The sequence below is a fragment of the Mobula birostris genome, chromosome 5, assembly GCF_030028105.1.
Source record: "Mobula birostris isolate sMobBir1 chromosome 5, sMobBir1.hap1, whole genome shotgun sequence".
Classification (NCBI taxonomy): domain Eukaryota; kingdom Metazoa; phylum Chordata; class Chondrichthyes; order Myliobatiformes; family Myliobatidae; genus Mobula; species Mobula birostris.
Genome location: NC_092374.1, coordinates 183,458,572 through 183,602,750, shown reverse-complemented (window position 1 = coordinate 183,602,750; position 144,179 = coordinate 183,458,572). Strand labels below are relative to the sequence as shown.

The following is a 144,179-nucleotide window of genomic DNA, read 5'->3' as shown; positions in this document are numbered from 1 at the left end:
AGCATTGGAAAGGATACAGAGGAGATTTACCAGGATGCTGCCTGGTTTAGAAAGTATGCATTATGATCAGAGATTAAGGGAGCTAGGGCTTTACTCTTTGGAGAGAAGGAGGAAGAGAGGAGACATGATAGAGGTGTACAAGATAATAAGGGGAATAGCTAGAGTGGATAGCCAGCGTCTCTTCCCCAACACACCACTGCTCAATACAAGATTGCATGGCTTTAAGTTAAGGGGTGGGAAGTTCAAGAGGGATATTAGAGGAAGGTTTTACACTCAGAGAGTCGTTGGAGCGTGGAATGCACTGCCTGAGTCAGTGGTGGAGGCAGATGCACTGGAGAAAGCTAAGAGACTACTAGACAAGTATATGGTGGAATTTAAGGTGGGGTTTATATGGGAGGCAGGGTCTGAGGGTCGGCACAATATTGTGGGCCGAAGGGCCTGTACTGTACTGTACTATTCTATGTTCTATGTTCTATGTTGAATCAGTTTTGGGACCTCTGTTGCTGTGTATGTATGTATGTGTATATATATATATATATATATATATATATATATCAATTTCGAATAAAGTTTAAGTGATAATTTCGCAGATGGTGCGAAAAAAGGCGGAGTTATGAATGGCAAAGGATATGGAAAATCTTAGACCAATGGGAAATCCAGGCGGAGAAATGCCGGATAGAATTTAGTCGTGACAAGTGTGAAATGTTGCATTTTGAGAGCCCGTTTGCATGGGAAAGCTATATAGTAAATGTAAAGGAGCCTTAGTAGCAATGTTGTACAGAGGCATCATAACGGGTACATGTCCAAAGTTTCCGGAAAGTGACAGTACACGTGGATAGGTTGGTAAAGGAGATTCGTTTTCATATCTCGGGATATCGAAAATAAAAATTGGAAAGAACTCCTACAATTGTAAGAAACTTTGGTTAAGTCACTTTCGATGTAGTGTGTCCATTTCTGGATGCCACACTAATGACATAATGTAGAGGCTTTTGAGATTGTACGGGAGAAGAACACCACTATGTTCCCCTAGATTAGAGCTTCAGTTATAAAGAGAGGCTGGACAAACATATATTAATTTCTTTGCAGCGTTGGAGGACGAGGTGTCGATCTGATTATGAGAGTCATAGATAAAGTTTCTAGTCAGATTTGATTTCGCATGGTGGAAGTGTCAAGTACTAGATGGCATAGCTTTGACGTGAAAGGTTTCCATGAGATTTACGATACACGCAGAGAACAGCAGGTACCTGCAAGGTTCTGCCAGGGGAGATAATAGAAGTAGATAAGATAGCGACGATTAGGAAGCGTTTGGATAAATGCGTGAATGGAGGAATATAGACCTGTGTGGCAAATGGGATTAGATTAGTTCGACAACATACTCGGCCATTCCCAGACAGTAGTGTTCTATGGTATACGTTCTAGTAGTAAGAAGTAATATTATTGGATCTTAGTGAAAATTTTGGTAAGATTCTCTACCTTAGAGTGTGGAAGTGGTTAGGGCGTTGGATTAGCGATCTGAAGGTCGTTGGATCGAGCCTCGGCCAAGGTAGCGTGTGTCCTTGAACAAGGCACTTAACCACACAATGCTCCAGTCTACCCAGATGAAAATGGGTATCGACAAAAATGCTGAGGGTTAACCTCGCGATAGACTGGCATCCTAGCCGTGGGGGGGGGGGGGGGGGCGGGGCCTCGTACTGTCTCTTCACGCCACCGAAACCACCATAAGCACCGGCCTGATGGGCCACAAGGCTCGTGACAGACTTTAATCTACCTTAGAGAAACAGGAAACATTTTCAACTGTGCGAGAGCTTAATTTCAGTTAAATGCCACAACAAACAGTACTAGAATTCTCACTATGTTCTCCAACCTGGTTCTATTGTCAGACCATCAATAAACGGGTTGAGGTCCCGGCTCCTGAGCCATTAGTTCGGTTCACGTCAAGTCGAGTCGATATTATAAACATGCGTACACCCACATTGCCACGAAGGTACAATAAAATCCTGCTTGGAGCAGTGTCACAGGCACGGCGATTCAGGCAATAAGCAGAATATTATTTAGACATAAAATATACATACACTGTATTACAAGAAAAGAAGAATAAAAGAACGGTGTGGTAGTAGGACATCATTAACCTAGCTGTTTTATCAAAGTACCCCAATGTCCGACTGTCATCACGTGCAGGGAACCGACTGCGGTAAATCCCGAGCACAGGTTACACCATAAGATATAGGAGCAGAAGTAGGCTATTCGGCCCATCGAGTGTGCTCCGCCATTCAATCATGTGCTGATTCAATTCTTCCAATGCTTTCACCCCATACCCTTTGATGTCCTGGCTAATCGGAACCTATCTGTCTCTGCCTTAAATACACCTAATGACTTTGCCTCCACAGCCGCTGGTGGCAACAAATTCCACAGGTTTACCACCCTCTGACTAAACATACACCAGTATGTAATGTTGAGATTTCATAAAGCACTGGTAGGCTTCACTTGGAGTATTGTGAGCAAGTACGGACCCTTTATCTTGAAACGATGTGCTGAAACTGGAGAGGCTTCAAAGGAGGATCACAAAAATGATTCCAGGATTGAATGGTTTGTCATATGAAGAAAGTTTGATGGCTGAAGGGCCTGTATTCAATAGAATTCAGAAGAATGAGAGGTGACCACTTTGAAACCTATCGAATGGTGAAAAGCCTTGAAAGAGTCGAATTGGAGAGGATGTTTCCTATGGCAGAAGAGAAAAAATCCAGATGCCACAGCGGCAGAATGGGGTATCCTTTTAGAACGGGGATCAGGAGGTTTTTTTTTCACTCCGAGAGTGGTGAATCTGTGGAACTCCTTGCTACAGGCAGCTGTAGAGGCCGAGTCTTTATGTATATTTAAGGCAGAGGTTCGTAGATCCTTGAACGGTCAGGGCATGAAGGGATACGGGGAGAAAACAGGAGATTGGGGCTGTGAGGAAAATTGGATCAGCCATGATGAAATGACGGAGCAGACGCGATGAACCAAATCGCCTAATTCTGCTCCTATATCTCATGGTCTTATGGTCTTCTGGTGCTCTATCAACATTCCCCGGTTTTCGCGGTAGGACGTGGGAGCTGGTGCAACACAAGCGACGAAAATCTAATGTTTCCGTTACTATTTCCTTTCTACTACCTCGATACTCAATTGTCATGAACGGGCCTACATGGACGTCATGGAAAACAATCTTTTTCACTCTGCGATAGTTTATCTGACAGCCATCAGTAATTTTCCTGATTTACCAATGATTTAACCGCCGTTTCCACTTGCACAGCCAGTCTGTGGGCTTTAATATCTCCCTGAGAAAATTCAATTCCAGTTTCTGCTCTTTGTTTACCGGGACCGAAGGATGGGGGGGGGGGGTGGGATGTCGGGAGCCGCACCCCCTCTCCTCCCCTGACCCTATTTACTTACTGATTAGGTAAATGCAAAACGGAGTGCACTGCCTGTCAGGCAGGCAGAGAGCGGGCGACCAGTGGGCAATGCGCACCTTTTCAGAGTTAACTATTAATTCAAGATTTCTCTTGGTTACTTATCTCAAAACCCTCCTTAACTCACTGAATGCACCAGGAATTATCTAATAAAATACCAAATACAAACGCGGTTCCTGGTACTTTCATCACTTCAGCGAAGGTATAAATAACATTGAGAATGGAGTCAGTCGAGCATCTTTTATCCCCGATGTAGAACGTCGCTGATCAGAGACTTTGATGCTGTGAGGAGACAGGGAACTAAAATTGTCATGGGCGTTTCTGCACCGATTCCACAGAATGACAAACAGATGCCGATAATTACGGTTGTGTTAACAAAGCTGGCAAAATAAGCAAACGGCGACTAAACGAGAGCCGAGAAAACTCAAAGCACCGCCCGATGACAAGCGCTAATAATGACTTACCGGAAACTCCGAAAGCAGCCAGAATAGAATAAAAAGCCTGTTCAAATCGAGCAAAGATTGCTTTCTCCATCTCTCTGAGCTACTCGATGCTGCTGGCAACAGAGTTTCAGTTTCACAGTGAAATAAAGCAAGTTCAATCCAATCCCTTATTTATACATGAGGGAATTTCCCTATGAGACAGCTTGATTGCCTGACAATGTCTGGCAGTAGTTCGATAACTTCAAGAAACAAATGAGGTAATGGTTGTTATTCTTGTGAAATCTTTCTGTTCGGAAGTTGGAACTTATTGTCAGCGAGACTCACCGACTAACTTCAACCGGTGTGAACCCTGTATCACCCCTATTCGTTATAGAACTAGAACATAAAACAGTATTGCACAGTACAAGCCCTTTAGCCCACAATGTTGTGACGACCCTTAAACCTTGCCTCCCATATAACTTCCCACCTTAATTTCCTCTAAATACCTGTCTAGTAGTCTCTTAAATTTCACTAGAGTATCTCCCTCCACCACTGACTCAGGCAGGGCATTCCACGCACCAATCACTCTCTGAGCAAAAAAAAATTTCTTTAATATCCCCCTTGAACTTCCCACTCCTTACCTTAAAGCCATGTCCTTTTGTATTCAGCAGTGGTGCCCTGGGGAAGAGGCGCTGGCTCTCCATTCTATCTATTCCTCTTAATAGCTTGTATACCTCTATCATGTCTCCTCTCATCCTCCTTCTTTCCAGAAAGTAAAGCCATAGCCCCCTTAATCTCTGATCATAATGCATACTCTCTAAACCAGGCAGCATCCTGGTAAACCTCCTCTGTACCCTTTCCAATGCTTCCACATCCTCCCTATAGTGAGGCGACCAGAACTGGACACAGTACTTCAAGTGTGGCCTAACCAGAGTTTTATAGAGCTGCATCGTTACCCCGCGACTCTCAAACTCTGTCCCTCGCATTATGAAAGCTAACACTCCATAAGCTTTCTTAACTACCCTATCTACCTGTGATGCAACTTTCAGGGATCTGTGGAATTTAAGAAAATTGGCTTTAGAACACGGGCATTCCTTCCTCGGCGAAGTATTTCAAGTATTATATGTAGTAATTCCGTCCTGCTCTTAAGTTTTATTATTTAAATCTCTCTCTAAACATGTCTGCTTCACAATCTAAACTTTGATAATCTTGTACCTTCATGGTTAACTGTACTGCACTTCTCTCTACCTGTAACGCTTTATTCTGCGTTTAGTTATCGTTCATAGGTTGTTTTACCTTGTTCGTCCTCAATGCACTGTGCAATGATTTGATCTGTCTAACCCTCAAGCAAACAAGCTTTTCGCTGTATCTCAGTACATGTGAATATCAAGCAGGTTCCTATTCCATGGTGACCTTCATTCGTATGAACATTAAGAAATAGCAGATGTTTATTCTTTTCCATAGATGCTGCGTGACATACCTAGTTCCTCCAGCATTTTGTATATGTTACTCTGTGCATTTCTCAGCACGTGGAACTACATAGACTTGTATCTCACAAGAGCAGAAATAGAACCATAGAACCATAGAAAGTACAGCACAGAAACAGGCCTTTTGGCCCTTCTTGGCTGTGCTGAACCATTTTCTGCCTAGTACCACTGACCTGCACACGGACCATATCCCTCCATACACCTCCCATCCATGTATCTGTCCAATTTATTCTTAAATGTTAAAAAAGAAACCGCATTTTCCACCTCGTCTGGCAGCTCATTCCATACTCCCACCACCCTCTGTGTGAAGAAGCCCCACCTAATGTTCCCTTTAAACTTTTCCCCCCTCACCCTTAACCCATGTCCTCTGTTTTTTTTCTCCCCTTGCCTCAGTGGAAAAAGCCTGCTTGCATTCACTCTATCTATTCCCATCATAATTTTTTATACCTCTATCAAATCTCCACTCATTCTTCTACGCTCCAGGGAATGAAGTCCTAACCTATTCAACCTTTCTCTGTAACTGAGTTTCTCAAGTCCCGGCAACATCCTTGTAAACCTTCTCTGCACTCTTTCAAACTTATTTATACCCTTCCTGTAATTTGGTGACCAAGCCTGAACACAATACCCCAGGTTCGGCCTCACCAATGCCTTATACAACCTCATCATAACATTCCAGCTCTTATACTCAGTACTTTGATTAATAAAGGCCAATGTACCAAAAGCTCTCTTTACGACCCTATCTACCTGTGATGCCACTTTTAGAGAATTTTGTATCTGTATTCCCAGATCCCTCTGTTCCACTGCACTCCTCAGTGCCTTACCATTAACCCTGTATGTTCTATCTTGGTTTGTCCTTCCAACATGCAATACCTCACACTTGTCTGCATTAAACTCCATCTGCCATTTTTCAGCCCATTTTTCCAGCTGGTCCAAGCCCCTCTGCAGGCTCTGAAAACCTTCCTCACTGTCTACTACACCTCCAATCTTTGTATCATCAGCAAATTTGCTGATCCAATTTACCACATTATCATCCAGATCATTGATATAGATGACAAATAACAATGGACCCAGCACTGATCCCTGTGGCACACCACTAGTCACAGGCCTCCACTCGGAGAAGCAATTCTCTACTACCACTCTTTGGCTTCTTCCATTGAGCCAATGTCTAATCCAATTTACCACCTCTCCATGTATACCTAGTGACTGAATTTTCCTAACTAACCTCCCATCCTCCCATGCGGGACTTTGTCAAAGGCCTTATTGAAGTCCATGTAGACAATATCCACTGCCTTCCCTTCATCCACTTTCCTGGTAACTTCGTCGAAAAATTCCAATAGATTGGTCGAACATGACCTACCACGCACAAAGCCATGTTGACTCTCCCTAATAAGTCCCTGTCTATCCAAATGCTTGTAGATTCTGTCTCTTAGTACTCCCTCCAATAACTTACCTACTACCGACGTTAAATTTACTGGCCTATAATTTCCAGGATTACTTTTCGATCCTTTTTTGAACAACGGAACAACATGAGCCACTCTTCAATCCTCCAGCACCTCACCTGTAGACAGCAACATTTTAAATATTTCTGCCAGGGCCCCTGCAATTTCAACACTAGTCACCTTCAAGGTCCGAGGGAACACCCTGTCAGTTCCCGGGGATTTATCCACTTTAATTTTCCTTAGGGCAGCAAGGACCTCTTCCTTTTCGATCTGTACAGCTTCCATGATCTCACTACTTGTTTCCCTTAATTCCATAGACTTCATGCCAGTTTCCTTAGTAAATACAGACGCAAAAACCTATTTAAGATCTCCCCCATTTTCTTTGGTTCCGCACATAGCCGACCACACTGATCTTCAAGAGGACCAATTTTATCCCTTACAATCCTCTTGCTCTTAATATACCTGTAAAAGCTCTTTGGATTATCCTTCACTTTGACTGCCAAGGTAACCTCATGTCTTCTTTTAGCCCTCCTGATTTCTTTCTTAAGTATTTTCTTGCACTTCTTATACTCCTCAAGCACCTTATTTACTCCCTGCTTCCTATACATGTCATACAACTCCCTCTTCTTCTTTATCAGAGTTGCAATATCCATTGAGAACCAAGGATCCTTATTCCTATTCACTTTGCTTTTAATCCTGACAGGAACATACAAATTCTGCACTCTCAAAATTTATCCTTTGAAGGCTTCCCACCTACCGATCACATCCTTGCCAGAGAACAACCTGTCCCTGTCCACGCTTTTTAGATCCTTTCTCATTTCTTCAAATTTGGCCTTCTTCCAGTTAGGAATCTCAACCCTAGGACCAGATCTATCCTTGTCCATGATCAAGTTGAAACTAATGGTGTTATGATCACTGGAACCAAAGTGCTCCCCTACACAGACTTCTGTCACTTGTCCTAACTCGTTTCCTAACAGGAGATCCAATATTGCATCCCCTCTAGTTGGTCCCTCTATATATTGATTTAGAAAAATTTCCTGAACACATTTTACAAACTCTAAACCATCTAGACCCCTAATAGTATGGGAGACCCAATCAATATATGGAAAATTAAAATCCCCTCCCACCACAACTTTATGTTTCCTGCAGTTGCCTGCTATCTCGCTGCAGATTTGCTTTTCCAATTCTCGTTGACTATTGGGTGGTCTGTAATACAATCCCACTAATGTGGCCATACCTTTCCTGTTTCTAAGCTCCACTCGTAAGGACTCAGTAGACAAGCCCTCTAATCTGTCCGGCCTGAGCATTGCTGTAATATTTTCCCTAACAAGGAATGCTACTCCCCCACCTTTCATTCCTCTGCCTCGATCACATCTGAAACATCGGAACCCTGGAATATTAAGCTGTCAGTCCTGCCCCTCCTGTAGCCGAGTTTCACTAATTGCTACAACATCATAATTCCACGTGTCAATCCACGCCCTCAACTCATCCGCCTTCCCCGCAACACTCCTAGCATTGAAATATATACACCTCAGAAGATTTTTACCACCACTCATCTTTCTATTAGCGGATTTGCTTAAACTTTCAACATCATTTATTTTCACCCCAGCCACACTGTCAGCTCTGGCACTCTGGTTCCCATCCCCTGCAAATCTAGTTTAAAGCCCCCCCAATAGCATTAACAAACCTCCCTGAAAGGATATTGGTCCCCCTGTAGTTCAAGTGTAACCCGTCTCTCTTGTTCAGGTCCCACCTGCCCCAGAAGAGGTCCCAATTATCCTGAAATCTGAAACTCTGCTCCCTACACCAGTCCCTCAGCCACTTGTTCATCCTCCAGAGCATCCTATTCCTACCCTCACTGGCACCTAGCACAGGTAGCAATCCTGAGATTACCACCCTCGAGGTCCTGCTTTTCAACCTCCTACCAAGCTCTCTATACTCACTCTCCAAGACTTCCTCACTCTTCCTTGCTATGTCATTGATCGCCCTCCCACTTCAGAATGTCATGCAATCGATCAGAGACATCCTTGACCCTGGCACCCGGGAGGCAACAAACCTTCCTGGATTCTCTGTCACGACCACAGAACCTCCTATCTGCACCTCTAACTATCGAGTCCCCTATCACTACCGCTCTCCTCTTTTTCCCCCTCCCTTCTGCACTACAGAGCCAGACTCAGTGCCAGAGATCCGGCTATTGCAACTTGTCCAAGGTAAGTCATCCCCCCCCCCCGCCCCTAACAGTATCCAATGCAGTATACTTGTTGTTGAGGGGAATAGCCACAGGAGAACCCTGCTCTGCCTGCCCTTTCCTCTTCCCTCGCCTGACAGTGACCCAATTTCCTGTCCTCTGCTCCTTTGGTGTAACTACCTCCCTGTAGCTACTATCTATATTCTCCCGAATGATCCGGACGTCATCCAGCTCCTGCTTCGGTTCCCTAACGCGGTTTGATAGGAGCTGCAGCTGGATGCACTTCTTGCAGGTGTGGTTGTCAGGGACACCGGAGGGCTCCCTGACTTCCCACCTCCTGCAAGAGGAGCATTCCAACATCCTGCCTGGCGTTCTCTCTACGCTAGACAATCTGAATAAAAAACTTACCGGAACCTACCCTGGCCTCTGCCTGTTCTCGCCGGAACCTGTTGAGCCAAAGCCGTCCCACTCTGACTCAGTCCACTCCGACGATGGCCGCTACAACGATGGCCGCTGTATATAATGGTCTTCTTTTCAAACCTTGGCGCCCTACGTCACGCGCCTGCGCAGTGCAGACCCTTCTCCCCTAGCAGTGCTTAAGAAAAAAAAACGACTTTTTCTACCCGAATTCTTCCACTCTCTTCTTCAGCTGCTTGCTTCGACTGAAATGGAGTTTAGATTCAAAAATGGACACGGAGTGGTGGGAAATAGATGGGACAATGGGATTGCTAATGAGGGATGCGATCGTAGCTGCAGAAAGGGAGGACATCGCGGAGAGTTTGTCGACTGAGTCATTTTGGATGGAAATTAGTGACAGGAAATCAGCAATCACTGTTCTGGGAGCATACTATAGAACCCCAACAGCAACAGACACATTGAAGAGCAGATCGTAGAGCAGGGTTTGGAAAGGAGCATGAATGACAAGGCTGTTTTCAAGGGTGACTTCAACTTTCCTAATATCGATCTATTCATTGTTGCAAAAGTTTTAGCTAGGGCGTAGTTTGTTGGATGCTACCTTGTTGAAGGATTCCTGACACAATACGTAGACACACAGGATAGAGGATATGCCACTCTGGATCTGATATGGAGCAATGAACCTGGTCAGATATAATCTCTGAGGGAGGATAACCATTTCGCAGACAGTGACTACGCCTTCCTAGCCGTTACTATAGCGTTCGAGAAGGATAAAAACAATGATAAGGTAAGGTATTTAATTGGGATAGGAGAGCCATGATGCTGTTAGGCAATAACCTTGGAGAGTAAATTGGGAACTGTAGTGCTCAGAGTAATGTTCTACAGAAATGTACAGATTGTTTAGGACATACGTGCATTTGAGTTCTGGATAGGTTTGCCCAATGAAGCAGGGAAAGGATGGTAGAGTGAATTTGTGAGGGACAGGTCATGCCTCATGAGCCTGATTGAACACACTGTCAATATTATCATTAGAAAACAAGATATAGGAGCTGAATTAGGCCATCTGGCCCATCGACGCTGCTCCGCCATTCAATCATAGCTGATCTTTTTTTCTCTCCTCCTCAATCCCAGTTCCTCGCTTTCTCAAACTAACCTTTGATACCGTGTCCAATCAAGAACCTAATAATCTCTGCCTTAAATACACCTAAGGACCTGGCCTACACAGCTGCATGTCGCAACAAATTACACAAATTTAACGCCCTTTAGCTAAAGAAATTTCTCCGAATCTCTGTTTTGAAAGGGCGCCCCTGTGGAAGAAATTAAGACTGTTTGGATAAGTAAGGGTTAATCTAATCGCTTGTGAATTCTCTTAGAATTTAGCTAAAAGTCTTTGCAAATCTTAGAATTTTGCTAACGTCCTTCCTAAAGTCTAAATAAAGACATTGTGGCGCCGTATTGACGTCATTCTCCTGTTTATTGAAAATCTAGTATTAAGTTCAAAGTCACTATGTTTGTCGAAATTTAGTGCTATGTTCACAGACAAGCAATGTTATTGTTCAGAGCTTTTAGTCACGTACGCTGTGCCTATACAATGAAGCGGGTCTGCAAGATGAGCAGAGCTCCGAAACACCATTCTTAGGTGGAAGGAGGTTCTCCATGGTATCATGTAATAAAATCCTTTAGTCTGAAACAATTATCTAAGTCGCCTGATCTACTCTGTCTGCTGCTCCTGAGATCTATCAACAATAGTCTGGCGACGAGGATGGGATCCTCAATAAGAGCAGGATCCAAAAATGAACCCTAGGTGGAAAAGAAGAAGCAAGACAGAAATGTGCCTTCCAAGTTGGCAAGGATAATCAGTTTCCTAGCTGAAAGGTGGAGACTGGTGACCTGTCTCCTAGCTGAAAGGGGGACAGCAGGGGCCATGCGTCCTAGCTGAAATGGCTACAACTGGGGGTGTTCATGCTTTCCAAGTTGGGAAGGTATCATGGTCCGGTCCGTAAAGTCCGCATTTCGGTTAACGATCCGGTCCGTCGACTCAGGACTCCGGGTCTTCCAGCTGTCCCTTTTTTTGATTGAGTTAATCACAGGCACCTGATTCCAATATTGCGGCTTGGAATATAAGTGGCCTTGGGGGCGGGTGTGGGCTGCTGGTTTGTCTTGTCAAGATCCCCTCGGAGCAACCTGCTGGTGGAAAGCTAAATCGGCCACTTGCCATCTTTTAGGCCGCGTTGGGGAATCATCCCCTCATGGAGCTTTGCTGTAAGTAGTCGGAGTGGTCTTTGTGGTATGGATTCGGCTGTTCCCCGGGCCAGCTAAGTGGCTACCAGCCACTCCGAGCTAGGTCGGGATCCGGCTGTTTCCGTAGCCAGCTGAGGTTGCTGGCCAAACTGCGACTCGGAGCAACCCCGATGCAGAGATGGAACTGTGTGTTGTTCTTCGGTGTTTGTCTCTTCTTGTCCTCGCCTCTGTGGGGTAGACCAGGCCGTTCTGCCGTTGCCCTGCGGGGGGATCTGTCTTGTCTTGTCCTCGCCTCCGTGGGGTAAGTCTGGCCGTTCTACCATTACCCAAGGGATACTCCTGTCCCACCCTGGTGTGGAGATAAAGTTGAGTCCCGGCTTGTCTATGGATGAGTCCCGGCTCTTTGACTATGTACAGGTACTGTCCTGTCTCATGTTGGTGTCGTGTTAAGGATGAGTCCCGGCTTTTCGAAGGATAAGTACCGGCTCTATGTTGATGTTCAGTTTCTTGTCTGCCTCTGAGCTCCAGCCTCCGAGTTATCAGCCTCCGCATTTCAAGACGAAAATCCCGCAGCCAAGCTCCAAGAGCCCAAGCCTCGAGGATCCCAAACCAAGCTCCAAGAACCCAAGCCTCGAGGATCCCAAGCCGAGCTCCAAGGACACTCGCCTCGAGGATCCCAAGCCAAGCTCCAAGGACACTAGCCTCCAGGATCCCAAGCCAAGCTCCAAGAACTCAAGCCCCGAGGATCCTAAGCCAAGCTCCAACAACCCAACCCTTGAGGATCCCAAGCCAAGCTCCAAGAACCCAAGCCTCGAGGATCCCAAGCCAAGCTCCAAGGACACTCGCCTCGAGGATCCCAAGCCAAGCTCCAAGGACACTCGCCTCGAGGATCCCAAGCCAAGCTCCAAGGACACTCGCCTCGAGGATCCCAAGCCAAGCTCCAAGGACACTCGCCTCGAGGATCCCAAGCCAAGCTCCAAGGACACTCGCCTCGAGGATCCCAAGCCAAGCTCCAAGGACACTCGCCTCGAGGATCCCAAGCCAAGCTCCAAGGACACTCGCCTCGAGGATCCCAAGCCAAGCTCCAAGGACACTCGCCTCGAGGATCCCAAGCCAAGCTCCAAGGACACTCGCCTCGAGGATCCCAAGCCAAGCTCCAAGGACACTCGCCTCGAGGATCCCAAGCCAAGCTCCAAGGACACTCGCCTCGAGGATCCCAAGCCAAGCTCCAAGGACACTCGCCTCGAGGATCCCAAGCCAAGCTCCAAGGACACTCGCCTCGAGGATCCCAAGCCAAGCTCCAAGGACACTCGCCTCGAGGATCCCAAGCCAAGCTCCAAGGACACTCGCCTCGAGGATCCCAAGCCAAGCTCCAAGGACACTCGCCTCGAGGATCCCAAGCCAAGCTCCAAGGACACTCGCCTCGAGGATCCCAAGCCAAGCTCCAAGGACACTCGCCTCGAGGATCCCAAGCCAAGCTCCAAGGACACTCGCCTCGAGGATCCCAAGCCAAGCTCCAAGGACACTCGCCTCGAGGATCCCAAGCCAAGCTCCAAGGACACTCGCCTCGAGGATCCCAAGCCAAGCTCCAAGGACACTCGCCTCGAGGATCCCAAGCCAAGCTCCAAGGACACTCGCCTCGAGGATCCCAAGCCAAGCTCCAAGGACACTCGCCTCGAGGATCCCAAGCCAAGCTCCAAGGACACTCGCCTCGAGGATCCCAAGCCAAGCTCCAAGGACACTCGCCTCGAGGATCCCAAGCCAAGCTCCAAGAACCCAAGCCTCGAGGATCCCAAGCCAAGCTCCTAGAACCCAAGCCTCGAGGATCCCAAACCAAGCTCCAAGGACACTCGCCTCGAGGATCCCAAGCCAAGCTCCAAGGACACTCGCCTCGAGGATCCCAAGCCAAGCTCCAGGAACACAAGCCTCGAGGATCCCAAACCAAGCTCCTAGAACCCAAGCCTCGAGGATCCCAAACCAAGCTCCAAGGACACTCGCCTCGAGGATCCCAAGCCAAGCTCCAGGAACACAAGCCTCGAGGATCCCAAACCAAGCTCCTAGAACCCAAGCCTCGAGGATCCCAAACCAAGCTCCAAGGACACTCGCCTCGAGGATCCCAAGCCAAGCTCCAGGAACACAAGCCTCGAGGATCCCAAACCAAGCTCCTAGAACCCAAGCCTCGAGGATCCCAAGCCAAGCTCCAAGGACACTCGCCTCGAGGATCCCAAGCCAAGCTCCAGGAACACTCGCCTCGAGGATCCCAAGCCAAGCTCCAAGAACACAAGCCTCCAGGATCTCAAGCCAAGCTCTAAGAACAGAAGCCTGAAGTCCCCAGATTCCAAGCTGAAGGCCCAAGGCCCCAGCCTGCAGCCTCAAGCCTCAAGAGCAAAGATCACAGCCTGTCTCCAAGCTCAGGCCTCTAGACCCCAGCCATGCCCTGTCCTGAAGGCATGTCATGTCCTTGCCTGGTTCTGAGGTTCGAGCCCGAGGCAGGACCCAGGTTCTGGGTCCTTGTCCAGTCTCGGGCTCGGAGTCGAAGTCTTGTCTCCTAGTCCATAGTTTCTAGTCCTGGTCCCGCTTTCCCTATCCCATGTCTGCGTTCTTGTCCCTGCTCCTGGTCTGAATCCTGTCACGTCCCTACTCTAGTCAAGTCCTGTTCCTTGTACTTCAGTGTCTGTGTCTTGCATTTGGGTCCGTTCCCAGCACCCCAGTGTGACAGAAGGAAAATCAGTTTCCGAGTTGGAAGGATGGCAGGGGTTTCTCGTGGGAGTACCAAGGTAGCTACCGATTTATTCCGTCACCGAACTCAGGCACCTCTGGAAAGACAGAGAAAACACACCAGTGAGCGCTCATTGTGTGCATAGTGTGTATAAAGAAACTTTGTGCTGTCTTAACTGAAATTAAAATCCTAATCAGGAAAAATGGGAAGTGCCAGCAGTTGATCGGCTAGCGCTGATCCTGCTAATAAATTGAAGAGTTCCGGAGGTAAGACGAAGGTTTTGAACACTCCACTGCAGGTAGAAAAAAGACTGCCAAAAAGATTAAAAGTATAAAACGGCACAACCAGAAAATAGGAGACCCCTTTGTCCCGCCTGGTTTTCCGCCGGATATGGTAGTCAGAGAGACCGGAGATGATCGTTATGCCGTAACATTCAGTAGTGACTTGTATGAGTGGTCACATGGGGATTGGCCGTATAGGGGAAGTTTTAATTTGAGACTAATCCAGCACTGGGAGGACACCACCCGAAATAGGTACGGCGACCCAAATTGTGATGGTGATTACATGGTAAGACGTTTTAAGCGATGGAAGGAGGTGGCTAAAAGGCACCAACCTCCAAAGAAAAGGAGATAAAGCAGCCTGAAACAGAAGGCTGGGGTTCAAACGAAACCTGCCAGGGGACGTTATCCCCAACTCCCCGTACTGGCCAGTGCCTAATTGGCACCCAATATTGAAATAGACGATGTAATAATGACGACAACTGCCATGGGATGACACGCACCCACTCCTTACAACCCCCCATGCCAGAAGTTCAGGCACCTGTGACCCCCAGGGGAGCAGATATCAACGTAACGAGAGGAGGGTCTCAAGAAAGAGGAATAGAAGCTGGGGGAGCTGAAGGAAGTGTAAGCAGTACTAGAGTTGACTCAAATAAACCATCGCACGAAAAGGCAGACAAAAAAAAGGCAAAAAAAAGAGAAAAGGGGAATGGAGGGTAAACTTTTATCAGACAACTTCATAATATCTGAAACAGCTCCGCTTCCCCTGCTGGGTCCGCAGACCCTTTGTAAATTAGGGCAACACTTCAATGTACAGCTGAAGGTATATACATGGAGCTTCCTCAAATTAGGGTCACTCAAATGCTAAAATTAATGAAAGGGCGAGAAACGGACAGTTCAGAACCCATACTATACTGTTGGCAGCTGGATAGCAATCTCTATGCTTGGCAAGTTCAGAGACTGTATGACAAATTGATAGGACGAACCAACCTCTGCATGCAAAATCTGCAATACTTGATTAATAGCAGCCGAGAAAAGAAGCAGCTCAACTACACAATCTATTACACTTTACAAATTGACTTGCACTATCATCAGGCTGTACACCCTTATTTAAACGGTAAAGCTGAAGGCAGCACCGTATTTTTATTTTGGACCCGAGGGATTTGGTCTTCTGGTAGAGTTAGTGGAAGATCAGGAAAAAAGATTCCGACGAGGGGACGCCTCAATTCCTCACTTGACGGTGGCCATAAAAACACCAGTAAAGCCTAAAGATATCGGGACGATAACAAAACGATTGGCGAAAGGAACCAAGGCTGTTTATACTATAATTCTGCCGGTACTGGGACAAAAAGCCCGAATAGAATCCTTTAACGAAAAGGAGGTGAGAATGATGTTAAAGTCCGAGAGCTGGGAACCAACCTTTGAAAAGCAGCAGCCACCAGCAGAAGAGCCTCTACTTCCCCCTAGAGCCTTAGCATTTTTCTCCATACCTTTGCACGAGGATAGCCAGTATTTATTTGCCTTTACTTATAAGAGTGAGCAATATACGTGGACACGTCTGCCCCAGGGATATACTGAAAGCCCCGCAGTTTATGCTGCAGCAGTTAAAACTGATTTGGCCGAATATTCCACGCTGATTCAGTATGCAGACAACTGTTGCATCCTGATAGCTTCTGCTACAGGGCCACAATGTCTAATTGATTCTCTAACACTCCTTGAACTGTTGGCGAGAAGAGGGCACAGGGTGTCTGTGGATAAAATGCAGTTTTGCCAAGAAACTGTCCAGTACCTTGGATTCCAGCTCAGTAAAGGTTGGCGAAGTCTGGGAAGAGATCGAATAAAAGCAATAAAGAAGGTCCCAGTCCCTGAAACAAAAGAAAATGACATTCTTTCTTTCCTGGGCATGGTAGGGCACTGTCGACAGTGGATTCCCGAACATCGGGAGAGGGATGCAGTAATGCGTTCTGCTACATTGAAAACGGAGCCCCTCGTCGTGGAATGGACACCCGAAAGGGAGAAAGCCTTCCATGACCTAAATGTAATGGTAGAAAAATCTATTCCTATTCTATTGGATCACCCGTGTACTGTGATAGTACCCATTCCGTAATGCTACTGTTGAATTCAGCTGCTACTCAGCATTTTACCACGGCCAGAAGGACAGATTATGAGGTGATCCATCTCTCTCGATCCAACAGTACGTACAAAAGATCTCCAGCTATTAATCCCGCTACTTTTATTCCATTACCATCTGCACAGCAGGCTGGAAATGACCATAACTGTCTGCTCCCAGTGGAAGCCACTACTACTCCCCCACCAGATCTGAGAAGCGAACCTATTGATAACCATGATTTAATTCTTTTCACAGATGGCTCTTTGCACCGACCAAATGATGATCTGTTGCTGGCAGGGTATGCTATAGTAACTCCCCACAAGGTAGCAGAAGCTTATGCCTTGACAGTAGGAACATCAGCGCCGGCGGTAGAACTCTATGCCGTTACCCGAGTTTGCTTGCATTTTGGCCTAAGGAAAAGCTGCCAATGTTTATTCCGACTCACGTTGTGCGTTTGGGATAGCACATGACTTTGACCAATTGTGGAAACAGAGGATTTCATACTCCATCTTTTCCCTTCGAATGATTTTGGTTGCTCTCTGTATCGTTTTAAAAACTTCCCAATCCTCTATCTTCCCACTATATTTTACTTCGTTTTATGACCTTTCTTTTGTTTATACAATAGCTTTCATTTCCCTTGTCAGCCAAGATTGTATTATTTTACCATCTGAGTAATTCTTAATTTTAGGAATACACATGCCGTCTACATTCCTCATTTTTCCCAGAAACGCACGCTATTGCTGCTCTGCTGCCAGCAGCTCTTCAGATTTACTTTGGCCAAATTCTCTCTCATACCTCTGTAATTTCCCTTGCTATACTGAAATAATGCTACGTCAAGTTCGCCCTATCGAATTTCAAGTTGAACGCAAGCATATTCTGATGACTGGTTCCTTAGGGTTCTTTTACCTTCAGCTCCTTAATCGCCTCTGTTTCATTACATAACACCCAATCCAGTATAGCTGATCCCCTAGTAGGCTCAACGACAAACTTCTCTAAAAAGCTATTTCTTAGGCATTCAACAAATTCACACTCTTGACATCCATCACCAACCTGATTTTCCCAATCGACCTGCATGTTAAAATCTTCCATGACTACCATAACATTGCACTTTTGACTCGCCTTTTCTATTTCCTGTCGTAATCTGTGGTCCATCTACCAGCCACCGTTGCGAGCCCTATATACTACTGCTATCAACTTGATTTTAACCCTGCAGTTTCATAAGTCAACCCACAAGGATTCAACATCTTCTGATCCTATGTCACATCTTTCTACTGGTTTGATGCCATCCTATACAGAGATATGCAAAGGTTTGGACACCCCGGTCAAAATTTCTGTTACTGTGAATAGCTAACAAGGAAAAGATGACCTGATTTCTTAAAGGCATAAAGTTAAAGTAACACATTTCTTTAATACTTTAACAAGATCACTTTTTTATTTCCATGTTTTACATTTTCAAAATAACAAGCAAAAGTTTGGGCATCCTGTATGGTCAGTACTTAGTAACACCCCCTTTGGCAAGTATCACAGCTTGTAAACGCTTTCTGTAGCCAGCTAAGAGTCTTTCAATTCTTGTTTGGGGGATTTTCTCCCATTCTTCGATGACGTTTAAGTCATGTGAGGGCCATGGCAAAACTTTCCGCTTGCGCCTCTTGAGCTAGTCCATTGTGCATTTCGAGGTGTGTTGAGGATCATTATCCCGTTGTAGAAGCCATCCTCTTTTCATCTTCAGTTTTTTTTACAGACGGTGTGATGTTTGCTTCCAGAATTTGCTGGTATTTAATTCAACTCATTCTCCCCTCTACCACTGGCTGCAATACAAGCCCAAAGCATGATCGATCCACCCCGAGCTTAACAGTTGAAGAGGTGTTCTTTTCATGAAATTCTGCACCCTGTTTTTTTCCAAACATAACTTTGCTCATTGCGACCAAAAAGTTCTATTTTAACTTCATCAGTCCACAGGACTTGCTTCCAAAATGCACTAGGCTTGTTTAGATGTTCCTTTGAAAATTTCTGACGCTGAATTTTCTGGTGAGGAAGCAGGAAAGGTTTTCTTCTGATGACTCTTCCATGAAGGTCATATTTGTGCAGTTGTCACTGCACAGTAGAACAGTGCACCACCACTCCAGAGTCTGCTAAATCTTCCTGAAGGTCTTTTGCAGTCAAACGGGGGTTTGATTTGCCTTTCTAGCAATCCTACGAGCGGTTCTCTCGGAAAATTTTCTTTGTCTTCCAGACCTCAGCTTGACCTCCACCGTTCCTGTTAACTGCCATTTCTTAATAACATTACGAACTGCCAACAATCCAAGAACCTGAAGCCTTAACGCCTGCGCTAGCTTCTCAGCCAGGCATTTATCTGCCAAATCATCCTGTTTCTACCCACAATGGTGAGTGGCACTGGTAGCAATCCAGATATTACCCCCCTCATCCTTCTGAATTCCAGCGAATACAGACCCAGAGCCACCAAACCTTCATCGTATGATAACTCTTCCATTCCTGGAATGAAAAGTTATATGAAGGTTTCATTTTTTTCCCTTTTTTTCTACTGGTAAAGCTGTTCACTGTAGGTAACGGCGGGACATTCATAGCATTGGACAATCAAGTTAAGTCAACTCAGTTGCGGAAGGCTGATATCCTGATCCCATATCACAACCTACACAATCAAAAAAATCTCAAAAACGGCTCTGCTTTCTAAGGAGACTGAGGAGACCTGGACGCTGTAGATCAATACTCATGGCCCTCTACAATACACAGTAGGAAGCATTCTTACATTTTGCATCTCTACAGGGCATGGAAACAGCACTAGGAGGACAAGAAGGTTCTACCATGGGTAGTCAAATCTGCCCAACGCATCACCGGCACTAACTTACCTACCATCAAGAACGTAAATACAGAAAAGTTCCAGAAAACAATCCCACCCACGCTGTTCATGGACTGTTTGTTCCACTCCCATCAGAACGGAGCGTACGGAGCGTCCATAGCAGAAACACCAGACTCAAAAACAGTGACCTTCCACAAGCAGTAACGCTGATCAACACCTCTACCCACTAATCTACCCACACAACCACCCACACCCGGCCCACCGCTACTTTATCGTTAATCCTGGATCCTGAACTCTAAACAATCTTGAATCAGATTGGCGATCGGTAACAGGTAGAAACCTGGCTGGAACCTCCCTTGTTTGCAATCTGCGTTGATGACTTGTGGGTTGAAGAGCCTGTACTGCCGTAATGTTCTATGTACTAATGTAATATTCCATGAATTCGGCGCTTGTCGGAGACGGGCATAGTAATTTGCGTTTAAATTTATTTCTTTACAGATGGTTTAATTAAATCGAACATCAGAACAAAGGGATATTTAATCAGAACTGCCATCTCAACTCTGAATTTAGCTTGTGCCGCTGCATAAATCACTGTGTTCGTGCAGGCGCTTAAACACTGGAGCATGTATCCGGTCCTTTCAATAATGACGAAAGGGTCTGAGTAATTTGTTTGAAGCAGAGAGATGTCGGTGATTCTGACTAGTACTTCATACGAAACGTTCACCATCCAGAGTAGCAGAAAACTGCCGGAGATGGTGAACAGTAAAACGATGGATTTCCGTCGGTTCTCTGACTCTGGGTCTCTCTGACGCCCGACTTTTCCGCTCCTGAGGAGTCCCCGCCTGACTTTCGTGGCCCGGGAGATGTGTCTTATGGTCAGGGCGTTGAAAAGCACTATCAGCAGCAACGGAGCGAAAGGCGTTAACATCGACCGAAACCAATAATAACCCACCCAAGATGGTGACGTGTAGAAGGTGGATTTTACAATGCAGAACAATGGTATATTATTAATTATTTCTGCAGGTTGAAATATAAAATAATATCCAATGTTCAGTGAACAACTTAGAACACACACTAATATTATAATCATTGACGCTATTCTCTCAGTACAATATTTGTCCCTCAGATTCGGAAAGCAAATGGTGATAAACCGATCAAAAGTAAAGGCGACAGTTAACCAGACAGAACAGTCAATGGCGTCCACGCTCAGGAGTAAAGTGAGTTTGCAGACTGGAGTGTAGTCCAAGAGTGAAACGGAGAAATACATGTCCTTGATCAAAGTGAGAACGACTTGAAAGATCAAAACCATCAGATCAGCGACTGCCATGGCCAAGAGGTAGCGGGAGATACATTTGGAGAGTCCGCATCTTCTCCGTGTCAGAGTCACAATTGTCAGTAGATTCGCTGTAAGGGAAAAACAGAAACATGAGATCCATTGTCCTCAGGTTGGGCAGCTGAGCAAGAAACCTTGCGGTATTGTGGTGGCGATATCCCTGCAATGCGACCTAGGATGCTGAAGAATCTGTCCAGAGAAACGTATTCAGATCCCGTCATGACAACTGGGGGATTTAAATACACTGATAAATAAAAGGCATCCGTTAGTCTTGCGAGACCATGGATCTGCGCCTGAAATGTCTTCACTCTCCAGGGCCCAGGCCTGGGCAAGGTTGTATGGAAGACTAGCAGTTGCCCATGCTGCAAGTCTCCCCTCTCCACGACACCAATGTTGTCCAAGGGAAGGGCATTAGGATCCATACAGCTTGGCACCAGTGTCTTCGCATACAACTGATAAATAAATAAATAAATAATATTCATGTCAGTGAAGGTCGGCACTGAATTGTCTCAACCAGTTCTCAGAAACTAAGTGATATTCTTTAGGAGTGGTATGTCTCATTCTTTTCGGGTCCGCGCTACAGGTCACTCTGTTGTAGACTAGACCGTTCTCTGAGATAACACGCTCGGGGAGGCAGGGGGGGGGGGCATCGCATCAGTGGGAATACGCGTGTGAGATAATGTTGGGAGTATCTCTATTCTCTGCTGGAATAAATGAATCAAAAATGTATCACTTCATTTACACCAAGCTACTCGTCGACCATCACCGATTTGTATCGATGCACCGTAGAAAGTCCCACTCGGACTCCTACCGGCTTGGTGTACCAACTGCTCAGCACGTGACCGCAGGAAATTGCAGAAATTTGTACACTTGGCACAGAACATCATGCAAACCATCATCCCCTCTATGGAATGTGCCTATACATCCCGTTGCTTCTGTAAAGCCGCCAGCTTAATGAACGACTAACCATTCTCGGACGTTTTCTATTCTCCTCTGACTCTCATTTGGGAAGAAGGTAACAAAAGGCTGAAATAACTTATCACCAGGATAGCTCACACAAAATGCGAGTGGAACTCGGCAAGTTGGGTAGGACGGAGAAGAATAAAGAGCTGATGATTCAGGCTGAGGCACTTCATCAGAACTCTTTATTCCTCTCCAGATGCTTTCTGCCCTGCTTAATTTTGTGTGTGTGCATTACTCTGGATTTCCAGCATCTGCAGAATCTCTTGTATTTATCATTTACAACCAGGCTCAAGGACAATGTCTGTCCCGCTTTTCTCAGACAACTGAACGGATCTCTTTTACGATAAGATGTAACTTTTATCTCTTAACCTATCTTTCTTCTTCTTATTTACCTGCATTGCACATCCTCTGTAGCTGTTACACTTCTGTCTGCATTGTTATTATTTCACCTTGTTCTGCATCAGTGTACTTCACAATAGTGTGATCTGTCTCAACAGTACGCAAGGCAAGCTTCTCACTCTATTTCGATAATGTGACCATCACAGAGCAATGCTATTACCAATACCAACACCCTCCTTTGGCGCACCATCCCTACTTCACAGGCTTTCCTCTCACATATCTTTTGCTTTCAGTCTCCCGTTTCAAATGATTTTTTTCTTATAGCTGGTAAAAAAAGTTTTTGCTGTCAGCTTCAATTTGGTGGTGCGTATTATTTTAAGTGGGACTGGGGAAGCATGCGGAGGATGTGGGGCTGATCGCTCGACCACATGAGACAACATGGTTGTTTGGGGAAATACGCTTACCTACGGTGTTAATTTTGTGTGGCATATTCCCTTAGAACACGCTCCCTGTCACTTACTAACGGAATGCAAAATAGCAATCGAGAGAGTCCCTTCAGAGGACAATGACACAGTTGCTGTTGCATCTGGATCAGTGTTGCGATCCCTGTTTGTAACATATACCGATTTTGATGAAGGTTTAAGTGGTAAGGGCGCGGATGATTGGAACGGAAGCGGAGTTAGAAACATCGAAACATAGAAAACCTACAGCATAATACAGGCCCTTTGGCCCACAAAGCTGTGCCGAACATGTCCCTACCTTAGAACCACCTAGGCCTTACCTACAGAACTCTATTTTTCTAAGCTCCAAGTAGCCATCCAGGAGTCTCTTAAAAGACCCTATCGTTTCCGCCACCGGCAGCCTGTTCCACGCACTCACCACTCTCTGCATAAAAAAACCTACCCCTGACAACTTCTCTGTACCTACTTCCAAGCACCTTAAACCTATGCCCTCTCGTGCTAGCCATTTCAACCCTAGCCTCTGACTATCCACACGACCAATGCCTCTCATTATCTTTTAACACCTCGATCAGATCACCTCTCACCCTCCGTCGCTCCAAGGAGAGAAGGCCGAGTTCACTCAACCTATTGTCATAAGGCATGCTCCCTAATCCAGGCAACATCCTTGTAAATCTCCTCTGCACCTTTTCTATGGCGTCCACATCCTTCCTGTAGTGAGGCGACCAGAATTGAGAACAGTACTCCAAGTGGGGTCTGACCAGGGTCCCATATAGCAGCAACATTACCTCTCGGTTCTTAAACTCAATCCCACGATTGATAAAGGCCAATGCACCGTATGCCTTCTTAACCACAGAGTCAACCTGTGTAGCAGCTTTGAATGTCCTGTGGACTCGGACCCCACTACCCCTCTGATCCACCACACTGCCAAGAGTCTTACCATTAATACTATATTCCGCCATCATATTTGACCTGCCAAAATGAACCACCTCACACTTATCTAGGTTGAAATCCATCAGCCACTTCTCAGCCCAATTTTACATCCTATCAATGTACCTTTGTAACCTCTGACAGACCTCCGTACTATCGACAACACCTTCAGCCTTAATGTCATCAGCAAATTTACTAACCCATCCCTCCACTTCCTCGTCCAGATGATTTATAAAAAATCACAAAGAGGAGGGGTCCCAGAACAGATCCCTGTGGCACACCACTGGTTATCGGCCTCCATATAGAATATGACACGTCTACAACTACTTTTGCCTTCTGTGGGCAAGCCAGCTCTGGATCCACAAAGCAATGTACCCTTGGATCCCATGACTCCTTAGTTTCTCAATAAGCCTTGCATGGGGTATCTTATCAAATGCCTTGCTATAATCCATACACACTACATCTACGGCTCTACCTTCATCAATGTGTTTAGTCACATGCTCAAAATATTCAATCAGGCTCGGAAGGCACGACCAGAGTTCTGGATGGCGGTGAAGGAAACAACAAATATTACGGCAGGATATAGGCCAATTGAAAGTGTAAGCAGAGAAATGCCGTATAGAATTTATTCAGGACAAGCGTGAGGTGCTGCATTTTGAGAGACCAATTGCAAGGAGGGTGTACATAGTAGATGACAGGACCCGTTGCAGTGATGTACGGAGGGAACATGGGGTGAATGTCCATTGTTTCCTGAAAGTGACAATACACGTGGATAGACTGATAAAGAAGTCCTACAGAGTGGTTGATTTCAATGGTGAGAACATCGAACATCAAATTTGAGAGGAAATCCTACAATTGTAGAAAGCTTTGGTTCAGCCACTTTCGAAGCACTGTGTGCATTTCTGGATGCACACTTAATATAATGATGAGGATTTTGAGAATATACAGGAGAAGATCGCCAGGATATTGCCTGCATTAGAGTGCATCAGTTACAAAGAGAGGCTGGACAAACATGAATTAATTTCTATGCAGCGTCGGAGGATGAGGTACCGACTTGATTATGAGAGGCATAGACAAAGTTCATAATCAGATTCAATTTGGCATGGTGAATATGCCAAGTACTAGATGGCATAACATAAGAGGCCTCAATGAGATTAACGTGACAGGTTTCGAAGCAGAAAGCAGCGGGTACCTGGTATATTCTGCCAGGAGGGGAGGTCACTGAAGCAGATAATATAGCAAAATTTAAGAAGCATTCGGATAATCGGGTAAATAGAGGGATATAGACGTGTGCGTCAGATGGAATACACTTAGTTCGGCAATATTCTCGTAGCTGACATGGTGGCCATTCCCGGGCAGTAGTGCCTATGGTCTATGTTTTAATAGTAACAAGTATTAGTAACGGATCTCAGGTTCACATTTCGAAAAATTTAGCATGATTCTGTTCCTCAGAGAATCCGGAAACATTTTCAACAGTGTGATAGCTTCATTCTCGGTTAAATCCCGCACCAAATGGCACTAGAGCTCGCATTATGTTCGCCATCCGGATTCTAGTTTTCAGGCCATCAATGAAGGGTATGAGGTCCCGACTCCTACTCTGTTAATCCAGTCCAGTCCAGTTCAAGTCAATTCAAGACGAGTGGATATTATTAAAATGCATGCAAACTATATTAACACGAAAGTACAATGAAAATCGTGTTTGCAAAAGGCAAGTAGATTCAGACAATACTGAGAATACAATTTACATATAAATTATAAAAAAAAAGCTGTATTACATAGAAAAGAAGATTTATAAAAAGACTGTGTGATGACAGGACATCATTCATCTAGTTGTTTAATCAAAGTTCACTCACTGTCCTCCCGCCATCATCTACGGGGAACCGACCGCGGTAAAATCACGACCACGGATTTCTCGGGGTGTTCCTTCCATCAAAATTTGCCGATTTTCACAGTAGGACACGGGAGGAGGTACAACACATGCTAAATAAACCGATGTTTTGTATGCGAAGTAAACCCTTTTGCCAATACCCTCACCGTTCCCCATTCCCAATTCCCTCTCTCACCTTATCTCCTTACCTGCCCATTGCTTTCTTTGGTATTCCTCACCCCTTTCTTTTGTCCATGGCCCTCTCGTCTTTCCTATCAGATTCCCCCTTCTCCAGCCCTGTATCTCTTTCAGCAATCAACTTCCCAGCTCTTTACTTCACCACTCCCCCTCCCGGTTTCACCTATCACCTTGTGGTACTTCCTCACTCCCGCAACTTTCATAGTGTGACTCCTCATTTTTTTTCCAGTCTTGATGAAGAGTCTCGGCCAGAAACGTCTATAAATGCTACCTAACCTGTTGCATTCCTCCAGCATTTTGTGCGTTGCTTGGATTTCCAGCATCTGCAGATTGTCTCTTGTCCGTGTTTGTTACAGTTTTCTTTCTACCACCTCAATACACTATTATAATGAAATAATCTATAAGGATGTCATGCAAAACAAAGTTTTCATTGTACCCCAGTGTATCTGATTTTTCCTATTTTCCTAATTTACCAATGAACTAACTGCCGTTTGTACCTGCACAGTTAATCTGTGGGGTCTAATATCTCGGTTGAAAATCCAGCTCCAGTTGTTCCTTTTTGTTTACCCGGCCCGTCGGCAGGGTGGGGGTGGGGTCGGAAGTCATCGAAACATAGAAAAACTACAGCACAATACATGCAACACATATCAAAGTTGCTGGTGAACGCAGCTGGCCAAGCAGCAGCTCTAGGAAGAGGTACAGTCGACGTTTCAGGTCGAGACCTTTCGTCAGGTCAGTTGTTTGCCTAGAACAATACATGCCTTTACCTTAGAAATTACCTAGGGTTACCCATAGCCCTGTATTTTCCTAAGCTCCATGTACCTATCCAGGAGTCTCTTGAAAGATTCTATCGTATCTATCTTCACCACCTTTGCCGGCAGCCTTTTCCACGCACTCACTACTCACTGCGTAAAACACTTACCCTGCCATCTCATCTGTACCTCCTTCCCAGAAGCTTAAAACCGTGACCTCTCGTGTTAGCCATAGGTCGCATCCCCTCTCCTGCTCTGAACTGTTTCCTTACTGATCAGTCAATTGCAAAGCGGAGCGAAGTGCCTATCACGTAGCAACGGCCTAACGCTCACTTGTTCAGAGGGGATGGTGAAGACACGGCAGGGATCGCAGAGGGGAAGAGAGGTGAGACGTCAGAGGAACGGACGGTTGGAGTGTTCAAGGTATTCATCCCTCTCGCTTGGTTACTGACCTCAAACCCCTTCTAAACTCACTGAATGCTTCTCAGTTCGACCCCAACTTACCGTGCCGGTGTCACTCTTTCTCTCACATCAGTGAGCCTTCAGTAAACACCAACGGAACACTGGATATTTCAAGCTGTGCTAGGCGGTTCCTGATCATTTCTTCACTTCATTGCACGTATAAATAACATTGAAAACGGAGTGAGTCGAAATTTCAACCCTGATACCGCAAGTCGGATATTAGAGACTTAGCGCTATTGATGCTATGAGGAGAAAGGGAATTCCTATTGTAATGGACATTTCTGTACTGGTTCCACAGAAAGACAAACTGATGCCAATAGGTACGGCTGGGTTAACAACGCTGATAAAGTAAACAGACGGCTAGTGAACGAGAGTGCTGAAATCTCAAATCACCATCCTATGACGTGTGATGATAATGACTCACCGGGAACCCCGAAAGCAGCCAGAATGGAATAGAAAGCCTGTTCAATCTGCGCAAAGATTGGTTGGTCCATGCATTCGGGTTGCTGATCACTGTCAAATATAGTTCAATCCAATCCCTTATTTATGCGAGGGAAATTTCCTCTGAGACAACTAAATTGACTAACAACAACTTTAGTTATGGAACTTTAAAGAAACAGATGAGGTAATGGTTGTTATTATTATGAAATATTTCTGTCGGGAGGGTTTAACTTCTCGTCACCGAGAGTCGCTAACTAACTCCCATTGGTTATGCTAACCTGTTCAAGCACCGTCTCAGACTCTCGTGTCAGAGTGAGTTTACCAAGAAAGTTTAATTGAAAGGTTTCTTTAAATTTATCAAGCAAAGGGTTTCCGACAGGTTGATATTGCTGTTGTCCATTTTTCTCATGCCCATTTTCACACTTTCCCGCCCCAACCCGCAACACCGCATTTCCTTTTGTAGGATGTGGAGAGGAAGCAGTCTTTACGTCTCGGCACTCCTTCCTCGGATGGTATTCCAAGTAATTCTGTCTTGCTATGAAGCTTTTGTAAATGTCTTTCTAAACATGTCTGCCTCAAAATCTAATCGTCTCCCTTCCCCCACCACCAATCTGCAACCCCGTCTCCCTCACATTGCATCATATACTCCTGGTCCCTCGGAGGGTCCTTCTTCCTCTCACCCCAACCCTCCGCTCTCCACTGACACCACCAGCCTCCCACCTGCTCCTCTCTCTGATCCCACTTCTCATCCGTGCCGGGTCTTTACCATCCCCTCCGACCTTCAACTGTCTGAGGTAGAGCACTCTGTCCGCAGTAAGGGCCTCACCTTTGTCCTCCTTCGCCCACACCTCAGCGAGTTCCGCGTTCGCCATGACGCTGAACTCTTCTTCCGCCGGCTCTGTCTTCAAGCCTACTTCTTCGGCAAGGACTCTCCCACCCCCACCGATGACCCCTTCTCCCGTCTTCAACCCTCCTCCTCTTCATAGACACCCTGCTCTGGTCTTCTGCCTGCTCTGGATCTCTTTATTGCTAACTGCCGACGGGACATCAACGGTCTCGACTTCACCGCACCTTGTTCCCATTCCAACCTCACTCCTTCGGAACGCTCTGCTCTCCACTCCCTCCGCACTAATCCTAACCTTATTATTAAACCCGCCGATAAGGGGGGGTGCTGTTGTAGTCTGACGTACTGACCTCTACCTTGCCGAGGCACAGCAACAACTCGCGGATACATCCTCTTATCTACCCCTCGATCAAGACCCTACTAAGGAGCACCAGGCCATTGTCTCCCACACCATCACCAACATTATCCGCTCAGGGGATCTCCCATACACTGTTACTAACCTTATAGTTCCCACACCTCGCTCTTCCCGTTTCTACCTCCTACCCAACATCCACAAACCTGCCTGTCCAGGTAGACCCATTGTCTCAGCTTGCTCCTGCCCCACCAAACTCACTTCTGCAGACTTCGACACAGTTTTATCCCCTCTTGTTCAATCTGTTCCTACCTATGTTCGTGACACTTCTCACGCTCTGAATTTCTTCGCTGATTTTAAGTTCCCTGGCCCCCACCTCTTTATTTTCACTATGGATGTCCAGTCAATATATACTTCCGTCCCCCACCAGGAAGGTCTCAATGCTCTCCGCTTCTTTTTGGATTCCAGACCTAACCAATTCCCCTCTACCACCAATCTGCTCCGTCTAGCAGAATTAGTCCTTACTCTTAATAATTTCTCCTTTGGCTCCTCAACTTTCTCCAGACTAAAGGTGTAGCCATGGGCACCAATATGGGTCCCAGCTATGCCTGCCTTTTTGTTGGCTTTGTGGAACAATCCATGTTTCAAGCCTATACTGGGATCTGTCCCACACTTTTCCTTCGCTCATCGACGACTGCATTGGTGCTGCTTCCTGCACGCATGCTGAGCTCGTTGACTTCATTAACTTTGCCTCCAACTTTCACCCTGCCCTCAAGTTTATCTGGTCCATTTCCGACACCTCCCTCCCCTTTCTTGATCTTTCTGTCTCTATCTCTGGAGACAGCTTATCTACTGAAGTCTACTATAAGCCTACGGACTCTCAGAGCTACCTGGACGATTCCTCTTCTCACCCGGTCTCTTGCAAAAATGCCATCCCCTTCTCGCAATTCCTCTGTCTCTGCCGCATCTGCTCTCAGGATGAGGCTTTTCATTCCAGGACGAAGGAGATGTCCTCCTTTTTTAAAGAAAGGGGCTTCCCTTCCTCCACCATCAAATCTGCTCTCAAACGCATCTCCCCCATTTCACGCACATCTGCTCTCACTCCATCCTGCCGCCACCCCACTTGGTATAGTGTTCCCCTTGTCCTCAACTACCACCCCACCACCCTCTGGGTCCAACATATAATTCTCCGTAATTTTTAGGGCCCCAGACAGTCCTTCTAGGTGAGGCAACACTTCACCTGTGAGTCAGCTGGGGTGATATACTGCCTCCGGTGCTCCCGATGCGGCCTTCTATATATTGGCGAGACCCGACGCAGGCTGGGAGACCGTTTCGCTGAATACATACGCTCTATCCGCCAGGATCTCTCAGAGGCCACACATTTTAATTTCACGTCCCATTCCCATTCTGATATGTCTATCCACGGCCTCCTCTACTGTCAAGATGAAGCCACATTCAGATTGGAGGAACAACACCTTATATTCCGTCTGGGTAGCCTCCAACCTGATGGCATGAACATTGACTTCTCTAACTTCCGTTAATGACCCACCTCCCCTTCTTAATCCATCCGTTATTTATTTATATATTATTATTACTTTTTTTCTCTCTCTCTCCTTTTTTTCCCTCTGTCCCTCTGACTATACTCCTTTCCCATTCTCTGGGCTTCCCCCACTCCCCCTTTCTTTCTCCCTAGGCCTCCCGTCCCATGATCCCCTCATATCCCTTTTGACAATCGGCTTTCCAGCTCTTAGCTCCATCCCTCCCCCTCCTGTCTTCTCCTATCACTTCGGATCTCCCCTTCCCCCGCCCCCTCCCACTTTCAAATCTCTTACTATCTCTTCGTTCAGTTAGTCCTGACGAAAGGTCTCGGCCTGAAACCTCTACTGTATCTCTTCCTAGCGATGCTGCCTGGCCTGCTGCGTTCACCAGCAAATTGTATGTGTGTTGCTTGAAATTCAGATATCTGCAGATTTCCTCGTGTTTATCGTTTATAATCTTGGTCCTTACTGTTTGCGTGCATTGCGCTTTATTCTGCATTCTGTTATTGTTCATAAGTTGTTTTAACTAGCTTTATCTCAAAGCAATAATTTGATCAGTATAAACAGTATGCAAGACAAGCTTTTCGCCGTGTCTCAGTACATGCTGATTTTCCTTCCTACGGATATTAAGGAACAGCAGGTGCTGCCCATATAGGCACTCGCTGTTGCTCCGCTGATATTCTTGTCAAGGCGGATATTCCATGGCAGCTCAATTTTCATGGATCATGAATTCCTTAATATTGAAAACACCAATTTCTGTCTTCTTATTTGTTTTAATGATCGTTTTTGTATTCTCTTTTTCGTTATATTTTGATTCTGACCTCCAACGGAACTGGGTTGCCGCAGAGCCCCTGGGCTCTCCCTCTCGCACCGCTAATTACCATCATCCCGGGACTCTCAAACTTCCCCGTCATCCTCTTCATTCCTCAGAGCTTCCATCTTCCTCACACCCTGAACACACCAACCGTCCGTTCCTCTGATGCCTCACCTCTCTTCCCCTCTCTGGTCCCTGCCGTGTCCTCATCATTCCCTCCGACCTTCCACTTTCTGAGGCGGAAAATTCTGTCCTTGCCCTTGTTCCCCTTCGCCGGCTCCTTAGTGAGCTCCGTGCCCGTGACGACGCAGAGCTCTTCCTTCGTCGCCATCGGTTCTGAGCCCATTTCTGTGGCAAGGATACTCCATCCCGCACTAATGACGCCTTCTCTCGTCTCCAACCCTCCTCCTCTTCTTTGACGCACCGCTCTGGCCATCTGCTTGCTCTGTGTCGTTTCAACTAATTTGTGGACGAGACATCGACCGTCTTGACTTAAGCATTCCTCTCTCCTGTTCAAATCTTACCCCCTCTGAACTCAAAGCCCTCCACGATCTCCACACAAAGTCCTAACTTCACCATCAAACCTTCAGACAAAGGAGGTATTTTGTCGTCCGGCGGACTGACCTCTACCTTGCCAATGCCAGACGGTATCTCTTTGACACAAGCTCTTAGTTATCCCTTGAAAAGTGCCCCATTCAGGGCCATCAGGTCATTGTCTCCCGCACTGTCAACCAGCTTATGAACTCTGGAAATCTTTTCTACACTGCCATCAGAGAGGAAACCAGATACTACTACTCTCTGGCTTCTCGCGCAAAGTCAATGCGTAATCCAATTTACTACCTCATTGCGAATGCCAAGCAACTGAACATTTTTGACCAACCTCTCCTGCGGGACTATGTCAAAGGTCCTGCTAAATTTGATGAAGACACAACCTACTGCCTTGCTCTCGTCATCTGTCCTGGTAAGTTCATCAAAAAATCTGTAAGATTTGTTAGGCGAAACTTCTAAAAACAAAGCTATCCCTAATCAGTCCCTGTCTAAACAAATACTTATATATCCAGTCCCTCATAATTCCTTCTACTTTCTCACATCATCATCATCATCATCATAAGGTGCCATGGCCAGTTTCAGCTTTGACCGCCATGGCCCACACACTACTATTTCGGGTATAGTGGATCTATTCATTGGTTTTCACTTCCAGTTCTCTGGCTGCTGTCTCCATCATCATTTGTCTTTGTCTTCCTCTTGCTTTCTTTCCTTCAATCTTTCCCATAATTACCGTGCATTCTAATTCCTCTTTCCTAATCACATGTCCAGTGAAGTTACGTTTCCTTTTCATGATTTGATACATTATTTCTCTTTTTGTGTTTGCTCTGTTCATGACATCCTCGTTAGATATTCGTTTCGTCCATGATATTCTTTGCATCCTCCTCAAAAACCACATTTCTGCTGCTACAATTCGTTTCCTCATGCTACTAGATATTGTCCAACATTCTGATCCATATAACATAACTGGACAAACGTAACATTTCAGTACCCTGAGGCGGGTTGTCATGCCTAGCTTCGTATTGATCAGTATACTCTTCATTCTCGTAACGGTGTCTTTTGCCATCCCTATTCTTCTTTTGATATCTAAGTCGCACCTGCCATCTGATGTCACCCAGCTTCCGAAGTAGCAAAACTTCTTTACTTGTTTTATGTCTTCCCCATTTATCCTCAGCCTGCAGATAGGATTCCCCTTTTTGGATATTACCATATATTCTATCTTTTTGCAATTGATAGATAGACCCATTTTTGCACTTTCTTCAACAATTATATCAATTAAGTTTTGTAGTTCTTCCTCCGTACTTGCAACTATAACACAGTGTCATCTACATATCCGCAGTTATTAATGTTTTCACCGCCAATTTTGATTCCCAAGATGTCTCTTAGTTTTTGTAATATTGTTTCACTGTACACATTAAATAAATCAGGGGAGAAAACACACCCTTGTCTAACGCCACTTCTGATTTTCGTAAACTGACTCACTTCTCCATCTATTCTTACAGCGGCAGTTTGTTCCCAGTACAGATTTCTGCTATGGCAGAAGTCTTTCGAATCTAGATCTAGAGTTTTCTGTAATATTTCAAATAACTTACTGTGCTTCACTTTATCAAATGCTTTTGTGTAGTCGATAAAACAAACAAACAAATCTTTTTGCACTTGAATAGTTCGTGCAGATAGTATCCTTAACATCAATATTGCGTTTCTTGTACCTTTGTCTTTCACAAAACCACATTGTTCTTTGCCTGTTTCAGCCTGTATCTTACTTTTAGCTCTCGTCATCAAAATTCTTCGAAGTATCTTGGTGATATGACGCATTAAACTTATAGTCCTATGTAATTCACATTCTATTGCTCCAGCTTTCTTAGGAAGAGTGATAAATTCTGATCTTTTCATCTCTTCTGGTATTATTCCAGTCTCATAAATGTCATTGATTAAATCAGTAAATTTTTCAATTCCATAATCTTCAAGGGCAATAATTTGTTCTATTACTAATTCCTCAGGACCTGTTGCCTTTCCATTCTTCATCTTATTTATTGCATTACGAACTTCAGATTTTAAAATACTTGGACCTTTCATGTTTTTCTTAATTTCTGGTTTTTCGACACGATATCTTCAAACAATTCCTGAATATACTCAGTCCATCTGTTCATAATCGCGTCTTTTTTCATGATAATGGTACCGCCCTTTGTTTTCAAACACCACCTGAAGAACAGAGGAGCTTTTTACCAGTGATATTCTTGATTTGTTGACGGAACCTTTCTGAATCAGTAATAGGGATTCTTTCTATTTGCTCACATTCCTGGTTTAGCCATTCTTCTTTGGCTTTTTGACATAAGCTTTTAACTTTTTAACCTAAGGACATATTCTATTGGATTTGCCTACTTCCGTCTCCTTTCTTCCATTAGAATTTTGATCTCATCTGTCATCCATTTATTCTTTGTGCTTTTTTCTCTTTCAGGAATCACTGACTTTGCTGATCCTACCAAGGCATCCTTTTGAGAGTTAAATTTCATTTCTACATGATTACTATCATCTTCAACAGATTCTACTTCTAGACTTTGAAATCTATTCCTTACTTCAATTGTAAATTTTTCTCTTAAGTTTTCTTCTTCAATTAATAGCAAGTAGTCAAGGGATTGTTCAGCTTTTTGCTTGTTTAGTTTTTTAAGTTTTACTTTTACATGACAAACTATTGGGTTATGGTCACTATTACAGTCTGCACCTGGATATGTTTTGCATTGAGTCACTGAGTTTCTAAATCTTTAGTTTATAGTAATAAATACAATTTGATTTCTGGTGCTCTCACCTGGACTTTTCCAGGTCCACAAGCGTCTTGGATGGTTTTTAAACTAGGTATTCATAATGACCTGATTATTCATCTTGTACCATTCTACCCATTTCTCACCTCTTTCATTGCTTTCCCCTAGTCCAAATTTTAACATGCAATTTCCATCAGCACCTTGTCCTACTTTAGCATTTAGATCTCCTATGACAATAACAATACCTTGAGATTTGCATCCATTCTTTGCTTGTTCAAGCTCTTCATAGAATTTACCTATATCTTCATTTGTTCCATCTGTTGTTGGTGCATATACCTGTATAATTGCTAAATCAAATGGTTGTCCTCTGAATCTAACAAGAAGCATTCTTTCTGATATTGCCCAATGTCCTAAAACACTTCTTGCCCTCTTTTCATCCATAAGAATTCTTACTCCATTAGTATGGGATGTTCCACAAGAATAAACTAGAGTTTTATTTCTAATCTGACATGTTCCAGCACCTATCCAACGAACTTCGTTAATTCCCATGATGGTAATCTTTAGTCTTTCCATTTCATTTATCACATTGCCCAATCTTCCTGATTCATATAGGGTTCTTACATTCCAAGTAACAATAACTTTATTTTGTGTTTCTTTAATTTAATGAGCAGTAGCTTGATGACGGTTGGGGATCCCCTGTTGGCCAGAATCAACCCTACCGAGCGAAACATCTCCAGAGTTATTTTGACAATCCTCTTGACGCTGTTGTTGAGTGATACATTTTGTAAGTTTGACCATGGCTTTCTTAGCAAATTGTAACGGTGGTTTGCTATTGCCTACCGTTGGGCGAACTAAAGAAATCGCCAATTCTCTTCCCAAATGTTCATCCGCCTATACTATAGCCGTTGACATTTGAGGTCCTAGCTCATCCGCCTTCTCCGTCATAAGCTCAGTTACTGAACCTGCCGGATCTGCGGTTGTCCTTCGCTCGTATCCTGAGCAGGAACCCTTGCAGGTGCTACCGTTCCGGGTCAGAGAGGCCCTGGGAGCAATGTATGACTAAGGGGTAACTCCATTTTCCCCAAAGTCCCCAGTCAGAGCCTCATCACCGGTTGCAGTTTAGAGTCATACCCAGGACTACTTACTCACAACTGATGTCAATGTCAACGGCCTATAATTCTTATTCTCAGAGCCTTTAATAAACAATGGAACTAAATTAGCTACCCTCTAATTCTCTGGGACCCCACTCGTGGCGAAGGGTCCATGCAGCTCCTGCATTAACCTCACACAGGGTGGGACAGAACACCTTCTCAGGCCCTGGCGATTACTCCACCCTAAAATAGCAATATTCTCTGTAATCCGAATATGGCCCATGATCGCAGTGTTCGTTTGTCTCACTTCTCTAAATCCTCTCTAGTAAATTCAGTTACAAACAAAAACTCCAATTAAGAATTCCCCATCTCTTTTGGTTCCATACGTACATAAAAACACTCAACTTCCAGAGGGCAAATTTTATCCCTTGCTTTCCTTTTGCTCTTAGTATACAGTGTCTGTAGAAGTATTTGGGATTCTCCTTCGCCCTGTCTGCTATAGCAACCCACTGCCTTCTTTTAACTCTCCTGATTTTCTTTTTGTGTTCCCTTTCATTTCCTATACTCCTCAAATAGCTCGTTTGCTCTTCCCTGCTACGTACCTCCTTCTTTTTCTCAACCAGGGCCTCAATGTCTCTTGAAAATATAAGTTCCCTAAACCTGATATCCTTGCTGTTTATTCTGACAAAAACATACAATGTCGGTACTCTCAAAATTTAACTTTTCAATGCCGCCTCCTTACGAAGTACACCTTTGCCAATGCACATTTGTCATATCCTTTCTGATGATTCAAAATTGGCCTTTCTCCAATTTAGAATCTTAATCGATGACCAAACCTAACCTATTACATAATTATCTTCAAACTAATGGTATCGTAATCACTAAAAGCAATGGTTTCCCTACAGCAACGCCGGTCACGGTGGCCTGTCTCATTCACTAATAGGAGATCCAGTATCACACTTTCCCTAGTTGGGACCTCTCTGAATTGTTAAAGGAATTTTTTTTCTGAACATATTTGACAAACTCTATCCCATTCAGCACCTTTACAGTGCGGGAGTCCCAATAAATGTGTAAACTTAAAATCGCCTATTATCACAACCTTATGTTTCTTGCAATAGTCTACGATCACTCTACAAATTTGCTCCTCAAAGTCCCGCGGACCTTTGGGTGGTCCATGAATATAATCCCATTAACGTGATCGTCTCCTTCTTATTGTTCAGTTCTATCCACAAAGCCTCAGTAGACTAGCTCTCTAATCTGACCCGACTGAGCACTACCGTGACGTTTTCGGTGACGAGTAATGCCAACCCTCGCTCTTTAATTTCTTCCGCTCTATCAGATCTAAAACAATGAAACCCTGGAACATTGATCTGACAGTCCTTCCTCTCCTGCAACCAAATCTCACTAATGGCCACATTGTCATAATTCCGCTTGCTGATCTAAGCCCTTCGCTACAATAATTGCACTGAAATATACAGAAATCGGAACATTAGTCTCATCATGCACAAGCATTTCGATTCCTGGCTTTGTACGTACTGTAGGCTTTACAACATCATTCCCACAAACACTCCACTATTTGACCTGGCACTCTAGTTCCCATCCCCTGCAGTCTGCACCTCCAATGTAAACCCCACCCTATACATTACTAGTAAATTTTCCCTTAACGATATTAGTACCTCTCCAGTTCAGCTGTAATCCGTCCCTTCAGTGCAGATCCCACCTTCCCTGAAAAAGACAGCAATAATCCAAAACTATGAGCACTGCGTACTGCATCATCTCCTTAGCCACCTCTTAAACTTCCTGTTTCTGCCTACACTAGCACGTGGCACGTGTAGCAATCCTGAGATCACGGCACTGGTACTCCCTTCCTTTACCTTAGCGCCCGGCTCCCTGGACTCACTTTGCAGCAGCTCGTCACCCTTCATACCAACCTAGAGCACGACCTCTGTCTGCCCACTCTCCCCCTTAACAACTGTAACCTCGATTCGATATGTCCATGACCCTGGCACCTGGGAAGCAACATGCCACCCGGTATCTGGTTCTCTTCCACAGAACCTCACATCTGCTCCCTAACTAATGAATTCCCTATCTCCTACTAGAGTTGTGTGCGCGGCAAAGTGCAAGCAGCAGTTTCACGATACTGACAGGGTTGTGAACTGTGAGTGGGAACTGTGAGCTATCAGTAGCGGTGGGGTATCGGCGGTAAGTGAATTGGGCGGACCCTCTTGGTGTCTTGCAGAAACACAGACTGCCTCGCTCATACAGCACACTAATGCACACAAATACACACATACGCTGCAACCCCATCCTCTCGCTCCATCTTCTGTTTTGCTCGCGCGCGCGCGCTCACACGAATAGACACGCACTCACTGCGGCCATATAACGCGATGCGCCGTGGCGATCCTATACTTTACAGCTGCTACCCCACAGCGCTGGAGGTGAGGTGCCGTCAGTGTGGAGTTTGGACGTTCATTTTTCACCCTCCTCCTCTTCCCCACTCCCTGGTGCTACAGTTTCCTCCCGCATCACAAAGGTGCCCAGGTTGTGGGAGAATTGGCGTCTGTAAATTGCCCTTGTGTACAGACGAGTCCTTGAATCTGATCGTGGCGGTGGTGGTAAGGGAAGGGGTAGGTTAATGAGAATGTGGGGAGAGTTAAGTGCAAGATGAGTGCAGATGGGTGCTTGATGATTGGGGAAATGTAGTGGGCCGAACAGTTTGTTTCCTTTCTATGATACCATATATTACTTTATCTATGACTGACCTTGCTCAACAGGCAATGAAGCATAGGAAGACTGCTATATAATCACTTCTTTCTCGGTATAATTAACATTGCGCACAAAATTGCCTGAACTAATTCTCTCTTAGAGCCCAGTACTCACTGGTATTAAGGGTTAAATTCGACCCCAGTCACACGAAAGCGTGATCAACGTCTTTAAAATACTAGCCACTCAAACGGACCCTTTTGAATTTATGCATAAAGGTCAGAGGTCATGGTAAATTGATAGCAGTAATTACGGGCTGTGTAAACAGCCCTATCATAACAAACAGAGAGATGAACAGTCAGCAGTGAAACCTCCAAGCACCGAGTACTGTTGATAAGCGATGACAGAGGCTCATAGGGAACTCCAAGCCCCTCGAGAATAGCGTAGGGACAATTAGTCGGTTCATCTCTCTGCGTGACTCCGTCCTACGAGAGAAAGATGCTCAGGCTCACAATTAGATAAAGAAACTTCAATCCAATCCCAGGTCGCACTTTCTTTGCCTGAGGAAAATCTCTAGTGAGATCATTAAATTTCACAATGACTGACATTAGTTACAGTCTTTTAAAGAAACAGATGAGGCAGGAGTTTGTAGCGTTATAAATCTATTCTGACAAGAGGGAATAAGGTAATGAACACTGAAATTATCCCATGAATTTAATTTACAGCTCCATCATTTCGGTCGCCTCTTGTTTTACCTGGCTGTTGAAAATTTCACCCAAAAGGGGTGTCAGGACTTCCTCGTGCAGCCAGCTGAACATAGGTCGGGTACGTAGAATTGTTTCTGACTGTAACCACATCTCTCAGATGAGAATTGCTCTGGGATAAGGAAGTCAATGTTACCTTTGTCTTATGACTCAAGCAATCCTGCCCAACAAAATCAAAAATCTCAGCTCCTTTGGCGAGTGACATTCGGATTGTATCTTTGTGCATAGCATCACCTGGTGTGGAAATCCAAGAGTTCAGATTTTATGGTTTATATAATAATGATTCGATTTACAAAGGAAAATTAGAAATAGGGACAAGAGTAGGCCGTCGAGCCTGCTCTGTCATTCAATGAGATCGTGGCTCACCTGGTCATGGACTTACCTCCACCTACCTGCCTTTTCCCCATAATTCCGAATTCCCCTACTATAAGAAAAACTATCCAATCTTGCCTTAAGTATATTTACTGAGGTACTCTCCACTGCTGCTTTGGGCAGAGAGTTCTACAGATTCACCACTCTCTGTGAAATGTAGGTCCTCCTCATTTCCGTTCTGAATCTACTCCCCGGAATCTTGAGGCTATGTCCCCTAGCTCCAGTCTCAGCTATCAACTTCCCTGCCTCTATCTTATCTATCCCTTTCATAATTTTGAATGTTTCTATAAGATCTCCTCTAATTCTTCTGAATTTCAACGAGTTCACTCCCAGTTGATTCAATCTCTCCTCGTAGTTTAACATGCTCATCTCTTGAAACAACCTGGTGAACCTCCTCTGCAACATCTCCAAAGCCAGTATATCATTCCCCAAGTAAGGAGAACAGAACTGCATGCACTTAGATGCAATACACTCGGTCCCCTCTTCCAGATTATTAATGTATATCGTGAAATATTGCTGGTTCTACACCAACTACTGTGGCAGACCGCTCACCAATGATTGCCAACAAAGTAACACCCATGTATCCCAACTCTTTGCTTTCTATTAGTTAACCAATCTTCTATCAACACTAATATATCACCCCAACTCTATGCAACCTTATCTTATGGATAAGTCTTTTATGTGGCACCTTATTAAACGCCTTCTGGAAATCCAATACATAACGTCCATCTGTTCCCCCTCAATCCACTGTGCTCGTTATATCGCCAAAGAACTCCAGTAAGTTTGTCAAACAGGGCCTACCTTTCCTGCATCCATGCTGTGTCTACTTAATGGATCCATTTCTTTCCAGATGCCTCACTATTTCTTCATTAATGATAGCTTCAAGCGTTTTCTCAGTGATAGATGTTAAACTAACTAGCTTATAGTTACTTACCTTTTGCCTAGATCCTTTTTTGAAAGTCCTCCACCGTTCCTCAACGGTCCCACCATAAAGCCTGTGTTCCCAGTCTACAATGACCAAATCTTTCCTCATCCCATTGAAGTCTCCATTGTTTTGGCACAATACACTGGTTTTGCGATAGAACTATTGCACCCTCTATTTGTATGAGAAACTTAATCATGCTGTGATCACACTTTCCAAGAGGATCCCTAACTGCCATTTCCGACATTGTAAATAGCCTACCCTCCATTCACCCGGCAACCTCGGAAGTAACCACCGTAATCAAGGAGTCCTCCCACTATGGCTATTCTCTTGTCTCCGCACTTCTATTGGGCAGAAGATACTAAAGACTGAAAGGGCGTACCACTAGGCTCAAGGTTAGCTTCTACTGCATTGTTATAAACTTATTGAACTGACCTGTTATGCAAGAAGGGTGAACTCAATCTCCCAGTCTACCTCGTCATGGCACTTACCCCTTATTGTCTACTTGCACTACACTTTCTTTGCAACGGTTACTCTTTATTTTGCATTCTGCTATTATGTTTTCCCTTTTCACTACCTCGATGTACTAATTAGTAAATAGTACTAATATGGATGGGCATGCAAAGCATAGCTTTTCACTCCATATATGTACAACTGACAACAATAAAGCCATTATCAATTAAATAAGCCCTTTTTTACTGTTCTATGTGGGGTTTTTTTGCCAATTGACTGCCATAAGAGCAAATAAAAGAGTAAGCATGACCAATCAGCCACTCAGTCTGTTCCGCTGCCCAATCTGATTGTGGCTGAAATGTCTCAGCTCCACTGTTTTACTTCAGTCATTGATAAACAAGTACTGAAGAATCTAAGCTTTCGGTAAAAGTTTCTCTGCTTTTAGAACCTTTCTATTTCCTTTGGATATTTTGACCCAGGTTCCCAGTGGAAATAGAATTCACTGACTCGGGATCATTCCCAACACCGACAGTCACAGACGTGGTCACAAAATTGAGACCTGACATTGTGGTATTGCTTATGGGAGGCGTTGTCATGCTTCGATCTGACCAGCAGGGGGTGCGAGAGTCCTCCACTCTCCGAGGTTCTTACTCTGCTGATTATTAGCTGATTGTTTTCACTGTGTCTAGTTTCAGTCAACAATGCATCTGTGCCTTGTTTTGTTTATCTTTCATCAGTTTTGAGTTTTACCTGCCCTGGGTGTAGAGATTCTCGAGTATTCTTTACAAATCTACTCACAAGTGGTTTCCTCCCACACTGCAAAGATGTACCATTTGGTAGGATAATTGGTCTCTGTAAATTGTCTCGTGATTAGGCTAGGGTTAAATCTGAGGTTGCTGGTTGGCATGTCTCGAAGGGCCGGAAGAGCCTATTCCGTGCTGTATCTCCATACATAAATAAATAAATAAATATTATTTGTTCGATCCCATCCTCGTCTCTGGCGTTCTCTGCACTTGGGTCCGCCTAGTCTACGTCTCTGCTGGTAGATTATGGGTTAAAGAAATACAACTTCGCCGTAATCACCTCGGTTTAACCCAGCCTGGTCACACCATCGTTACGGGGTCAATGAGAGTCAGGAGATTCACAGCGTGACTCCGAAGGTGTGCGGAAGAGTTGATGAACTAGCTGGAGAGCCTACCTTCCGAGATGGAGTAAAAGCCAAACCTAATCCTCAGCACTGATGTAGGACGTACATTGGTTAGTGGGACACAGAATCAGGACTTTAGAGAATGGAATAAAACATTAACGTCTCACTTACATCCTTTTTTTCCTCTTATTCGTGGCCTCCATCCACATGTTCCCTCACTCATCTAAGTTTCTGTATCTCCACCACCTTCTCACATACTGAGTTCCAAGTTTCAACACATAATCTACTGCAACCTTTGTACTCCTGCGCCTTCAATAAATGTTCTTTGGTCTTACACATTTCAGTTCTTGTGGAAAGTTTCCTATCATCTGCTCTATTGTGCATTCATACTCACAATTGTCTCCTGAATTCCAGTGGAAACCATCCCCAGGCTTTCGAACCTTTCCTTATATCTTGGTGAATCTCCACTGCACCCTTTCCATTACATTCACGACGTTTCTATTGTGTTTGGACAGAACATTACACGATAGCTGTGGTCAATCCAATGATTTTATGTACATGTTTCACACCCTGGCATCCTTAAAGTTAGTGGGGTCTTATAGAACTGCCCAACATTAGATATGTAACTTTCTGGCATAGTGGATCTGTTCTGAGAAATTTGTGAAGAAGATTACACCTAAAACAAGAACTTGTTGGTCCTGCACTGGAGACATCTTCAGGTGGACTATGTAGGGATGCAAAGAGAGCTTCCACAGGAAGCAATCTGACTACAGCACAATGAACGTTTGAAAGTCGCTTTGAATCTGGAATCAGATTATAACTATCTCAACTGAATACACTGATGTTAAATTATGAGCATATATCTTATTCCTGAAGATCTACTCTCATTTAATTACATCTGCTATGCATAATTTCATAACTCCAAAGTAGTCTCTAACAGTGGTGTTTATTTCATTTCTCTATATGTGAGGGAAATTCAGTGTCCAACCTTTAATGGTTTATAATGATATTCAGAACAGAAAGAAGTTGGAAAGCACATCTGTCTTAATGCAATATCACGTCGACTCTTCTTACTGGATGCAATAGGCATTCTGGCACCACACGGCACCAGCAAACTAGATTAAACTCTATCTGTCTGGAGTTTGCACATTCTCCCTATGACGGTGTAGATTTTCCCTCGGGTCCTCTAGATTACCACCAGAGGTAACATCTACACGAGGCACTGCCTCAAAATCCCCGGCATCAGGGTCATTTTATTCGACAGGAAGTACACACGCCTGAAGACCCACACCACCAGATTCAAGAACAGCTACTTCCCTTCTACCCTACTTTCCTTCAATGAGCCTGACTTCAGTCGTAGGTAAACTACTGTAGGTATTGTAAAGGACAAGATGTATATGAGTATTTTGATGGACAGGATCAGATAAGGAATGGTCAAAACAGTTTGTGCGTAGTAGTTCATGTGTAACCAATCTTAGAGATTTTTGAGGAGGTTACAGAAATTAAAGAAAATACTGGATTCAACATTACCTTAGTGGCTCTCTGACTGGAAGACTGAGATTAATAGTGTGCCCCGGGGATAGATGCTGGTCCTATTGTTGTTGTCACTATTAATGACTCAGATATCAGCACATTTGCGGATGATACCAAGACTGGAGGCAGAGTGGAGAGTAAAGAACGTAGTCCAGCGTGATCTGGGCCGGCTGGAAAAATGGGCTGAAAATGGTACATGACAATGCAGTCAAGTTTGAGGTCTTGCACTTAGGCACGAGAAACCAGAGAAGAACATAGAATAAAGGTTTTCTCTTTGGGAGAGGGGTGGTTGAAAATGAATTGTTATCAAAGTTATTATGACCCGCCTCCAGCAGTCAGGTGAAGAAAACGAAAGTAAGAAGAAGGAAGTGAAGCTGTGTGCTAGCCGCAATGGCGTCGGCGAACCCGTTCTTAAATCTAACCAAAGATGTTTCGTGCTCTATTTGCCTTGAGTTTTACGAAGATCCCGTGTCTCTGGAATGTGGCCACAACTTCTGCGAAGCCTGTATCTCCTCCTATTGGGAAAACGGGGAGTGTTCCTGCCCAGAATGCCGACGGTTCCTTCCACAGAAAGTGCTGAAGCCTAACAGGCAGCTAGCAAGTATCGTGGAGAACGTCCGGACCCTCGTAGCCGGTTCCGAGGACAGAGATTGGGGAGAAACACTGCGTGGGTTTCGTGGCACCGGACAGACCCAGCTTGCCGGTGCCCAACGCCTCCCTCCCAGCGCTGCAGATCTCAAGGTGCGGCATATGCCCTTCTTACCCCCCTCGGTTACTAAACATCTACCTGCTCCGGTTTCAGTTTTGATAGATGTTTAATAACTTCGCAGTCCGGCTGTGGTGCATTCATTACTCGGCATTTTAAAAGCTCTTTTCCTCTTTCAGCAGCCCAGTTTATTGTTTTTAGGCCGAGCCCCGGGTTCCAATCACATTCTGCTCACTGTTTCCTCTTGTTATGTTACTAATGTGACCTCTCATCCTCGACCCATCCTCAAAGAGAACATTCTTCCATTATCCTCTCACCATTCTGTATCCTTCTAATAATCTCCCTTCTCTACAGAAAAAAACAGCCGCAGCCTCTCTAACGTCACTCCCGAAGCCATTGATGAGAACCTTTAGTAAACCCTCTCGGATGGAGGAAATAATATTCCAACAGCGGCTAGTTAGGCCTTTTATAAAGGTTCAGTGAAATGTCCCTTCTTTTATATCTCGTGCCCACACTTAAGCAGCCAAGAGCTGTGCGTACTTTATTAACTGCTTGCGCAACACACCCTGCTACTTTCAATAACTTCCATCCATGCCCAGGTACCTCTGTCCCCGCAACGCTTTTACAAAACAATACATGGTCAGAGGGGTCTTGGTCTTCAGATTAATCACCTCTGGAGTGGCGAAGAAGGTGCAAGACCAAAAGGCATAGGAGAAGAATTGGACTATGCGGCCCATTGAGTCTACTCTGCCATGCAATCATGGCTGATTCATTATTCCTTTCAAACTCATTCGCTTGCCTTCACCCGTAACCTTTGACATCCTCGCTAATCAAGAACCCATCAGTCTCTGCTTTAAATATACCTAATGACTTGCCCTCTACAGCTGTCTGTGGCAATGAATTCATCACCCTCTGACTAATGAAATTCCTCCTCATCGTTGAAGGGACATCATCTCTTCTGAGGTCGTATATGGGTATGGCATGCTTGCGATCAAAGGTCCGGATATAGTTAAGTTGGTTCATTGTGCTGCAGCTACAGAACAGAGCTTATTCCACATAAGGAGTATTGTGCACATTTCTGGGCTTCACACTGTAGGAAGAATGTGATTGCACTAAAGAGAGTACAGAGGATATTTATCAGAAAATTGTGCGGTTTGGAAAACTTTAGTTATGAGGTGAAATTGGACTTGTAGGAAGCTAAGGCTTGACCTTATGAGAATTTAAGACATAAGAGCACAATCTGGGCGTTCTTCCCAGCGAATGTGCTTCACTATTCAATCGTGGCTGCTTTAGTTCTCCTCTGAAACCCATCCTCCTGCTTCTGCCTATAGCCTTTGATGCCGTTATTAATTAAGAACCTGTCAACCTCTGCTTTATCTATATCCAATGTCATGGCCTGCACAGCCATCTATGGCAATGGATTCCATACGATTATAAAGGTATTTAAAATTTCAAGAGACACATAGCTGAGACGCAAAGCTGATTTTCCTCTCTTGTGGAAATGGTATCAAAAAAAGTGTAAGTTTAAGGTTAGTTATGATTTTTTTTACTGTCTCACTATAGGAAGGATGATGATTGTGCTGGAGAGTACAAATGAAATTACCATAGGACTATAACATATAGGTGCAGAGTAGTCCATTTGGCCCATTGTGTCTGCTCTGCCATTCAGTCATGGGCTGATCTAATTCTTTCAGTCATCTCCACTCCCCTCCCTTCTCCCCAAATCCTTTGATGCCCTGTCTAATCAGGAACCTATCTATCTGTCTTAAATGCACCCAATGACTTGTTCTCCTCAGCTGCTCATGGCAATAAATTCCACAGATTTACCACCCTCTGACAAAAGTAATTTCTCTGCATCTCTGTTCTAAATGGACGTCCTTCAATCCTGAAGTCTTGCCCCCTTGCCCTAGACTCTCTTACCATGGGAAATAACTTTACCATATCTAATCTCTTCAGGCCTTTAACATTTAATGTTGCTATGAGATCGTCCCTCACTCTCCTGAACTCCACAGAATACAGCCCAAGAGCTGCCAGATGGTCTTCATATACTAACCCTTTCATTCCTGGAATTATTCTTGTGAATCTTCTCTGAACCCTTTCCAATGTTGGTATATCCTTTCCAGAATAAGGAGCCCAAAACTGCACACAATACTCCAAGTGTTGTCTCATGAGTGCCTTATAGAGCCTCAACATCACACACCTGCTCTTATATTCTATACCTCTGGAAATGAATGCTAACATTGCATTCGCCTTCTTCACCGACTCAACATGTAGGTTAGCCTTCAGGGTATCCTGCACAAGGACTCCAAAGTCCCTTTGCATCTCTGCGTTTTGAATTCTCTCCCCATCTGTTTATTTCTTCCACCAAAGTGCATAACCTTACACTTTCCAACATTGTATTTCATTTCCCACTTCTTTACCCATTCTCCTAAACTATCTAAGTCTTTCTGCAAGCTCTTTGTTTCCTAAACACTACCCGCTCCCACCTGCCTTTGTATCATCAGCAAATTTAGCCACAAATCCATTAATCTCATAGTCCAAATCATTGACATACATCATAAAAAGCAGCGGTCCCAACAACAACCCCTGATAACTGAGAGCCAGATAGAATATGATCCCTTTACTCCCACTCTCTGTTTTCTGCCGATCAGCCAATGCTCTACCCATGCTTGTAACTTTCCTGTAATTCCATGGGCTCTTATCTCGTGTGTGGCACCTTGTCAAAGACCTTCTGAAAATCCAAATACACCACATCTACTACATCTTCGCTGTTTACCCTGCTTGTAATTTCCTCAAAAAATTGCAGGTGGTTAGTCAGCAGTATTTTCCTTTCAGGAAACCATGCTGGCTTTGGCCTATCCTGTCATGTGCCTCCAGGTACTCTGTAATCTCATCCCTAACAATCGAGTCCAACAACTTCCCAACCACTGATGTCAGGCTAACAGGTCAATAGTTTCCTTTCTGCTGCCTCCCACCTTTCTTAAATAGCGGGGTAACATTTGCAATTTTCCAGTTACCTGGTGCAATGCCAGAATCTATCAGTTCTTGAAAGATCATGGCTAATGCCTCCGCAATCTCTCCAGCTAATTCCTTCAGAACCCGAGGGTGTATTCCATCAGGTCCAGGAGATTTATCCACCCTCAAACCATTAAGCTTCCTGAACACCTTCTCAGTCGTAATTTTCACTGCACATACTTCATTTCCCTGACACTCTTGAATGTCTGGTATACAGCAGATGTCTTCCACTGTGAAGACTGCTGCAAATTACGCATTCATTTCCTGTGCCATCTGTGTCTCTCATTAAAATATCTCCAGCATCATTTTCTATTCATCCTATATCTACCCTCAACTCTTTTACCCTCTATAAACTTAAAAAAAAGTTTTTAGTATCTTCTTTGATATTAGTCACCAGCTTCCTTACATAATTCATCTTTTCCTTCCAAATGACCTTCTTAGTTTCCTTCTGCAAGTTTGTAAAAGCTTCCCAATCCTCTATCTTCCCACTAGCTTTGAATTCTTCATATGTTCTCTCTTTTGCTTGTACTTTGGCTCTGACTTCACTTGTCAGCCACGGTAGTGTCCTCCTTCCATTCAAGAATTTCTTATTTGGAATATATCCGAATTGCACTTCCCTCATTTTTCGCAGAAACACCAGCCATCACTGCTCTGCTGTCCTTTTCCAGTCAACCTTGGCCAGTTCCCCTCTCATAGAACCATAGAACACTACAGCACAGAAAACACGCCATTCAGCCCTTCTAGTCTGTGCCAAAACATTATTACGCTAGTCCCATTGACCCGCACCCAGTCCATAACCCTCCAGACCTCTCCCATCCATGTATTTATTCAATTTGTTCTTAAAACTTAAGGGTGAGCCCACATTTACCACGTCAGATGGCAGCTCGTTCCACACTCCCACCACTCTGAGTAAAGAGACTCCCCCTAAATCTTTCCCCTTTCACCCTGAAGCTATGTCCTCTTATGTTTATCTCTCCTAATCTAAGTGGAAAGAGTCTACTCACATTTATTCTGTCTATACCCCTCATTATTTTGTAAACCACTATCAAATCTCCCCTTATTCTTCTAAGCAAGAAATAAAGTCCTAACCTGTTCATTCTTTCTCTCTAACTCAACTTGACCCTGCAACATCCTAGTAAATCTTCTCTGCACACTTTCAATCTTACTGGTATCCTTCCTATAGTTAGGTGGCCAGAACTGCACACAATATTCCAAATTTGGCCTCACCAATGTCTTATACAACCTCGCCATAACGACCCAACTCCTATACTCAATACTTTGATTTCTGAATGCCAGGATGCCAAAAGTCGTCTTTACAACACTGTCCACCTGTGATGCCACTTTCAGGGAATTATGTATCTGAACTCCCAGATCCCTTTGTTCCTCCGCACTCCTCAGTACCCTACCATTTATTGTGTATAATGCCATTATAATTTCTTTTATTCCACTGAAATACCAAGACTTTGAAATTTAGTTTCTCCTCAAATTTCAAAGTGAATCCGATCATATTGTGATCACTGTTCCCTCAGGGTTCCTTAACCTTTAGCTCTCTTATCACTTCCGGATCATTGCACATCACCTAATCCAGCACAGCCAATCCCGTAGTGGGCTCAACCAGAAGCCATTCTAAAAAGCTGTCCCTTGACCTTCTGCAAATTCACTGTCTTGAGGTCCAGTAGGGGCCTGGTTTTCCCAATCCACTTTCATGTTAAAATCCCCAATGTTTATGACATTGCCCTTCTGACACACCTTTTCTATCTCCTGCTGTAAATTGTAATCCACATCCCGGCTACTGTTTGGAGACCTGTATACCACTGCCATTAGGGTCCTTTTACCATTGCCATTTCTTAACTCAACTCCTAGAGACTCTACACCTTCCGATCCTATGTCTTCCCTTTCTATTGACTTAATAATATTTCTTATACACAGGGCCACACCACCCCCTCTGCCTACTAACCTATCTTTCCAATACTGTACACCATATACCCTTGGACATTCAACTCCCAATGGCAGCCATCCTTTAGAGATTTCAGAAATAGCCACAACGTCATTCTTGCCAATCTTCAAGATCGTCCATTTTACATCTTATGCTGTGTACATTCAAATTCAACACTTTCAGTCCAGTGTTTGTTTCTTTCTATTTTAACTGCACCACAGCTCTATTGCCCTGTAACTCATCCCACTGGCTGTGATTATGCTTCATCCCCTGCCTGTCCTTTCTATCACCTCTTGTATGCTATCTTTGATTTATTTCTGTTTTCCCCTTCTTCAGCCCTATGACTCTGGTTTCTATCCCCCTGCCAAATTAGTTTAAACCCTCCCTAACAGTTCTATTGAAGCTGCCTGCTAGTATATTGGACCCCTTTGGGTTGAGGTGTAACACATCCTTTTCCCCCAGAAGATGCCCCAATGATCCAGGAACCCAAAGCCCTGCCCCTACACCAGTCTCTCAGCCATGCATTAATATGCCTGATCCTGCTTTTCTTGCGCTCATTAGCATGTGGCACAGGCAGCAATCCCGAGATTACTACTCTGGAGGCCCTGCTTTTCAGCTTCCTACCCAACTTCCTGAATTCTCTCTTCAGGACTTCCTCTCTTTTTCTATCTATGTCAATGGTACCAACGTTTACCAAGACTTCCGGCTGTTCACCCTCTCCCTTCAGAATACCCTGCACCCGATCTGAGATATTCCGTACCCTGGCACCTGCAAGGCAACACACCATGCAGGTATCTCTATCAGGCTGACAGAACCTCCTATCTGTTCTCATCCTCATGACTACCGCATTCCTCATCTTCTTTTCTCCCTTCTGCACTATGGAACCAGGCTCAGTGCCAGAGGCCCGATCACTGTGGTCATCCTCTGTCAGGTCACCCCCCTCAACAGCATCCAAAATGAGACAACAGTTACTGAGGGGGATGGCCACAGGAGTGCTCTCTACTATCTGGGCTCTTCCCATCCCTTCCCTGACAGTCACCCACTTATCTTACTCTGCAACCTTGGGGTGACTAACTCCTTGTAGCTCCTATCTATCTCCTGCTCACTTCCAGCTCTAGGTCGTCAAGCCACAGCTTCAGATCCCTAACATGGTCTCTCAGGAGCAGCATCTCAGTGCACCTGGTGCAGATGTGGCCATCTGGGAGACTGGAAGATTCCCAGGATTCCCACATCTGACACCCAGAGCAAGGTACTAACCCTACAAACATGCTCTTTATTCCTCTAAGGAAAATGGAAAGAGAAAAAAAACGAATCCACTTCCCCGCTTACCTCACCAAAGCCCAAATGAGCCAAAGCCCTACCACTCTGCCTTAGATCACTCCATCGATGACAGAGCATAGGATTAATTTAGATAAACTAGAATGTTACCAGGATTGAAGGACTGTAATTATAGGGAGAAATTGGACAGGGTGGGCTTTGACCACTGCGTAATAAAATGAACTTTTTTTTATATTTTTTGTTCAGACATTTTTTTGTTTCTTCTAAGATTGTATACAACTTGTTTTTCTTGTTAATGCTGCTTAATTGGTGTGGTGTCTGTTACACTCCAGCAAGCAAGTTTTTTTTTCATTTTACCTGTGCACACATGTACTTGACAAAATGACAATAAACTTGACACGGCCTTTATTTTCCCTGAAGTGAAGGAAGATAAGGAGTAACCTGTTAGAAACATATAAAACTATGAGTGGAATGGAAAGAATAAATCTTGTTTCCTGTAGTAAGTATTTAAGATGAGATGAAAGAATTTTAATGAAGTAAGTTTTGTTTTTAAAACAGAGTGATTAAGACAGGCTGCCAGATAGAATGATGTGGGAAAATAGGATTACTCCCTCACAGTGGGTATAAGACTCCTGTATCTACTGCCTTGCTACTACCATCAGGGAGTAGGTACAGGCACCTTACATTCCATGCTATCAGGTTCAGGACAGTCATTATCTACAACCATCAGGCTCCTGAAATGGCATGGATAACTTCATTCACCTCAACTGTGAACAACTTCACAATTCACTTCCAAGGACTCTGTAACTCATGCTCTCGGTATTAATTTGTTTTATTTGCACATTGTTTATTTATCAGTCTTTGTTTATGTATAGTTTTTCATGAATTCTAGTGTATTTCTTTATTTTCCTGAAAGGTCTGCAAGAAAATGAATCTCATATGGTAACATATACATACTATAACTACTGTTGGCAGAATTTCAGATGTTAATGAGGAAGCATACAGGAGTGTGATAGATCAGTGGTGTCACAACAACAGCCTTGCACTCAATGTCAGTGAGACCAAGGAATTGATTGTGGACTCAGGAAGGGGAACTTGGGGGAACACACAACAGTCCACATCGAGAGATCAGCAGTTGAAAGAGTAAGCAGTTTCAAGTTCCTGGGTCCAACATCTCTGAAGATCTGACCTGGGTCCAACAGATAGATGCAATTACAAAGTAGACACAACAGTGCCTATATTCCATTGGAGTCTGACATGGTATGTCACCAACGATACTTACTAATTTCTACTGTTGTATCATGGAGATCAATCTAACTGGTTATATCAATGTCTAGGCTGGAGGGGCCACTACACAGGATCAGAAACAGCTGCAGAAGGTTGTAAACTCAGCCAGCTTCATCATGTACACTAGCCTTTCCAGCATCAAGGACACCTTTAAAAGACAATGCATCAAAAAGACAGCATTCATCATTAAGGACCCCATCACCAAGGACATGCCTTCTTCTCATTGTTACCATCAAGGAGGTGTACAGGGGCCTAGAGACAAGCACTCAATGTTTCAGGAACAGCTTCGTCCCCTCTGCCATCAGAGTTCTGAATGAACAATGAATCCATGATCACTACCTTACTATTTTCCTCTCTTTTTGCACTACTTACTTAGTATATTTTCTATACTTATTGCAATTTATAGTTTTTTATTATGTATTGCAGTGTACTGGTGCCACAAAATAATAAATTTCATGACAAAGTATGATTAAGGTAAAACTGGTGTTTGATGGCCAGCACAGAATCAGTAAGCTGAGAGGCCTGTTTCTCTGCAGTACCTCTTTGGGACTCTACAACAAAAATACTTGTTGACAATCCTCAAAATATCTCATGAGAAAGATATCCACCAACTGAAGGTCTTTGCATTTCTCATTTCGAATGCGTCATTGTGTTTACAGAGAAAGGTAGATGAGCTCATGAACCAGCTTGAAGGGGAGTTCGCTGAACTGCACCGGATTCTTGACAGGGAAGAACATGAAATGAAACAAAGACTCAGCCAGAAAGGAAAGGAGCTGCAGCGCAGGCTGGTGAACAGCAGCAGGCCAAACAATGATAATGATCCTTCTCTCCTGCAAATGATCTGGAGTTTGCTGAAGGTACATGCTTAACTATTGCTGTTACTGTTCAGCCCGCAACAAAGTGAAACCTCAGATTAGTTAAGCAGTGAAAAACCTTTCCCCTTAGATAGAAAACAATCCACATGTTCAAGTACATGATTTTTTTAAATTTATGTGTCTTAAGCAACACACACAAAATTCTGGAGGAACTTAGGCCAGGCAGCATCTATGGAAAGAAAGTATAGTCGACGTTACGAATCCCATTCCCATATTTCAATCTAAGGCTTCCTCTGCCATGGTGATGAGGCCACATTCAGGTTGGAGGAACACCACCTTATATTCTGTCTGGGTAGCCTTCAATCTGATGGCATAAACATCAATTTTGCAAACTTCCTGTAATCCCCTCCCCCTCACCATCCCCTATCCCTCCCTCACCTTATCTCCTTGCCTCCCCATCGCCTCCCTCTGGTGTTGCTCCCACATTTTCATTCTTCCTTGGCCTTCTGTCCTCTCCTCTCAGACTACTCCTTCTCCATCCCTGTATCTCTTACACCAATTTCTCAGCTCTTTAACTCATCCTTCCCTCTCTCCCTCCCATTTTCACCTTATCACCTTGTGTTCCTCTCTCCCCTCCCCCCACCGTTTAATTCTACTTCTCATCTTTTTTTCTCCAGGCCTGCCAAAGGGTCTCTGTCTCAAACATTGACTGTATTTTCTCCCCCCCCCCCATCCCCGTAGATACTGCCTGACCTGCTATGTTCCTCCAGCATTTTGTGTTTGTTCCTTGAATTTTCATCATCTGCAGATTTTCTCTTCTTTGGGTTATGTATGATAGTTTAAGTTTGTTTTTTTATGTTTGTGTTTGCAATGCACTGTTCTACCTCTGTAAAAAGCTGTTTTCAAGGCATTTATACCCTGTGTTGCCTATGGCAACACAGAAATCGTTTCTCTTTTTTAGGCCAATTTCACTTGGGTGTTGGATTAGGCTCAGGAGTAGTCCAGTTCGCTCATTAAACCTGTTCCTCTATTCAAAAAGATCACAACCAATTTGATCATAACTTCAGAGGTACAGTCTCACCTACCCCCAGTAACCTTTCATCCCCTTGCTTATCAAGAATCTGTCTACCACATTGTCAGAAGCATTCAACGACTCTGCTTCCATCATCATTTCAGACAGAGTTCCAAAGTTCATGGCCCTTTACAAGAAAAATGTTTCATCTCTCTTAAACGGGAAACATTTTTTTTTAATTTAGAGATACAGCACAAGCAGGACCTGCCAGCCAAACAAACTGTGCCACCATTCCATCCATCAATTTAACATGAGCCTCATTGCAGGTCAATTTACAAAGACCAATGAACCTAACTGGTAAATCCTTGGACTGTGGGAGAAAACCAGAGCACCCAAAAGAAATCCACATGATCACAAGGAGAATGTACAAACGACACCAGAATTGAACTCTGAACCCCAACACCCCGAGCTATAATAGCCTCGTACTAACCACTACACTACCATGATGTCCTATTTTAAGTAGCCACCCTTGGTTCCAGATTATCCTACAAGAGGGGACACCCTGTCCACGTTCACCCTGCCAACACCTGAGTGTGGAATGTACACGGTCAGAAATATTGCTGGTCAACATTTTACATCAATGTAGTTATTTAAAATATTTCAGTGAGGTGGCTTTTTATGCTTCTTGTGATTGGCAATGACATGCGGCTTGTTTCTGAACTCCGTGTGGGTGAACTACAGCAAAGAGTGGTCAAACAGATAAGGTGAAGGAAAGGAGGACTGGGTGCCTGGGCTTTACAGTGACTTTTTGTTTCTCAGTTCTATGTAATAACTGAATTATATTACATGTAAAACAATTGCCTTCATCAAATGTACATCATTTAAAAACATCCATTGTAGGTGCATAGTTGTCATTGCTTCAGTCAGGACCCAGCAGAGGTAGAAAGACAACTTGGTCTCAGAGACTGATGTAGCCCATCCACTTCAAGGTTCAATGTGCTGTGAGTTAACAGATGCCTTTCTGCACATCACTGTTGAAATACGTGGTTGGTTGAGTTACTGTTGCCTTCCTGTCAGCTTGAATCAGTCTGGCCATTTCTCCTCTGATCTCCATCATTAACAAGGCCTCTTTGCTCACATAATTGTCACTCACCGGATATTTTTCTTTGTTTTTCACATCACTGTCTGTAAACTCTAGAGACTGTTCTGCATTGAAATCCCAGAAGATCATCAGTTTCTGAAATACTCAAATCATCCCATCTGATACCAACAATCATTTCATGGTCAAAGTCACTTGAATCACATTTCTTCCCCATTCTGATATTTGTTCTGAGCAACAGCTGAATCACTTCACCATGTCTACATGCTTACATACATTGAGTTGCTGCCATGTGATTGGCTGATGAGATATTTGCAAAAAGATAGGGGACACAGTCCAATACATCCCGAGTAAAACCTTCCCAAGCATTGAGCGCATCTGCATGAAACATTGCCATAGAAAAGCAGCACCCATCATCAAAGATCCTCAACAGTCAGACCATGCACTTTTCTCACTGCTGCCATCAGGTAGAAGGTACAGGTGCCTCAGGACCCACACAACCAGGTTCAAGAACAGTTACTACCCCTCAAACATCAGGCACTTGACCAAGGGAGGATAGGATAGCTAAACTCATTTAAGAAGTCATTTTAGGACTCTGTTATATTATTTTGTGCTCGGCATTCGTTGCTATTTACTTATGTCTGCATTGCACAATTTGTTTAGTTTATACCTCCTGCTGTTTACATTTTGTAGTTACTGCTCTACAGATTTGCTAAGTATGCCCACAGAACAGGAGTCTCATGTTATATGTGGTGACATAATAATATTTTTTTCTTGGAGCTTAACAAGCAGGTGTACCTAATAAAGTGGCCACTGAGTGTAGATTGCCTTGACAATGATTGGGAGAAAAAGAAAATTAAACTCCAGTATACCAATACATTTGTTTGGCTGAAGGCTGCCTCAGGTGATTAAATATTAAGAAATAAGACATCACAGACCATTAAATACTGAACCAGAGGCAATTAGGGAGCTCAAGGTAAAAGAACGCTTATGAACCAGTGATCACAGTATGATTCAGTTCAACTTCAAATTTGATGGGGAGTAAGTAAAGTCTGATGTAGCAGTATTTCAGTGGAGTAAGGTAAATTACAGTGGTATGAGAGAGGAGTTGGCCAAAGTAAATTGGAAGGAGCTGCCGGCAGGGTTGTCAGCAGAGCAGCAATGATGTGCATTTCTGGGAAAAATGAGGAAGCTGCAGGACATATGTATTCCAAAAATGAAGAAATACTCAAATGGTAAAACAGTACAATCATGGCTGAGAAGGGAAGTCAAAGCTATTGTAAAAGCAAAAGAGGGCATACAACGAAACATAATTAGTGGGAAAATAAAGGATTGGGAAGTTTTTAAAAACCTACAGAGAGCAACTAAAAAAACTCATTAGAAGGGAAAAGATGAAATATGAAAGCAAGTTAGCAAATAATATCAATGTGGATAGTAAAAGCTTTTCCAAGTATGTTAAAACTGAAAGAGAAATGAGAGTGGATACAAGACCACCAGAAAATGAGGCAGGAAAAATAATAACAGGGGACAAGGAGATAGCTGATGAACTAAATGAGTATTTTGCATCAGCCTTCACTGTGTAAGACACTAGCAGTAAGCCTGATGTTGAAGTGTGCGAAGGAAGAGAAGTGGATGCAGTTACCATTACAAGACAGAAGGTGCTCAAAGCTGAAAGACCTAAGTCACCCAGACCAGATGAACTGCACCCTGGGTTTCTGAAAAAGGTAGCAATAGAGATTGTGGTGGCATTAGAAAAGATCTTTCAAAAATCATTGGACTCTGGCTTGGTGCTAGAGGACTGGAAAATTGCAAATGTCACTCCACTCTTTAAGAAAGGAGGAAAGCAGAAAAAGGGAAATTATAGACCTGTTAGCCTGACCTCAGTGATTGGGAAGATGTTAGAGTCAATTGTTAACGATGAGGTGATGGAGTACTTGGTGACACAGGACAAATAGTACAAAGTCAGCATGGTTTCCTTCAGGGAAAACCCTGCCCAACTAACCTGTTGGAATTCTTTGAGGAGATTACAACTAGTATAGATAAAGGGGTTGCAGTGGATGTTGTATATTTGGGCTTTCAGAAGACCTTTGACAAGGTACCACACATGAGGCTGCTTACCAAATTAATAGCCCACGGTATTACAGGAAAGTTACCAACATGGTTAAAATATTGTTTGATTGGTAGGAGGCAGCGAGTGGGAATAAAAGGATCCTTTTCTGGTTGGCTGCCAGTGAATAGTGGTGTTCTGCAGGGGTCGGTGTTGGAACCACTTCTTTTTATGCTGTATATAAATGATTTAGATGATGGAATCAAGTTTGCAAATGATACAAAGGTTGGTGGAGGGGCAGTTAGTTTTGAGGAAACAGGTAGGATGCAGAAGGACTTGGATAGATTAGGAGAATTGGCAAGAAAGTGGCAATGTTGGAAAATGCACGGTCGTGCACTTTGGTAGTAGAAATAAATGTGCGGCCTATTTTCTAAATGGTGAGAAAATCCAAAACTCTGAGACAAAGGGACTTGGGAGTCCTTTTGCAGAACACCCTAAAGGTTAACTTGCAGGTCCAGTCGGTGGTGAGGAAGGCAAATGCCATGTTAGCATTCATTTAAAGAGATCTAGAATACAAGAGCAAGGATGTGATGCTGAGGCTTTATAAGGCACTGGTGAGGCCTACCCTAGGTATTGTGAACAGCTTTGGGTCCCTCATCTTCAAAAAGACGTGCTGGCAGTAGAGAAGGTCCAGAGGAGGTTCACAAGGATGATTCCAGGAAAGAAAGGGTGTCATACAATGACATTTAATGGTTCTGTGTCTGTACTCGCTGGAATTCAGAAGGATGGGAGGGGGGTGGAATCTCAATGAAACCTTTTGAATGTTGAAAGGCCTAGACAGTAGATGTTAAGAGGATGTTTCCCATGGTGGGAGAGTCTGGGACAAGAGGGTACAGCCTCAGGATAGTGGGGCACCCTTTCAAAACAGAGATGTGGAGAAATTTCTTTAGCCAGAGGGTGGTGAATTTGTTGCCACATGCAGCTGTGGAGGCCAGGTCGTTGGCACTATTTAAGGCTGAGATTGATAGGTTCTTGATTGGGCATGGCAAAGGTTACGGGAAGAATGCCAGGAAATGGGGTTGAGGAAGAGAAAAAAAGCTCAGCCATGATTGAATGGCAGAGCAGACTCCATGGGCCAGATGGCTCCTATGTCTTATGGTCTTATTAATCTCGTATCTTTTTTTTATTTTAGGAGATTGCAACAGCACCAGCTGCGTAAGTACTTACAGTATATTTTCTTTCTTGGTTACTTTTATGCTGCTCTGTGAAACCAGTGCAAAGTATGGACATGGCTAATAACAAGATTTCCCAATTCTTCTGAAAATGCAGTGGTGAAACCAGGAAAGAAAACAAAGTTGTTAATGACATACTGATTGGTGAGTTTGGAGGACCTCTACAGCACATGGTGTGGAGACAGATGAGAAAATTGATAAAACCAGGTAGGCAGCTCTGTTTTCTAGGTGAACAAAATTAATTATGGCATTAACAACATTGACTTTCCAGTCATTTCTATTTGCACAGCAATTGAGAAGTTGGACTGGACATCAAAATCTTTATTACCTGATTATTGGTTTCTTCTATCACATGGGAGTTCTTTCAGCACTGTCTATAAAACCATCAAGGATATCTTCAAGGAGTAGTACCTCAAAAAGGCAGAATCATCGTTAAGCATCAACCAGACCATGCCTTTCTCCCATAATTACCATTAGGGATAAGGTACAGGAGCTTGAAGATAACACTCAATGATTCAGAGAGTTTCCTCCACTCCACTGTCAGATTTTTGCATAGTCCATGAAAATTTCCTCATTATTCCGTTTCTTTCACCATTTTGTAATATATAGTTATTTTGCCACACACACACTAGAAGTATTTTGTAGCGAACAATTAACCTACTGATATTTGGGATGTAGAAGATGTATAGAGCATCCAAACAAGACCCATGCATTCAAAGGGAGAGATTAGGTTCTAACTTAGGTCTCTGGAGCTGTGTCACCGCAGCTCCATCAGCTGCCCTCACCTGGATTAATCCTAACCAATATCACCTGGAAAGGAGCAAACTAAAGAACTTTCCTCAGTAATATTTATACAATTAAAGTTGTTGCCAGCCATTAGAGCTCTGGGTTTGATCCTGACCCAAGGTGCTGTCAGAGTGCAATTTGCACACTTGTCCATGTTTCCTCATACACCTTAAAGCTTTGCAGGCTCATAGGTTAATTGGTCGCCGCTACTTACTCAAAGGTTCATTTATTATCAAATTATACAACTCTGAAATAATTCTTCTCCAGATAGCCATGAAACCAAGAAAGAAAAGAATGGCAGTACGAACATTCAACCCCAAATCTTTCCTCCCTGTACAAAAAAAAACAAAAACAGAACAGGTACATCGACCCCCAAATCTCCCACCCTCTCACACAAAAGACTGAGAAAGATCACACAAAATACAGAATCCAAAATCAATGAGACCATAAGACCACAAAACAAAGGAGCAGAAGTCAGCCATTCGGCCCATCGAGTCTGCTCCCCCATTTTATCATGAGATGATCCATTCTCCCATTTAGTCCCACTCCCCCGCTTTCTCACCATAACCTTTGATGCCCTGGCTACTCAGATACCTATCAATCTCTGCCTTAAATACACCCAATGACTTGGCCTCCACTGCCGCCCCTGGCAACAAATTCCATAGATTCAGCACCCTCTGGCTAAAAAAATTTCTTTGCATCTCTGTTCTGAATGGGCGCCCTTCAATCCTTAAGTCATGCCCTCTCATACTAGACTCCCCCATCATGGGAAACAATTTTGCCACAGGTCTATAATTTCCTTTTTGCTTCCTTGCCGCCTTTTTAAACAACAGAGTAACATTTGCAATCTTCCAGTCCTCTGGAACCATGACGGAATCTATTGACTTTTGAAAGATCTTTGCTAATGCCGCCGCAATCTCCGCAGCTACTTCCTTCAGAATACAAGGGTGCATTCCATCTGGACCGGGAGATATATCTACCCTTAGACTTTTCAGTTTCCTGAGTACTTTCTCTGCCATAATTGTGACTGCGCACACTTCTGCTCCCTGACACCCTTGAGTGTCCGGTATACTGCTGTCTTCCTCAGTGAAGACTGATGTAAAATACTCATTCAGTTCCTCTGCCATCTCCTTATCTCCCATTATAATTTCTCCAGCATCATTTTCTATAAGTCCTATATCTACTCTCACGTGTCTTTTACTCTTTATATACTTGAAAAAGCTTTTACTATCCTCTGATATTATTTGCTACCTTCCTTTCATAGTTCATCTAAAGACTGAAAAAATAATTTATAGTCCAAGGCCATATTGAAAATGCAGAAAACCTGGGCAACATTCTCTGGGCACTGCAACAAGTCTTTCCTCCCCAGCAGCAAACGATCATCCCAGCTATAAGGAGGCAGTCTTCCCTCTCCATGGAAATGCGAACTCACGAGCGATCAAAAGGCAGTATTCACTCTCTGGCAACAGAGTGATCTAACCAGCGATAAAAATGTAGGCAGTCGGCACTCACCTTCTGCATTTGTCTCAATGTTTTAATCTCCCTCATCACTTTAATTGGTGAACAATGGAAGCTTTGATCAGTGAAATGGAGTCAAACATTGGCTCATGCCCCATCCCACAGCCTTCTCACCACGAGATTCCCGCATGCTGCCTCTGCCTCTGGGAATCCTCTCAGACACTACAGAACACTGAAACACCCAAACGATCTCCAAACTGCAAATCATAGTCTTCAACAGTTCAAGAATCACATTCAAGATGAAAATCAAAAGCAAGAGACATAAAAGGAGTGAAATCTGTGTTTTCATGGATCTGTCCAGAAGATGTTGACTGAAGTAGCGTTGTACGCAGGCACCATCTTGACTGGACCAGAATACTTCTACTGCAGGTGCCAGTTATGAGAATTGAAGGACACATTGATAGACAAGTGAGGGAGAATAGGTAACAGAGGAGTGCATGAATAGGGGGCAGTGTGACTCAATGGGCTGAATGGCCTCTAATTTGCAAAATGAGAAATATAATTAAGGGCAATTTTTAGGATAACCTTACATGCAAATCATTTAATTTTAGTGTGTAAATAATTAACAAAAACAGTTCAATTCTAGCCAGGGAAAGCATTGACAAAAGCTCCAATGTTGCACCTTGCCTAAATGATGTAAGTGAACACCAAAAGCAGCTGAGCCCCTCATGGTTCAAATGTCACCCCCCCCCCCAAACACACACACACATACAGTATAGGAGGCAGTCAGCTGTCAGATAGCAAGGTGGTTTCCCTTTTTCTGGCCCCAGTTGCAGGAGCATCTGATAGATATCCTGCACTGTTACATATTAACTAAGAAACCTCATCTCTATAAAGCTTAGTCATGCTTACATCTTACAATCAATGGTAACTTCACTAGATACCTCCCGTACCTAATAAAGTAGGCATGGCATGTATGCTTGTGTTTTCTGCTGTAGCCCAACCACTTCAAGGTTCAAGGTGTTGAGTTTTTGGAGTAATCTTCTGAACACCATTGCTGTAACACCGGATTATTTAAGTTATGTTGCCTTCCTGTTTGAACCAGTCTTGACATTCTCCTTTGACCTATGACCTATCATTGATAAGATATTTTTGCCAGAGCTGCTGCTCACTAATCTTTTTTTGTTTGTTTGTGTTTTTGCACCAGTTTTCAAACTCTAAATACTGTTGTGCATGATAAACCACTCACCATCCGGCACCAACAGCCACTCCATGGACGGTCATTTAGATCATATTCCGATGTTTGGGCTGAACAAAAGCTGAACCTCTTGACCATGTCTGAATGCTTTTATACATTGAGTTGCTGCCACATGATTGGCTGTTTAGATACTTGCATTAACAAGGCTTACAAATGTACCTAATGAAGTGGCTACTAGGCATGTAACGAACTATTCTTGTGTAAAACACATTCAAATTAACATTCATGAATTTGTATATTTAAATCACTTGAGATTTTCTAGGTAATCTAGTAACAGAGAATTTATTACCTGGAAGTTTATTTCTGTACTCCTAGCAATGCAGTTTAAGACTGGATCACATTATTGATAGTAATGTGATAATCTCTGACTTACAGCATTCGCTCGATTGACTCTAGCTCCGAATTCAGCTCACCCGAGGCTCATTTTATCTCCAAGTATGACCACGGCATTAGTTGGATACCTGCCACAGCAGTTACCGGAGAATCCAAAACGATTTCAAAAACGTATCTGCGTGTTGGGATCAAAACAGTTTACATCAGGAAAACACTATTGGGAGGTCGCAGTTAACCAGGGGGCAAAGTGGATGGTTGGAGTTGTGAAGGAGTCTGTAAACAGATGCAAATTAGAAGAAATGACTGTACAGAATGGTTACTGGGTAATAAGTCCTTATGTAACCAATTGGATCCAATCACTCTTCGATTTCTTTGTACAGATAGACAGAAATCCAAAACACACCGAGCACCTTAAGCTCCAAATTAATCCAACAAAGGTTGGTGTTTATCTGGACTACGAGGGAGGGCAGGTGTCATTTTACGATGCTGGTAACATGTCTCACCTCTACACACATACTGGGCCAATGTCTGGTGCAGTCTTACCTTTCTTTGGACCTGGAAATTCAGCAAATGATCAAATCAGACTGGTTCAGCCCTGGTGGTAAATTTGATTTGTCTTGTCAATTACGTGAAAATGTTGTAAGAATGAATCATTAAATAAACAATTAGATCAAAGACCTGTTGACAATTTAAGTAATAACTACCAAGGAGGCAAAGTTTGATGTGAATAACTTATTTCCCTGCAGCTTAACCTACACTAAAGGATACGGTGGAAGTTTGCAGTAGTCATCAGCTCCCTTCCCCTTCTACCACTCACACATATACAAGGGGTAACTTACAGTGACGATTAACATACCTTTGTGTGGAAAGTGGGTGTACTCGTTCCTCAATCATACTTTATTTCCTTATGCACAAGGAAAACAGCATGGCCCCTGTCACTGCACTGTTCTGAAGTTTGACATGTTTATAAGAGTTGACTAGCAGTTAAGGATATAGACCATTTGGTAAACTGTGTACATTCAATTTCCTTACTTGCAAGATCAATCATAATTCACAATGCAGATGTTAAAAATCAACAGAAACAACATGCTAACAATCAGTGATACTTTGTAGTAATTATTCCCTAGCTGGTGTGTCTCCTGAATTCTTCTGTTACATACCTGACTCGGTATCCCAAATGGCTCCAGTCCCTTGCTGTGCAGAAGGGAAACATGTTTTAAAGCTCTCTCTTCAAAGGCCTCCCTTGCCTGGGTTGTCCTCACACTATCTGTAACCTACTCTTGCCCAGACATTACTTTAATCTTTAATTTGCTGCAGCCACTACGTGGGGTATGTTGGGAAAATGCATGTTTGCAGAGAGAACAAGCAGGCTGCACACAGACATCACCACAGGTCATGATCCTTAGGGAGGTGATTAGTCCCCTAGAGACACTGCATTTCTTCAGGTATCCCAGTAAATTTATGGGCAAGACGGCACCAGCAACATTTTGAAAACAGCTCACAAAATTACTAGATACTCTAGTAATTATACTTCTTCTGAACTGCGATCGTTGCAGTCTGCAGCCTGTAATTTCCCCTTTAAGGGTGTACTTTTGAACTGACTAAATGATCTGGCACATTTGCAGTCTCCCACGAGATTCAGCAAACTAGACTCCCAAGAGTGCAGATACGGCCAGGGCGACCATCACCAGGGTCAGATGCTGCAGCGAGGTCTGATAGTAGGAGACAAACCCGTGATCAGCTCCTTTGCACCGTGACAATAACAAACAAGAACCGAAAAGGAATAGGTGCTCAGCGATGTCTGCCTGTGTTTGACCGGTCTCCCTCTTTTAAAAAGAACCGTTACTACCATCAGACAGGAGGTGCAGAAGTCTTGGGTCCCATCCACATGCCGCCAGGTTCAGAAGTTGTTGCCGTGGAGCCATCGGGCTCCTGAGCCTCAGCACCGAACAGGCTCCACAAAGGCTGTGGACTCACCTCTGGGAAATCTGCAGTTCATGTTCCATGTTTTTCTGTTGTCTTTTGTTTACTATTTGCGTGATTTGTTCTCTTTTTGCAAATTGGATATGTGTTTTATTTAGTGAATTCAGTTGCTTTTCTTTGGTTTGTGAGTACCTGCAAGAAGATGAATCTCAAGGCTGTATATATTATATACACCTCTCTCACAGTGGTGTCTGAAAAGAGGATGCTGTCTAAGTTGCATGCCGTCTTGGTCAACATCTCCCATCCACTACATAATGTACTGAGTGGGCACAGGAGTACATTCAGCCAGAGACTCATTCCACCGAGATGCAGCACTGAGCATCATAGGAAGTCATTCCTGCCTATGGCCATCAAACTTTACAACTCCTCCCTTGGAGGGTCAGACACCCTGAGCCAATAGGCTGGTCCTGGACTTATTTCATAATTTACTGGCATAATTTACATATTACTATTTAACTATTTATGGTTCTATTACTATTTATTATTTATGGAGCAACTGTAACAAAAACCAATTTCCCCCGGGATTAATAAAGTATGACTATAACTATTCCAATAATAAATTTGAACTTCGGTGAAGTTCCCACAGTCAGTGGACTTCAGTCAGTGATCCAAATCAGAATTATGCACCACTTGGAGGAAATCTGCTGACATCGCAGATCCCCACATCGTGAGGCCTTTGCCCATGGTGGTGGTAGAGGTCTTGGATTTGAAAAGTCAGGCCGAAGTGGTAGAGATGGAGGAGGTGGGGAGAGAACAAAGGTTTGCAGATGATACACACCAGCCACTGTGCAAAGGCAGTGGAGGGAATGAATAGCAGAAGTGGTGAATAGGAGTAAACAAAATGTGTGTTTAATTCTAGAAGGTAGGGAGCTCCTTGGAGTTATTGCCGCTGTCTAAGGGACGTCAAAGGCCAGTCACTGCTTATAGAAATCCATTTGATTTTATCCTCAGTTTCTCTTAGTCTTCACCCTATCACAAACCATTCCCTTTGTTCTCTCCACATCACTCTCTTCTCTGCTTCTGAAAACATGCACAATTTTTAACTTCCTAATTTCGATACAAGATCAGAGCTTGTTTTATTCTCCACGGATGCTGCTTCGATAAAATGGACTAATTCTGCCCCATGTCTTGTTGCCACTGGCGTTTAGGGCAGCAATGAAAGTCCGCTATCTCTGGCACTGCTCAGAGCTTCCTTCATAATGTCAGTAGCTTCCTTCATAATGTCAGTAGCTTCCTCTTGGTTTTCACTACTGTCAGTCATGCAAGTCCCAGGTGGGGATTCAGGAATACCGTTGCACTCAGATGTAAAAAGAATTTTGTTTTGCCAGTCAGAGTTGTTAGCTGAACCCCCAAAACTGAGGGACCAGTGGACTACTCTTAGTCTGGCCTCTACCCGTTGACCTGTTTGGCATGGGTGACCCTACCAAGACCCAAAGCATAAAGCCCTGACTCCAGTCAACATAGCTCTCTAGATCATTGAGGCATTAAGGTTGTGGTCCTCTTGGAGGGCTGTGCCTTATGGCCCTAATAATTGCCTGGTACACCCACCAATGTATATTTGTGTTTTCTGTGGTAATAAAGAGCAGACCAATCCACATTCGAATTTCTCTGGAACCTGTGAGTGATTCACACACATTCAGTCTCTGTCTACACAAGCAGACACTGCAAACATTGAAAATTCTTTGCCGGTTATAATTAAGACCTTGTATTGGTGTGAGATACTACACTTTATCAACATGTTGTATAATGATGAACAATCTTCACAGAAACATTGAACTTCACAAGGCAATTTCACTGGTAATCTGGATTTAATTAAGAACTTGGATTCACCACTACACATCACAATTGCAGTTAAGCTGTCCAAATAAGTTTCTTCTCCCAAGTCACAAATTCACAAAGGCAAAAATGCAAAATGTAAACATGAGTTAAGCTCTGTACAGCCTCAGGTGACTATCCAGACCACTTAAAGCAGGGAACATCAGAGCTATGAGTGACAGCTCAACTTAGCAGCTAAATCATACCAGTGTTTCAAGTCCCCAACCAATCCACGGTCCAGAGATTTCCTAGTTTGTTTTACTTTGAAGACCAGATGAATAACTTAACAATTTCCCACCAAAGTTTATTAACATTGTGGAATGAACAGAGGTTTTGTGCAAAGCAACTTTATAGTGGTTATAACCCCAAGAGTACAGAAACATCCTTTCTAAATACATACTGATCCAAAAATAGTGAAATCTTCCTGTGTTCAGGAACTATTTCTTAAATAAGACAGTTATAACAAAGAGGGAGTTTGTGCAAATGTTCACCAGCCCTAAGTGAATAACTTACTCATTGCTTTGCCCAGTTTTTCATTTTGGGCTCTGATTTGTTGAGTAACAATTCTCAGCTGTTGCACGGCGGCAGTGTTTCCTGGCTCCAGCTTCAGCACCCTCTGCAAGTCCCCTCGGGCTTTGTCAACCTCGTTAATGGAAGTGTAGGCCTGACTCCGACGGTACAGGCACTTTACAGAGTCGGGCTCCAGCTCCAGTGCCTTTGAGCAGTTCTGGATGACGTTCCTGTACTGGCTTCGCTTCAGCTGGCAGGCAGCCAGGTTTGAGTACAATGCACACCTGACTTTGATGTACTCCTCACCTTTCTCAGGAGGGACTTCATATTTCACTGACACCAGCAGCCTCAGCGATTTTGCGTAACGCCGTGTGGCACCAAAGAGATTCCCGTTTTTAAAATGCTCGGTACCTTTAGTTTTGTGGCGCATTGCTGCCTGCCATTTTTCTTCAAAGGACATCTCCCAGGAGTCTTTACAGATGGTGAACTTGTCCAATCTCACAGTGAACTTCAGTCTGTCTGCAAGGTCTTCAGCTGCCTCACTCAAACCTGGAGCCAGAAGGACTTCACACTGCTCTCCCAGCAGCATCGTCTCAACACATTTATCAATTACTTCCCCGAACCACGTATCACTTTCACCAAGAATCACTTCCACTGACTCATTGATCCCAACTGGAAAATGCTTCTTTGAATCAAAACTGCTTGTGGGGTCCACCCCAATGTATATACGGCACCAGGACCCTTCTTTAGGTTTATCTAGTCCACTGCCAGCCTGTAAAGTCTTCTTCACAAAGGAACCATCTGGGCACATCCACGTGAAAGTTTCCAGATGAATCTGCTGATCTGACAGATTTCTTGTCTTTTCCTGTCCATCGCTGTCGTTGGTGGTGGCCTCTGAAGTCTTACTCAACAGGCTGGATGCCATTATCCTTCAGACTGTAGGACCATAGCCATCACATCTCTAGGTACCTGGTGCCGTGAATGTGGCAGTGATGACTATTCAAGTAACGATGGTTCTGTCATACAGCACAGCTTCTGCAAAGTATTTTTTATATCAAGAGGTTAAAATGTGAGCATTCTAAAATAAAAGCATTACTTCAATCTCTCTGGTGATGCCAAGTCCCACTAATGTTTGCTTTACAATTTACCAACTTGTACAATGCAATCTCAACACATGCATTTGCAAACATACAGGGACAACCCAAAATGCAAAGCACCACACACAAAAAGCCTCCATGGTTTTAACAAGCATTCTGTAATTATAACTCGACCTCCTCTGTCACACTCTGCTCACCCGTTCGAGTCACCTCACACCGCACATCACACGCAGCACTTCCCAGTCACAAACACCCACCAAAGGGTACCACCTCAATAGCCTTTTTGATGACCCCACTAACACTCTGCCTCTCAAAGTCCAAACCCTACTTCCCCATCATGAGAGATAGCTAGCCAACAAGGCTCTGGTGAAGCTGTGTAGGCCAAACTTCTGTACAGTGGATGCAGTGGACTGCAGAAGCGTAGAAGAACTCAACCATACCATCAACCTCACAGGTGTCGTCTTCCATCCCAGCCTATAACCTATGCCCCACCATCCTTGCCCCCGAAAACACCTCTGCACCTTCATACGACCCAATAAACCACACGCACCCTACGCTCCCCTCCAACAACCACCCCACACTCCCTCCCTATGCCGCCACACCTGCAACAACCATTCACCTACCCTCCCTCCGCCCCTCGCCCCCCCATCCTCCCCTGCCACCTCCCTCCATAACCTCTGTCATCCCCTCATCCTCCATCCCGATGTCCCTTCACTTTCCCACCCTCCCAAGTCCCCTCACCCGCCTTCCCCCTCCGACGACCCCTCACCCTCCCTCTCCCCTCCGACGACCCTTCACCCTCACTGCCCCCTGCGACGTCCCCTCACCCTCCCTCCCCCTCCGACGACCCCTCACCCTCCCTCCCCCTCCGACGGCCCCTCACCCTTCCTCCCCCTCCAATGACCCCCTCACCCTCTCCAACATCCCCTCACCTCCCTCCCCGACAAACTATCACCCTCCCTCTCCCCTCTGACGACCCCTCACCCTCTCCGACGTCCCCTCACCCTCCCTCCCCCTCTCCGTCGACCCCTCATCCTCCCTCCCCCTCTCCGTCGACCCCTCATCCTCCCTCCCCCTCTCCGTCGACCCCTCATCCTCCCTTCCCCTCTCCGTCGACCCCTCATCCTCCCTCCCCCTCTCCGTCGACCCCTCATCCTCCCTCCCCCTCTCCGTCGACCCCTCACCTCCCTCCCCGTCGACCCCTCACCTCCCTTCCCCTCTCCGACGACCCACTCACCCTCCCTCTCCGACGACCCCTCCCCCTCGCTCCCCCTCTCCGACGACCCCCCACCCAATCTCCAACATTCCCTCATCTCCTCACCCACTCTCCAACGATCCCTCATACTCATCCCGCGCCTATACCCCTTACCCTACCTATTGTCCCCCAACTACCCCGCACCTGGTCCTCTCAAACCCCATTCTGCACCGTCCACTCCTTCCCTCTCCCTCCTCCTTGTCTTCCACTCCTTCGTAATCTGGCGCAGTGCTCCACTCACAGAATGCGGCAGACGACAGGCCCCAGTGCCTCCCCGTCTCTCGCTCGATCTCCCTGCCGATCAACAGCTCTTCTTCCACCACCGCCAGCCATGAGATTACTCCTCTCCCCGCCCCTCATCCGTCTGCCGAGCCAGCCTTCCGGCGTGGTTACGTCACTTCCTTGACAACGACTCGCCCCAAAGTCGTAGTGCTGTAACTGCTGCCGTATATGAGAGAAGGAGCCGTTTTTTTTTTCTTCTTGTTGTAAGGTGTAATGGCGGTTGGCTAATCAACATAAGCTGCATTGTGCAGACAAACCAAATGTTTTTATTTCAGTCCTGAGGAAGGGTCTCGGCCCGAAACGTTGACCGTTCTCCTTTCCATAGATGCTGCTTGGCCTGCTGGGTTCCTCCAGCATATTGTGTGTGTTGCTTGAATTTCCAGCATCTGCAGATTTTCTCTAGTTTGTCTTTGTCTGCCCCATTTTGTTACTCTGAGCTGATTCTTGCTCTGGGATAATCTAATCAGAGCAATTTAATGTGCACTCAAGAAGCTTCAGGTGATGCCCTGCTAAAGCTGAGACCATTCGCAGACGAGTAGCTATCACATCCCACCCTGCAAAAACTCGTTTCAGGGAGGTCTCAACCTCATAGCAGTCTGTGTCAAAGAATTTGTGAATTTTGCAAGACATCAGATTCACAAGTGTTTTGTGAGACAGCTGACTTCTAAATTCTTTATTAATGTGCCATGTTCACAATAGCTGCTGTCTTGGTTGATGAGCAGGCATAGTTTTTTGCTATTTCTGAATCAGGAAACATTGCCTGTGTGTTTACACACCTGGAATGGCAGGTTATGCTCAACGATGAAAGATGTAAAGTACACCCCAGCTCTAGTGACCTTCTCTGTCAGACTTTGGTTTTCTGATGAAAAGAACTGTGAAATACTTGAAGAAGAAAAAGAATGTATATAAATAAGTAACGGATGGGGTACGAGGGGGAGGTGGAACATTAGCGGAAGTTTGAGAAATCAGTGTTCATGCCATCAGGTTGGAGGCTACCCAGGCGGAATATAAGGTGTTGTTCCTCCAACCTGAGTGTGGCTTCATCTTTACAGTAGAGGAGGCCGTGGATCACATTCTTTTTCTTTTTCTCCCTCTGTCCCTCTCACTGTACCCCTTGCCCATCATCTGGGTTTCCCCCCTCCTCCTTTTCTTTCTCCCTTGGCCTCCTGTCCCATGATCCTCTCATATCCCTTTTACCAATCAACTGTCCAGCTCTTGGCTCCATCCCTCTCCCTCCCGTCTTCTCCTATCATTTTGGATCTCCCCCTCCCCCCCTTTCAAATCTCTTACTAGCTCTTCTTTCAGTTAGTCCTGACGAAGGGTCTCGGCCCGAAACGTCGACTGTACCTCTTCCTAGAGATGCTGCCTGGCCTGCTGCATTCACCAGCAACTTTGATAATGTGTTGCTTGAATTTCCAGCATCTGCAGATTTCCTCATGTTTGCGTGAAATACTTGAGCAGCGTTCCCTGCACTTAGCCTCCCTAATATGTTGTGGTCCCTAAAAGAAATAAAAGCATAAGATGTATCCATATTACAGGTGTGCACCGCTTAACGTCCATTCGGACAACCGATTGCATATACGTCCGTAGTCACACACACACACATTGCCTGCAACAGTCAGGATCAGAACTCACTTTTTTTACATGGAAATGGGTGATTTTAAATGAGTGATTTAGAAGTTCTGTATCTTCAAGTTCAAGTTTATTGTCATCTGGCTGATCGTCCACAAACGAAACAACCTCTGTCCGGACCACGGTGCAGCCAGAATACAAATATCACACACACCACATAAAACAATATATTACCACATTATTTAATAAAGTGTAATTCAAAATGCATATAAAGTGCGCAGTACAGGTAAACAGTTCGCTGTCCTAATGATGAGACCCCAGTGGGGGCCGGGTATTTATTAAAATTGGTTTTTCTTCTGAAAACAGCTGCGCTTAAACCCAGCCCATCACGGGCTTCGATGTACCTGTAAGTGGAAGTGTTTCGGGAAAAAAAAACCCCAAGAATTTGCTTGCTGCGAGGGCATTTTTAAAGATGTCTTAGTGGACGATTTTGGAATTTCACTCCAATTTAAACCCCATTCTAATCCCGTTTAAGATGCCAATGTGCCCCCCCCCCCCCGGTATAGGACGCCTCACGTAGTCAGGTTGTCACCGACAGCCTCGGGAATTTCTTCGCCAGGCTTTTGTACTTCATCACCGACTGTTGTCTGGATGATTTCAGTGTCATTACAGACGGCAGTAACTGAACTGATGAAATATGGAAAAGAGAGAGAGGTCGACTGTAAAGCCCACCCACAGAGAAAACTGATAGTTTTACCCAGCACAAAGAGAGATCAAGCAGGATTCATTCATTTTCTTTCTTTCTTTTTTTTTCCCTCTCCCTCTCCCTCTCTAAAAAATCAATTTCCGGGATATTGTATATAATTTGCGGGCATCAGGGAGCTGCTATCAATATGTGGGGAAACTCCCGGGAGAGGTGGGTTGTCTGTATTTATTATGTAAAGTGCCAGACCTACCAAAGAAGCAAACTGTAATCTCGATAAACTCAGTGCCTGGGCTCCCTACTTTAACTGGTTTGGACCAGTCAGAGTTGAAACACACAAATACACAAGGCTGGTTGGGGGGCGGGGGGGGAATGGTGGTCAGAACCATGAAACAACCTTGGTTGTAGCCCTGGGAGATCCACCAGTTCAACTGATGAGGAACACTATAAGGGTCAGGCGCTCCACATACGTAGTGGCGATAATTCTCCAACAATCAGAGACCAACCATCGTGGATGAAGAGTGCCCCATGGACACCTGGAAATCGAGACCATGAGGAACACCTATCCAGTGTAGACTCCTTTCTCGGGTGATACCTTTTCTCTTCATTGACTGTTCATGGAGAGTCAGGGAATTCTAGTGGGTGTGCGCACAAGTTTGTTGAACCCAAGTACCTTTTAGTTGAGTAAAGGTAACTTGTCGGTAACGACAGATTCTCTCTGTGCCTCTCTGATAATTATTAGAACAGATGATTCCTATAGCAGAAGTGGTGTCCCTGGGTGGGATTGAAGGTGGGAGAAATATTGGAGTAAAGCGAGTAAACACCATCTCTACATTTGCTGATGACCTGATGTACCATGGAGGTGAACATGAGTGTCAAGTTATGATAGCAAATGGACCCAAGGGACAACTTGTATCAAAACAAAAAGGAGGGGGGTTGGAAGCAGATTAGGTAGAGTAATGCCTGAGAACAAAGACACAAAGGAAAAAGAAAAACCTTATTTTAATTTTTTGGTAGATGTCTCCTCATCAGTACAGGATGGAGAGAGGAGAACTGGGTGTGGCATATATGTAGAGGATGAACATGGCCAGGAATGATATAGCTTAGCTTTAAAGTTACCCAAGACCATGTGTGCACAGGCAGCAGAATTGGCAGCTGTGGTGTATGTGGTTAGCCACCGAGGACGTTTACCACCCGGGTCAGTCATACACTCTGATAATATGTACGTGTGTAACAGCCTTACAGAACATTTGCCTCTGTAGGAAGCTGGAGGGTTTGTTTCAGCTGACGGGAAGCCCCTCCCATCTGCTGCTGCTTTATTACAATATATACTTGCAGTGGGCATGTGGCCAAGTGGTTAAGGCATTGGACTAGCTACCTGAAGGCCGTGAGTTCGAGCCCCAGCCAAGGGAACGTGTTGTGTCCTTGAGCAAGGCACTTAATCACACATTGCTCTGTGAAGACACTGGTGCCAAGCTGTATGGGTCCCAATGCCCTTCCTTTGGACAACATTGGTGTCATGGAGAGGGGAGACTTGCAACATGGGCAACTGCTGGTCTTCCATAAAACCTTGCCCAGGCCTGTGCCCTGGAGAGTGAAGACTTTCCAGGCGCAGATCCATGGTCTCACAAGACTAACGGATGCCTTTACTTTACTTTATACTTGAGGAAGCAAAGAGAAAAGAACATGGAGTCATAAAGGTGAAAGTCCACTCTAGATTAACTCCTGAGGGAAATAAAAAGGCTAATGAATTGGCGAGAAAGTGTGGCAACCACAGATTGGGGAGATCAGGAGGCAGAAGGGAAAACAGATTGTGTTTCTGGATTTAACAAAGGAGCAGAAGAAAGATAAAGAATTTTTAAAAATTAGTAAAAGGTGCAGGATCTGAAATATACAAAGAGCAGTGTTCATCAAAGATGGAGTTGTCCTTTATGAAGGAAAGCTTGTTCTTCTTGACGGAGGAAGAAACCAGATGATCCATTGGTAACATGTGAGGACACCAAAGGTGCAAAAGCACCTGGAAAAGATAAAGGCAGTGTGTCGCCATTTTTAGGGACCCGTCAACTTGTACCCCTGCGTCCCTCTGCATATCAACAATTCCTACCAAATACTGTTTATGTCCTGTTGGTATCTGACATGTGATAATGCATTACCTCACAGTGGTCCTAGCTTGATTCAGAGCTCCGTCACATCTGATTCTCCCCAAAATTATTAAAAATCTCATTCTCGTATTTTTCTCAGATCCTAACAAAATCAGAAGCTATTTGGAATTTCATTCTGGCAACAAATACAACATGATCTGTATATATTAGACCATAAGACATAAGAGCAGAATTAGACCATTCAGCCCATCGAGGTTCCTCCGCCATTCAATCGTGCCTGATCTAGATCCCACTTTACCCCATACACCTGCCTTCTCACAATACCCTTTGATGGCCTGACCGATCAGGAAACGATGGACTTCTGTCTTAAATATATGCACAGACTTGGCCTCCTCCACAGTGTGTGACAAAGCAACAGTGATCCTCCTTATCTCTGTTCTAAAGGGTCACCCCTCAATTTTAAGCCTGTGTCCTTTAGTTCTGGATAACCCCACCATAGGAAACATTCTCCCCATATCCACCTTATCTAGTCCTTTCAACATTCAGTAGGTTTCAATGAGATCCCCCTATATTCTTCTAAATTCCAGTGAGTGCAGGCCCAAAGCTGCCAAATACTCCTCATATGTCAACCCCTTTATTTCTGGAATCATCCTCGTGAACCTCCTCTGGACTCACTCCAATGACAGCACATCCTTTCTGAGATAAGGGGCCCAAATCTGTTGACAATGCTCCAAGTGCAGTCTGACTAGTGTCTTATAAAGGCTCATCATTATCTTCTTGCTTTTATATTCTATTCCCCTTAAAATAAATGCCAACATTGCATTTGCCTTCTTTACCAGGCTAAACCTGTAAATTAACCTTCTGGCAGCCTTGGACAAGGAATCCTAAGTCCTCTGCATTTCTGATGTTTAAACCTTCACCCCATTTAGATAATAGTCTGCACTATTGTTTTTACCAAAATGCATTATCATATATTTCCCAACACTGTATTCCATCTTCCAGTTTTTTGCCCAATCTTCCAATTTGTCAAAAAAAAAGAAAAAGAATAACTTGCAGTATTGTGTGTAGTTTTGGGCTTCTTATTTTAGAAAGGATATACTGACATTGGAGAGGGTTTGGAGAAGATTCACGAGAATGATTCCAGAAATGAAAGTGTTACCATATGAAGGACGTCTGGCAGCTCTTGGGCTGTATTCCCTGGAGGTCAGGAGAATGAGGGGAGATTTTATAGAAACATTCTGAATGTTTACAGGCCTGAACAGATTAGATATGGAAAAGTTATTTCCCATAGTAGGGGAGTTTAGGACAAGGGGGCACGACTTCAGGATTTAAAGACGTCCTTTTAGAACTGAGATCCGGAGAAATTATTTTTGTCAGAGAGTGGTAAATCTGTGGAATTTGTTGCCATGAGAGACTGTGGAGGCCAAGTCAATGGGTGTATTTAAGGCAGAGATCGATAGGTTCTTGATTAGCCAGGCCATCAATGGGTATGGGGAGAAGGCGGGGAGTGGGGATGACTGGAAGAATTGGATCAGCCCATGATTGAATGGTGAAGCAGTCTCGATGAGCCGAATGGCCTACTGCTCCTATATCTTATGGTCTTATGGTCTAAGTCCTGCTGCAATCGCTGTACTTCCTCAGCACTACTTACCCCTCCACCTGTCTTCGTATCATCTGCAAACTTTGCCACAAAGCCATCAACTTCATTATCTAAATCACGGGTAAATAGTGTGAAAATCAGTGGTCCCAATGCATATAACAGGGAACTGATCTGATAGCCCATGACTGGTGCCAGAGCAAGGGGTGGAGATAGTGAAGCAGAATGATTAGGATCTTCTCCACCCCTATACTCAGAGTGACATGGGAGCTCTTCTGTTAGGGTTGTTTCAGGGTCCCAACTGAGTGAGTTACCTCATTTACAATATGTTAAACTCATGGACTCATAAAGCACGGAAAAAGCCTTTTAACCAAACACATCCATACTAATCATCAGGCACCCATTTACATGATTTTCCTCTCCAATCCCAACAACTCCTTCCGATTTTACATTTATGGAGGGAAATAGGTAGTTACTGTTTTGGGTCAACTGTCAATTTGCCCCACAGATGTTGCCTGACCCACTGAGTTCCTCTGGCATTTTGTCTGTGGTTCCAGATTCCAGCATCTGCAGTCTACATCTCCTCTTCACGGTCATCTCTGCCCCCTCTACTGTGCTTGTGCAGTACTGCAGCTGGAACTGCTTTAACCAGTTTAAAATCTAAGGAGTTATTAGAATAATTCAAACTCTTGTGTATGCACAAACATGTTGGCTAGTTGGGGCAGGGAGAGGATGGTTTGCTGACAGGTTCAGGTACTCCCCCAAAGGAAGCATTTGTACAAGCCTTTGTTGTTCCATTATTCAATTAGGGAATTAGGGATAATCCTGGAAAATGGAGACTGGTGAATCTCACGTCAGTGATAGGAAAGTTACTGAAAAAATTCCTAGGGTTAGGATTTATAAGCATTTGGAAAACCATGGCTTAATTCAGGGAGAGCCAGCATAGCTTTGTGCTGGGCAATTTGTGTCTTACTAACTTGACTGAGTTTTTTGATCATGTGACAAAGTTGACTTGCGTATGTAGATCTGTGGAAGTTGTCTAATAAATTTTAGAAGAGTGTTTGACAAGGTCCTTCAGGGAGGATTGATTAAGATGCATGGGATCAATTGCAAATTTGCCATTTGGATTCCGAACTGCCTTGCTCATGGAAGATGGAAGGTAGTAATGGTTAGTAGTGTTCCACAGGGATCTGTACTGGGACCTCTTCTGTTTGTGATGTATATAAATTATCTGGATGAAATGTGGATGGGTGGGTTAGTAAATTTGCAGATGATATGAAGATTGGTGCTGTTATGGAAAGCGTAGAAGACTGCAAAGAATATAACAGGATGATTTGTAGATTTAGCAGAGAAATGGCAAATGGAGTTAAACCAGCCAAATGTGAAGTGTTGCACCTTGGTCGGCTAAATGTAAAGAGACAATAAAAGAGCCTTAACAGTGTTGATAAGCAGGGGGACCTTGTGCTCCAAGTTCAGAGCTCCCTGAAAGTGGCTACTCAAGTTGATGGGATGGTTGAGAAGGAACCACAGCAGTGCAAACTGCAAGTAGTTTCAAATTCCTGGGAGTGCACATCACACATAACCTCTCATGGTCCCAGAACACATCCTACACTGTCCAGAAAGCTCACCAATGTCTCTACTTTCTGAGGAGTCTGAAGAGAGCTGAACTTTGCACTTCCATACTTACGTCATTCCACAGATGCACAATAGAGAGCATCCTAAAAATGTGCATCACTGTTTGATACAAAAACTGCAGTGTAGTGGACAGGAAGGGTCTATAATGGGTAGTCAAAACTGCCCAGCACATCACTGGCAGCAGCCTACACACCATCATGAAAAATCCTGCAGTTTCTGTTCATGCACTGTTTACCCCACTTGCATCAGGGAGGAGGCTACATAGCTACCATGCTAGGTTCACCAGACTCAAAAACAGTTACTTTCCCCAAGCAGTAAGACTGATTGATACCTCCACCACTACTTTATTATTTTCCATTTGACACCTTGTGTAGAACCTAGCATCGCTCAATGGACATTCAATCAATCTATGTGTATAAGCTATAGTAAGTATTTATATTATTGTATTCTTTATCTTTTATGTTTTTTTATTCTGCATCAGATCTGGAGTAACAAATATTTTGTTATCCCTTACACTTGTGTACAGGAAATGACATTAAACAATGTCAGTTGAAAGATCCCACACATCATTTGAGAAGTCAGGGGATGCTTGCCTCATTAGTTGAGGCACTGAGTCTGAAAGACAGGAAGTTATGTGTATGTTACTGCTTTATAAAACTCTAGTTAGGCAGCATCTGGTGTATTGGATACATATCTGTTTGTCCCACTATAGGAAGGATGTCAAGGCTTTAGAGAGAGTGAAGAAGAGGTTTACCAAGAAGTTGCCTGGATTAGAGGACATGTGCACTAATGAGAAGTTGGACAAACTTGGGTTGTTTTTTCTGGAGTGCTGGAGGCTGAGGGGAGATCTGATAGAGGTTTATAAGATTATGAGAGGCATAATAGCTTTTCTCCCAGGGTTGAAATGTCTAATACCGGAGGACATACATTTATGGTGTGAGGAGGTAATTTCAAGAGATGTGAAAGGCAAGGTTTTTACAGAGTTGTGGGTGCCTGGACTGATTGTCAAGGCAGACACATTAAGAACGTTTAAGAAACATTTGGATAGGCACATGAACATGAGGAAAATGGAAGGATATGGATATTGTGTAGAGAGAAATTAGTTTAATTGGCTATTTGATTACTAATATAATTGTTTAGCACAACATTGTGTGCCAAAGGGCCTGTTCCTGTACCTCACTTTTTAAAAAAATATATAGTATTTCAGTTTTTGCACATTTTTAATCTATTCAGTATATGTAATTGATTTACTTGTTTATTTATTATTATTATTATTCTCTGCTGGATTATGTATTGCATTGAACTGCTGCTGCTAAATTAACAAATTTCATGTCACATGCCGATGATAATAAACCTGATTCTGATTCTGATTCTGTTCTATATTCTAGGTTCTAAAGAAATACCTCATGCTGAATTAACTCTTCATCCCATCACAGCTTTCAAAACATTGCTTGCAGAGACAAGAAATGCCACAAGAGGCACATCAAGGCTTACCTGCAATAAAACTGAACCCCACTGTGAGGGAAGCTTCACTGGTCTCTGCAGGGACACCTGCTCTATTTGCACACCATCATTTAAGTCATTTGATCTATTTTGGTCTCTTCCCCCCCCCCACCCACTCCCCAGTCCATCACCATAGTCGCTTTGTTTTCTCCAGCCCCCTTCTTGCCTACAGCAAACTTGTTGTTTGCTAGTTTCAGAATTAGTGCAAAGAAAGATTGATGGAAATGTTTTGTGATCACATAGATTTGTGGATGTTTTGCTTAGGCTAGAATATAAAAGCAAGGATGTAATGTTGAGGCTGTATGAAGCACTCGTGAGGCCTCACTTGGAGCATTGTGCACAGTTTTGGGCCCCTTATCTAAAAAGGATGTGCTAACGTTGGAGGGGGTTCAAAGGAGGTTCACAAAAATGATTCCAGGATTAGAAGGCTTGTCTTATGAGGAGCATTGATGGCTTTTGACCTCTCCTCACTGGAATTCAAAAGACTGCTGTGACCTCCCTGAAACCTATTGAATTTGAAAGGCTTCGGTAGAGTGCAGAGGATGTTCCCCATGGTGGGGGAAGTCTAAGACCAAAGGACACAGTCTCAGAATAGAGGACCATCCTTTGAGAATGAAGATGAGGAAGGATTTCTTTAGCCAGAATGGTGAATCTGGGAAATTCTTTGCTACTGTGGAGGCCAAGTCATTAAGTATATTTAAGGCGGAGGTTGATAGAGTCTTGATTGGTCAGGGCTTGAAGGGTCACGGGGAGAAGGCAGGAGATTGGGGCTGACAGGGAAAATGGATCAGCCATGACGAAATGGCAGAGCAGACTCGATGGGCTAATGGCCTAATTCTGCTCCTATATCTTATTCTGTGCCTCAAGGAAGATGAAATGGAAAGCAACACATATCATTCTGAAGGATCTCAGCAAGTCATGCAGAGGAGTAAACAGTTGACTTTTCGGGCCAAGACCCTTCATTAGGGTCATAAGTGGTTATTAGTTTCTGTAGGCAGTCACTTCTGATGCAGCATCACCATCTTTCTTTATCAACAGAGTAAACGGATTTTGGTGGAGTTTAAAAAGCCAAGAAAGAATGGTTGATACTGCTCCCTGCATTCCTCTTGTGGGCATTTAGTTAGGATTAATTATTAGCTTTATTTGTCATATGTACATCAAAACATTACACTTTTGCATCAATGACCAACACAGTCCAAGACCGAGGATGTGCTTGGGGCAGCCTGCAAGTGCTGCCGTGCTGCAGCTGCCAATATGGCATGCCCCCAACTTATTAACTTTAACCATGAGGATGGAAACCAAAGCACCCAGAGGAAACCCACGTGGTCACACAGAGAATGTAGGAACTCCTTACAGTGATGGGAATTGTACCCTGATCTTCCAATCGCTGGCTCTGTAAGGCATTAATGCTAACATCTACATTACCGTGCCACCCTAATGTCCGTCATACCTAAAGATGGAGAGCATCCTCACTGCCATTCAGAATGTAACTCCTCTAAAGTTGGCCAGAAGTAGCTGAGGTCCTTGACAATATTTCCCTACCACAGACCACAAATAAGCCTCACAACAGTTGCAGCAATTGGATTTTTATTATTATGATTAGGAGGATACGCAGTCCCCTTTTATTGTCATTTAGTAATGCATGCATTAAGAAATGATAAAATGTTTTTCCAGAATGATATCACGAAAACACATGACAACCCAACTTAAAAACTAACTAAAATCACATAATTATAACATATAGTTACAACAGTACAAAGCAATACCGTAATTTGATAAGAACAGACCATGGCATAGTAAAAGTCTCAAAGTCTCTCGAAAGTCCCATCATCTCACGCAGACGGTAAACCTCCAGCGCCGCCAACTTGCCGGTGCAGCATCCCGGAAGCATCCAACCACAGTCCGACTCCGAGTCCGTCAAAAATACTTTGAGCCTCCAACCACCTCCCAACACCAAGCACCATCTCTGCCGAGCGCTTTGACCCCGGCCCCGGCAACAGGCGATACGCAAAGCTGAAGATTTGGGGCCTTCGTCTCTGAAGATTCTCAGTTGCACACTAGCAACAGCAGCGAAGCAGGCATTTCATAAGTTACTCCAGATGTTCCTCTGCGCTTCACACGACTGTCTTCATCAAATCCAGATTGTGCACGGCTCCCCTAGTTACACATATCGATATCATTCAGATCGGCCACGCCCACTGCATCGCGCCGCCATCTTCTCCCCCCTCCCCACCCCAACTTGTCCTCCTCTCTTGAAGTTGTATGTGATTAGAAGATCTTCATTTTTTTCCTGTAAAGTCATCTTGCTACAAGGGAGATGAGTGTAAATTTTTGAATTAATTTCCTCTCTGACTAGGTTTAGAATTTCAGTAGCTGAGGAAGAATAAGTGAAGATCAACACATAAAGCTCATGGTCTACTCGGCCCACCTTGCTACACACATCTTACACCTCAATGAGGGATACCACCATGGATTTTAATAAAATCCTCCCAAACCAAATTGAAGATCCTAATTACACTGTTAATAAGTAGCCCCTAACATACAGATACCTATATAATTACCAAACAAATGCATTATTCTGAGCTCGATTATGTAGGTGGAGGAATAAATCTAATGTCATTGTGGAATGGGAATGCTTGATTCTTGACCACTTAAAATTCAGCAGCATTTGAGATGGCATTTAGAACATCCTGTACTTTCATTGGGAATGTACAGAGACACAATGCAGAAGGTGGAAGGACATTGTGGAACTTGTGACAAGGGTTAAGATAATGTCCAGATTCTGTGTAATCCACCAGGGTAAGGAAGAGCAGGCCTTCCTTTAGTATAGCGGAGGTCTGGAACTACTTGACATAGTGAGACAAGATAAGGATGCAAACAAAGGATTCTAGGATAACATTTTCTATCAGCTGGCTACTTTGCCAGTCCTGAAGTATCATTGCCTTTAATGTGTAAATTCTATTGGCGAGTAATACCTGTAATATTGTAAAGTGATTGGTGATCAATTATACAAATGAGAAAAGTTGTTTTTGACTTTCAGTTGATTTGAGATTATTGAGACTATAGCTCCGGTATATTGCATTCCATCTCACCTCATTTGGCCTATCTGTTGCTGAGTGTGTGAATCACAAATCTGGCATGTCTGCATCAACCCAACTTTTATCGATGCACCACAGCAAGCATCCCATCCAGATAAGTCACAGCTCAGTATGGCGACTGGTCTGCCCATGAGCACAAGAAACTGCAAAGAGTTCAATCCATAAAGCTGTCCATACCTTTAAGTAATTTACACACTGGAGCTTCTTTTAATTCTGTCCATTAGCTTGTGCCAGGAAACTGGAGCAAGCCACAGTTGCAGGAAAAACGTGCAGATTCCACACACACACACACACCAGAGGTCAGGACCAAACCCAAGTCTCTGAATGTGTGACGTACCAACACTACGGGCTGCAGTTCTGCGCCTCCATATTTATGACCTGAAGCCCTCATTTTGTCAGGGTTGATCATGGACGCTACGCCCCGGCTGATATACAAGCCAGGACCCTACAACATGGAGAGCACGCTGTTGACCATCTAGCAGGTTCCTCCTCTCCTCGTAACTGATGAATCCAAATGAGTGGTATCGCAGAAGTTGCCAGTAGCATTGAATTCAACGTAGGACTGCGTTACAGACTCCAACTCCAGATCTTTCCTCAGGATTTACTCCTATAGTCCTGAGTGGGTGTAGATGCAAGGCAGCGCAGGTTTGAGGTCAGTTTTCCTTTACCCAAATGAGCTGACAACCACAGTTGACAAGCCCCATCTGCCCAAAGCAAGTGGTTTTAAGGCGTCAGTAACCCACCTCTGCTCTTTCTCCTACCAGTAGAAACGGTTCCGCTGGTTTAGTAGTTTAGCCACACATGGAGACCAGGAGCAGGACTTGGTTGTCAGAGAGTATTTAAGACACACCATTGGGAGCATTTAATTAGTGGGATCTTATCCACCCCACCCAGGCTATAACCTTAAGGAGCCACATTTATGACTACCCCATACAAATAATAAGAGTACCTGTTAAATACAAACTTAATCACTTTTCACTGCAAATTTATAACTGATCTACAGTCTAAGTAGATTTTGCTTTAAGTAGAATAACAATTTCAGAACAAGTTCAGACCTGGATTGCCAGTTGTGTCTAAAGCTATCCATAAGTAAAAATAAACAAATAAATCCTACTCATTTATGTTGAAAGATCCATCTTCCATTCCACCGTCTTGGTTTGTAGGATGGAGCAGCTGCCCCTTGTGCTTCGTAATCTGTTCCCATTGCTCATCAGCAGAGATCAAAGCTCCAGCAACCTGGGCTCGCTCATGACCTCCTGTTCCCCCTGTGGCCACGCATTCCCCCTGAGCACTCCAGTTTCCTCCTAGACGCTAAATTGTGTATACTGTAAATTATCCTTGTTTGCAGTAACTAAGACCAAAAGTTCAAATGGGAGCTAATGTGCATATAAAAGAATAACATGCAGCAATTTAGGGAAATGAGAGGGGCAATGGGATTAGCAAACAAATTGCTGGAGAAACTCAGCATTTCAGGCACTATCTGAAGAGGGAAATGGCCAGTCACCGCTTCAGGTAGAAACCCTTCATTTTCTGAGAGGTGGGAAATGGTGCCAGATGAGGTCTGGAACCAGGACATAACTAGAGAAGGGAAAAAGGATTGGGAATGGATCTAACATAAGTAAATTAATACTGAAGATGGCAGAAAAATTCCTATTAAATAGTGCCCCAAAAGCAGCTGCTGAACTGGCCACCTGACATACAGTAGAACCCCAGTAATTCAGCACCCTCAGGACTCCAATTCTCCACTCTATTAGATGTTACTGCTGACCCGGATCTGGGCCGTACCCTCCAAATATCCAGTCTCGCCTCTCAGTTTTTTTTTTGCACTACCTTACTTTCCCTTTTCAATTTATGATTTATAATTTAAATTTTTAATATTTACTATTGATTTGTAATCCAGGGAGCACAAAGCGCGGAATCAAATATCGCTGTGATGATTGTACGCTCTAGTACCAATTGTTTGGTGACAATAAAGTAAAGTAATAACCAGACATACTATTATTTCATTGTATTTACATTGCACAATGGGACAATAAATTTTCCAGTGCAGCTGGAAAGTTCAAAAGGGAGCAGGAAATAGACAAGCAGTCTGGACTCTGGACTTCTCACCCGTGTCCTGGACTTCCAGTTTTATACTCCAGACCACAAGGTGAACCCTGCTGGATTATCAGCATGTCACTTGCTGAAGAGTTACAGACCAACTTTGCAAGAGATAGGGCAAACAGGCTGAGACTACATAAGGGATATAACAACATACATTTTTAATCAGAAATCAGCAGACAACTACAAAACAGAAGGGTGTGTTAGTGAGGCTCTTGTGCTCAATAACAAGGGAGCATCACCATTTAGGCAGAGGTGTAATGCTGCTCAATCACTGTCAAGCTCCAAACACCTCACTGTCTGCAACTCAGCAGCTGAAAATTCAACAATGATTAGAAGATAGGTGTTCTTTCATGGCCAAGGACATAATTGCAGCTTTGCACGCTGAAAAAACAACTTGAAGCATGAATCTTCCTGAAAAAGGAAGAATTATAATGCAGCCTTTGGGGAAAGTGAGGAGGAGATTGTCCCCTGCAGAGCGTGGGCGTTAGCAATGGTGCTTTGCTTGGCTGACAATCTTCTCCCATTGGAGAAGCTATTCCGGCACCACCTCGCCAAGCCACTTCATATAAGGTGGGTTTCCCTGGTCGATTGGCAAGCTGATAACCTCTGCCACGTCATACGGATGAACTGACCTAACAGGATGGAAACAAAGGAGAGAATCATCATTGTCATTGCAAACTATGACCACTTTGATCTAACATGGACGTCTTATTTTGTTCAAATAATGTGCTTTCTTGTAAAAATTGTGTATAATTTACATTTATGTTTTTCTTGTGAATGCTGCTGATATGATGCTATGTGCCTGTGATGCTGCTGCAACTAAGTTTTTCACTGTATCTGTAAGGCCATAAGACATAAGAGCAGAATTAAATCATTTGATCTGCTCTGCCACTTCAGCAGAGTGAATTTATTATCTCTCTCACCTGCCTTCACCCCGTAACGTTCCACACCCTTACTAATCATGAACCTATCAGCCTCCAGTTTACATATACCCAATGACTTGGCCTTCACATCTGTCTGTGGCAATGAATTCCACAGATTCACCATCTTCTGGCTGAAGAAATGCTTCCTCATCTCTGTTCTTAAGGGACGTCCTTGCATTCTGACACTGTGCCCTCTGGTCCGAGACTCCCCCACTACAGGACACATTCTCTCCACATCAATTTTGTCTAGGTCTTTCAATATTCAATAGGTTTCAATGAGATCCCCCTCATTACTTGTAATTATGACAATAGACTTCACTTTGCCAAGTACGGACACACACACACCTCCCTCCATTCCCTGCAAAGGAATCTGAAATGCTTCTTCACTCACCGTACATATGCTGCCAAATCACTGACTTTGGCGGTTCGTGTTTTAATCATCTGTTTAAAAAGACAAGAAACAAAAGAGCTAGTTATGCTGAAGAAATACACGCACACTTTACCAAATGACATTCAGAGTTTTGCTGAATTCGCGTTAAGCAATGAAGTGCAAGCAGGGAGAGACGACTGATGCAGCAAACAACTTATTTAGAAAAGAGTCTACTTAAGGAGCAGATTTGACAGATCTGAGGTGCCAAGTCAGAAAGCCACAGGTTCAAGTTCCATACTGGAAATTTCAATAGATATTGCTCACAGGCCCACCTCCCTGTTTAACTGGGCAAGGTAAACTGAGAACAAGGTGGAAAGGTTTCCTAGTAATACAGCCACTGCAGTTGAATTCTAAAAATCAGGCACTCTCAAGACTTTGGTAGTACCAAGTTTGCATATTTAGTCCGGCCAATTAGATGGTATTCTTATCAATATCTCAACGCTCCTTTAATTCTTTTTCTTTTATATCTGTTAGGCACTGGGGCTCTGGTGAGTGGGAAAGGAGTATGGGAACTGGGTCTCTGGTGAGTGGCGAGGGAGTGTGGAAACTGGGACCCTAATGAATGGGAAGGGATTGTGTGAAATGGGTCACTGGGGAGTGGGGAGTGTGGGATCTGGGTCTCTGCTGACTGCTGAAGGAATTTGGGAACTGTGGCCCTGATGAATGGGAAGGGATTGTGTGAACTGTGGCTGAGTTAAGTGGGAAGCAAGAGTGGGGACTGGGGCTCTGGTGAGTGGAAAGAGAATGGGAACTGGGCCCAAGGTGAGAGGGAAAGGATTGTGTGAACTATGGCTGAGGGATGTGGAAAGAGAGTGAGTGGACTGGGGACCTGGTGCATGGGGAGGATGGAAACAGGATTTCCAAAACATTGAATGGCAGATTATTGGAGTTTTACTGCATCTGCATCTCACCAAATTTCAAACTCCCATGCATGGCCTCAGATAATTTGGGATACGAGTCATTTGGTGCTGCTCGATTAGCATATTTTCCAGAGTATTGGATCCACACACAAAAAAGGCTAGAGGAACTTAGCAGGTCAAGCAGCATGTAGATGAATAAACAGATGACATTTTGGGCCAAGACTCTTCATCACGTCTGGAAAGGAAAGAGGAAGATGCCGGAATAAGTAGTTGGGGGAGGAGGAGGACAAAATAGGATTCCCATGATTCCCTTGTCCATTCGTCCCTCACGGCACATTCCTGAAAGCATCAGAAGTGCTACACCTGCCCATTCACCTCCTCCCTCACCTCCATTCAAGGCCCTAAACAGCCCTTCTGGTTGAGGCAACACTTCACCTACGAATCTGTTGGGGTTGTCTACTGCATCTTGTGCTCCCAATGTGGCCTTCTCTACCATTGATGACACCTGTCATAGACAGGGAGACCCGCTTTGTCAAGCACCACCACTCCCTCTGCAAAATACTGGATTTTCCAGTGGCCAAGCATTTTAATCCCGTTCTGACACATCAATCCATGGCCTTTCTTTCTGCCAGAATGAGGCCACTCTCAGGGTGGAGGAACAACCGCTCATCTTCTGTCCAGGTAGCTTCCAATCTGATGGAATGAACGTCAATGTCTCCAGCTTCAGGTAATTTTCCCCCTCCTCCTTCCCTCTACTTCTATTCACCATTCTGGCCTCTTACCTCTTCTCTTCCCCTGCCTATCACCTCCTGTTGGTTTGCCTGCTCCTTCAGTTCCTCCCATGGTCCACACTACTCTCCTGTCAGATTCTTTCTTCTCCAGCCCTTTAACTTTTCCACCTATCAGCTTCAAATTTCTTACTTCTCCACACCGTCCCCCACCCATCTGGCTTCACCTATCACCTTCTAGCTTGTCCTCCTTCCCCTCCGCGCACACCTTCTTCTGACATCTTCCCCCTTCCTGACAAGTCCTGATGAAGGGTCTCAGCCCAAAACGCCAACTGTTTATTCATTTCCATAGATGCTGCCTGACCTGCTGAGCTCCTCCAGCATTTTGCATGTGTGTGTTGCTCTGGATTTCCAGCACCTGCAGAATCTCTTACGTTCCAGAATATTGGATGTTGTTTATTTAACAATACCTTTCAATCACAGTTTTAAATATTGTACAAAATAATACACTCGGACCACACTTAATGCTCGGGATCCGTTCCTCAGAGGTGGAGCGCTACGTAAATCAGCGCTATGAAGGGTCATTATAATAATACACAAATGGATGTGTGCCTGATAAAAATAGATCAAACCTGAGATATATGATGTATTACTTTACATATACACAGTAATTCCTGGATGAACAAATACGTAAATAGGCCCAATCTATGCATCAGTGGAGCAGCAACACATCGCAGCAGCTGTGGAGGGAACCGGGTGGTGGTTACATCTCAGAGGAGGGACTAGGCTGTGGGTTCTCCTCTAACTTTGGCTTCTTCTTCAAGTAGACATCAAGATTTAACTGCCTTTTAAGTTTCCTCTCATGAAGCAGTTCTTGGTAGCAAGAGATCATGTTGAGAACACCTCTCTTTGCCTTATTGCTTCACTCCCAGTCAGGGTCACTATCAATGAACTGGTCTATGATTTGTGTGATAATTGTAATGGCAGTGGTGAGGGTTTCTTGCTGGTGTTTCCCCTCCTCCATCCGTGTCCTCAGATTCACACAGAGGATGCATTTCTCTGTCAATTCTCAAAGCTCTTCGTTACTAAGGTTCAACCATGTTTTGGATGACTGGTTCTTCCTGAACTCCTAGGATGTTGTTGCATGCTTCTGGCCATAACTTCTTCAACACTCCTTTCATGCAGTTTGAGTTACTTCATCCCAGGCTCCTCCGATATTGTCTAGGGCTTTCATGTCATTGTAGTTTTTCCAAAATCACCTGATGGGTCGTCTTGACCTTTTGTTTCCTCTGCAAGTTGCTTGAATATGCAACAAAGGTAGTAGGCTTTAAAATCCGATATTACTCCTTGATCCAGTAGTTGGAGTAATGAAATGGTGTTGGGTGGAAGGTTAAACCACTTCTACAGGAACACAGGTCTGAAGCATGTCAAGATTCTCAGGGTGGACTGGGGCATTATCAAGCACCAACAATGCTTTTTGTTCAAGGTCATGATCCTCACAATACCACTTCACTGCTGGACAAGAACGTGAAACAAACCAATCATCACACAGGCTTTCGTGTTTGATTTACAAATCACTGGTAGACTTGGCTTTAAAATGTCTTTTATTGCTCATGGTGTTTCAGAGTGATACAGAATCATAGGCTTTAACTTAAAGTCACCTTTAACACTACCTCCTAGCAAGAGAGTTAACTGGTCCTTTGCAGCCTTGAACCCACCATGCATGTTTCCCTTCTCGGGAGATGAAGGTACAGGAAGGAATTCTTTTCCAAAATAGGCCTATTTCATCCACATTGAAGGCAAACTCGAAGAATAATCGTCCTTGTCGATTATGGCCTTCAGTGTTGCAGGAAAAACCTGGGTTGCCTTGCTGTCTGCACTAGCCACTTCACCACAGATACAACTGCTACAGAGGTTACTGCACTGTTTAAATCTATCAAACCAACCTCTGCTGGCTGTGAATGTGATTGAATATGCTTCTCGCCTTTTCCATTATTATCAGCTGAATTAGGGACTTGTTTCATTGTGTTTGATCATCCACCCATATATTTAGTCTGTTTTCCATCTTTTCAAGCAAATAGCTCCTTGATTAACCTTCGTTGATGATAATTTAAGGTCGTTGCATCAAAGGTTATGGGGAAAAGGCAGGAAAATGGGTTTATGACAGAAAGTAAATCAGCTGTGATCGAATAGTGAAACAGACTCTATGGGCCAGATGTCTAATTCTGCTCCTATATCTTATGGAATTGCTGAAGTTTCAGGTTCAAATCCTGTATCAGGACTGAGCGCAGAGAGGGAAGATGGCCAGAATAGAGAGAGAGGGAGTGGTGAGGCAGGGCCTATGGGAGATTGGTGAACCAAGAGGGGTTGAAAGATGATGGATCTCCTTACCCCCCTACTTCCCTTAATTCTTTGCTCCACTGTCCTCTCCTACTAGATTCCTTCTTCTTCAGATCTTTGCCTTTCAGCTATCACTCCCAGCTTCTCACATCAATCCCTCTCCCCCATCCACCCAACTTCCTCCTCACCTGGTTTCACATCACCTGCCAGCTTGTTCTCCTCCCCTTCCCACACCTGGTATTCTGGGTTTTGTCCCCTTTCCGTTCCCACGCCCCAAATATCAACTGCTTATCCCCCACCTGCTGAAATTCATCCAGCATTTTGAGTGTGTTGCTTAAGATTTCCAGCATCTGCAGAATCTCCTGCGTCTCGATAGGCAGATCAAGCCAGGTGGGGGAGGAGAGGTGGATGGCAATAGCTGGATGGTAAATGGAGGCAGAGAAAATATATAGAAGCATATGGAGTGAGATGGGGAGATGGAACAGTGAAGGCTGAAGGAGGCTGCTGGAGGGAGAACAGCAGGATTAAAAGGGCTACCAGAATGTGAAAAGTTGAGGGAGTTGAAAAGTGGATGGAGCCAGATGGGAGAAGAATTTGATAAGCAGTCAAAGTGCTGGAATTTGGTAAGTAAGGCAAGTGATAACGGGGAGAGGCAAAAGGCAGATATATAAATAATGCAGCAAAGTACAGCACAGGATCCAGCCCTTCAGCCCACAAAGTTGCGCTGAACCAATTAAATGCTTCACTAAACTTATCCATCTGCCTACACAATATTCATTTTCAGCACAATCAGAGCCTCTTAAATATCCTCTACCTCATTTACATCTACCACGATTGCAGGCAGTGCACTCCAGGGACTCAGCATTCGCTGTGTAAAAACTTGCCCTGCTCATCTCCTCTGAAAACCACTCTCATTTCAAATGCATGCCCTCTGGTATTAGACATTTCTACCCTGCTAGATAAATAGATACAAGCTAAATCCAGAGTAATACACACAAAATGCTGGAGAACTCAGCAGGTCAGGCAGCATCTATGCAGCGGAATAGATTAGTCAGTGTTTCACGCCAAAACCCTTCATCGGGACTTGAGTCGGAACACAGATGCAGCCTGACCTGCTGAGATGCTCCAGTCGTATACCAGCTGACTATTCTATCTATCCCATAATTCTATCCTTCAATAACTTTATAAACATGTGTCAGGTGTCCCTTCAACCTCTGCCACTGAGAGGGGAAACCTCCATCTTCACTCTCTTCTACTCCTGAGAACAGAGACAGACAAGACTGCAAATTAAATCAGAACTATGAAATTGCTGAGACACTTGGTGAAGTTGCCTGGTAAGCAGAGAAAGGGACAGGGTGGGAGTACAACCACCGGCAATAATAACAAGCCTGCTGGCTTGGTCCTGTGTCAGTTAATGCCCACACTGTTAACCTGCTTGCTAATTAACCTCTGTCCATCCAACTCACTGTTGAGCCCTCCCCGACATTTCCAAAATCCACTCTGATCCATTCCAGTCCCACACACCCAGCTTTTCCTATTCTCCCTTCCAGTAGCTCAGACTGCCGCATGATACACAAAGCAGCAGCCCTGAGTTGCACAGGTTTTGATGATCTGGGTCAAATTCCTTTCCTGATTTTCCATCTATTATTCCCACAATATCTAAAAATGCACATGTGGCTTCGGGAAATACCTGTCCGCAGCAAAGTAATCATATTTCTGTGTGGCTTGCGCTGCCGATGGAATCTCAATTGTACATGATGACATCAGGAACCCTTCTCTCCTGTGGGTGACAACTGTGTGATCTGTTAGAGCAGGGATTCCCTACCTTTTTTTATGCCATGGACCCCTACAACTAACTGAGGGGTCCGTGAACCCCAGTTTGGGAACCTGAGGGTCGTACCATCTAATGCAATAAGACCGCTCACCTATCCCATAGTATTCCACCAGATTTCATCATTGTATTCCATCCTTCAAAGTCTCCCTTACAACTAACTCTTCATTTCCCCTTCACCTTTGCCCAGATCCAGCTGAGGATGGTTTACTCCAGACAGTGTACGTAAATACAAACATAAAAAGAAATACATTGAATGCTGTCATCTGAAAACTCACAAGTAAAACTTCACTGTCCTCTTCAATGTTTCCTTTCCATTCGTATCTACAGGGTAAAAACAAGGAAATTTACACAATACGTCTACATGTACACCATCGTACATCATTCTGAAACTGAGGGCCAGATCATGTGTTTGTATTGTCCTTGAGTCCATCGAAACATCCAGTACCTCTCAACTACTTAAGGGAACCAACCCATGAAGCCTTTCAGGTTAGCAGTGACCCTTGAGGAACCCACACTAAAGAATACACGGGTCACTGCAGAGATCGCACCTCGCACCTTTCAGGAGAGGCATTCTACGGAGACCATATCTACCTGCTTGCGAGAAAAAACTGCTAAACTCACCACCCAGATAGACAAGGACTGTAAGAACTCGCCTCTGAATATTATACCACCCTATAGGTCATCCATTCGTCAGTGTTTGGAGCCCACATACCCTGCAGCAGTTTAATAAGGGAGCTCCTTAGACAGTTAAGGATAAGCAACAAACTGGCCTTGCTAGTAATACCTACCTACAGTGGAACTATCCCACAATAGTAACTCGAAATTCCACAGGAGCTCCTGGAGCTGTGATCAAAAAATTATCTCTAAACTAATACTTTGATATCCGATTCACTCAACATTTTTCTTCTTTCGGATCAATAAGTCATACTGTAGGGAAATAAGCCTTTCAACCCGACTCATCCACGCTGGTTGTATTGCCCATGCATTTGGCCCATAGTCCTCCAAACCTCTCCTACCCACGCGCTTATCTAGATGGCTTTTAAATGCTGTAATGCACCTGCGTCAAGCACGACTTCAGACAGCTCATTCCAAGTACACACCACCCTCTGTGTGAAGGGGTTACAGTCACAAAAACTCCTTTAGTTGCATTCAAAAAAAAAAATTATCAGGTAAGTCCAAAGAACTTGATGAAAAAACTAACTATCTATCTACCTGCCTCTTTACCTATATATCTGTCTATCATAGTATATATCTATCTGCCTTTCTATCAGTTTAACTATACACAGATCTGTTTGCAAGAAGAAAAGGTTGAGAAGGATATGGGCCAAGCGCAGAGGGGGCTAGCTCTTCATCGGCATGGACCTGCTGGGTGGAAGAGCCATTAAGCAGACATCTGCTAATCCATCACTGAGGACCCTGGTCATTCAGCTCATGCCCTCTTATCGTTTCTACTGTCAAGCAGGAGGTACAGGAGCCTGATACCCACACTCAATGATTTAGGAAAAGTTTCTTCCCCTCTGTCATTAGATTTAGATTGGTTCATGAACCCATGAGCATTACCTCTTTTTTTTTCTTTGCACTAATTTTATTTGTTTTGTAATTTATTATCTCTGCTCTGTACTGCTGCCACAAAGCTAGAAATTTTACGTCATATATCTGATAATACACCTGTGCTGTATGACTTAAGATGATGGCCTATGAAATCTGTTATCATATTCAGTGCAAAGACTCACGTACACGGATGTTATCTGTGGCACAATGTTCACACAGGCAGCCAGCTTCTTCTGAACAGCACCTCTGGAGGGTTTAAACACAGCAAGAAACTCAATGTCAAACACACATCACAATGCAGGGGCTATTCATTTCACTTGCCTGAAGCTCAATTTGACTTGGGGCCTAGCTGCTATACTTGACAGGCTATCTGTGATTGAAACAACAGTTCCTGATGTGCACTTGTTCAGGAAAGTAGCATATTCAAGAACAAGTGAACCACCCACTCAAATTGATGGAGCAACCTAGCAGGCCAGGTAGCATCTATGATAGGAAACGGGCCAAGACCCTTCACCAGGACAGGAAAGAGAGCAGAAGCCAAATTAAAAGGGTTGGGTAGAGGTAAGTGGGGGAAAGTAGGTAAATGGGGGGGAGGTGGTGATGTGGAAGAAGCAGAGCTGAAGAAGGTGGAATATGATAGGAAACGACAGATGACCATCGAATAAAGGAAAGGAAATGGGCAATAAAAGGGGGGGAAGGTGTAAGTGATTAACAGGTGATGGAAAAGGAAAGGGGTAATGGACCCAAAGGATAAGAAAAAAAATAGGAGTTAACAGAAGGGATTGGTTATTGGAAGGTAGAAAAATCGATGTTGACATCGTCAGGCCGTACACTACTAAGTAGAAGTGTTGCTGCTCTAAATCTGTGTTTAGCCTCAACTTGGCAGTCGAGGTGACCACAGACAGATATGTCAGTGTGGGAATGGGAATTAAAATGGCTGGCCAGCAGGAGATCTGTAAACACAAAATACTCTGCAGATGCTGGGGTCAAAGCAACATGCACAACACACTGGAGGAACTCAGCAGGTCGGGCAGCATCCGTGGAAATGAACAGTCAACGTTTCGGACCGAGACCCTTCGTCAGGACTGAAGAGGGAGGGGGCAGGGGCCCTATAAAGAAGGTGGGGGGAGGGTGGGAAGGAGAAGGCTAGTAGGTGCCAGGTGAAAAACCAGTAAGGGGAAAGGTCGAGGGATGGAGGAGGGGAAGCAGGGAGGTGATAGGCAGGAAAGGTGAAGAAGGAATAGGGGAAAGCACAATGGGTAGTAGGAGGCGGCGGAACCATGAGGGAGGTGATAGGCAGCTGGGGGAGGGGGCAGAGTGACATAGGGATAGAGGAAGGGAGGGGGAGGGAATTACCGGAAGTTGGAGAATTCTATGTTCATACCAAGGGGCTGGAGACTACCTAGACAGTATATGAGGTGTTGCTCCTCCAACCTGAGTTTGGACGCATCATGGCAGTAGAGGAGGCCATGTATGGACATATCCGAATGGGAATGTAAAGCAGAGTTGAGGTGGGTGGCAACCGGTGATCTGGTCTGCTAAGGTGGACGGGGAGAGAAGGTGCAGACAAAGTGAGACCCCAATCCACATTGGGCTCATCGATGCAGAGTAGCCTGCACCAGCAGCACCGGATGCAGTAAATAAGACCTGTATCTCTCCCTCTATTACTGAGTAAGCTTCCATTACATCTGACCAGAAGGATATCTGCCCACTATAAATTGCGTCCATTGAATGGGCAAGTGAGAGAATTTGATGGGAATGTGGAAGAATAAAGCAGGATCAGCCTAAATGGTTAGCACAGACAGGGTGGGCCAAAGGGCCCATTTGTGTGTTGTACTATTCTGTGATTCTATGAATGGGTGTCAATGATATGTCATAAAATGCCTAGGTTACGTAAAGGTAACACTGTTACAGTGTGTGTGGTCACACTGAGGAAAGAATGATGGATGAGGGGGGTGGGCCAAGATTTCCCAGAACACTGACTGGGTGAGAAAACACAGAAAACCTGCAACTTCAGGTTCTTAAAGCTGCTTCCCTGATTGAAAAGATCTGGAACAATCCTTGCAGATCTAAGGTGAATCTAGTCATAAAGATTGGCTTTTCGATGCCACAGTCTGTGCCAACCATCAACCACCCGCTTACAATAATCCTATTGTTTCCTCCCCACATTTCCATTAACTCACACCCCTGCAACACCCTAGGGGCAATTTAGAGCAGCCAATTACTCTGCTGTCCTGCACAAAGCTGGCGTGTGGAAGAAAACCAGAGCACTCAGGGGAAACCCACTCGGTCACAGTGAGAACGTGCAAACTCCACACAGACATGAGAACTGCTGAAACAATAGAAACACACACACACAATGCTAGTGGAACTCAGCGCGGTCAGGCAGCATCAACAGAGGGCAATGAACAGTCGATGTTTCAGGAAAAGTCTCAGCCCAAAACGTCGACAGTTTCTTCCCCTCCACCGACGCCACCTGAGCTGCTAAGTTCGTCCAGCATCATGTGTGTGTTTATTTCTCAAGATTTCTGGCATCTGCAGAGCCTCTTGTGTCTCTGGAACTTGTGAAGGTGTGGCAGGGTACTTAAGTGTGCAGTACTTTTAAAATAGCTTGTACACTGATGATGTGGGGTTTTTTACACCAATTTAAATAAGTAGATAGGGGTCTTGTTTTAAGGCTTTATAAACGTATCACCAACTACTCCTGCAGACTTGGTATAATTTCTGTGGTAGACCTTCTACTAAGAATAATTTGAATCCAAAACAAAGATGCCACTAAAATTAGGTATGTTTATCTGGTATTTTCAATAATGAACAAAGTTAGAACTTCAACAGTTAGCTAAACCCCAAGGTACAATGTGAGGAACTGGGGAGACAATGGAGAGAGTGGGATTGCTTTCCTTTGAGCAGGGAAGATTAAGACAGATTAATAATCAGCAATGAGGATACCTCTTCAGATTAATATCCATTTATTTATCACATTTACATTGAAACACACAGTAAAATGTGTTGGTTGCAATGACAACGAACACAACCTAGTAGTGTGCTAGGGGGCAACCTGCAAATGTCAACACACATTCTGTAGTCAACATAGCAAACCCACAAAGATTGTCAGAACATGACAAAACACAAGTAACAAAACAACAACAGCAAATTAGCCCTGACCTTGCCTACAAACACACACACACCACCCACCCATGCACATTCAGAGTCCACCAACCACAAGATACGCTGTCTGTATACTCGCGGATTCACAGATATCGGGCTTCGACTTCCCCAGTGGATTGCAGACTCAGGGTCGCGGTCTACAAGTCTTAAAAAAAGGTACTACTAATTCTACGGGAAGGAGGTTCAGTGACAAACAGTTACACTAATTAGCAAATGGGAAAATATAATTTTTTGTACATTCATCTGTTAATCCGAACTTTAACTTTAACTCTCAAGAGGGAATGGGATTCATCTTTGAAGGGCGAAAAAGATCTGTAGGGTCCTGGGGAAATGGGATTATTGGGTTAGCTCGATGAAAGAGCTGGTATTAGCATGGGTGGTCAGAGAGCCTCCTTCCCTAATGAACTGGATCCAGTGTGTTGGAGGCAATGACGTAGCACTGCCTCATCCACTCACACCCAACGAACAAAACACACAGGGAAAGAGCTCCTGAGTCACCTGGCGATGCTCTTGGCCACCTCCAAATTGGGGCAGGTTACAAAGGCAGCAGAGTGCGTGCCGGATACATAGGAAGCCGCTTCCATGGAAAACAGTCTTAATCCCACACTTCTCAGGCCAGAAAACATCAACAATGTGAAAAGCAGAGCCTGTGAATAAAGAAGAGATTTAGTGTTTGAGGAGAGCCAGCAGACGATTTTCACGAGTAAACTTGTGAGAGAGGCTGGTTACAGGGATTTACAAGCTATTCCTGTGGACTGTTTCACACCGGAGACACAGGGGAAGGAGGCACTGGAACCTGGAGCAAGAAACACAAGAGCACTGTAGATCAATCAGCATCTGCGGAAGCAAAAAACTGTCGATGTTCCACATCCCACCAGACCAGGACTGAGGGTGCAGAGAGGAGATAGCCAGGAGGTGAGAGAGAGGAGCAAGATGCAGGCCTGGTAGGTGACAGGTGGAACTAGATGAGGTGAGGGATGGTGGACAGATGGGTGTACTCTGCAATGCTCTGCCGCTGAAGAGAGTGGAACACTAGATCATTAAAACCTGCAACTACAGGTCTATTTCCACTCATCAGAACCCTGCTTTCAGTGCGCCATTGAAATGTACCTGGTTGCACAGTATTTCATTTAATACTATGTGACATCCAAATAAAAGTCAATTTAAAGCGCATTAGAGTATTAATATAAATTATATCCAATTATCCACAAAATCTACCAGTCTATCACCGAAATCCTAAACCCGTTGGATCATTATTTTATTGCACTTGTAAAACCATGAGCGCAAATTGGCTGCACTTCAAAGGTACTTTATAGATTACAAAGCACTTTGCATAACACTGTGATCACAAAAGGATATGTATAATTACAAGGCTCTGTTTCTACTGTGTTCCTTTGCAACAGCAGCCTCTCCCGATCAAACTCCCTCCTGTAAACTACCTGGCTCTCTTCAATAACCCACAGTAAAAGGTCTTCGAAACGTATTCACCCAACCTCGATTCCAAGCTCACCCCTGTTGGGCGCATATTCATCTCTGCGAGAGACAGGCAGAAAGTACCAGGAGAGTCAGGGACAATATCTCGTATTCCCTTGCCACTTGGTACCAGGCAGTCTGGCCCATCAACTCTATACAGATTCTTGGGGTAATCCCTATTCCCCACTCATTTCTTTCCAGTTTATTATCTCTGACATGCCCACTAACATAACCGTCAAAACAGAGTGAGTTTACAAAGTCTGTTAGGAATGGTGAGGGTGGAGCACCAGGGGGTAGGTATGGAACTGTTGGCAGAGAAGGAGTGCCAGGAGTGGGTGGGGGGGAGGAGGTGGCACAGGGACAGACTTGCCCAGTCCTGACACAGTAGGCAAGGTCATTTGATTGCAAACAATTGGTTTATTGATCATTTACAGAATGTCTCTCTGGTGCTTTCTGCCCCTCTCCATTCCCCTTTTCCCAGCCACGATTCCCCTCTCCCTGCTCCCTTCCCACTCTCAGTCCACAATAGAGACCCATATCAGAATCAGATGCATCATCACTCACCATATGTCATGAAAATTGTTTTTTTTTTGCAATACATAAAATCACTACAGTACTGGGAAAAAGTCTCAGGCACCTGAGCTAATGCGACCACTCTATCTAAGCAGACAGAGAACGGGGATGAATGACATACCAACAAGGTGGTAGGAAGAGCTAGTGGAATGAATACACACTAGAGCTTAGCAACTGGAACAATAAGGTTAAAGGCTCACAAAGTAGAAAAATGCAAATCTTACAGAGTGAGATCATTCAGCTAAATTGGTCAATGCTGGCACTCTAACTCCAATAAGACTCCCTCTACTCCAGTTCATCGAGCCCCAATCTATCCGAGTCATCTCACCCACAAGTTTATTCAGCTTCCAGTTAAAACATCTGTACTATTCACCTCCTTCCTCTGTCTCACTTCACTCACTCTGCATTGATCATCTGCTCCAAAATTCCTCACTGGTCAACGCCTTGCATCGATCTCATGGGACAGGCCACAGTGCCTGTGCTGAACATGACGTCAAATTAAACCAAATCTTCTCTGCCCACAACTAACATACAAGCAGCAGGCCTGCGGGTTCTGGATGTGGCCTATTCCTCCATTCCCTGCAAACTCAAGTGTGTAAAAGCCCCTTAAATGACACTATCATCTCTGCTTACACTAGCATCCCTGGCCCCCATAACTTTCTATATAAGAATAACTAGCCCCATACATCTTTTAACTTTTTCTCCCTCACCTTTAGTCAGGGGTTCCCAAACAGGGGGCCACGGAGTTCCCAAACAGGGGGCCACGGATACCTCGGTTCATCGTGGGGGTCCATGGCATAAAAAAAATGAATATCCTCTCATATTTGACATTTTTACCCTGGGAAAATGTTTCTGACTGATCACCCTATCTGTGCCTCCCTTAACACTGTGAACCTCTACCAGGTCTCCTGCACTAGTATAAGCACCTTCTCTGATTCTTCCTTCCATCATTCTGTCAGGCAGGCTGCCTGTTCCTCTCGAGATCAGAGACGTCATTAGCTACTGCTTCTTGAATTCAACACAGCACGTAAGGAACAAGAACATGGACTTACAAAGATGGTTGCCTTGCAGGGGCTGTTTGTGAGGGCTAGCATCAGGCTGCTCACAGCCTGCCTGAAGACTCGCATTCCCCTGTGCGGGACACCATAGAAAAGTTATTGGAAACAGGTTTGTACATTCAAGGCTAATACTACTAAAAGTAACACTCTCTGTCCATGGTGCAAGATATTAATCTGAGCTGTAAAGACATACATTATGTAAGTGGCCCCTCGGCCTTCTGAGACTATGCTGACCATGATCCACTCATGTACACCAATCCTATTTTACTTTTCTCACAGTCACATTGACTGCTCCCCCCACTTCGCCACCCACAAGATTCTACCACTCACCAACCATTTACAGCAGTCAATTAACCTGCCAACACACACACATCTTTGGCGTGTGTGTGTGTGTGTCTGTGTGTCTGTCTGTCTCTGTGTGTGTGTGTGTGTGTGTTGAACCCACATCACCGGAGCTGTGAGCAGCTCTGTTTTACTGGTGAGAGTCGGCAGGGTCAAAGGGCAAATTGATCTCTCCCCACCCTTCAATTTTCTTCTCTTCAAGTGCAAGCATGGGTGGCGAGCAGAGCCAGGCTAATTGGTGGGGGGGGGGGGGGTTGGGAGGCTGAATAGTGAACACAGCAAGAAGGGTTTGCAATGATCTCTGTGACCAGTTAATCAGTTGGATGTGAGTGAGGGGGCTAATACCTTTGCATGGTTGACCAGGAGATCCAAACATCAACCATTGAAATCTTTTACAAGTACTCACAATCTCAGTTTCAAAGTTCAAAGAAAACTTATTATCAAACTACATATATGTCACCTCATACAACCCTGAGATTCATTTTCTCACTGGCATATACAGTAATTTTTTTTTAATTTTCAGGCAGGTGGGGCTCGTCAGCCTGCCTAGAAGGAAAACTCTGATTTTAAACCTCTGCTGCCTTGCAGCCATACCCACCCATGGGAAAGGTTTCTGGAGTAAACCCCAAAGAAGAAATCTGGAGCTGGGGTCCCCGAGGCAGTTTGATGTTGTTTACAACTTCACTCTGGCACCCTCTGTGATGGCACTGGTGCCAAGCTGTATCAGTGCTTGCCCTCCCCTTGAACTACATCAGCGACATGGAGAGAGGGAACCTGCTGCATGGACAACAGCCGGTTCTTCAAACCTTCCTACCCAGGCTTATGCCCTGGAGAGGACACAGTCCACCAGAGGCGCAAACCCCTGATCCCCTGGGATCGACAGCTATCTACTACTACTCAGTAAATTCAAGAACTATAATAAAATCAATGAAAGGCCCCATCTCAGGTCAATGGGGTATTTGTTGGTTTGCAATTAACCCCAATCTGCAGCTCCAGGAAACCCATTGTTCTGAGCTGCATTTTAAATTCAATCTACAATCTACATTCAATTCTGAAGACTGGTTTCATATGAAGTTAATATATGCCATATTCTATATCACCAGAATATACCCTAACACATGCTGTCAGACTTTTTTTTAATCTCCTGCCCGTTGTGAGTGGAGAGTCCAGAGCAGGCGGGGTCTTTGATTATGTTGGCTGCTTTACTAAGGCAGCAAGAAGTGTAGACAGAGGCAGTGGAGAGGAAGCTGGTTTCTGTGATAATCTGAGTTGGGTACACAATTTCTCTGCAGCTTCTTGCTGTGGTGGGCAGAGCACTGATTATTTTACTGTACTCTGTTATTGTTTTACCTTGTACAACCTCAATACACTGTGTAATCATCTGATCTGTAGGAACAACCTACAAAACACACTTTTTGTCCCCCTTCCCTCCGGGAGAAGGCTCAGGAGCTTGAAGACTCGTACGGCCAGATTTGGGAACAGCTTCTTTCCAACTGTGATAAGACTGCTGAACGGATCCTGACCCGGATCTGGGCCGTACCCTCCAAATATCCAGACCGGCCTCTCGGTTTTTTTTTTGCACTACCTTGCTTTTCATTTTCTATTTTCTATTTATGACTTATGATTTAAATTTTTAATATTTACTATCGATTTGTAATCCAGGGAGCACAAAGCGCAGAATCAAATATTGCTGTGATGATTGTACACTCTAGTATCAATTGTTTGGCGACAATAAAGAGGTTTTTCACTGTATCTCGGTACATGTGACAATAGTAAACCAATCCCAAAATACTGTCATTGCAAAGGCAAGGATTGTCCACTCTCATGTCTCCTCTTAAGAGAAGTGAGAGTGAACAAAGCCTGTTTTTGCAGTGACATAAACACCTCAGGAGGAATTCAGCTGCATTCCTTCCTGCTGAATTCCATTCTTTCTTGTGTAGGTTTGTCAAATTGGTGGTGTGATTTTTGTCAATGTAGTGCATCTAATCCTATGTGCCTGTGATGCTGCTGCAAGTAAGTTTTTCACTGCACACGTGCATGCATACACTTGCACATATGACAATAAACTGGGCTTTGACCAGCACTGCCAGGAATTCACATTATAGCTCTCAACGGTGCTTTGTCCCCGCTTCTCTGGCTCTAAGGCAAGGTGGCTAAATTGGCTCTGTCCTGCTCTCGATTTCACTTTTTTGTAGGTCTACACCTGGAAAGTAAGTGTTGACACAAAACAAAGAGGTTTAGTCCAACTGTGTGGGGGCTCCCATGCTATTTTCAGCTGGATGAAAGGCACCCCTGCCTAGTTAGATCTGCCCCCCTGCTTACAATCCTCTCTGGCTTGATTACAGTGTCATCTCCTTCATTCGATATGACAGATGTTTGTTGGTCAATTGCTCCTTCAGGTACATTGGTTCATCTGTGCAGCATTGGCCGTAATGTAATGCATTTGATAAATTCAGACAACTTGCTTTCTATGCCTGTACCAGAACTGGCCAGTTCGTCCATAAGCTTATCTTACTGCAATACTTCCTCCGTGTTTCCTGTCTCCACAAAAACTGATTCACTGGGAATTTCCAACAAATCCATTTTGCTTTCATGAACTTTTACTTTTACTTGTACTTCATAGCTTGCACGTGCTATGTCCTGGTTTTCCCTCTCTGAGTATTCAATAACCTATCAACCAGACAAACCATTTCCAAAGTAACCAACAAACCTCGCCCGATCAGATATTCTCTTCATCTCCATCGTCTCTGCGATCTAAAAATTCCTCTCAACTCTGACAGATCTTCAATCAGTTCTGCTCCTCCCACCCAGTGTTTACAGCATTTAGATCTGAAAAATTTCCTATTCCTCTCAGCGGATGCCAACCGATAAATTACCGTGTTTTTATTCCAGATTTCTAGCTAGGAGCTCGCTGATCTTCAGTGAAATAAAGCAGATCACGGGGTGCACCGAGGAAGGAAATCTTAACACTATTTTGGATTGTATTTTCTTTGTCTCAAAATCTTACACTAGTGTCAATGTTTGACATGTGTGTAAATTATGTAAAGTTTATGCTAACCTGCTTGCCTCCTCTTGTAATATACTGAGCTGCGGCATTTATGTATGAAACGCAATCACAACCGTAAACATGAACGCCAATATCAGACCCAAGAAAGCACTTGCAAGCACGTTCTCTATTTCCGCCCTCCCCATCCGGTTGTAGCGCGGCCAGCTTGCTCTCTACCTCTCGGGGTTTAACCCGTGCCAACCCGCCCAGGGCCTGCTGCACTCCCGCCCGCCTTGGTTTGTACAAGCACCTGCCTCCCTTGCAGGTCCCATCTGCCCACCCCTCTCCCCAGCTGCAGCGCGGACACCTGCCCTCTCCCCAGGTCCAGAGTGGATTCCCTATCCGGGGCCAGCCACCCTCCCGTCCGGTCACCGGGGCCAGGGCGAATTCCCTCTCTCGGACCAGCCTCCTTCCCGCCCGCTCCCCGGGGCCAGGGTGAATTCCCTCCCCCGGACCAGCCCGCTTCCCGGGGCCAGGGCGAATTCCCTCCCCGGGGCCAGAGTGAATTCCCACCCCCGGGCCAGCCTCCCTCCTGCCCGCGAGTACACCCACGAACCCGCGCTGCTTGCACCCGCACCTCACTCACCTTGCGCTGCCTTCGCAGTTCTTACGTGATTGCATCAGCACGCAGAGCGCGCGGGTGCGGGCCTGGGGCGGTACTGACTGTGGTATCGTTTCCAATTTACGGGAAAACGAAATTCTTGTTACTCGGAGTCCGATGCAGCATAAAAGAACACAATAATAAAACACCCATTAGATATAAATACCAAGATAGCTTGATAGATTGTATGTCCATAAAGTGACACTAGGCACAGGAATGTCTGTACATCGGGTAATTCTCAGGAAATGATAAAGTAGTGGTCGTGGGGGGAGGTGGTGGGGTCGGAGTTGTGGAGGTGTGAGTTAGTGGGTGGAGGTGTTGATCAGCCTCACTGCTTGGGGAAAGTAACAGTTTTTGAGTCTAGTGGTCCTGGTGTGGATGCTACATAGCCTCCTCCCCGATGGGAGTGGGACATGAGCAGGGTGGGTGGGGTCGTTCATGCTGTTACTGCCCCTTTTCCAACACACTTCTGTATATATGATGGCAGCTAGGCTACTGCCGGAGGCACATTTGGCAGTTCTGAATACCCATTGCACTGCAGTGCAGTTTCCAAACGAAGCTCTGATGCAGCTGCTCGAATGCTCTGCACTGAGCTTCTGTAGAATGGCATGAATATAGACGTGCATCGTCCTGCTCTCTTCAGCATCGTCAGAAAGTTGAGGTATTGGTAAGCTCTGGGACCCTGAGAGGCAGCGTGTGATGTGCACTCTCATGAGGTTAAAACTATTTGCAGCTTCCACTGATGTAAAGAGGGATGTAAGTGGTGTGACTTCTCCTGAAGTGGACAACCATCTCCTTTGCAAAATACACTAAATATTGGAGGAACAGCAGGCCAGGCAGCATCTATGGAAGTGAGTAATCAGTCAACATTTCACGCCAAGACACTTCATCAGGACTGGAAAGAGTAGGAGAAGTCTCCCCTTCTCCACTTCCTTTCCAGAGGGGAAGGGGGAGAGGGGGATGCAAGGAAAGTAGATGGAGAGGGGGAGTTCACTGAGAGGGAAGTGGAGGGGGGATACAGAGGGAAAGCAGGGGGGGGACAAGGGGACATGGAGAGGGGAATTGGGAGAGTGACACGGGTTTGGTGAGGGGGTGCACAAGGGGATGAAGGGACATGGGGAGCAGTAGGGGAAGAGGGGGACACAGGGAGGGGAGGGGAAATAGGGATGCAGGGAAGAGAAAATGGAGAATGAAATGCAAGCAGAGGGGAGGAGGGAATGGGGGGAGACCGGGATGGGGAGAGGGGACACAGGGAGGAGAGAAAAGGAGGGAGCGAAGGGGAACAGGGGATGTGTGGAGGTACAAGAAAAATAGGGGAGTGCGGAGAGGAGAGGATGGGACAGGGGGAATAGGGGAGGGGCAGATGCGACATGGGGAGGGGAGAGGGGGAAATAGGGAGGGGAAGGCAAGGTGGTCATGGGGAGTGGGAGAAAGGGGGAAATATGGAGGAGAGGCGGGGATAACAGAAGGGGTAGGGGAAGGAGAGGGGTTTGGGGAGGTGCAGGGGCAGTGGAGAGGAAGGGAAGAGGGACACGAAGAGGGGTAGGGGAGTGGGGGACATGGGGAGGGGAGGGGCAGAGGGGGTTGCGGTAAGGGAAGGGAGAGAGACTAACACATGGAGATGAGAGTAAGAGGGGTACGCAGGGAAGGGAGGGCAGAGCGAGGACAAGGGGAGGGGTTGGTAGAGCAGGAAAGGAAAGTGAAGTGTGGAACACACAGATGGGAGGGGGATGCAGGGAGGAGAGGTGGACATGGGGAGTGGGCATGGCAGAGGGGGACATGGAGAGAGGAAGGAGTCACAGAGAGGGTACACAGGGAGTTCCGGGGGAGAGGGGAAGAGGGAGAAGATGGAGAATGCCAGGAAGGGAGGCAGGAGAAAGGGACAAGGGGACCGATGCTCAGAGAGGGCAGTCGTGGAGGGGTGAGGGGAACACAGGGTGGGGAGAGGTCTGGATGATTCATAGAGTGGAGGGGAAGATGGCGAGACGGGAAATGGAAGGGGAAGGGGGTACACGTGGAGGGAAGGATATGGGGAGAAGGGAAGATGGAGGGGGAATATTAGGGAAGGACAGTGGGAAAATGAACGAGGGGAGGCAAGGGGGAGAGGGGGAGAGGGGGACATGAGGAGGGCAGGGAGAGAGGTACGATTCAGGGAGAGGAGGGGAGAGGAGGCACGGGGAAGGGAGAGGGGTGACACCTGAAGGGGAGAGGAGAGGGGGGACATAGGGAGTGGAGGACCGGAGGGGGGGGATACACAGAGGGGAGAAGGAGAGGGGGCCACTGAGTGGGGATGAATGGGATGAGAAGGGGGGCACAGGGGGAGAGAGATAGGAGAGGGGGTTACAGGGAGCGAGAGAGGAGGATGTGGGGAGAGTAGGACACAGGGAGGGGGACTGGGGGACATGGAGAGGGAAGAGAGATAGAGGACCCAGAAGGGAAGGGGAGGGGGATGCAGGGAGATGAAGGGAGAGAGGTGGACACAGGGAGGGGAAGGGGGAAGAGGAGAGGGGGAATACTGGGAGGGGATGGGGAGAGGGGAGACATGGGGAGGGGAGAGGGACGGTGGTGACACTGGGAGGGGATGGAGAGAGGGGAGACATAGGGAGGGAAGGGGGAGGAATGACATGGGGAGGGGAGAGGGAGGGGATACTGGGAGGGGAGGGAGACGGAGACATGGGGAGGGGAGAGGGACGGTGGTGACATGGGGATGGGAAGGGGAGAGAAGTGACATGGGGAGGGTAGAGAGAGAGGGTGTGACATAGGGAGGGGATGGGGAGAGGGGAGATGGGAGGAAGCAGACACGGGGGGAGGGAGAGGGAGGACATGGGAAAGGGAGGGGAAGGGCAGGACGGGGACAGGGTAGAGGGAGACATGGGGAGGAGAGAGGGATGGGGTGACATGGGGGGGAGAGCTGTGATGGGGAGAGGGGTGACATGGGGGGAGTGGAGTGAGGGTGCAGGGAGCAGGGGTGACACAGGGAGGGGAGGGGAGAGATGGGCAAAGGGGGAAGAGGGGGATATGGAGGAGGTGGAGATGGGTGACACTAGTAGGGGAGGGGGAGATGGGTAACTTGGGGAGGGGAGGGGAAAGGGGGATGCAGGGAGTGGAGGGCAGAGGTTCGACACTGGGAGGAGAGAGGGTGGACTCGGGGTTGGGGGGAGAGAAGAGACATGGGGAGGGGAGGAGAGGGGTGACACAGGGTGGGGAAGGAATAGGTGAACGGGGAGGGGAGGGGTGAGGCGTGACACAGGGTGGGGTGGGGAGAGGATGGAGTTAGGGAGGGGAGGGAGATTGAAGGAACACAGGGAGGGGAAGGGGAAATGGGGAGATGGGATATGGGGTAGGGGAGAGGGGTGATACAGGGAGGGGAGAGAGTGGTCTCAGGGATGGGAGGGTACAAAGCATGACACAGGGAGTGGAAGTGGAGAGGGGGACACGGAGTGAGTGTGAGACGGGGCAGGGATGAAGGAGGAACTCAGTGGGTCACAGAGCATCTATTGTATGGAGAGGAATAAACAGTTAACATTTTGGGCTGATGATGTGTCCCGATTAGAAACATCAGCTGCTTATTCCTCTCCATAGATGCTGCCCAACCTGCTGTGCTCCTTCTGCACTTTGTGTTTGACATTGAAGTCATGATTGGCACTGAGGTTCAGAGAGGATGAAAGTTCATGTTCCAGAAGGGGAGCTGTCATTGAGAGAAGATGGGATCGCTGTTCCCTGGGGTTCAGGAACTGACGTGACATCTGGAGACGATAAGGCTCTGCCAAGGCTCCTGAATGTGACATATAGCTGCCCTGCCAGATCAGTTAAATCACCACTGCAATGATATTTGTCAGAGTCTCGAAGGATTCTGCCGCTCTTAATGGTGATCGTGGACAGTTTCTATTTTTCACTTCTGTGTGACAGGCTGAAGAGCTTTTCGTTGACGGCCATTGTTACTGTTGCCGGGCTCTACTGACATTAACAGCTGTCCTAAACGGACTTCCCACAGGCTGGGCAAATGTGCTCAATTCGAGGCCCTGGGATATGAATCGGTATCCTGACTATGGATGATATAATTGCCTTCCAAATGGAACCTCCTGCAGATGCAGTATTCACTAATTTGACTAGCTTCACTTAGCTGTGGATATGTTTGCTTGACAATTTACATCTTGGGTGGTTTCATATGGAAAGGCATCACATTGTGGCGACAGGTGTGAGCCTCTGAGAAAGTGCTTTGTATCTGTCTTGTCGCTGTCCAGGGAGCATGTGACGGGACAACGTGGAGGGAGCTTTACCCTCTCTGACCCAGTACAGCAGCAATCGTAATCAAAGACCTCACCCACCTCGGACATTCTCAGAATCAGAAACAGGTTTATTATCACAGACGTCTAGTGTGAAATGTGTTCCTTTGCTGCAGCAGTACACTGCAATCCATAAAATACATTAAATTACAAAAATAAATTTTAAAATACATATTAAAAAAGCAAATTAAATATATGGTGCAATAAGGGAGCAAAAGTAGTGAGGTAGTACTCATGGGTTGATTGTTCGTTCAGATATCTGATGGCAGAGGGGAAGAACAAAAGAACATAAGAATTAGGAGCAGGAGTAGGACATTTGGCCTGTTGAACCCGGTCCACCATTCAATAAGATCATGGCTGATCTGGCCATAGACTCATCTCCACACACCTGCCGTTTCCCCATAACCATTTAGCCATGTAACAATTACAGCACGGAAACAGGCCATCTCAGCCCTTCTAGTCCGTGCCGAATGCTTACTCTCAACTAGTCCCATCTACCTGCACTCAGCCCATAACACTCCATTCCTGTCCTGTCCATATATCTATCCAATTTTTTTTTAATGACAAAATCGAACCTGCCTCTGCCATAACGCTTAATTCCACCACTATGCAAAATCTATCCAAACTTATCTTACAATATATTTACTGAGGTAGCGTCCACTGCTTCATTGGATAGAGAATTCCACAGATTCACCACTCTCTGGGGAAAACAGTTCCTCCTCATCTCCATCATAAATCTACTCTCTCCAATCCTGAGGCTATGTCCCCTAGTTCTAGTCTCACCGATCAGTGGAAACAACTTTCCTGCCTCTATCTTATCTATACCTTTCATAATTTTATGTTTCTATAAGATCTTCTTTCATTCTTCCAATTCCAGCGAATACAGTCCTAGGCGACTCAATCTCTTCTTATCGCCTAACCCCGTCATCTCTGGAATCAACCTAGTGAACCTCCTCTGCACCACCTCCAAAGCCAGTATATTCTTCCTCAAATAAGGAGACCAGAACTGCACGCAGTACTCCAGTTGTGGCCTGAGCAGTACCCTGCACAATTGCATCATATCCTCCCTGCTCTTAAATTCAATCCCTCTAGCAATGAAGGCCAGCATCCCATTTGCCTTGCTGATAACCTGCTGCACTTGCAAACCAACCTTTTGTGATTCATGAACAAGCACACCAAAATCCCTCTGCACAACAGCATGCTGCATTTACCTTTTAAATAATAATCTGCTCTTCCACTCTTCCTTCCAAAGTGCACTTGCATTTACCAACATTGTATTCCCTCTGTCAGACACTTGCCAACTCGCTTAACCTATCTACATCCCTCTGCACACATTCTGTATCCTCTGCACAATTTGATTTTCCACTCAATTTAGTATCACCAGCAAACTTAGACTACACTCAGTAAAATGCTTCTTTATATTTTATACTTTATACTTTATTGTCGCCAAACAATTGATACTAGAGCGTAAATCATCACAGCAATACTTTTCTGTGCTTCACGCTCACTGGAGTAGAAATTGATAGTAAATATTAAACATTTAAATTATAAATCATAAATCGAAAATAGAAAAGGGAAAGTAAGATAGTGCAAAAAAACCGAGAGGCAAGTCCGGATATTTCGAGGGTACAGGACAGATCTGTGTCAGAATCCGTTCAGCAGTCTTATCATAGTTGGAAAGAAGCTGTTCCCAAATCTGGCCATACGAGTCTTCAAGCTCCTGAGCCTTCTCCCAGAGGGAAGAGGGACAAAAAGTGTGTTGACTGGGTGGGTCGTGTCCGTGATTATCCTGGCAGCACTGCTCCGACAGCGTGCGGTGTAAAGTGAGTCCAAGGACGGGAATTTGGTTTGTGTGATGTGCTGGGCTGTGTTCACGATCTTCTGCAGCCTCTTTCGGTCTTGGACAGGACAACCTCCATACCAGGTTGTGATGCACCCTAGAAGAATGCTTTCTACGGTGCATCTATAAAAATCGGTGAGGATTTTAGGGGACAGGCCAAATTTCTTTAGCTTTCTCAGGAAGTAAAGGCACTGGTGGGCCTTCTTGGCAGTGGACTCTGCTTGGTTGGACCAAGTCAGGTCAGTTGTGATATTGAACCCGAGGAACTTAAAGCTTTTGACCTGTTCCACTTGCGCACCACCGATGTAAATGGGGTCGTGCGGTCCGCTACTCCTTCTGAAGTCAACAACCAATTCCTTCGTCTTGCTGACGCTGAGGGAGAGGTTATTGTCTTCGCACCATGCCACCAGGTTCTTAATTTCCTCTCTGTACTCAAACTCATCATTACCCAAGATACAGCCTACAATTGTGCTGTCATCAGCAAACTTACATATTGAGTTTGATGGAAACTTGGCTACACAATCATGGGTGTACAGTGAGTACAGCAGGGGGCTGAGTACACAGCCTTGTGGGGCACCGGTGCACAGAGTGATTGTAGAGAAGAGCTTGTCCCCTATTTTTACAGCCTGGGTCCTGTCTGTGAGGAAGGTGAGGATCCAGCTGCAGATCTGAGTTCTAAGGCCCAGGTTCTGGAGCTTAGGAATCAGTTTATTTATAATGATGGTACTAAAGGCAGAGCTGCAGTCAATGAAAAGTGTTGACTGTGTGTCTTCATGCTCCTGTACCTCCTCTCCGATGGTAGCAATCCCCTTTGAGCACAGACATACCCTGGGAAACTTGCCAGGCAGTCAGCCTGAGCAGAGCCCCTCACTGCCTACCTGCAAGACCCACAGAGGGCTAACCTCACCAGCACTAAGGGCAAATTTACTTCCTCCTCTCCCCCTTGCTGTCCCTACCTTGCGATTGTGTGTGGGTCAAGGCAGAGAGAGCTTTGCTCACTACAAAATATATATTATTTATGTGTCTAATAGTTAAGGGTCATGCAGAAAATGTAGAGAGATGGAGCTGAGTCCATGGGCGGAACAGCCATGATCATATTGAATGGTGAAGCAGGCCCGATGGGCCTGATAGCCAACTCCTGCTCTATATCTTACGTTCTTAAATAGTTCTCCATTTAAAATATTATCGTCTATGTTCTGTCCTGCAGTGACCCCTAACCCCAGGAGGCCAGTAGGGAGCCAGTGGACAACATGTGCTCCCATTCCAGAGACACCTGAGTGCGGATGTTCCCTTGGAAGTGAAATTGGCAACTCGGTCAGATTCCCGGGAAACGTCACTTGGTGAGAGAATGTATCATATAACTACAGAGTCGAACCGAGCAACAGTCTCACCTGACCTTATCTGGCTGAATGCTGGAGGAACTCAGCAGGACAGGCAGCCTCTATGGAAAGAAGTACAGTCAACATTTCAGGCCGAGACCCTTCGGCAGGCCTACTCAGGGTCTCCCCAGCATTTTGTGTGTGTTGCTTGGATTTCCAGCATCTGCAGATTTTCTCATGTTGTAAGGCATAGTCAAGGTGAATAATGGCCTATTTTAAGAGGACATCCAGTGCCCCTTCACAGCTCCAGAGACTGGGGTTCGATCTTGACCCCTGACGCTGTCTGAAGCTGGGCTTACACATTCTCCCTGTGACTGCATTTGTCCTGGGTGCTCCTATTTCCTCATACATCCCAAAGGCATGCCAGTTGGTTAATAAATCAGCCATGATGGAATGGCATTGCAGTCTTGATGGGCTGAGTGGCCTAATTCTTCTCCTATGTCTTATGTTTTTTATGGCAGGTTAATTGGCTACAGTACTTTGCCATGTGTGTGTGTGTGTGTGTGTGTGTGTGTGTGTGTTGAGTGGCAGAATCTCGTGGGAGTGTGGCGTGAACAAAGTAGGATTAGTGTGAATGAGTTCTTGGTGGCTGGCATGGCCTGAATGGGCTGAAAGGCCTGTTTCGCGCTGTATCACTGACCTTTTCGCCTTTCTGCAAGGCTGAATATTCCACGTCCGCAGGCTGTTCTTATTCAAATGCTGCCAAATTGTGTTTGTTGGCTCTGCTGTCAAAGTGACAGGAAAAGTTAATGCTAATGTATGGAAATATTTGCAAATATGTGCAGAAATGTGGCCCTTATTGTGTTTTTATTCTCTCTGTCTCTATTCAGGCCCACATTTGCTTTGAAAGCATTCAGCATTGTGAGAGCAATTCAGGCAGTTCTATCAGGCTGTGGGGCTCAGCCTAGCTGCAGAAAGAATGGGCGTGGTATATTTACTCAGCTTGGTTCTGAAAGTACAGTTCCCAGTATTATAGTGAGAGGGATTTCAAGGGTAAGAGAGAGTCTGAGGACAGATGGCTTATTAAGCTGCAATCTTGCTGTGTCAGCTGCTGTTACAAGCCCGTCCTGCACTGGGTTATCCCTGTGCCCCTGGGGCTCGACAATCACAAACTATTGCGTGGAATTTATAGCACAAAATCAAACCATTTGGTCCACGTTGGTGTTCCTGCTTACCTGGAGCTTTTTCCCAGCTGCCTTCCTCTCCCCGCTGCCCTTGCGCTCCTTGCCAGTTATCAGCTCATTTCTGAGATTGTTGGTGCCTGCACTATTTGCTGAGGAGTTACAAATGGGATTGGAGTGTCAAAGTCACGTTTAATGTCATCTGTGCAAGTACATCTACGTGCAGGTGCAATGAAAAACTTACTTGCTGCAGCATTACAGGCACAGAGCATCATACAAATAGCATTCACAGGTAAAATATAAATTAAACGTAGGCAGAATTTTTCACAATCAGGTTTGTTATCACTGACATAGCTGGAGTATAGCAGAAAGAGGGAGATCTCATTGAAACCTATCAAATATTGAAAGGCCTTAATAGAGCGGAATGCATTAGAGAAGATATTTCCGAGAGTGTAGGTGTCAAGTACCAGAGGGCACAGCCTCAGAATAGAATAACATCCCCTTAGAAGAGGTACGGAGGAATTTCTTTAGCTAGAGGATGATGAATTTGTGGGGTTCATTGTTACAATGCCTGTGGAAGCCAAACCCTTGGGCGGTAATACTTAAAAAATACTATGTTACCAAAGCAATATAAAAAATATAGATTAGTGCAGAAAGAGAGCAAAAAGTGAAGTAGTGTTCATGGGTTCATAGAACATTCAGAAATCTGATGGTGGCAGGGAGGAAGCTGTTCCTAGCACATTGAGTGTGGGTCTTCAGGCTCCTGTACCTCTTCTCTGATCATAGTCATGAGAAGAGGGCATGTCCTGGGTGATAAGGGCCCTTTATGATGGATGCTGACTTCATGAGCCATCGCCTATTGAAGATGTCCTCGGTGATGAGGGGGCTAGTGCCCATAATGGAGTTGACTGAGTTTATAACCCTCCGCAGATTTTCTCCGATTCTGTGCAGGAGGAGGTGTATGCTTTACGATCAACAATGCTTGGTGCAACCCCCAGAATGTGCATGCCCTCAAATCCTTGTGTTCCCCAACCTGGAATACCTGGTGCTGCTGTGCAGACCCTACTGGCTGCCTATGGAGTTCACAGCTGTTATCATCACAGCGGTGTACATTCCACCGCAGGCTGATACTGTCCTAGCTTTCAAGGAAGTGTACGAGACCATCAACCCGCTGGAAACTGCACGCTCGGAGGCTTCCTTCATCGTCGCTGGTGACTTTAATTGAGCGTCGCTGATGAAAGTCTCTTCAAAGTTTTGTCAGCACATCCATATGAGCACTAGTGGAGATAAGACACTTGACCTCTGTTACACTCCCATCCGCAACGCTTGCAAAGCTCTCCTTAGCCCAGCTTTTGGAAAATCAGACTACCCTTCAATCCCACTTTTGCTGACGTACAGGCAGAAGCTGAAACAAGAGGCGGCCATAGTTAAAACCGTCCACTGTTGTTCCGACCAATCGGCCTCCATGCTGCAGGACTGCTTCGATGATGTCGACTGGAATGTCTTCCATGATGAAAATGTCTCTGAGTTCACAAATGGAGTCACGTATTGCTTTCAGAAGTGCATCGACGATGTTGTCACCCAGAAGTTGGTCAGGGTCTTCCCGAACCAGAAAACCCTGGATCAATAGTTCCGTGCGAGCAGCACTTACCGCGCGACACAGAGCTTACACTGCTGGCATTCAGCAGGAGCTCAAGAAAAGCAGCTACAATCTGCGCAAAGCTATCAAGGCTGCGAAACTACAATACAGAGACAAGAGTGAGTCAAGATTCACAACAAATAGCACATGTGACTTCTGGCGAGGGTTGCATACCATCGCAAACTTCAAAGCCAAACGTTGCGGTGCCGCCAACATCACGGCCCTTCTCCCAGATGAGCTCAGTCGCTTTTACGCTTGGTTTGATGTCGCTAACTCTGAGCCTCCAAGGAAAGCCACCGCTTGCTACAACCTGCAAGCTTGTTTCTGAGGCTGAGGTACACAGATATTTCCAAGTGGACAGTTGCAAGGCTGCGGGACCAGATGGCGTCCCAGGGCGAGTACTCAGGACGTGCGCAGCACAACTGGCAGGTGTGTTTACTGACATTTTTAATCTCTCCCTCTCTGTGTAGCATGCCCTTCTGCTTCAAATTATCCACTGTTGTCCCTGTACCAAAAAGGACCGAGGTAACATGCCTGAACAACTGGCGTCCTGTCACACCCAGCTCAATAATAAGCAAATGCTTTGAGAGGCTGGTCAAGGATTACATCTGCAGCTTGCTACCACCCAAACTGGACCCCCTACAATTTGCTTACCAACACAACCAATCGACAGATGATGCAATAGCCACTGATCTACATACCGTCCTTACACATCTGGAGAAGAAGGATGTTATGTGAGAATGCAGTTCTCGGACTACAGTTCAGCATTCAACACCATAATTCCATTCAGGCTTGACAAGAAGCTCAGAGACCTCAGCCTTGACCCTGCCTTGTGCAGTGGGATCCTACACTTCCTGTCAGATCACTGGCAGGTGGTAAGAGTGGGCTCCCTCACCTCCACCCCTCTGCCTCTCAACATAGGAGCCCCTCAGGGCTGTGTACTCAGTCACCCTGTATACCCATGACTGTGTCGTCAGCTACAGTTCTAATCCGCTAATTAAATTTGCCAATGACACCACATTGAATGGCCTGATCTCAAATAATAATGAGGTGGCCTACAGGGAAGAAGTCATCTCTCTGACACAGTGACGTCAAGAAAACAACCTCTCCCTCAGTGACACAAAAACAAAGGAGCTGGTTACGGATTACAGGAGGAATGGAAACAGGCTAACCCCTATTGATATCAATGGATCTGGGTTTGAGAGGGTAAACAGTTTTAAGTTCCTTGGCATTCACATCACTAAGGACCTCACGTGGTCTGTACACACCAGATATGTGGTGTAAAAGGCACAACAATGCCTCTTTTACCTCAGATGGTTGAGGAAGTTTGGTATGGGCCCCCAAATCCTAAGAACTTTCTACAGGGGCACAGCTGAGAATATCCTGACTGACTGCATCACTGCCTGGTATGGGAACTGTACCTCCCTTAATCACAGGACTTTGCAGAGCGCAGTGCGGACAGCCCAGCGTATCTGTAGTTGTGAACTTCCCACTATCCAGGACACTTACAAAGACAGGTGTGAGAAAAGGGCCCGTAGGATCATTGGGGACTTGAGTCACCCCAACCACAATCTATTCCAACTGCTACCATCCAGGAAGAGGTACCACAGCATAAAAGCCAAGACTAGCAGGTTTGGGGACAGCTTCTTCCACCAGGCCATCAGACTGATGAACTTATGCTGATTTAAATGTGCTCTATATTATATTGACAGTTCAATTTATTATAAATTATTAAATTACTATGATTGCACATTTAGGCGAAGATGTAATGTAAATATTTTTACTCTTCATGTATGTGAAGGATGTAAGTAATAAAGTCAATTCAATTCAATTCATTGGCACCTCCATACCAGACCCTGGTACAATCAGTCAGAATGCATCATGGTACATCAGTAGAAATTTGCTGGAGTCTTTTGTGACATACCAAATTTCCTCAAACTCCTAATGATAATTAGCTGCTGGTGTGCCTTCTTCATACCTAATTCAATACGTTGGGCTCAGAATAGATCTTCAGAGATGTTGACACACAGGAACTTGAAACTGCTGACCCCTCAGTGAGTACTAGTGTATGTTGTCACAACTTCCCCTTCCTGACGTCCACAATCAGTTCCTTGGTCATACTGGCATTGTTGCCACACAACTCAACCAGCAGATCTATCTAATTTCATAAGGGCATAAGATCTTAAGGTCTAGGAGCAGATTTAGGCCATTCCATCCATCAAGTCTGCTCTGCCATTCCATCATGGCTAATACATTATCCCTCTCAACCTCATTTTCCTGCCTTCTTCCTGTGACTTTTTACACCCTTACTAATTAAGAACATATCATCCTCCACTTTAACTACACCCAATGACGGCTTCCACAGCTTTCTATGGCAATGAATTCCACAGATTCACCACCATCTGGCTAAAGAAGTTGATCCTTATCTCTGTTCTAAATGAACATCCCTCTATTCTGAGGCTGCCCACTCTGCTCCCTCACAATAAGAAGCATCCTCACCATGTCCACTCTTTCTGGGCCTTTCAATATCCAATAGGATTCAATGAGATCCTCCCCCCCCCGGCCCAGTTTTTCTAAATTCCAGCCAGTACATACCGAGAGCCATCAAATGCTCCTCATGCATTAACCTTTTCACTCCAGGAATCATTCTCGTGAACTTCCTGTGGACCTTCTCAAATAACAGATAAGGTGTCTAAAACTGCTCACAATACTCCAAGTGCATCTCTGCCCAATATAAAGCCTCAGCACTACATCCTTGTTTTTATATTCTCATCCTCTCAAAATGGATGCTAAATTACATTTGCCTTCCTTCCACCAACTCAACCTGCAAGTTAACCTTTTGGGAATCCTGCACACGGTCTCTAAAGTCCATTTGCACCACTAACTTCTAACTTTTCTCCCTGTTCAGTAAGTAGACTATGCCTTTATTCTTTCTACCAATGTTCATGACCATACACTTCCCTATACTATATTCCATCTGTCACTACTTTGCCCATTCTCCTAATCTTTCGAGGTCTTTCTCCAGCCTCCCTGCTTCTTCAACAAAACTTGCCTTTCCATGTATTGTATTGCCACAAACTTAGCACAAAGGCTTCAATAACATTATTGACATATAACGTAAAAAAAGTGATTCCCAACCCTGACTCCTGTGGAACACCACTAGTCACTGGTCTCCAACCAGGAATGGTCCCCTTTATTCCCAACCTTTCACCTTGCCAGTCTCCCAGTCTTCTGTCCACACTGGTATCTTTCTTGCAATACCGTGGGCTCTAATTTTGTTTCATAGTATCACGTACAGCACCTTGTCTGAAAATTCAGGTAAACAACATCCACTGACTCTCCTTTGCCAATCCTGCCTTCCCCGTAAAGAAACCATACTGACTTTGGCCGACTTTATCATGCGCCTCCTGTACTTCAGATTCTGCCAACAACAGTTGGGCCATTGTGTGATTAGGGTTATGCAGGTTGGTGGAAGAGAAGTAGATGTTCTTGAACGTGGTGCTGTGAGACTTCAGAATCCTATACCTCCCCCCTCATGGTAGCTGCGATAAGGTGGCGAGGACAAGATGGTGGGGATCTTTGATGATAGATGTTGTCTTCTTGAGGTAGCGCCTCATATGGACACGACCGATGGTGGAGATAGACATGCTTGTGATGGACTATACAATACAGGGCATATCTTTCATATTTCTTTACCACATAGAAACCGGCCACGTGACCTATCGGGTCTATACCAACTCCCTGTGCAAATCCATTCCTCATTTATTTCTATGGAACCTACTTCACGACATATGCCGGTGATACTAGAGCTGATTCGGATTCTATTTTCTCTCCCATATCCCAATCAACTGACCCTAGAGTTTATGTCGAGTTACACATGGGATAATTTACAGTAGGAAGTTAACCAACCTACTTGCTATGCCTTTGTATCTGGGACGTAGGAGGAAGTGGGTGCACTAGGGGAAACCGTGGGGGTCATAGGGAAAACATGCAAGATCATCGCACACAGAACATGCGGTCAGTCACGATTAAAGGATTGTGGGGAACTGGGGAAAATATCACTCTCCTTGTGACAGTCCTTTGGGAACATTACATTGGGTTCCTGGACTATACTACAACAAAGATGAGGAAATATTTCTTTAGCCAGAGGATGCTGAATCTGTGGAATTTATCGCCACAGATGGCTATAAAGGCCAAGTGGTGGGATATATTTAAAGCAGAGACTGATAGATTCTTGATTATTAAGAGTATCAAAGGTTATGGGGCGAAGAATGCAGGAAAACAGGGTTAAGAGAGATAATAAATCAACCATGATGGAATAGTGAGTAGACTTGATGGGCCAAATAGCCTAATTCTGTTCCTATGTCTTATAGTTTTATGGCTTTCTGATGTGGTCATTGCCAGCAGTCCCAGTCTTAGTCACCAGGTGGCAATCTTTACTACATCTTTTCCAGATTATTTGGCTACAGCTTTCCTTCACTTCCTGCTGCCCTTGGCAAGCATGTAATGAGATGACACCTGGTACACTCCAAGTCCAGCGCCAGATTTGGAGATCCCACAGTCAAGAGATGGAGTCCAGAAGTAAATGAGATTTACCTGGGGCACAGTAGGACTTGAGAAGTGAGGGGCAGCTCAGCCAATAAACTGGAGAAAGGGAAGGCAGCAGAAGTCAGCAATAGCAGATCAGGGCATTGTACTGGGACAGCGAGGCCAGGGAGTGCTTAGATTTAGAGGGACAGGGGGAAGAATTAAAAGGGACCAGAGGGGCAACTTTTCACGCAGAGAGTAATGGGTATATGAAACGAGCTGCCAGAAGATGTAATTGAGGTGCCTATAGGTACAATAGTATCATTTTGGAAGCACCTGCATAGGTACTTCTTGGATGGGACTGAGAGGGATGGGGGAAGGAAACCTGTACCAGCTGGGTGGGCACTGTGACTCATTGGGCCAAAGGACCTGCACCTGCAATGTATTACTTTATGATGGCTCACTTTGCCCTGACGATAGTGGATGTGGTGGCAATGTCTCCTCTTGTAGAAGAACCTCGTAACCGAGGCCACCATTTAAAAAAAAATGGGATCTCCCGTTTCAAAGAGAGTGCAGTTGCTGGAATCTGGAGCAACACACAAAGTGCTGGAGAAACTCAGCAGGTGAGGCAGCATCCATGGAGGGAAATGGACAGGATGTAAATCATGTCCAGGCGAAAAGTCTCAACCTGAAACGTTGACTTCCTATTTCCAACCACAAGTGCTGCCTGACCCGCCGAGTTCCTCCACCAGGTTTTGTTTGTGGTCCACAACTGCACTTCAGTCTGTCACACGAAAAGCTAGCCCCACCATCGAGTACGTCTCCGACAAAAAAGCAGCACCCATCATCAATAATCCCTCCGTCAGGCATTCTCTCTTCTCGCAGCCACCAACGGGACGGAGGTACAGGAACCCCACATTCCACACCAGTTGTCACCCTTCTACCAGCAGGCTCCAGAACAGCCTGGAAGGCTTAATTCACCTCAACAACACTGAACTCATTGCACAGTCTAAAGATTCAATCATCAAAAGCATTGTATGAGGGCAGCCCATTATATGCACTAGATATCTCTGTTGATTTAGTTCATTTACAGGCAATCAAAGTACATGGCAGTGCACACTGGAATGATAACTATTAGGAACTAATACACAGTTTTATAGTACCACAGTTGTATTAGTGGTGTTCTAATTTGTTCTGCATTTGATTTCAGTACATAATTTGTTACTCAGTCAAATGGTAGTATGACTTTTCCCGATGTGCCCCAATTAACTGCAATCCTCTGTATGTGGTGACATATCAGTACTTTGAAAATAAATTTACTTTGAACTCTGGTCTCCTATCTAATTAAGGAATAAGGTGAACAATTTTCTCCGAGGGTTTTCAATCCTTGGAGATCTTTTACTCAGAGGACTGTCAAAGTGCAATCTGATTTCTTCTAAAGCAGAAGGAGGTATAGCCCTTTAACAGCAAGCAGGTGTAATGAAAGGGAAATGAATGCAAAAGGATTGGCTGCTGGAAGAACTTAGCAGGTCAGGCAGCATCTGTAGAAGCAGAGAAATGGCTGACCTTTTGGAGAGGAATCAAAAGAGATTGTGTTCAGGATGAGAACCAGTTTGGCTGGAAGAAAGTTGATAGGGATGAGTTGGTTGGATCTACGCTCCTGAAAGAAACAGATCCTTAATAATGGGGAACAGAGGTGTGTAGAGAGCAGGCTCAATGTACACACAGTGGCCACTTTATTAGATATTACTGCTTGGTTATGCGGACATCTAATCAGCCAATCATGTGGCAGCAACTTACGCAGGTATGGTAAAGAAGTTTAGTTGTCGTTCAGACCAAACAGCAGAATGGGGAAGAAATGTGATCTAATTGACTTTGATTGTGGAATGATTTTTGGTGCCGGACAGGGTGGTTTGAGTATCTCAGAAACTGCTGATCTTCTCTGATTTTCCTGAGTCTCTAGAGTTTACAGAAAATGATCCAAAAAAGAACATCCACTGAGTGGCAGTTCTGTGCTGAAAATGCCTTGTTAATGAGAGAGGTGAGAGGAGAATGGCCAGACTGGTTCAAGCTGACAGGAAGGGACAGTAACTCAGATAACCACATGTTACAATGGTGTTGTGCAGAAGAACATTCCTGAATGTTCACTCCTCGAATCTTGAAGCGGATGGGCTACAGTAACAGGAAGTATCTAATAAAGTGGCCACTGAGTGTATGTTCCTGAAAGAAACTGAGCTTTTGTGATGGGGAATGGAGGAGTGTAGGGACAGAGCTCGATGTAGGTTTGTTTATTTGATGTTATAATCAGTCATGACTTAATGGACCAGGATTGATGGTCTGGGAGCTCTATGCCTGTCTACTTCTGCTCCTGATTCATATGTTCCCACCAGAGGAGGCCTTTTCAAATGAGAACTAAGGACATTGCTTGACTGGTGGTGAGAGGGGTCTTTCCCCTCAGGTCCTTCATACAAAGCATGTCTCATTCCTAACGTATGCTTCCTTTGAGGTGGATGTGGTGCAGGTTAGTCAATCCTCCACCTCCGTTGTGTTATCCAAGAAGGTGTGGAATGGGACCCAAAGGTCCTCGTCAAGTTTCACCTTGCATCTGAGATCTGTGGGCTATTGCCAGGAAGACAGCGGGGTGGAGGTTTTGCTGCCAGAGGACAATCAGCATGGTGAAAGTTGTACTTTGATCTGCCTGAGACTTATTGGTCTTCCAGTGCAAGGAAAGTACACAGTCTTTTTCCCAGGGATGGGGCTACTAAAAACAAGAGGGCATAGGTTCACAGTCAACAGTGAAAAATTTAACAGGGACATCGGGGGGCAGCTTCTTCACGCAAAGGGTGGTGCGTATCTGGAATGAGGTGCCAGAAACAGTGGCGGAGGTGGGCACGTTAGTTAATCTAAAAGCCATCTAGAGAAGTACTTAGACAGGAGAGCTTTAGTGAGTTAGGGGCCAAAAGTGGGTGGATGGGACGAGCTCACTGGGCAACAGAGTGCGCATAGGCGAGTTGGGCCGAAGGGCCTGTGCCTGTACTGTATGGCTTTGAGAAGCACAAGTGAATGCTGCTGGTGAACATCTTCATTGTGCTAGAGTATGTTTGCACACTCAGAAACTGAGCACCAATGTATCGTCAACTGCAATGGGTCCAGGTAAATGCATAGCCATATACTTCTGTATTGTTGAATGACAATTAAATGAGTCATGAGGAACAAAATTCCTCAGGTGATGCCAGATTAGTGAGAAAGGGGATGATTTCATAAGTACATACTGAACCTCAGTGCAGCCCGTGCAAAGAGCCTTGAACCAATCTTAGTGAACATTAATGTCAAACAAGATTGCCTCATTCCTCTGATACATGGCTTAAACGTACTTGCTATAGTGATCTTTAACAAATTTCCTGTGGATCGAGAGTTGACCTTCAGAACTAATGGGAAACTGTTTAACCTACGGTGACTGCACTCCAGAAACATAAGAACATAAGAAATAGGAGCTGGAGTCGGCCATCCGGCCCAATGAGCCTGCCCTGCCATTCAATAAGATCATGGCTGATCTGACTGTAAACTCAGCTCCATCTGCCTGCCTTTTCCCCATAACCCTCAATTCCTTTGCTATGTCAAAATCTATCTAACTGTATCTTAAATATATTTAGTTTAGTGGTCGGCACAGGTCCAGAGCTGAGCTGCAATGTGCAGACAGCATGCCTTTGCTGCATTCAGAAGCTGAACACCAATGTGCCTTGAAAAAGAAGAAAAGGTGAGAAACAGCAACTTACAAAGGCCAAGAAGAGTGGGCTTTGTCTATTGAATCATGATGATAGGGTAGAGATGGGCAGAGTAATGGCAAATGGATCCTGAAAAATGTAAAGTGATGTACTTTTGAAGGACTAATCGGAGATGCACAATTAATTGGTGTAGCCCCAGTTCAAAGTGAAAGGTTACCTGTTTAATGCAGGAATTAAGTTAATTTATTTTTTTTATTTGAGTCTTTAAAACCCTCTCCCTCAAAGGGCATAGAAAACAGAGACTTAAATTATTTTTGAGGGTGAGGTAGAAGGATTCTTGCTAATTAAGGGGTGAGAGGTTACCAGGAGATAGGCAGGAACCCAGAATTGAGAGTCGTGTTCAGTTTTGATGCTAATGAATAACGCAGCAGGTTCAGTGGGTTGAGTGGCCTGGCCCTGCCTCAACTCATATGCACTTTTGAAGTAATGAAGTTATCTCCTTTTTTACTAATCTGGCATTATCTAAGGGATGTTGTTCGTCATGACTCCAAGTTCAAGTTTAATTGTTATTCAACCATACAGATGTATATGGGTATGCATTTATGTAGACCCATTGCAAAGCTTTTCACTTCAAAAGTATCATTTTGACTCTGAGCAAGTAGGTATGAAACAGTCAACCAAGTTCTTGGTCAAGAAGGAAGTGGTAAGATATATTCTAAAGTTTAATGTACAGCGTGGGGGTCCAGTAATCCCCTGCAGTGGTGCAGTGCGCAATGCAGTGATCCCTCACAGTATTCAATATGTAATGTAGTGGTCCCTCATGGTGATTCAATAATAAATCCAGTGATTCCTTGCAGTAATGTAATATACAATGGCGTGATTCCTTGCAGTGATGCAATATGCAATCGAGTGATCTCTCGCAGTATATAGTATGCAATCCAGTGATGCTTTACAGTGATATGGTATGCAATCCAGTGATTCTTCACAGTGATTCAATGATTTCTTCTAGTGATGCATTGTGTGATTCTGTGATTCTCTGAAGTGATAACCTCTGTAATTCAACGATCTCTCCACTGATGGTCTGTGATCCACTGATTCTCCACAGCAGTTCTCTGCAGTGATGCAGTCTGCAATCCAGAGATTCTCCACAGTGATGCAGCCACAATCTAATTGCTCCTGAGTGCTCACAGTAGGCGGTTCCTACAGTGCGTTTGAACACAGCAATGAGTGGACTTGAACGGACAGAGGGGTGTTTCAGATTAAGGAAGGAAACAGAGGGTTAACAGGTCGAGATACATCTTGTGCTGAGAGAACGGTTGCCAAGGCAATGAGATTCAGGAGTTAAATGGTGGAAAACAACACCAGATGGAGAAAAACTGTGGTGAGACTGGAAAAGTAAAATAGGAAATAACAGAGAGATTGGCTGCCTGACTGACGAGATATGATTGTCGACTGGGGAATGACCAGGGCTTGTTTGATATCCTCCCCAGTCTGATGCAGTGTGGGCTCCACTGGGCTGTAGCTTCCTTATCGAAGGAACAGCGAGATGGCTGTAACCTGATGTGAAGAACGCTGCTGAAAGTATAACAAAAATATATCACCAGAAGTGCTGGAAAGACTCAGCAAGTCGGGAGGCACCTGTGCGAAGGAGCATTCTCTGCTTTTGGAACTTCAAACAGTATAGCTCAGGACAGACCATTCAGTCCAGAATGTTCTACCGATTTATACTAAATATCCTCCTCCTATGTATCATCCACGTCCCTCCACTCCCCTCATATTCTGTGTCTATCTAAACTACTCAAACTCCACCAAACTGTCTGCTTTCACCACTTCCCCTGACAACCCATTTCAGGCACTCGCAGCTGTCTGAGAGAAAGAACTTGCCCCACGTAAAGTTTTAAACTTATGGTCCCCACCCTCTCTCCCCTCCTCCTTAAAAGCCTGCACACTGGGTTTTGACATTTCTACCCTGGGGAAAATACTTTGACTGTCTACACTATGCATGCCTCCCACCATGTCAAAAACCTTTATCAGGTATCCCCTCAGCCTCCATGCATGCTCCCGTTTATCCAACCTTTCCTTATAGACCACACTCTCTAATCCAGGCAGCATCCTGGGAAACCTTTCCTGTATCCTTTCCAAAGTCTGTACATCCTTCCTATAACAGGACAACTAGACTTGCATGCAATACTCTCTGTAGTCTGACAAAAGTTTTATATAGCCTTAATATGACTTCCTTACTTTTATACTCTTGTACTCCCCAGTCCAATCAATGAAGGCAAGCTTGGCATGTGGCTTCTTTCCCACTTATCCACATACATGGCCATTTTCAGTGAACTATGGACCTGGACCCCAAGATCCCTCTGTAACTCAATTCATTTAAGGGCACTTTAACCATACATTTAACTGTGTACTTTCTGCTTTCAATTGACCTCCCAAAGTGCGGCACCTCATACTTGCCTGTATTAAATGTTATCTGCCACTTCTCTGCCCATATCTGTAAACTCATCTTTATCCCACTGTACTGTTTGATAGTCTCTACACTGAGCACAGTTCCACCAATCTTAGATTCTCCGGCAAACCTGTTAATCCACCCATCTACATTTTCATCCAATCTATTGATGTACACTCCATGATCTCACTATTAGGATCACCTGCACACTGGCTTGTTAATGCAAATATCTAATCAGTCTATATGTTGCAGCAGCAATGCACAAAAAGCATGCAGACATGGTCAATAGATTCAGTTGTTCAGAGCAAACATCAGAATGGGGAAGAAATGTGATCTAAGTGACTGTGACTGAGGAACGATTGTTGGTGGCAGATGGGTGGCTTGAGTATCTCAGCAACTGCTGATATCCTGGGTTTTCATGCACAACAGTCTCAGGGGAACAGAAGGTCAGAATCAAGCCCCAGTTGTTGGAGCATTGAGCTGTAATGATGAACAATCAGTGTCCACTTTATTGGGGACATATCCTCGTTAATGCAAATTTCCAACTAACCATGGAATGATTGTCGGTGCCAGACAGGGTGGTTTGAGTATCTCAGAAACTTATGATATTCTGAGATTTTCATGCACAACGGTCTCTAGAGTTTGCAGAGAATGGTGAAAAGAAACAAAAGCAAAATACAGTGAGCGGCAGTTCAGTGGGCAAAAATGAAAACACCTTGTGAATGAGGGAGATCAGAGGAGAATGGCCGGAATGATTCAATAAAGCAACGGTAACTCAAATAGTCATGTGTCACAACAGTGGTATGCAGAAGAGAATCTTGCACAACATGTTGAACCTTAAAGTGGATGGACCACATCCGCAGAAGACCACGAACAAATACTTAGTGAGTGACCACTTTATTAGCTACAGGAGTTACCCAATAAAGTGGATACTGAGCATACCAAGAAATAGTGGATGCATTAGTGATAATTTTTCAAAACTCGTTAGATTCTGGACTAGTTCCTGAGGATTGGAGGGTGGCTAATGTAACTCCACTTTTTAAAAAAGGAGGGAGAGAGAAACCGGGGAATTATAGACCAGTTAGCCTAACGTCGGTGGTGGGGAAACTGCTGGAGTCAGTTATCAAGGATGTGATAACAGCACATTTGGAAAGCGGTGAAATGTTCGGACAAAGTCAGCATGGATTTGTGAAAGGAAAATCATGTCTGACGAATCTCATAGAATTTTTTGAGGATGTAACTAGTAGAGTGGATAGGGGAGAACCAGTGGATGTGGTATATTTGGATTTTCAAAAGGCTTTTGACAAGGTCCCACACAGGAGATTAGTGTGCAAACTTAAAGCACACGGTATTGGGGGTAAGGTATTGGTGTGGGTGGAGAATTGGTTAGCAGACAGGAAGCAAAGAGTGGGAATAAATGGGACCTTTTCAGAATGGCAGGCGGTGACTAGTGGGGTACCACAAGGCTCAGTGCTGGGACCCCAGTTGTTTACAATATATATTAATGACTTGGATGAGGGAATTAAATGTAGCATCTCCAAGTTTGCGGATGACACGAAGCTGGGTGGCAGTGTTAGCTGTGAGGAGGATGCTAAGAGGATGCAGGGTGACTTGGATAGGTTGGGTGAGTGGGAAAATTCATGGCAGATGCAATTTAATGTGGATAAATGTGAAGTTGTCCACTTTGGTGGCAAAAATAGGAAAACAGATAATTATCTGAATAGTAGCCGATTAGGAAAAGGGGAAGTGCAACGAGACCTGGGTGTCATTATACACCAGTCATTGAAAGTGGGCATGCAGGTACAGCAGGCGGTGAAAAAGGCGAATGGTATGCTGGCATTTATAGCGAGAGGATTCGAGTACAGGAGCAGGGAGGTACTACTGCAGTTGTACAAGGCCTTGGTGAGATCACACCTGGAGTATTGTGTGCAGTTTTGGTCCCCTAATCTGAGGAAAGACATCCTTGCCATAGAGGGAGTACAAAGAAGGTTCACCAGGTTGATTCCTGGGATGGCAGAACTTTCATATGAAGAAAGACTGGATGAACTGGGCTTGTACTCGTTGGAATTTAGAAGATTGAGGGGGGATCTGATTGAAACGTATAAGATCCTAAAGGGATTGGACAGGCTAGATGCAGGAAGATTGTTCCCGATGTTGGGGAAGTCCAGAACGAGGGGTCACAGTTTGAGGATAGAGGGGAAGCCTTTTTAGGACCGAGATTAGGAAAAACTTCTTCACACAGAGAGTGGTGAATCTGTGGAATTCTCTGCCACAGGAAACAGTTGAGGCCAGTTCATTGGCTATATTTAAGAGGGAATTAGATATGGCCCTTGTGGCTACGGGGGTCAGGGGGTATGGAGGGAAGGCTGGGGCGGGGTTCTGAGTTGGATGATCAGCCATGATCATAATAAATGGTGGTGCAGGCTCGAAGGGCCGAATGGCCTACTCCTGCACCTATTTTCTATGTTTCTATGTTTCTATATATCACAAATGACAGAGATCCCAGCACCAATCCTTGCAGAACACTACTGGTCAAGGACCTCCCCAGTCAGAATAATAATGTTCCACCCTTACTCTCTGTCTTCTATAGGTAAGCCATTTCCAAATCCAAACTTTCAATTCGCCTTGGATCCCATGCATCTTTATCTTCTGAATTAAACTTTGCATGATGGAAAGACAGTGGAGGTTATCTAAATGGACTTTAAAGTCCATGTAGGTAACGTCCATTGCCTTTCCATCATGAATCACTTTCGTCACCTCCTCAAAAATCTTGATCAAGATTATGAGGCATGACCTGACCTGCACAAAGCCACGCTCACTGCCATGTCTAAAGCAGTTCATGCTTTTCAAAATGCGTATAAATCCTTTTGCTAGAAATCTTCTGCAGTAGTTTCCCTGTTATTGATGTGAGGCTCACTGGATTATTCCTATGTCTCTCCCTTCTTGAACAAAGACACAACTATAGCAACTGTCCAGTCCTCTGCAACCTTGCCTGCTGCTAGGAGGACACAACGTTTCTTATCAAAGCCACTGCAATCTTCTCACTTGCTGCTTTCAATATTCTGGAATATATTCCATCAGACCCTAGGGATATATCTACCTTAAAGCTGATCAGAACAACCAGTACTACTTTCTCCTTAATCTCAGATTGTTCCATCACATTAAAAATCCCCACTCTGTTTTCACTAGTATTCAAATATTTCTTCTTAGTAAATATTGGTGCAAATTGATTGCTCCTTTAGTACCTCAGCTACCTGATTCCAAAGACAAATTCCTTCCTTGAGTGGACCTACCCTCTCCTTAGATATCGTATTTCCTTATTATGTATGAAATGCTTTGTGATTTTTCTTGATCCTGCTCACCCTGTTTGATCTTCCTAACCATCTGCTTGAGCATCTTTCTGCTACCTTTATATTCCACAAGTGCCCAGTCTGGTTTTAGTTTCCTAAACTTGAAGTGACACTCACAGATAACAGGCAACCCCTGGAGAGAGACACCCAAGTGTACAGGCACCTGGAGCCACCCGCGGATATATCCAGGACACTTCTGGACAGATGCACCAACCACCACCCACAACGTAGAAATCCGTTGAGCTTTGAAGCACACAGTTACGTTTTCATTCCTCTCTACTTTCATCAACCAGTCATTTTACAGCTTGGAGGTTACATGAAGTTAACGGGAGAGATTGTCAGTGATCCCAGTGACATTTTTTCTTCCTGCATTGCATTGGTTTGTGCAATCAGACCTATCGATTTTAGGCATTCATGAGGTCATTCACACATGGATTGTATTTAGTCAATGTGACTGAACCCAGAGTTTGATTCAAGAGGAAAGTTGTGAGATATAGCAGTACCTTGCCATTGAAGCATGTAAACCTGGCCTTGCATGTAGACAAGTCCTAATGGCAAGCTGCATTCATGGATGTGTTATATGCTGATGCTACAGCATATAACCTGTTGCAACAGAGGTCCAACACACCAGACCACTGTTATACTAAGATAAGGAATGCCAACCATCCATGCCCAGACCACATTTTCAGTAAATTGGGTCACTTGCCTGTCCTCCTCCTACCAGAGGCCAAAGAGCAAAGCTCCAGAGATTAGAACAACAAAGAGGTGGCCATGGGAGGCAGAAGAGTGGCTACAGGATTGCTTTGAGTCAATACACTGGGCCATGTTCAAATACTAATCAGTGGATCTGAATTGAATTGAATTGACTTTATTTCTTACATCCTTCACATACATGAGGAGTAAAAATCTTTACTTTACGTCTCCATCTAAATGTGCAATGTGCAATCATAGTAATTTATATTAATTTATAATAAATAGAACATTCAGTGTAATATAGAGTACACTGAAGTCAGCATGAGTTCATCAGTCTGATGGCCTGGTGGAAGAAGCTGTCCCGGAGCCTGTTGGTCCTGGCTTTTATGCTGTGGTACAACTTCCTGGATGGTAGTAGCTGGAATAGATTGAGGTTGGGATGGCTTGGGTCCCCAACGATCCTATGGGCCCTTTTTACACACCTGTTCCTGTAAATGGCCTGGATCATGGGAAGTTCACAACTACAGATGCACTGGGGTGCACACCATGTTTATCATGGTCTTTATTAAAACAGTTGTAGATGAGTGTGTCCCCAAAAAATCATTCAGGGTCTTCCACAATCAGGAGCCCTGGATGAACCATGAGATCAGCAATCTGCTGACAGCCAGGTTAGAGACATTCATGTCTGGTGACCAAGAAAGTTATAAGAGGTCCAGGTACGATCTCCAGAAAACTATTTCGCATGCAAAGTGGGAATTCCAGACTAAATTTGACTCAACAAAGAACGCTTGACAGTTGCGGCAGGGTTTGAATGCTGTCACCTCTAATAAAGTGAAATCAAGCAACATAGCTGACAGCAGGGCTTTGCTTCCAGATGAGTTCAATGCCTTCTATGCTCACTTTGACCACTAAAGCATGGAGAGACCTTCACGAGCTCCCACAGCCCAGGATGATCCTGTGATTTCAGTCTCTGAGGCAGACGCACGAGCAGCCTTCAGGAGGGTGAACCCAGAAAAGCACTTGGCTCAGACAGGGCACCTGGCCAAGTACTAAAGACCTCTGCTGATCAACTGGCTGGAGTGTTCACCCTGATCTTTAAACTCCCGCTTCAGCAGTCTGAGGTACCCACCTGCTTCAAGCAGGCTTCAGTTATAGGGGTGACGAAGAAGAACCTCAATGACTATCATCCAGGAGCATTTACATCCACAGTGATGAAGTGTTTTGAGATGATGTTGATGAATTGTATCAAATCCTGCCTGAGAAGCAACTTGGATCCACTCCAGTTTACCCATCGGAGGCACAGGTTGACAACAGATGCCAACTCGTTGGCTCTTCACTCAGCCTTGGAAATGCGTACATCAGGATAATCGTATCAATTTCAGCTCACCACCATCCCCTCAAAACTAGTCAATAAGCTCTTAGACCTCGGCCTCAATACCTCCTTATGCAAATGGATCCTGAACTTCCTCACTTGCAGACACCAGTCAGTTTGGATTGGCAACAACATTTCCTCCATGATCTCCATCAGCACAGGTGAACCACGGGGCTGTGTGCTTAGCCTCCCTGCTCTATTCGCCATACACTAATGACTGTGTGGCTAAGCACAGCTCCAATGCAATATTAAAGTTTGCTGATGACACCACTATCAAAGATGGTGATGAATTAGCATATAGGAGAGAGATTGAAAATCTAGCTGAGAGTACCACAACAATAACCTCTCATTCAATGTCATCGAGACCAAGGAGCTGATGATTGACTTCAGGGGAAAGAAGCCAATGGCCCATGAGCCAGTCCTCATTGGAAGATCAGAGGTGGAGAGGGTCAGCATCTTAAATTTCCTTGAGGATTATCAGCATGTAAGTGCGATTATGAAGAAAACATGGCTGTGCCTTTCTTCCTTAGAGGTTTGTGAAGATTTGGCATGATATCTAAAACTCTGACAAACCTATATAGATGTGTAGTGGAGAGCATATGGACTGGCTCCATCACAGCCTGGCATGGAAATACGAATGCCCTTGAATGGAAAGTCCTACAAAAAATAATAGACGCAGTCCAGTCCATCATCGTGAAACCGTTCCCAACATTGAGTACACCTACATGAAACGTTGTCGCAGGAAGGCATCATCAGGGACCCCAGCACTCAGTACGTGCTCTCTTCTCACTTCTGCCATCAGCCTCGCAACTCACACCACCACGTTCAGGAACAGTTATTACCCCTCAACCATCAGGCTCTTGAACAACTTCACTTTGCCCCATCATTGAAATATTCCCATAACCAATGGACTCGCTTTCAAGGACTCTTCATCTCATGTTCTTGATATTTATTGCTTGTTTATTTCTTCTTATTATCCCTTCATCATGTACTTGCACAGTTTGTTGTCTTTTGCACACTGGTTGAACCCCTAAATTGGTGCGGTCTTTCATCGTCAAGTCAAGTCGCTTTTTATTGTCATTTCGACCATAAACTGCTGGTACAGTACCCAGTAAAAACGAAACAACATTCCTCCAGAACCATGGTGCTACATGAAACAACACAAAACTACACTAGACTAAGTGAGATAACACAAAGCTACACTAGACTACGTAAGACAACACAAAAACTACACTAGACTACAGACCAACACAGGACTACATAATTCTGTTATAGTTAATATTCTATACATTTATTGAGTATGCCTGCAAGAAAATGAAGCTAAGGTTATATGTGGTGACGTACATGTACCTTGATATGTTCTTTCAAACTTACTTTGAACTTTGAACTCTTCTATAAAGAACATTGATGTATTGACAGTGAATCCTAAGGTGCAGTTTAACATAGAGACAGGGAAGTTGGAAGTATTCCTCCCTAAGGCAGCATTCCCCAGCTGGCTCTCCCGTTTGTTGTCCGAAATTTCCCACTTGTCCAATTTCAAAAGTCAAAGTTAAAGTAAGTTTATTATTTTGACCTATGTGGCTCCATATATTACCTTAAGATTCATTTTCTTGCAGGCATTTACAGAAACAATAAAGAAATGCAATGGAATTTATAAAAAAAGATCTCTACATCAGCAAAGACTGACAAGAAGCTAACGTGCAAAAGAAGACAAACAGTGAAAATCAAAAAAAAAATAATGCGGAGAATCACACACACAAAATGCCGGAGGAATGCAACAGGTAGCATCTATGGTAAGAAATAAAGCCAACACTTCAGGCCAGGACCCTTCATCAGTTCATCCAGCATTTCATGTGTTACTCTGCATTTTCAGCATCTGAGGAATCTCTTGTGTTAATAATACTGCGAACATGAGTTGTAAAGTCCGTGAAAGTGAGTCTGTAGGGTAGGTTATGGAATTGGTTCCCAGTTGAGGTAATTGAAGTTATCCATGCTAGCTCAACGGCCTGGTGGTAATAACTGTTCCTGAACCTGGCGGTGTGGGATCAAATGCTCCAGTACCTCCTGCAGCCAATGGTAGTAGCGAGAACTATGCATGGTCTGGATGGCAGGGATTCTTGGTGATGGATGCCACTTTCTCGTGGCAGTGCCACCTGTAGATGTGCTCAAAGGTAGGGAGGGCTTTTCCTGTGGGGGACTGGTCTGTACCCACCACTTCCCTTCCATTAAGGTGACCATGGGTGAGCAATTGCACCAGGATTCCACCTGCCCATTGGCAGTGTAGTTGTGACACAAGGGAGTGCAGGCAATGGAATCTGGAGCAACAAACTAACTTTTGGAGTATCAGGCAGCATCTGTGGAAGGAGAGGAATGGCCAATGCTTTGGTTCAACCCCTGGCATCAGAATGGAGGGGGATGATAGCTGGTATAAATTGGAGAGGGGGAGGACTGACGTCAAGGCCGGATGGGAGACTGATGGACTGAGGAGGGGTGAAGAATGAAAGGGAGATTGAGCCAGGGGGAGGGGAGGAGTGGAGTTGTGAACAGAGGTAAGTGAGTGATAGCTGGAGTCTTAGCTATCACTCATTTGCCTCTTTCCCAAGGTGTTACACAAAGTACAAAATGGGCAGGTGGAGTGAGGTGGGTAAAGACACCTTCTATCATGCTGTTCTAAGACTATTCAATGGTCCCTACCATGATAGGGTAGACTCTTGACATCACAGACTACTTCAATATAGTCTTGTACATTATTGTCTGCCTTCAATGCATGCCCTCGGTGGCTGTTAAACTTTATTCAGCAGTCTGTTATTGTTTTACCTTTTTCTACCTCAATGCACTGTGTAATAAGTTGATCTGTATGCATGCTGTTCACTATATCTTAGTACATGGGGCAGAAATAGATTGGTTCCTATTCCAATATTCCAATTTCATTTCTGGTGGTCAGGGATAAGTGAAACATAGAAAACCTACAGCACAATACAGGCCCTTCGGCCCAGAAAGCTGTGCTGAACATGTCCTTACCTTAGAAAAGTTGGAGATGGCTGCTGGAGGGTGATAAGCAGGAACACAAGGACTACCATTGCTGGAATGTGATAAGTAAAGGAGGTGCGAATGCGATACATTAAAGAAGGGAATCTAAGGGCAGGTGGAAGAAGATGGGGAGTGGTCAATCCATGGGTGAGATGTGTGGATGGGACCAGAAGGGAGGAGGACAGGGAGAGAGAGAGTGTGAGAAAGGGAGAGGCAAAGGGGAATGAGAAGGGAGAGGTGGAGGGGAAGGGCAGGGGTGGGAGAGGAGGAGAGAGACAGGGAGAGTGGAGGATAGAAAGAGGAACAGGGAGAGAGAGAGAGAGAGAGAGAGAGAGAGACCCACAAGGTGTATAAGATGATGAGAGGCATTGATCGTGTGGATACTCAGAGGCTTTTCCCAGGGCTGAAATGATTAGCACGAGAGGGCACAGTTTTAAGGTGCTTGGAAGTAAGTACAGAGGGGATGTCAGAGATAGAGAGTGGTGAGTGCGTGCAATGGGCTGCTGGCAATGGTGGTGGAGGCGGATACAATACGGTCTTTTAAGAGACTCCTGGATAGGTACATGGAGCTTAGAAAAATAGAGGGCTATAGGTAACACTAGGTAATTTCTAAAGTAAGTACATGTTCAGCACAGCTTTGTGGGCCGAAGGGCCTGTATTGTGCTGTAGATTTTCTATGTTTCTACATGGCTGCGTGTTTATCCCCCTGCTCTATTCGCTATACTTATGACTGTGAGACTAAACACAGCTCCAATACCACACTTTTATTGCTATATTTACACTCTATTCCTGGTTGGTGCGGCTGTAACAAAACCAAATTTCCCTCGGGATTAATAAAGTATATCTATCTATCTATCTATCTTAAGTTTGTTGATGACACCACTGTCATTAGCCGAATCAGAGCAGGTGATGAGTCAGCATATAGGAGGGAGACTGAAATTCTGGCTGAGTGATGCTGCAACAACAATCTCTCACTCAATGCCTCCAAGTCCAAGGAACTGGTTATTGACTTCAGGAGGAGGCAAATGGAGGTCCATGATCCAGTCCACATCGGGGATCAGAGATGCAGACAGTCAGCAACTTTAAATGCCTTGCTGTTATATTAATTTCAGAGAATCTCTCCTGGGCCCAGCACTTAACTGCCATTATGAAGAAAGCATGGCAGAGCCTTTACTTCCTTAGACGTTTGCAAGGATTTGGCATGCCATCTAAAACTTTTGACAAACTTTCATAAGTGTGAGGTGGGGCGTATAATCGACTGGTTGCATCATGGCCTGGTATGGAAACACCAATGCAATTGAGCAGAAAATCCGACAGAGGGGAGTGGATATGGTCCAGTCCATCACACTTAAAGCCTTCCACACCATGGAGCATACCTACACCGAGTACTTTCAGGAAAGCTGCATACATTATCAAGGACTCCCCCCAGCCAGGCCATGCTCTCTTCTCACTGCTGCCATCAGGAAGAAGGTACGGGAGCCTCAGGACCCACACCACCGGGTTGAAGAACAGTTACTGCCCCTCTTCGAACTGTGGGAGGAAACCAGAGCACCCGGAGGAAACTCACACTATCATGGGGAGAACATACACGCTCCTTATGGGCAGCGGCGGGTAATGAACCCAGTTTGCTGGTACTGTAAAGCATTGCGCTAACCCCTGCACTACTGTGTTGCCCCAAATTCTATAAAGTTTCTTAGATTTACCGTGTATGCCTGCCTGTGAGAAAATGAATCGCAGGATTGTATATAGTGACATATATGTACTTTGATAATTAATTTACTTTGAACTTTGAGGGAGAGAAGAGAGGAGAGAGGGAGAGAAGAAAGGAAAAAGGGAGAGAGGGAGATTGGGGAGTTGGGGAGATGAAGTGAAGAACAGTGAGGGAGAGAGACAGAGGAGAGGGGAAGAGGGAGACAGGTAGGAAGAGGAAGAGGGAAAGGGATAGGTAGATAGTAAGAGAGAGAGATAGAGAGTGAGAGATATCTTGTCAACTCACTTTGCCGATTGAAGAAGATTGTCTTCTGACCTTTCCTGCAGGGTAACAGTTTCAGAAATAATTGCCTGCGAACTGCGTCAAGGATGTACTTTCCTTGTGAAAGTGTTGCTGAACAAAGGAACCTTTGTTTTTTTCCTTTGACAACTCAAGAGGCAAGGTCCAGTTTCTCTACACCTGCAGGCATCTCATAGATCTCAGGACCTTTCTTACCAAAGCGAAATACTAAAGGCAGCAGAAGTGTGAGGTGAAAATGCAAACTACTGTTGGCATGAGTCAGATAGGCTGCAACAGCAGAGAGGGTAAAAGGGTCAGTGAGCTGCCACTGGAAGGGAGAAGTGGAGCTCGGTCTGGTCGGTGAACAGCTGGAATGAGCTGCCGCAGAATGGTAGAAGTGGGTCCTTCATCACATTTGATAAAAGTGTTTGGACAGGTGCATGGATAGGAAAGCTTTAGAGGTATATGGAAAAACACGGGTAAACAGGACCAGCTTGGATGGGCATCTTGGTCAGCATGACTGAGTTGGGACGAAAGGCCTGTTTCTGGCATGTATGTATTACTGTACGAATCTCGGAACCTAGTGGGAAGAGGATACAGATGAACACATGCGCTGGTCCGCGCTGGGATTCCTGTTCAGGGAGACCTTTAGCCCTGACCCCACTCACTTTCCTTGTAGTTCTCAAGTTAAAAATAAGGCTCAAATTGAGACCAACAATAAACTCATTCATTGCAGGGCAGCTCCCTGACATCACCCAGATTTTCCACTTCCCCTCATTTAAACAGAAGAAGACATTGGAGACAGCAATTTAGAAGTCTGAGGGAGACCATTCAGCCCATCACCCCCTGTTCTGGCTCTATTGTATTTTCTTGTTTTCAAGATCTGAATGTCATTCGCAAGGGCTTCCAAACTCACAACTGCTACCAGCTAGATCAAAGGCAGCAAAAACATAGGAGACAAACCACCCAGAGGCAAAACCACTAATCAGACTCTCTTCTGCTAATAATGCCTCTCAACTGAAATCTCTTATTTACAGAAGAACTTAAGAAAACAGGAAATGGAGTAGGCCACTCGGCCTCTCAAGCCTGCCCTGCCTTTCAGCATAATCATGCCTAACCACATAGTCACAGAGACAACGTGCAAACTCCACACAGACAGTATCCAAGGTCAAGATTGGAATCAGAATCAGAATCAGGTTTATTGTCACTGACATATATCGTGCAATATGTTGTTTTTTGGCAGCAGTACAGTGCAAGATAAGAAAAAGTTGCTATTAGTTGGAATAAAAAAGTAAATAGTGCAAATGACAAATAGCAATGAGTTCAGTGTCCATTCAGAAATCTGATGGCAGAGGGGAAGAATCAGTTCCTAAAATATTGAATGTGGACCTTCAGGCTCCTGACCTCCTCACCAATGGTAGTCGTGCAAAGGGGGTATGTCCCAGGTGATGAGAGTCTTTCATGATGCTTGCCACCTCGTGAGGCACCACCTTCTGAAGATGTCCTCAGTGGTGGGGAGGTTTGTGCCCATGGTGGAGCTCACTTGAGTCTACAGCCCTCTGCAGCCTCTTGTGATCAGGTCAGGACTGAACCCATTTCACTGGTGCTGTGAGAAGGCGACTAGAATACCTGTGCCAGTGTGGCAATGAGGGAAAGAGCTGAGCTTCACATACTTTACACTGTTTTAATTTTTATTGAGTTGGGAAGTCTGGTAATGAGAAGCAGAAGGTCATCAAATTACTAAAGCAGAATGTTTCTCAGGGGGAAATTGATGGCCTCCACTGACTGAGGGATTAGATGTATGTTCAGGACTGGTTTTCATAGAGTCAAGTAGTATGGAAACAAGCCCACCAACCATGCTGGGAATCTAGTATACATCTCAACCAATCTAATTTCTCACATTTAGGGTATCGCCTTCGATGCAATGGTATTTCTCGTCCTCAGCTGAATTAGTTGCTTTGAGGATATTTCTGGATTTTCTCCAGTAGATATGGATACTTGAGAGACCCTTAATCCATCACCTTAACCATTCAGTTCCTCCGCCACCGGCGCGTAGAGTCTGCAGTGTGCACTGTCCAAGAAATGCCCTGCAGTTACTCACCCAGGCTCCCCCCTCGGCACCTGCCAAACCTGCAACCTCTACCACCAGGACAGACAGGGGAACACCAGAGCCGCGCACTTCCCCTGCTAGTCGTGCGCCACCCTGGCATGGAAATCCACTGCCGTTGTTTCATCGTCACTGGGTCTCAACCCCAGAAGTCCAGCCCCAGGAGCACCATGGTGGCACTTCTGCCGAAAGGGCAGCAGCCACTCAGGTCGTTGGCTCGCTCCCCACCTTCTCGAGGGCAACTAGGCATGGGCAATGAATGCTGGCCCTTTCATTCATTCAAGGGATGTGGGCTTCACCCCCCCGGGCCAGCATTTAATTGTCCCTCCCTATCTGGCCTTATGTCAGTGGTGGTGTGGTGCTCTTTGAACCACCGCAGTCCTCGAGGTGTGAGTCCACCCAAAATCTTGAGAGGGAAGGAGTTCCAGGGACCCAGTGAGCGTGAAGGAACACCGATATATTTCCAGGTCAGCATGGCCCGTGACTTGGAGGACAACCTCTGGGTGGCTGCGTCCCCTCTGCTGCCACTGTCCTTGATCTAGCTGGTATTCGGTTGTGGGTTCGGAAACCCTTACCAGTGACATTCAGATCTTGAAAACGAGGAACTGCAATAGTGCCAGAACAGGGGATGATGGGCTGAAGGGCCTCCCTCAGAGTTCTAAATTTCTATCTCCAATGTCCTCGTCTGTTTAAATGAGGAGAAATGGAAGATCTGGGCGATGTCGGGGAACGGCCCTACAATGAATGAGTCGATTGTTGAAGGTCTTGATTTCAGCTTTATTTTTAACTTGAGAACTGCAAGGAAAGCGAGTGGGGTCAGGACTAAAGGTCTCCCTGAACAGGAAGCCCGGAGCGGACCCGCGCATCTGTTTATCTGTATCCAGGAGCAGCTGCCGCCCGTGTCTCTCACATAGAATCTGGGGCCAGTCAGCAGCCACAGGCAGCCCTGCTAACACACAGATATATATAGATCTCTAGCAGGGGATGAGAACGCTCAGTGCTGGGCTGAAATGAAAGGCAAACCTTTTACTCCAATGTGTTCTCATCTCATCTCAGCTTACAAACAAAGGCAAGACTTATTTCCTGGAGAAAGACACTGGCACTTGACGAGACGGGAGTATTTCCAACGTCCTACTGTCCACTGAGGCTGTGGGCTGAGTTTTAGCCTCTCTATTCCCAGCAGCCGGGGTTGGGGGAGTTCATCAGACAGAATCTCCCCTTCCCCTGGGACTAGTTTCCTCGGGGTTTTTTTTTTTTTGCAGTGGGACAAATCACTCCATCTTTTCCGGACATGGAGAGCAGAGGGGCCAAGGAGGTCGGATCTCCGGGGTGTCTGGTGACCTGTCTGAACAAGGGCTGGAGGCGAGTCTGTGGTGAGTTGATGTTGCACCAAAATGTGAGTCTGCCACCACCCCCCTGCCCCCAATCCATCCTACAACCCTTCCGAACATACCCAGCCCTGTCTCGAGTTGAAGAATTTAGAAGCAAGTTATGCTGGTGATGGCTCAGTGTGGCACAGTGACATAATTTCAGCTCTGATCAGCCCCCTCTGGTGCCCCTCCTCTTTCCCTTTCTTCCATGGACCACTGTCCTCTCCTATCCTTTACCTCGTCCACCTATCACCTCCCAAATGCTTATTACTCCCTCCCACCTACCTGTACCAACCTTCACCTATCACCTACCTGCTTGTACTCCTTCCACATCCCAGAGATGCAGGGATGGTGGGTAATTGGCTGCTGTATCTTGCCACAGATGTGCAGGTGAGGGGTGGAATCTACAGGGAGAGTTGTTGGGAATGTGTGGAGAATAAAATGGGATGAAGGTTAGAGTTGGGCGCATAGGTACTTTGGGGGTGTGGTTTGGACAGACACGCTAGGCCAGAGGGCTGTGTCCACGCTGTAGACCCTCCCAAATGCTTCCAGTGAGCTTTTTTATTGGCAAAATTCCAGGATAATGGTGATGATGAGGAATTCACTGTGCATTGGCGTGGTGGAGAGGAAATTAAAGCTTGCAAAAGTTACAAAGAGCACGGGCAGTTGGACTGATCGAGGGGGACAGGTGTGATGGGCTGAGTGGCCTCACTCTGAGCCCTACCAAGCGCCCGCTTGAACCCTAAGCTTCATCAAGAGGACGCAAGGGATTGGCTGGTCCTGTTTGTGGGACTGAGCTATCAAAGGGTTACACAGCACAACACCCAAGGGGGAGTCAACACTGCCACTCAACACAGGTTGTGGTGGAAGGAGATGGCTCCCCCCATTCCACCTGCCAGCACTATCACCGCTGGGGAATGTGATCAGGTGAGTTAGGTAGTGCAGCATCCCACCCTATCCCACCTCAGTATTAGTTTGTTTCCTTTAGCACATTGGATGCTTCTCAGCCTTTCTCCGTTTATGCACATTTTTTTCATAAAATTCTATTGTATTGATTTCTGACCTGTAAAAAGCCTGCAAGAAAGAAGAAATTTAAGAGAAATTTGAATAAGTCCATGAATGGGAGGGGTATGGAGGACAATGCTCCAGGTGTGAGTTGATGGGACCGGGAATAATAACAGTTCAGCATGGTCTAGATGGGCCGAAGGGACTGTTTCTGTTCTGTGGTTCTCTATAAGTTTAAGATAAATCTCCAAGGTAGTAAAAGTTAACATATACCATATGTACTGTACTTTGACAATAAATTTACTTTTAGCTTTGAACTTTGATGTACGTGAGTGGGGAACTGATCCCTGGGGACAGGACACTTGTGATCAGCATCTCTGCACCAGCTTTCCTTGGTGTGATTTACAATGGAGACACATTGGAGGGATGAAGATCAAACACATATACTACTATATCGTTCAGCTAAGAAACTGATCATTGACTCCTGTGATATATGGAGATCCCCAACTCACTGTTCACCTTTGAATGGAATTGTTCCACTCAGCTACTCTGCTCCCCGCCATCTCCCCTCAATCACCCCCCACCAGACCAGTTTTGCCTGCTTGCTCCTCCTTTTGCCTAGATGTTGCCGAGCAGTGGAGACCATGGGGACAGTCTTTGAGGAATAGGAGGAAGATGGTGAGGCTCACACAGGTCAGTCTTGAAATCAGAGACAGAGTCAGACTTGTTCCTGAATTGAAAGCAGTGGGAGCTTTTTCCAGTCGATGAAAATGTTAAGGTTTCTGTACTCTGTCCTGTCACACAATCCCAGGACAGGGTCTGACACAAAGTTGTCTCCCTCCACATTTTCCAATCACACACTCCCCAAAGCAAGGACAGTACAAGTTAGATACAAAATGAAGCTCCCTCTACACACTTCACTCACCCATCACACACTGCCAGAGCAGGGACTGCATAGATTAGACAGAGTAAAACTCCTTCTGCACTGTCCCGACATACAGTCCCAGGACAGGGACGGCACCATAACACACCGAGTAAACTTCCTCTACCCTGTCCCATCACACACTCCCAGAGCACAGGTTAGACACAATTAGCAGGCTTGCTAGTCCATATGTTGCTGGTGAAAGAACTGTCTGTTGAAATTATCTCCCACAGCCTGTGGCTCGGGAGCTAATTCTGGAAATGAGCTCCACGGCTCTGTGTGGGGAATTCTCTCTCACTGCTCCAGATCCCTGAACCAAGGTGACCGTGCAATTGGTAGAACTGATTCTCACCTGATGAATTCTGTTCCTTGATAGAGGTAACCTTCCCAGCCAGAAATAATGTTGCCCCTGGGAAATGGGATGAGGAAAAAAGGTCTGTCGTTAGTCATCTTCCTTCCTGGTGGAATTGTTGGCTGGAATCTGGACCTAAGATCAATACAAGATGAGGTTCGCAAGAACAATCCAATAAAAGAAAGGCTTAACGTATGAAAAGTATTTCATGTCCTGCATCTCTACTCAATGGAGCTCAAAAAGATGGGGTGGGTGGAGAGTTCTCATTGAAACCTATGGATACTTAAAGGCATGGATAGAGTGGATGTGAAGTGGATGTTTCCATTAGTGGGAGCGTCTAGGATCTGAGGTCACAGACTCAGAACAAATGTGTACCTTTATAGAAATGAGATGAGGAGGAATTTCTTTAGCCAAAGGGTGGTGGATTTGTTGGATATTTTGCCAGAGGGGGATTCAGGTGAAATCATTGGGTGTACTTAATGCAGAGATCAATAGGTTTTTCACTGGTAAGAGAGTTAATGGTTACAGGGAGAAGATGGTGCAATAAGGAAGGACAAACATCAACCATGTATGAATGGCAGAACAGACTAGAAGGGCTGAATGGCCTGATTCTGCTCTTACATCTTATGATTACAGTTGTAAGATCTCCAGATATCTTGGGATTTACCAAACCCAAAGGATTAGAAGAATGAAAGTGGTTGGAGTCTTGAGATATTGGATTATCAATATCAATATTAACATAACAAAGTCGCCATTTTAAGTGTAACAAAAGAAAGACCCCGTACATCAGTTAGGATGACAGATCTGCACCATTCACTTTGGTGATACATTCATTTTGGTGAATATGTTCGAGGGATCGGTCTCTTATGAAGGCTAGCAGCCTGGGACTTGTGTGCTAAGGAAGCAACAGTGCTTTTTTGAAAATTGCTTTCCTGGGCTCCAAGATTCTTTGCTTTTCATAAGACCATAAGACGTTGGCGTGTGGCCAAGTGGTTAAGGCATTCGTCTAGTGATTTGAGGGTTGCTAGTTCGAGCCTTGGCTGAAGCAATGTGTTGTGTCCTTGAGCAAGGCACTTAACCACATATTGCTCTATGATGACACCAGTGCCAGGCTGTATGGGTCCTAGTGCCCTTCCCTTGGACAATGTCGGTGGCGCGGAGAAGGGAGGCTTGCAGCATGGACAACTGTTGGTCTTCCATACAACCATGCCCAAGCCTGCGCCTTGGAAACTTTCCAAGGTGCAAATCCATGTCTCACGAGACTAACGGATGCCTATATATATATAAGACATTAGAACACAATTTGGCCATTCAACCCATCAAATCTGCTTTGCTATTTTATCATGTCTGATTTATTATCCCTCTCAACTCAATTTTCCTGCCTTCTCCCCATAACCTTTGACATCCTTACTAATTAAGAACCTATCAGCTTCTGTTTCAAACATATCCAATGAATTAGTCTCCACAGTAATCTGTGGCAATGATTGCCACTGCTGGCTAATGAAATTCCTCTCCATCTCTGTTCTGAAGGGTTGATTTTCTATCCCGAAATTGTACCATCTATTCCCAGACTCCCCGCTATAGGAACCATCCACTCCATGTCCACTCTATCTAGGCCTTTCAATATTTGATAGGTTTCAATGAGATCCCCCCATCACCCATTCTTCAGAACTCCAGCAACAGGCCCAGAGCCATTAAGCGATCCTCATTCATTCACTTTTTGTTCCCAGGATCATTCTCCTGAACCACCTCTGGAGCCTTTCCAAAGCCAGCACATCCTTTTTTAGGTCAGGAGCCAAAAACTGTTCACAATTCTCCAAGTGTGGTCTCTGTAAAGCATTGTAAAGCATTTGTATTCCTTCAACTGGATGGGGTGTGTGTGTTTATCTGGCAAAGGAATCCGAATCAGAACCAGGGTTTAATATCACTGGCATAAGTCATGAAATTTGTTGTTTTGCAGCAGCAGTACATAATAATAAACTATATATTACAATAAGAAATATATATAAAAAATTAAATTAAATAAATAGTGTAAAAGAACAGGAAAAAAGAGAGAAACAAAATAGTAAGGTAGTGTACATGGTTCCATTGTCTATTCAGAAACCTCACAGCAGAGGGAAGAAGCTGTTCATAAAACATTGAGTGTGTGTCTTCAGGCTCCGGTACCTCCTCCTTGATGGCAGCATTGAAAAGAGTGCATTTCCTGGGTAATGGGAGTCAATGATGATGGATTCCACCTTTCTGAGGCATTGCCTTTTGAAAAGGTCCCCGATGCCAGTGAGGTCAGTGCCCATGATGGAGCTGGCTGAGTTTACAACTTTCTGCAGCTTTTTCCGACCCTGTGCAGTGGTCCCACCCTACCAGATGGTGGTCCAACCAGTTAGAATGCTTTCCACGGTACGTCTGTAGAAATTTGAGTGAGAATTTGGTGTTGTACTAAGTCTCTTCAAATTTTCCATGAAATATAGCCACTGTTGTGCCTTCTCTGTAATTGCAGCAATATGTTGGGTCAGGGACGCAGACGGTCTTCAGGGCTGTTGACATCTCAGAGCTTGAAGCTGCTCACCCTTTCCATGGGCTGCTGTTGAGTTGCAGGCTCTGTGGAGGGGGATGCACTGGTGAGGGCTCCTTCCGATGCAGAAATGATTCTTCCAGGCTGCATGAAAATGAAACAGCAGAGGTGGAACTGGATAATTGGAATGCACCAGCCGAGGGCATTGTGGAAGCAGAGATTCTCACAGTTACCTCCAGGCACTACATGGTAAGTTAATTGGCCACCCTAAATCAATCCTAACATATAGGTGAGTGGTAGAATCCAGCGAGGATACAGTTGTATAGAAGACTACAGACCCAGCGCTGGTAGAAAGGATTGGACCCTGTGCCTAAGGAAGGATATGCTGGCCCTGGAGAGGGTCCAGTGGAAGGGTTAGCAAGAAAGATTCCAACAATAACAGGTGTAACATCTGAGGAGCATTTGATGTCCCTGGGCTTGTACTCGATGGAGTTCAGGATGGGGGTGGGGATGGGATCTTATTGAAACCTATATGATACTGAGAGGCCTGGATACAGTGGACATGGAGAAGATGTCTCTATCAGCAGGAGAGTCAAGGATCCAAGGGCACAGCCTCAGAACAAAGGGACGTCCCTTTAGAACTGAGACGAGGAGAGATTTCTTTAACCGGGGGTGGTGAATCTGTGGAATTCATTGTTTCGGAAGGCCGTGGAGGCCAAGTCGTTTGGTGTATTTAAGACAGAGATTGGCAAGTTCTTGATTGGTGAGGGGTTGAGGGTTACAGGGAGGAAGAGGAAGAATGGAGTTAAAATCACCCATGATGGGATGGTGAGGCAGACTCAATGGCCTGAATGGCCTGATTCTACTCCTATATGTAGCTACAACACTACACCTGTGTGAATACCCACAGCAACCAGCGACTGTGATCTCAACGATGTCAAAACATTATCAAGAATGTGAATCCCTGCCAGGCATCAGGCCCTGACAATATACCTAGCAGGGTCTGGAAAACCTGTGCCAGTCAGCTGCTGCGAGTGCTTATGGACATCTTCAACCTCTCACTGCTGCAGGTGGATTTTCCCTTCTACTTCGAAAGGGCATCAATCACACTAGTGCCCAAGAAGAGCAGGGTAAGCTGCCTCAATGACTATCACCCGGTAGCACTCACATATGCTGCAGTGAAGTGCTTTGACAGTTTGGTCATGGATAAACTAAGCAAGGACCCGGAATCACTGCAATTTGCCTGTGGCCTCAACAGGCCTACAATACATGTAGTCTCACTAGCTCTCCACTTAGCCTTGGACCACCTGGGCAACAACAAAATGTACGTCAGGGTGCTGTTTATCAATAACAGCTCCATCATCCTCTCAACACTAATCAACATGCTCCAGAACCTAACTCCCCCATTACTGGATATTTGACTTCCTCATTCAGTGATACCATCTCATCCCCACTGGCAGTCAACACCGGCGTGCCTCTAGGGTGTGTGCTTAGCCGACTGTTCTACTCTCCCTGCACTCTGGTTAGGCACAGGCTCAAATGCCATCTATAAATTCACAGATAACACCGTAGTTGTTGGCAGAATCTCAGATAGCGACTGGGTAGTGTACAGAAGTGAGACAGATTAGCTTGTTGAGTGTGTCACAGCAACATCAGCAAGGCTAGGGGATTGATTGTGGACTTGAGGAAGGAGAGGTTGAGAGAACACACACCTAATTAAGGGGACAGCGGTGGAAATGGTGCGCATCTTTAAGTTCCTGGGCGTCAGTATCCGAGAGGATCTGTCCTGGGCCCAGCACATTGATGCAAAATCAAAGAAGGCATGCTGGTGGCTCCACTTCGTTCAGAGTTTGAGGAGATCTGGTACGTCACCGATGTCTGCAGGTGAACGGTGCAGAGTATTCCGACTGGTTGCATCAAAGTCTGGAATGGAGGCTCCAGTGCTCAGGATCATGAGGGTTGTAGCCAGCTCTATCATGGGTACAAGCCTCCCCACCATCGAGGACATCTTCAGGCTGTGACGCTTTAAGACATCAGCTCTCATTAAGAACTTAGAAGAATTTATTTAAATTTTACATCCACCCCACAACGTGAAGGAGTAAAAATCTTTTCGTTCAGCTCCCTGCTTGGGACATGCCTCCTTCTTATTATTAATGTCCGGGATCCAGGAGGTACAAGAGACTGAACACCCCACTCAGTGACATAGAAGCAGCTGTTTGCTCTCCCTGTCAGATGTCATGAACCCATGACCTTTGCCTCTCGATTCCTCTTTTTGCACTATTTATTCATTTCACAATTTTTAATGGTTTTATGCGTTTGAACTGTACTGATGCCACAAAGCAGTAAATGCCACACCATGTAAGACAGTGACTCTGATTCTGATCTGTGGTCTTATGGATCAGTGTAAACGGTTGCTTGATGGCCCGGGTAGAGATGGTGGGCCAAAGGGCCTGTTTCTATGCTGGATATCTCCATAACTCTAAATATGTCACGTTGAGATGCAAGGTTAAGGTCTCGTGGTTTGGATGTGAAAGTGCGCAGAGACTGCATCCTTAACCACACAGCGGAAGGGGGGTGGGGGGGGGGGGGGAGGTTGCTGGTACATTTGCCGGCCGCATTGCAAAACTCCTGGGCTACTTTTGCTCCATCTCGGAACTTATTGTTTCCTTTCCTGCGGTTGCCATGGCAGAATGTAAACAATCAGCAAGCTGAGGCTGCTCATTTGGTGAAGGTCTGGCAGATAAATAAAGTAACTGCTCAGTTTTTCAGAGGGATCTGTCCCTGGAAAACAGACTGCTAAGCAAAATGTAATAAGTTTAAGAGGCTGGGTGAATTGTGTCCTTGGAATTTCACTAGTGTCAAATGATGTGGAGACAGGCTCTTGGCCCACCATGCCCACCACAACTTTTTATACTGATCC

General features: G+C 44.9%; 4 protein-coding genes across 7 annotated transcripts in view; 2 read left to right on the top strand and 2 right to left on the bottom strand.

Moving 5' to 3' along the window:
* Nucleotides 1-43,472: 43,472 nt before the first annotated feature.
* LOC140198110 (zinc-binding protein A33-like) lies at nt 43,473-63,863 on the top strand. The gene is made up of 5 exons (XM_072259030.1): nt 43,473-43,884; nt 52,025-52,222; nt 57,531-57,553; nt 57,668-57,777; nt 61,448-63,863. The coding sequence occupies exons 1-5, from the start codon at nt 43,534-43,536 to the stop codon at nt 62,008-62,010; spliced, it is 1,245 nt and encodes a 414-aa protein (XP_072115131.1). The 5' UTR covers nt 43,473-43,533; the 3' UTR covers nt 62,011-63,863.
* A 1,268-nt stretch (nt 63,864-65,131) lies between these two features.
* On the bottom strand, nt 65,132-68,413 carry LOC140198111 (FK506-binding protein-like). Its single transcript, XM_072259031.1, has 2 exons — nt 68,307-68,413; nt 65,132-66,748 (listed from the first exon to the last, which is right to left on the bottom strand). The coding sequence occupies exon 2, from the start codon at nt 66,636-66,638 to the stop codon at nt 65,700-65,702; it is 939 nt and encodes a 312-aa protein (XP_072115132.1). The 5' UTR covers nt 66,639-66,748; nt 68,307-68,413; the 3' UTR covers nt 65,132-65,699.
* A 14,390-nt stretch (nt 68,414-82,803) lies between these two features.
* On the bottom strand, nt 82,804-101,622 carry LOC140198112 (protein CutA homolog). Of its 4 annotated transcripts, none has more exons than XM_072259033.1 (7): nt 101,573-101,622; nt 97,593-97,671; nt 94,993-95,141; nt 91,513-91,572; nt 90,051-90,096; nt 83,975-84,024; nt 82,804-83,292 (listed from the first exon to the last, which is right to left on the bottom strand). In XM_072259033.1, exons 1-7 carry the CDS (start codon nt 101,605-101,607, stop codon nt 83,193-83,195), a joined length of 519 nt encoding a protein of 172 aa, XP_072115134.1. In that variant the 5' UTR covers nt 101,608-101,622; the 3' UTR covers nt 82,804-83,192. The 4 variants fall into 4 exon arrangements, with proteins under 4 accessions (XP_072115134.1, XP_072115135.1, XP_072115133.1 ...); XM_072259034.1 differs by having other exon boundaries at nt 101,564-101,585; XM_072259032.1 differs by lacking the exon at nt 101,573-101,622 and adding an exon at nt 100,999-101,051.
* Nucleotides 101,623-136,168: 34,546 nt separating this feature from the next.
* LOC140198108 (ras/Rap GTPase-activating protein SynGAP-like) overlaps nt 136,169-144,179 on the top strand; it is a 582,056-nt gene continuing 574,045 nt past the window's right edge. The window contains exon 1 of the mRNA XM_072259023.1: nt 136,169-136,471. Within this exon, the coding sequence (XP_072115124.1) occupies nt 136,390-136,471 (82 nt within the window). The 5' untranslated portion in view covers nt 136,169-136,389. The remainder of the gene's footprint in view (nt 136,472-144,179) is intronic.

Bases quoted from the DNA above. Each gene is read 5' to 3' on its own strand.
- LOC140198111 (XM_072259031.1), bottom strand. From the start codon at position 66,638: ATGGCATCCAGCCTGTTGAGTAAGACTTCAGAGGCCACCACCAACGAC.
- LOC140198110 (XM_072259030.1), top strand. From the start codon at position 43,534: ATGGCGTCGGCGAACCCGTTCTTAAATCTAACCAAAGATGTTTCGTGC. The intron at 52,223-57,530 runs GTACATGCTTAA...TTTTTATTTTAG, and splicing joins TGATCTGGAGTTTGCTGAAG to GAGATTGCAACAGCACCAGC. The intron at 57,554-57,667 runs GTAAGTACTTAC...CTGAAAATGCAG, and splicing joins ATTGCAACAGCACCAGCTGC to TGGTGAAACCAGGAAAGAAA.
- LOC140198112 (XM_072259032.1), bottom strand. From the start codon at position 101,036: ATGCCGCAGCTCAGTATATTACAAGAGGAGGCAAGCAG. The intron at 91,573-94,992 runs GTGACTCAGGAG...TAAACCCTCCAG, and splicing joins GTGGCCAAGAGCATCGCCAG to AGGTGCTGTTCAGAAGAAGC. The intron at 83,293-83,974 runs GTGAGTGAAGAA...CCATCCTGTTAG, and splicing joins GATTTGGCAGCATATGTACG to GTCAGTTCATCCGTATGACG.